The following is a 128,744-nucleotide window of genomic DNA, read 5'->3' on the forward strand; positions in this document are numbered from 1 at the left end:
ATACCCATTTCATAGAGTAAGCCATAGTGTGAATTTCTGTTAAAAATAATTGATGGAAACTGACTTATATGTGAAGAGAGGCATTCCCCCAAAAGCTAGGAGATCCGATCCCCCTCCCAGGGTCTTGAAACTCTTTTTGGAGAGATAAGACTTAAAATAAAATAAAAAATAAAAAATGACGGAGCCACAGAAGGTACAGGAAGCCCCCAAGACAAAGAAGTGACTTGGTTAAGGCAGGCACGGAGGGTGTCTGTGGTTGTTTGTTTGTTCTGACGGGGTTCTGACAAATGTAACAGAGAAGGCCGATGGGACCGTGGAATCCGGGAGGGAGAACGGAAATCCCTTGCTGCAGTTTATGTAGAAAGAGGACCAAGTCCCTGGGACATAAGGGAAAGGACAGGCCACCAGGTCACTAAACCTGTTGTCCTCTCGTGTCCCAGATCCCGGTGAGAAGGTTGACACAGGCCACAAAAAAGAAGACTGGAGGTCAGAGCCGTTTCCAGGGACGCCCTGGGCTTACGTAGCAAAACAAGTCTATGTGGAGAAGCAGGTGACTAGATTCTTTGGATCTTGGGCCCCTGGTGGGGTGACGGCGGTGATGACGTCCTCCAGAGAATTGGGAAACCTGAGGAAGGTTGGCTTGGGTGGAGAGACATCAGGTCTGTTGTGGTCCACAGAGGCTGGTTGGTCCAGATGTAACACTGGCTCGGGTCAGTTGGGGAAGTGATTGTGGGGGGGGGCTGTCTTTAAGATTACCGGTTCAGGTGAGCGCCCCCAGGCATTCCTAGCTGATAGCATCACTCTGGATAGATAAGACCAGGTGGATGTCCCAGACATTCCTAGCCAAAGGTAGCATCACTATCAATAGGACGAGACCAACACCAAACGGCGCGAAATGCTTCTCTTAATGTTAATCCTTACAATGGTCCTGTGAGCTGGATATTATTATATTATCCATCTTCCCATTACACAGAAGAAAACACTGAGGCTAAGGGAAGGGAAGCACCTAGTGTAAACATTACAAAGGTGAGTGAGGGAGCCAGGAACTCAGCAGCAGGTGGTGTGTTCTCCGAAGTCCTTATACTTACGCTCCGGTCCCTGCTAACAGTTGAAGAAGAACAATTTCATCCCTCTCACTGGCTTTGGGTCATTATTCATGTGTGTTCATTTCTACGAGGGTTCTAGAACACCACCCTCAGCTTGCACCCGTCAGCAGTGACCCTACTGAAGAAAGGCACCCGTTTTCATGGCCAAACGCGGGGTTGGAGGGGCGCATGCCAGACCTCAGCCGCTACCTGTTGACGGAACGCATCCCTGGATAGTTTCTGAGGGTCACCGCAGTCTTCACACAATCTCGGAAGCTTGTACGGGAGGCTTATGGGTGAGTCACATGTGGCCAAGCTCCAAGTGACACAGAAAATACGTTTTTTTAAAATTTTTTTATTTACTTTTTTAGATTTATTTACTTTTATTAGAGAGAGAGGGGAGAGAGAGAGAGAGGGAGAGATAGAGAGAGAAAGGGGGAGGAGCAGGAAGCATCAACTCCCATATGTGCCTTGACCAGGCAAGCCCAGGGTTTCGAACCGGCGACCTCAGCATTTCCAGGTCGACGCTTTATCCACTGCGCCACCACAGGTCAGGCTGAAAATACCACTTTGAAGGCTCCTGACGCCCGTCATTGAGACAGATCACTTCCTGAATCGTAGGAGGAATAATTCTCTTCTTTTTTTTTTCTTTTTTCTTTTTAATACTCTTTTAGATTCCTTGTCCCTGGAGGCCATGCCTACCTTCCCTTATTCGAACCTGCGTGAACACCACCCCACAGACAGGCAGGGGAGAAGCCCAGAGTCTGATTCCTGCTCAGAAAAGCAGGGATCAGTGTGGGACCAGGAGCCGTGTGTGGGTGTGGGGGGGTTGGATGGATGGCCATTCCCCCATCCCTATCTCTCCGTCCCCATGGTTACCAGCCCTTGACCACGGTTGGTGAGAGATTCTGCCTCTCTGTCCTGAGGCACTGAAGGCTTCCTTCCTTGGGTGTGTAGTGAGTGTTAGTTAACAACCTACAGAACACGAAGATAATGTTACCCTTCCCCACAAAGGGCTCGTAATTCTCTTAGCTACACCTCCGGGTTTTTATGCCAGGCTGCTGGGAGCACAATGAAGGCTTCCTAAAATAATACAGTGGACGCGATCACTGTTCACGGAGGACCGAGAGGGCATTATCTTCTGTCTCAGAAGAAACGCTTTTTTTTTTTTCCTTCCATGGCGTGGGTGTGGGGGCAGCCTCCTCTGCTAGCAGCCCCCCCCCTCCACGTTCTTATCACAGGTTAGGGACCTCAATCCCCCGAGGGTCCTAGGACCAGCAGTGAAGAATCTGACCTTCAAGGCAGACAGACAGCACTGGGCTGAAACCTGCCTGTCTCCCAGGGTGCCAGGGTGGAGCCAAGGGCCCAGTGGGGATGTCCCCTGAGTGGATGTGCGTGTCATGTCAGCACCAGACTGGTGACTCTCACCACGTGGGGTGGGTGTGGGTGTGGCGAGAGGTCAGGAGCCCCGTGGGAGCGCTCCTCCGTGGGCACAGCTGATGGATTATCTGACCAGAGATAAGAAGTATATTGGCGTGAATACTGTAGGTCCTGTCCCCTCACCCAGCCACGTGTGTCACGAGAGGCTGTGTTCCTTCCCTGTAAAACCCCGTGCGCTTCATCTGCATCCAGAGAAAGGTGACGGAACATTCCGGGTCCACATCCCAATTGGGATGCTGGCAAGGCTAGTGTCTTTGTGAGAATGTTGAGCGATTAATCATAAAAACAGCAAAACAGGGCACTTTTATTTATAGCGAACTGTTGCTAAGCAGATAACAGACCCCTTTCAGGGCTCACGTGTTTTGTGTGGTTTTTTTTTTTCTTTCTTTCATTGAGACTTTCTTGGCTTGTCCAACGGTTTCTCAGGTGAAATAAAAACCCCTGCAGGTGCCTGACAAGCCCCGAGTGTGTGTGCCGTTTTAGGCCAACGTCCTTGGCTGGCATTAGCCAGCCCCTGCAGGGGGGGGGTGCGGAGAGGGGAGCAGCCCTGTGCCGGGTGGCCGGGGAAGGGCTGTGGCAGGCTCACTTTTACAGCTGATGGGGTGGTAAAGAAGTCCCTTCAGCCCTGGCCGGTTGGCTCAGTGGTAGAGCGTCGGCCTGGAGTGCAGGAGTCCCGGGTTCGATTCCCGGCCAGGGCACACAGGAGAAGCGCCCATTTGCTTCTCCACCCCTCCCCCTCACCTTCCTCGCTGTCTCTCTCTTCCCCTCCCGCAGCCAAGGCTCCATTGGAGCAAAGTTGGCCTGGGCGCTGGGGATGGTTCCATGGCCTCTGTCTCAGGCGCTAGAATGGCTCCGGCCGCAATGGAGCAATGCCCCGGATGGGCAGAGCATCGCCCCCTGGTGGGCGTGTTGGGTGGATCCCAGTCGGGCGCATGCGGGAGTCTGACTGCCTCCCCATTTCCAGCTTCAGAAAAATACAAAAAAAAAAAAAAAAAAAAAAAAAGTCCGTCCAGATGGAAAATGAGTGAGCCACCCAGGACAGCCCAGATGGGCTCTTGTGCCTTCCTCTGCAGGCTGCCGATGTCCTAGGTCACCTCCTGCTGTGCTGGGCACCGGGGGTGGGGGCGGGGCAACACAGTGGTCATTAGTCCATCAGACTTCCCTTTTCTGGCTCCTGTAGTCTAGAGGTCGACACTGCCGCCTTGCAGGAAGTGTGTGTGTGTGTGTGTGTGTGTGTGTGTTTGGGAGTTTAGGGGGGGCAGATACCAGTTCCAGAAAGCCCCCCCTTTGTACTACAGACCTAGCAGGATGATTCCCCAAGTTCTTCAAAATCCAAGGGCTGAGTTTTTGCAGTTCCTACACGGAGCAGGTGCTCAAGTCATTGGTCAAGTCCACGAGGGACCCCAAGCATGCCTTTGGCTCTGTACTTTAAGCAAATAGAAGATGTGGCAGGCTGGAAACTCCCCTCCGCCACCTCCTCGGCCACAAAGATACCCCCATTCTTCTGATCCCTGGAACCACTACCTGGTACCTGGTATTTGGAAAAGCGGTCTGAGGAGACATAATGACGTTCAAGATCGGGAGACCCTCTGGGGAGATGATCTGGGATCAGGGGGTGAAGAGATCAATCGACCCAGGAGCTCACCGTGCCCCGTGCCCCACCCCGAGCACCCTCTAGGCAGGCGGGCACAGCTGTCTGCAGCATCCCTCTGTGAGTGGCAGGAAGAACAAGCCAATAAGCTGATGCCCGCGATTAACTTGCCTTTTCTGTCTCGCCTGCCAGGCCCAAGCTGCACTTGTTGGGAGACATAATCAAATCAGAATCAGATGCCTGCAGTAAGTATTTCCGCCCCGCGCCCCCCCCCCCCCAGCGGAGTTCCACAGGACAACAGAGGAAGTGGACCCTGAAGTCTGGCTACTAATTCCCACCCTGGTCCCAGCTTGGGCTGGGCTGCATGGGAAGGCGGGTGGGGTGGTGGCTGGAGTCGGCCAGCCGGGTGAGCTTCTTGTTAAAAAACCAAGGGCTCGCCTGACCAGGTGGTGGCGCAGTGGATAGAGCATCAGACTGGGATGCGGAAGGACCCAGGTTCAAGACCCCAAGGTCGCCAGCTTGAGCGTGGGCTCATCTGGCTTGAGCAAAGAGCTCACCAGCTTGGACCCAAGGTCGCTGGCTCCAGCAGGGGGTTACTCAGTCTGCTGAAGGCCCCCGGTCAAGGCACATATGAGAAAGCAATCAATGAACAACTAAGAAGTCGCAACTCGCAACGAGAAACTGATGATTGATGCTTCTCATTTCTCTCCGTTCCTGTCTGTCTGTCCCTGTCTATCTCTGCCTCTGTAAAAAACAAACAAACAAACAAACAAACAAACAAAAAACCCCCAAGGGCTCCGTGGGACAGGTCAGGCTTCTTGCTTGCTTGCCCCTTTAAGAGTGGACAAAACTTGGTGGCCCTGACTGGTTGGCTCAGTGGTAGAGCATCAGCCCAGAGGTAGGTGTCTGGGGTTCAATTCCAGGTCAGGGCACACAGGAGAAGCGTCCATCTGCTTCTCCTCCCACCCCCGCACTTTTCCTCCTACAATCATGGTTCTATTGGAACGAGTTGGCCCGGGCGCTGAGGATGGCTCCATGGCCTCTGCCTCAGACGCTAAGAGCTTGGTTGCTAAGAAACAGAGCAACGCCCCAGATGGACAGAGCATCACCCCCTAGTGGGCTTGCTGGGTGGATCTTTGTTGGGGGGTATGCAGGAGTCTGTCTCTGCCTCCCCTCCTCTCACTGAATAAAAAAAACTTTTGTTATTTTTGCTTTTCTAAATGATGTTTGATGGTTGAAGCAAGAATTGTAACACTGTCTGACATAGTTCCTAATTATGTCTCTATATGCTAAATGGAGGATGGTATGGGGATGTAAAGGGATAAAAAGTTTCTACCTTGCACATAAACTGGTAAAACATCATCATCAGTGAGGATGACAAGTTGTGTACCTATAGTGCAATGAACATCTAGAGGGACTGTTTAAAGAAATTATACAAAGAGATGCACTCAAAAGACACATTAAACGAAAATGAAATTATAAAATAGGTTCAAATAATTCGCAGAAAGAAAACAAGAGACATTAAAAGTGGACAGAACAGCCTGACCAGGCGGTGGCGCAGTGGATAGAGCATCAGATTGGGATGTGGAGGACCCAGGTTGGAGACCCCGAGGTCGCCAGCTTGAGCACGGGCTCATCTGGTTTGAGCAAGGCTCACCAGCTTGAACCCAAGGTCACTGGCTTGATTGAGCAAGGGGTTACTGGCTCTGCTGTAGCCCCCCCCCTTCCCCGGTCAAGGCACATGTGAGAAAGCAATCAATGAACAACTAAGGAGCCGTAACGAAGAATCGATGTTTCTCATCTCTCTCCTTTCCTGTCTGTCTGTCCCTATCTGTCCCTCTCTCTGTCTCTGCCACACACACAAAAAAGTGGATAGAACAAACAGGGAAAAATTAGATGGCAGATGTAAGCCTGACATAAAAATCATTACATTAAATGTAAGTGGCCTAAGTATCCTAGTTCAAAGGCCAAGATTAAATGTGAGTGGTCTACATCTTCCCAATTAAAAGGCAGAAAGTGGATTGAAAAAAAGAAGTGAGCTAACTCCATAGTGTCTGTAGTAAACACGTTTCAAATACACAATATAAACAAGTTGAAAAGAAAAGGATACAATAAGGTGCATAATGAAAACATTAGTCAAAGAGAAGCCGGAATGGCTACATTAGTATCAAATAAAGCTGAGGTCAGGACAAAGAAAATTATCAAGGACAGAGAAGAATATTTCATAATCCTAAAAGGTTCAATCCATTACAAAGATGTAGCTAGCAGCTATCTCAGCACCAAACAACAGAGATTTAAAAATATGTAAAGGAAAAAAAGTCAAATGAGAAATAGGAAAAAAAGATATCCACACTTTTCTTTAAGGGATTTAACACTTCTTCCTGATATAACAATGACACAGACAACATAAGAGAACTCAGTAAAACTGTCAACAAACAGGAGAGAAGAGAACCCTCCACCTCAAAAGAGCAGAATTTACATTCTTTTCAAGCGACTATGGGAAATACAGAGAGAGAGAGAGAGAGAGAGGATAATGCTGTGAAATAAGATTAAAACCTGAACGCACGGAAAGGAAGTGAAATCGTACAGAGAGCATTTTGCAGCCACAAGGAGTCAAGCTGGAAATACAGTAGGAAAAACAGACCCAGCAGAAAAACCAGAAAAATCTCTCAACAGCATCTTCCGTTGTTTTGTGGGTCAAAAAGGAAGTCTCACATGAAAAAAAAAAAAAAAAATTTTTTTTTAAAGCATTAGATTTAAAAAATCAGCAATAAATGAATCAGTCGTTACAAAACAGTCACAGGGATGTAAAGCACAGCTGAGGGAAGAGGGCTGATCGAGTTGGGAGAGTCGTGCGTGGTTACCAAGCGGGTACTGGAAATATGGGGGGGCACTTTGTGAAGGGTGTATTTTTCTAACCACAACGCTGAACTGAACACAAAATAATGTTGAAAATAAAGAAAAAGGTACCCTCAATAGACACTTGTTGAATGAAAAAAAAAAAGAAAAAGAAAAATATTTTTAAAATGTATTGAAGTAGCCTGACCAGGCAGTGGCGCAGTGGATAGAGCATCGGACTGGGATGTGGAGGACCCAGGTTAGAGACCCCGAGGTCGCCAGCTTGAGCACAGGCTCATCTGGTTTGAGCAAAAGCTCATCACCAGCTTGGACTCAAGGTCGCTGGCTCCAGCAAGGGGTTACTCGGTCTGCTGAAGGCCCGCGGTCAAGGCACATATGAGAAAGCAATCAATGAACAACTAAGAAGTCGCAACGCGCAACGAAAAACTAATGATTGATGCTTCTCATCTCTCTCCGTTCCTGTCTGTCTGTCCCTCTCTATCTCTGCCTCTGTAAAAACACACACACACACACACACACACACACACACACACATATTGAAGTAACTGAAAATAAACAAACAATATAGAGCGCTGGCTGGGTGGCTCAGTTGGTTAGAGTGTTATTGTCCTGATGCACCGAGGTTGTGGGTTTGCTCCCTGGTCAGGGCACCTACAGAAACAGATTGATGTTTCCATCTGCCTGTCGGTCAGTCTCTTTCTCTCTCCTGCCCTCTCTCTCTCTCTCTCAAATCAATAATAATAACAAAAATACAACATATAAGAATCTGTGGGACTAAAACCATAGCAACACTGAGAGGGAAATTGATAGCACTAGGGAGACATTTTAAAGCGAAACGAACACAAAGCAAGTAGAAGAAACATCAAGTAGAGAAGCATCAGGTGAGTGTGTTGAGGGTGTGGGATGGGCTGCATTTTATGAGCAAAAGGAAGGCTAAGGGCGGGGGTGGGGGATGGGGTGGGGTGTCCAGGTTCAGCCAGAGCCCAAGACACTAGCTCATTGGCTTGAGGTTGGAGAGAGAGAGACCCTTGCAGGTGGGTGTTCAGGGTCAGGAGATAAATCTCAGTCTTCCTTCCGTAAAGAAATCGGGCGTGGACAGGAAATCAGCCTCCCCGTGGCTGAGTCCCATTCTTCCGAGGGTGGGTGCCCAACTCTCTTTGGAGAGAAATCCTTTCACCCTGGGAGGGAGGTGTCTCTAGGATCCTGGGCTACAAACCCAGTTTTACCCTATCTCTGTCTTCCACGGCTCTTTACGGCATCAACACCCTTCCAAGGGAGAGATCCCAACAAAGGGAGCCTGTCCCTTCATTGTACATCACGCAGAAACGCCAAGAGAGGGACAGATGTAACAACAAGGATAACATTCACAACGCTGTTTGTGCGTGCGCGTGTCGGTGTGTGTGTGAAGTTGTTTGCTTTCTTTGGGGGAGGGAGAGAGCACAGTCCAGGCTTTGCACTTTTGAAAGGCTTGGCCCCGTTCCTGAAACACAGTGAGTACCGAGTGAAAAAGGAGTTGCCAACTTTTTGGAACATTTCCTCACGACGGCAGCGGCTCCCTGTCAGCGGACACGTCACCTTTCTTCTCCCCACCTGCGCGTCCCATGAAATGTTCACGGCTCTGGCTTCTCACACGCCAACATTTTTTTTTTTTTTTGTAAGTCCTTCTCCTTCCTTTGTGTTCTCGGTCGCCAAGCCGTCAAGAACATCTCGAAAACAGTGAGAAGGGACGTCTGGCAGCTCTGTGCCGGCCACTTCATCTCCCCAGGACGAAGCTGATAAAATAAATGATCTGCTTTGGGCCGAACCGCTTTTTCAGATCGCCAAGGTTGAAATTCCATATGCTTGGGCTAGGGATGGCCTTGCAAACTCTCCGCTCCTGGTTTATTTCTGGTCTCTACCTTGCGTTGAAGTATGAAGCAGCCTGACCTGTGGTGGCGCAGTGGGATAAAGCATCGACCTGGAAATGCTGAGGTCGCCGGTTCGAGGCCCTGCACTTGCCCAGTCAAGGCACATGTGGGAGTTGATGTTTCCTGCTCCTCCCCCCTTCTCTCTCTCTCTTTCTCTCTCTCTCTCTCTCTCTCTCCTCTCTAAAGTGAATAAATAAACAACAACAACAACAAAAAAGAAGTATAAAGTAGTTTTATTTCTTTAGAGAGAGAATGAACAATGAGGTGGGGTCTGCTAAGGAGAATTCAGAGTAGGGGGCTTGGTGGGAAGGGGTTTGGAGCAGAAAGGTAGCTTTAATTCCTTTGCATTTCAGTATTTCATGGTGGCCAGGGGACCATAAGGGCGACACTGGACGATGTTACTGTAACTTGAAATTGTTAAAAAAATTAAAAAAAAAAAAAAGGTTTCTCAGCCCTGGCTGGGCTGCTCAGTGGGTTAGAGCACCGTCCTGATAAACCAAGGTAGCAGGTTTCATCCCTGGTCAGGGGCACAATCAGGAATCAACCAATAAGTGCAGGAAATAAGTAGAACAGCAAATCAATGTTTCTCTTTTTCTCTCAAATCAATTTTTAAAAAAGGTTTCCCTTCTGTCTTCAGTTTTGCACCAGGAGACACTCAGGACACCACACAGCGATGCACCATCTCCGTTCTTAGAAAATTCTAGCAAATGTTTATTTTTTTAAATTTTCTTGCCAAAGCCTGACCTGTGGTGGCGCAGTGGATCAAGCATCGACCTGGAACGCCGGGGTCGCCAGTTCGAAGCCCTGGGCTTGCCTGGTCAAGGCACATACAGGAAGCAACGGCAGTGAGTTGACGCTTCCTGTTCTCCCCCATCTCTCTCTCTCTCTCTCTCTCTCTCTCTCTCCTCTCTCCAAAAATCAATCAATAAACAAATTGAAAAAATAAATAAATAAAAAATAAATTTTCTTGCCAAAGAAACAATCTCAGCTTGTCATTGTGATCCTTCCAACCTAAGGTCCAGGCAGAGGAGAAGAGAAGGGAAAATAACGGAGGCAAAACACTGCAGGGCTGACCTGGTCTCTCATCTGCCCCCCTCCACCCTCCCAGACCGGTCCAGGGCTCCATGCTTCTCTCAACCCCAGAGAAACGCGATGTTCAGCTGGTTGTCATTTTCAGATGGCCTCCTTTCTCAGAGCCTCTGTTTTTTTGTGTGTGTGTTTGTTTGTTTGTATTTTTCCGAAGTGAAAAGCTAGGGGGAGGCAGACAGACAGACTCCCTCATGCATCAGACCAGGATCCACCCGGCATGCCCACCAGGGGGCAATGCTCTGCCCATCTGGGGCGTTGCTCTGTTGCAATCAGAGCCATTTTAGCGCCTGAGGCAGAGGCCACAGGGCCATTCTCAGCGCCCGGGCCAACTTTGCTCCAATGGAGCCTTGGCTGTGGGGGTGGGGTGGGTGGGGTGGGGGGTGGGAGAGACAGAGAGGAAGGAGAGGAGGAAGGGTGGAGAAGCAGATGAGTGCTTCTCCTGTGTGCCCTGGCTGGGAATCGAACCCAGGACTCCTGCACGCCAGACCGACGCTCTACCACTGAGCCAACCGGCCCGGAGAGCCCTTATTTTATGTCCAAACTTGTATGTTGCTCTTGTTTTAGAATTACAGGTGGATGCTTTATCCACGGCACCACCACAGGCCAGGCTAGTGCGTTGCTCTGGACTGTTTCCATGCATGTCTGTGGGCCCTTCAGGGTCTGGTTGGTGACAGGGTTCCCAGTCAGCCTAGACCAGGGGTCTCAAACTCGCAGCCCGCCGAACAATTTTGTGCGGCCCGCAGACTAATCCACGAAGTTCAAAATATTTTGGATAAAATTAAGTAAACCTAGGGGCCTACTTGTATTTTTCATTTCTCTAGCATCCTAGCTAGATATTAGCTTAGTTAACAGCAGTTGTGATGCGAACTACAGTTTCTGGTCGTTTTGTGACACTGAGTAAACTGCATGTACGATTGTGCTTGTTGTACTGATTTTTTTTTGTTTTCAACTGAAATGAGAAAAGTGTTGCGTAACAGTTGCTTTTTGTAGACCTAGTGAGGCCCGCCGAATGGCTGTGATCTTGCTCTGCGGCCCACATGCTGAGTTGAGTTTGAAACCCCTGGCCTAGACGGATGAGATAATCAGGTGGGTGTGACCCGCGCGTGGTGGTACATGGTGTCCGTCTTGCACAAGAAACAAGCCACGTGTGATAGGAATCTACTGTCTCTCTTCTGCTCGTGGGGACACCGGGCGTTTCCTGGGGCATTGGAACCAGCCCCGAGGTTTCGGAAATACATGTCCTTCCTCCCTCCCAGCCAGACGAGAGCAAGAAGTTCACAGGGACCCGTGGAAGAAAATGGATTTTTCTCTGCTCATGTTTTCAGGTGGTTTTTGGGGAATTTAAAGTCGGCCCCCTCCGCCCCCCCCCCAAAAAAAGCACTTGAAGTCTACAACCCAGATAGGGTCCAACCCGCTGCTGTGTCAGGAAGCTATCTGAAGTCTGTTCCAGCGAGGGGCTCCCTCCCTGGGCCCGTTTTCATCCTGTTTTCCTTCCCTCGAAAAGGGGGTCAAAGAGAAGTTAGAAATAGCCCCCCGCTGCCAGACTGGAGTGAGGAGAGGAGAAACCCACAGTCCTTCATTAGGAACAGGCTTGGCTCCTGGGGAGAATCCAGAGTTGGCTTTCAAGGGACAGGCCTGTCCAACTTCTGTGGGTGCTGAGCGGTCAGTCCGAGTTACCAAGGGCCGCACAGCGTTTGGGCTGTTTGTGTCCTACTAGAGGTTCACATCCCACTGGCCCTCCCACGTTGTTCCTGCCACTGACTCCGTCCTCACGGAAACCTGCACCTTTTTCTTTGTCCTTCATAATCCTTAAGTATTTTTCTTGTAGTTCCCTTTTTCTTCCCTCTCTCCTTCCTTCCTTTCCTTCATTTTATTTATTTTAAATTGATCTTTAGAGAAAAGAGGAAAAGACACAGAGAAAGACCAAGAGAGAGAGGAACATTGATACATTGTCTCACTTATTTATTTATTCACTCACTGGTTGATTCTTGTAGGTGCCCGGACCGGGGATCGAACCCGCAACCTTGGCATATCGGCACGATGCTCTCTAACCAACTGAGCTACCCAGCCAGGGCCCTTCCTTTCATTAAATTTTATTTTATTATGGCAAGGACACTGAACATGTGACCTTCCCTGCCAACACATCTTGAACTGCATGGTCCATGTGTTGACTCTTGCTACCATGTTGCACCGTAGGTGCATGTGTTGACTCTTGCTACCATGTTGCACCGTAGGTGCATGTGTTGACTCTTGCTACCATGTTGCACCTTAGGTGCATGTGTTGACTCTTGCTACCATGTTGCACCGTAGGTGCATGTGTTGACTCTTGCTACCATGTTGCACCGTAGGTCCATGTGTTGACTCTTGCTACCATGTTGCACCGTAGGTCCATGTGTTGACTCTTGCTACCATGTTGCACTATAGGTCCCGGGAGTCCGTATTCACCTCCCTGGACTGAAGCTTTATGCCCAGAAAGGAAACATCTCCTTTTTGCCATGCTGTTGGCTGCTGCCCATTCAAGTCACCGCTGTTGCCCCTTAGCCTTTATTTTTTAAGCGGTCCTGGAGATGCCTGAACTTCCCTCCCTCCCCTTTTTGATCCTGTGCTCTTGTGCCCCGCTGTTCAAAAGGAGCCGGCAGTGGGCACTTGGCTGGCACATTGGCCAAGTAGTTCCCTGTCCTGTGTCTGATTTCCCTGATTTCCCTAAGGTCATCACACGTTGGGCCCCAACCCGGCTGATGGAACGGCCTCCACGCCGGTCATTAGATAGAGAGGCTGAGCGGGAAGTGCCTCTCGCAGGGCGGGGCCGTGGAAACCCCTCAGGTCTTCATCTCCCTGCAGAAAACACAGCATCCGCCCGTCAACCTTACCGGGCCCTCCACTGCGGTGGGTCTGCAATACCCTCCTGTCTTGAATAGGCAGAGGGTCTAGGAGGCCACGGTGCTCAGAGGAGATCTGCTAGTGCCATTGCAAGGACCTCCTTCTCTCCCTGTTGGTTTCAGTTGATGCAGGCCCCAATTCTTAGAGCACCAAAAACAGAGAAAGCAGACTGAGCCAAGTCAAGTCAAGCTGCTGCCTGACCGGGAGGTGGCACGGTGGATAGAGCATCATACTGGGACGCAGAGGACCCAGGTTTGAGAGATCCCGAGGTCGCCAGCTTGGGAGCGGGCTCATCTGGTTTGAACAAGGCTCACCAGCCTGAGCCCAAGGTCACTGGCTCGAGCAGGGGGTCACTCGGTCTGCTGTAGACACCCCCCCCCCCCCCGGGTCACGGCACATGTGAGAAAGCAATCAATGAGCAACTAAGGTGCCACAATGAAGAATTGATACTTCTCATCTCTCCTTTCCTGTCCGATCCTATCTGTCCCCTTTTCTCCCTCTCTGTCTCTGCCCTCCCCCCAAAAAAAGACAAGCTGCTATTTAACTGCCTAATCCCAAACAAGGTATTTAAACCCTGGAATTAAAACAGCAAAGGGTGTATGTGATGGCCAGGTTATCTTCTTTGTAAAAGCTGGACAGAGGACCGGGCCCCCTTGTTGTGTGTGATCTATGGACACCCTGGAAACTAGGTTTTTGGTTCTAATTTAAACATCCGAAATGAAATGAGTTTTGTAAACGGGGAGCTGATCGTTGAGGGAATCTTAGGATGAGATCTCTCTGTAAAGCAAGACATCCTTTGTTTATTAAGCTGTAAAAATCAATAGAACAGGATCACGGGAATATCAAAACTCATTAAAAAAAATTAGTTATCTGCAAGCTCCTCATTCCAATGGAGACTCATTTCAATTGACCTTTTTTTTTTTTCTCCTTTTTTCCTAGCTTTGGTGTGTTAGAGATATAGGTTGCTACTTCATCCTAAGATTAAAGTCTTTACAAACTATAAAATTTCTTGACACTGGTCATTAGCACAGCGCTCCACACCCCCCTCCCCTCCACCCCACCACTTTAATCAAGATTCTGGTCCATGAGGAGCTCTGACCCAGTTGACGGCAACTAAAGACTGAATCGTCTCTCCTTCGCAGAGAGCCAGTGGGTCTGCTCCCGTGGGGCTCCCAGCATGCATTGCCCATCCGCGTAGGGAGCGCAAAAATGATTCATCTCGTGGTCCAAGGGGGACAGCGAGCAGCGATCATTGCCTGCTGGGCCTATAAAGTCGAGGTAATAACAGCTCAGAATCCTCTGCGTTTTCTCCATATAGCTGGTGATGGATAGAGGTGGTTTTAAACCACACTTGAGTTTGAGAGGAAGAGAGAGGGAGAGAGGGAGGGAGGGAGGGAAGGTGGGAGGAAGGAAAGGAGGGAGGGGGGGAGGGAGGGAGGGGGGAGGGAGGGAGGGAGGAAGAAAAGCAACAGCAGAGAGAAAAAACAAAACAAACCAAAACATGGCTCAGAATTGAGGACCCTTGACTTCCTTTTCTACTTTGATCACTAACTATACAAACTTGAGGCAGAAGGGTCTATCTATCTCCCCCAATGCCCAAGGGGGAAATAGGAACAGGAGAGCTTCCCTCTGAGTTTATCCTAAGGGGACAGTGCTCTTAAACTACTTGTTTAAAAAAAAATTTTTTTTTCACTTATTGATTTCAGAGAGAGAAAGGGAGAGGGAAGGAGGGAAAGGGGGAGAGGGAGAGGAAGCAAGAGAGGAGAGAGGGAGGGAGAGAGAGAGAGAGAGAGAGAGAGAGAGAGAGAGAGAGAGAGAGAGAGAAAGGAACACTGAGCTGTTCCTGTATGTGCACTGACCGGGGATTAAACTGGCAAGACGAGGCTCTAACCAACTGAGCTATCCAGCAGGGGATCATCCATCCATCCATCTACCTATCGTGTATTTATCTATATAGCTATCATCTGTCTATCTGTCTATCTATCTATCGATCTATCGATCTACAGATCTCCCTCTCTCTCTCCACCCACTGCAGACCCCATGCCTCTGCCTGTGCCTCCTCCCTGGATACACCAGGCCCTCAGACCTGCTCGCCCGCAGGCTGCTCTGCTTTATCAAAGACGGCCTGTTTCCAAGCTCTGGGCTGCGAGCCAGGGTTTGGTCCAATGTAACTCAGGAGGAGAGAGTCTCGTTCCTCCTCTCTGGGTCACTGGGGTCAGTCTGTAAGCGGCATCCGAGGCAAAGAGGACATGTTTATCCACCACCGGGCTCAGCTTTGAAATGGAGCTGACGAGGGACCCAGGTCTGAGCCGGGGCCAACGGGACACCCCGCTCACCGCAGTCACAGGCTGTGGGGACACCCCGCTCACCGCAGTCACACGCTGTGGGGACACCCCGCTCACCGCAGTCACAGGCTGTGGGGACACCCCGCTCACCGCAGTCACAGGCTGTGGGGACACCCCGCTCACCGCAGTCACAGGCTGTGGGGCGCCCCGCTCACCGCAGTCACACGCTGTGGGGACACCCCGCTCACCGCAGTCACAGGCCGTGGGGACACCCCGCTCACCGCAGTCACAGGCCGTGGGGACACCCCGCTCACCGCAGTCACACGCCGTGGGGCGCCCCGCTCACCGCAGTCACAGGCTGTGGGGACACCCCGCTCACCGCAGTCACAGGCTGTGGGGACACCCCGCTCACCGCAGTCACAGGCTGTGGGGACACCCCGCTCACCGCAGTCACAGGCTGTGGGGACACCCCGCTCACCGCAGTCACACGCCGTGGGGCGCGTCCCCAAGCCTCCTCTCTGGTTTCTTCTTTTTTTTTTTTTTTTTATATATAAATAAATTTTTATTTTAATGGGGTGACATCAATAAATCAGGGTACATACATTCAAAGAAAACATTTCCAGGTTATCTTATCATTTAGTTCTGTTGCATACCCATCACCCAACGAGAGATCGTCCTCTGCCACCCTCCATCCAGTTCTCTGTACCCCTCCCCCTCCCCTCCCCCTCTCCCTCCTTCCCTCCCCCCACCCCTCTCTGGTTTCTTACTCCCCCCCCACCCCCCTGTCAGGTCTCATCTTCTCACCTGTCCAGCCAGGGTCCCTCCTATTCCCTCTCTGTGTCCGGGGACAGGGGACTGAAGGCCACGAAGCCCAGACCCGCACCGTGAACACCGCCCCACCCTGGGGAAGATCACGCTACCAAACGCCAGTCGCCAGGGGGGCCACGCGTCTGTCTGTCCGTCCATCCCCTCCCCGAGGGTTGACGGAGTCCCTGCCGCCCCCCAGGCCCCCCCCCCCGCCCTGGTCGGGCACTGGCTACAGATGTGAAGTTGTCCGGGAGACAGAGTTGCCCAATAAGCCCCGTGCTCTTCATGTAAAAGGGGAACAAGACATGTGGATGTCACAGGAACACAGAGAGCCATTCAGTGATGTCCGCCCATGCTCAGGGGGTTTGATCAGCACAAGGGTCAATGAAAACAATGCTCTAAGCCAAAAAGTTTGAGATTAAATGAGGACAGGGAAGACCTGGTTGGTATCCCCAGTTGAATGACATTCTCTTGCATGTGACCTGAGGCCACCCTCAGAAATTTACAGGCCCTGGCCAGGCTGCTCATTGGACTAGAGAGTTGTCCCGATAGGCCGAGGTTGTGGGTTCAATCCGCGGTCAAGGCACAAATAGGAATCAACCAGGGAGTGCATGAATAGGTAGAACAAATCCTTGTTTTCCTCTCTCAAATCAATTATAAAACCTTTACATAAATTCTTTTTATTTATTCATTTTTTGAGGAGAGAGAGAGAGAGAGAGAGAGAGAGAGAGAGAAGTGGGGGAGGAGCAGGAAGCATCAACTCCCATATGTGCCTTGACAGGGCAAGCCCAGGGTTTTGAACCGGTGACCTCAGCATTCCAGGTCGATGCTTTATCCACTGCACCACCACAGGTCAGGCTACATAAATTCTTTAAATGACTTTTTATAATGAGAGAAGGCTTCCCATAAGTCATTAAAACAGATGCTATCACCTTTATCCAACTTTTTTTTTTTTTTTTGTATTTTTCCAAAGTGATAAGTAGGGAGGCAGAGAGACAGACTGCTACATGAGCCCGACTGGGATCCACCCGGCACGCCCACCAGGGGACGATGCTCTGCCCATCTGCGGTGTTGCTCCGTTGCAACTGGAGCCATTCTAGCGCCTGGGGCAGAGGCCAAGGAGCCATCCCCAGCGCCCGGGCCAACTTTGCTCCAATGGAGCCTTGGCTGCAGGAGGGGAAGAGAGAGACAGAGAGGAAGGAGAGGAGGAGGGGAGGAGAAACAGATGGGTGCTTCTCCTGTGTGCCCTGGCTGGGAATCGAACCCAGGACCTCCACATGCAGGGCCAAGACTCCAGGGCATATCCATCTTTTGAAATAAATTTTAGGAGAAGGTCTGAAGCAAGCCTGAAATGAGATGGTCCTGCTGTCCTCCCAGAGATGGTAACTTTTAAATCATTTAATGTGCTTGTTAAACCATTTGCATGATAAATACCACTAACCTTGCCAGGAACCTCCTGCCTTGACTGCAGAAGGCGTGATGTAGCACGCTGTCAAATGGATGGCATTTCCTGGCAAAATCGGTACAGTGGCCTGACCTGTGGTGGCGCAGTGGATAAAGCGTCGACCTGGAAATGCTGAGGTCGCTGGTTCGAAACCCTGGGCTTGCCTGGTCAAGGCACATATGGGAGTTGATGCTTCCTGCTCCTCCCCCCTTCTCTCTCTCTCCCTCTCTCTCTCTCTCTCTCTCTCTCTCTCCCTCTCCTCTCTAAAAAAAAAAAAAAAAGAATAAATAAATAAAAATAAAATCGGTACAGTGGTTCTACTTGGTGGCAGGTTTGGGTTGGGAAGCCACAGAAGGGCTAAGTTTGCTGGGAAACAGTATCACGATCCATCCCCTTCGACCGTCACCTCAGATTTCTGAGGGCGCAGAGAAGGACTCACACTATTGTTGAACCAGTGCCTTGACAACAGGGCCACGCGAAGCTTCTGGAGGTGTTTATTATACCATCTCCTTCCACGCAGAGCTGGTCTCCGTGCCTGCCTCAATCCGAGCAGGTCACTCATGCTCATGGACGGCTGACTCTACCTGAGACATCGATTCCATCGTCAGACGGAACCACTGCCCGACAGGGTTGCTTAGACTCCTGCCCGTGTGCGCGTCGCACACTTTATTTTGTTTTGTTTTTCCCACATACGTCCCAGTATTTTTTGCTCCGGGGACCCACGCTGATACTTCTTAACTGAGATGTTTCTCAAAGCAGGAGGTCTAACCTACCTAAGCTTCGTTCTCTGTGTTAGAGATCCACATAGAATGACTCAGCAGGCTCCCCCCCCACACACACACACAGAGTTCACTGCCTGGTCCTGTTCTGCAGGCTGGTCCTGCACGAGTGGGTGAGGTTGGGGAGGCCCCTGGGGACTGTCACACACCAGCGGGGACTGTCACGGGGGTGCAGGCACTCTGGGAAGCGGTCCATCACCCTTTATTTATTTTTAGAGAGAGCAGAGAGTGAGAAAGAGAGAGAGGGAGAGAGAAAGGGGGGAGGGGAACAGCGGGAAGCGTCATTTCATGTGTGAAGCCAGTAGCCAGGGCCACCATCATGGCCATTCACATGCAGGTTCGCATTGGATTCGGACAGTCGGAGCCACGAACTGGTGGGCCATCGCCTTTAATTCTAGCTTGCACCGGGTGGGCAAGTACAACACACACTGGGATCCAAAACCCACTCATTCAGTGCTCACAAAGCTACTGACTTTATCCGAGTTTCCTAGAATCAAAGGTGTAAGGTATTTTTCCCCCACCAAGAAGGCAGGAAGAGGCCGGAGCCACAAAGTGTGGAATAGTAATAGGCTTTACTGAGTACAGACTGAGTACAGAGCGTGCATCCCGCCCGGCGAGGTTCCCTGGCCCCGAGGAAAGATGGGGGCCAGGGAAGTCGCTAGGGGTGACCCGTGTGAAGGATACTTAAAGGGTCCCCAGGGTGGTGGAGCTAATATGACGTGGTGAAATCTCACTGGCTGGCAGACTGTCACTGTTTTCCAAAGGGCTCCTGGGAAGTTTCTTTTGGTGCACTTGGTTGTGGGCGGTCCTAGCCAAAGTTCCCGGGCCTGAGCTTTCCCCATTATCCTCTGACCTTACAAAAGGTTTCTAGCTCACCAGACTTATTCACCTCTGTTCCCCATCTCCTTCCTTCTCCCTGTACAAACTCTGCACAAACTGGCTTTTCCTTCAGCACTCTGCCATCTTGGCTGCTTCTCCTGGCCTCCTCCACGTGTCCTCTTTCTGCTCTCCTCTCTGCTCTCTGCTTTCTAATGCTAATTTCAGGAACCGAGAGAGCAAGCTCCTGTTCTGCCCCCATTTTATAGTGTAGATTCAAAACCTTTAATCCAATATACAAAATAGGGAAGTCTCTGATACAAAGTCACTTATCTGAGGCATGATGGGATTCCTCATGAGAGTGCACCACCCCACATCAAAAAGGGTGGGAAAGGCTTAGTCCTAAAACCAAGCCCCAGGCTACAAGGATCCTGCCTGCCCACAGCCCGCCCCCAACACACATTAATATCACCTGGGCGACAGGTTTCCATGTGGGCAGCACCATCTTTAACAAAGTGAGCATAATATATATAAGTGGACTCACATGCCAATCTTTAAAAAATTTTTTTTTAATAAATTTTTATTTATTTTTTGTTTGTTCACTTTAGAGAGGAGAGGGAGAGACAGAGAGAAAGAGAGAGGAGAGACAGAGAGAGAGAAGGGGGAGGAGCTGGAAGCATCAACTCCCATATGTGCCTTGACCAGGCAAGCCCAGGGTTTCTAACCAGCGACCTCAGGATTTCCAGGTCGACGCTTTATCCACTGCGCCACCACAGGTCAGGCACATAATATATTTTATCTGCCCAACATCATGGTACAGGGGGTCCTCGGGTGACGACACCACAGTTCCGTTCCTATGCCAGTGACATGACCGGAATTTTGCTGTTAAGTCAAAACACACCCTTGCCTAAGTCACTTGCCCATCCTAACATCATCATCTAGAACATAAAAACACAACTAAGCCACAGAAAAAGGAAAAGGACGTAAATATACCACACTATACCCTATAGCAGGGGTCCCCAAACATTTTACACAGGGGGCCAGTTCACTGTCCCTCAGACCTTTGGAGGGCCGGACTATAAAAAAAACTATGAACAAATCCCTATGCACACTGCACATATCTTATTTTAAAGTAAAAAAACAAAACGGGAACAAATACAATATTTAAAATAAAGAACAAGTAAATTTAAATCAACAAACTGACCAGTATTTCAATGGGAACTACAGGCCTGCTTTTGGCTAATGAGATGGTCAATGTCCGGTTCCATATTTGTCACTGCTAGCCGTAACAAGTGATATGACGCGCTTCCGGAGCCGTGACGCGTGCGTCCTGCGTCACCGGAAGTAGTACTGTACGTGAGAGCGACGCAGCCAATGACCACCAATGAAAGAGGTGCCCCTTCGGAAGTGCGGCGGCGGGGGGGGGGCGGATAAATGGCCTCAGGGGGCCGCATGTGGCCCGCGGGCCGTAGTTTGGGGACCCCTGCCCTATACTGTATTAACAGAAAAAATGAGTGTAAAAAACACTCCTTACCTTCATTCCTGAGGTTGGCTGGCACCCCGGAAGGGGCATTTAAGGCGGGAGAGAGGGACCCATGGGCAGGAGGAAGCTGGAGAGGCAGGAGAACCTGCAGCAGGTGCTGGAGACACGGGGTCAGGTGGCTCAGGATTGCCTGAGGACCAGTCAGGAGAGCTGGAGAGGATTCTACCTGTACGGCAGGTGTTTCCTCTCGAGAAGCAGCTGATGTGGAGGGGACGGGATCTGCTGCAGGCCTCCCTACCTGCTTACAGAGTTGTTCCGGGCTGGTCTGGAAGGCTGACGATATCTTCTCTTCCGGAATCTGCCTACAGTCTTGCCAGGCAACCGCAGTGTGAGCCAAAACACTTAGCTAAGGCCAGTGGCCGCCGCTGGGCGGTTCCCACTGGGTTCGGGCAGGACGGTAAAAGAACCGTGGAACCAGAAAATGGTGGGCCATTCCGTTCATTCAAGTCTTTTAACGGCGGAGGAGCGAACAGGCGGGGAAGACCCCCTTCCCTTTCTCTTTCAGGACTCACCTGGACTCAGGGGGCCCCCCACCATCAAAACTGATAGATACGTGAATTCCAAACTGCCCTCTTGATGTTCCGCTTATCTGTCAGACCTCACCCTTACTGGACTATCGCCCCTGAGACGGAGGAATTCCAAGAAGCTGGCAAGCCCCCCAAGGAGGAGCATTCCGGACATACCAGAACTTTTGCCTCAGTATTCCCTCAGGCTCTCCCAAACACTATATAACTCGCCCCTAGTCTGTAACCGGTGCTCTTCTCCCCCAGGAGAAGTGCCTGGCAGGGTTCCTTTCTTCCTTTCAATAAAGCCTGTGACTCTGGTCTTTGGGACTCCCATGGATTCCTACAAAAACAGGGCTCCTGCCTGACCAGGCGGTGGCGCAGTGGCTAGAGCGTCAGACTGGGATGCAGAGGACCCAGGTTCGAGACCCCGAGGTTGCCAGCTTGAGCGTGGGCTCATCTGGTTTGAGCAAAGCTCACCATCTTGGACCCAAGGTTGCTGGCTCGAGCAAGGGGTCACTCGCTCTGCTGTAGCCCCACGGTCAAGGCACATATGAGAAAGCAATCAATGAACAACTGAGGTGTTGCAACAAAGAATTGATGTTTCTCATCTCTCTCCTTTCCTGTCTGTCCCTATCTGTCCCTCTTTCTGACTCTGTCTCTGCCAAAAAAAACCCCAAGAAACAAAAACAAAAAAAACCAAACAGGGCTCCCAAGACCCTCAGCGCCGGCGCTCTCTCTTTCTCTCCAGCAAAACTGGGTGGGTGAAAAATGGCCCCTCCCAAGCAGGAAGGCAACTGCAATTTGCAACCTGCTGCCCTGAGGACAAGCACCTGCAGCCTCCCAGGGACTACACACCCCTGGTGCCTCCCAGATACAGGGGAGCAATCCTATAAAACACTTGTTTACCCCATGTTGGGCAGATAGAATATATTATAACTCACTTTGTTAAAGATGGCTGCCCACGTGGAAGCTGTCGCCCAGGTGATATTAATGTGTGTTGGGGGTGGGCTGTGGGCAGATAGGATCCTTGTAGCCTGGGGCTTGTTTTTTTTTTTTCTTCTTTTTTTTTTTTTTACAGAGACAGAGAGTCAGAGAGAGGGATAGACAGGGACAGACAGACAGGGACAGAGAGAGATGAGAAGCATCAATCATTAGTTTTTCATTGCGCGTTGCAACACCTTAGTTGTTCATTGATTGCTTTCTCATATGTGCCTTGACCGCGGGCCTTCAGCAGACCGAGTAACCCCTTACTGGAGCCAGCGACCTTGGGTCCAAGCTGGTGAGCTTTTCCTCAAACCAGATGAGCCCACGCTCAAGCAGGCGACCTCGGGGTCTCGAACCTGGGTCCTCTGCATCCCAGTCTGACGCTCTAGCCACTGCGCCACCGCCTGGTCAGGCTGGGGCTTGGTTTTAGGACTAAGCCTTTCCCATTTTTTTAGATGTGGGGTGGTGCAATCCCATCATGCCTCAGACAAGTGACTTTGTATTAGAAATATCCTATTTTGTATATTGAATTAAAGGTTTTGATTTCTACACTATAAAATGGGGCAGAACGGGAGCTTGCTCTCTCAGTTTGAGATTAGCATGAGAGAGCAGAGAGCAGAGAAAGGCCACGTGGAGGAGAGGAGAAGCAGCCAAGATGGTGGAGTGCTGAGTGAGAAGCCAGTTGGTGCAGAGTTTGTGCAGGGAGAAGGAAGGAGATGGGGAACAGAGGTGAATAAGTCTGGTGAGCTAGAAACCTTTGATTCTAGGAAACTCGGATAAGTCAGTAGCTTTGTGAGCACTGAATGAGTGGGTTTTGGAGCCCAGTGTGTGTTTTTACTTGCCCGCCGGGTGCAAGCTAGGATTAAAGATGATGGCCCACCAGTTTTTGGCTCCGTTGTTTCTTTACCGACTGTCTGAATCCAATGTGAACCTGCACGGGCCAGGCGGCTGTGATGATTGCCGTGGCAACTGGCCATACACCCCGCAACTCACATCTCAGCTTTTTTTAGGTTTTAATGGGAGTGAGCATCATCAGCTCTGAAACGCCCTTACGTCGACACTGTCGTAACCCGAGGACACCCCCCCCCCTTCTTTGCTTCTCGTATGTGTCTTGACTGGGCAAGCCCTGGGTTTTGAACCGGGGACCTCGGTATTCCAGGTCAAAGCTTTATCCACTGCGCCCCCACAGGTCAGGCTTCCAGCAGCCTTTGTTTTTAAAGAGTTGCATGCAACCCTAGGATAGGATCCAGCGATTCTGCTAGTGAGGTATTTACCCAGGAGAGAAGGAAACCTATGTCCCTGCAAAGACTAACACCCAGTGTTCACTGTAGCCCCCGGGTAAGAGCTGAAAACTGCGAACCTCCCCACCGTCTATCAGGGTGTGTGTGTGTGGGGGGGGGTTGAGTAAACACTCTTCTCTCCACACAGTAGGGTACTTCTCAGCATCGAACAGAAATGCACTTCTTTTTTTGGGGGGGGGTTTCCTTTGTATTTTTCTGAAGCTGGAAACGGGGAGAGACAGCCAGACAGACTCCCACATGCGCCTGACCGGGATCCACCTGGCACGCCCACCAGGGGGCGATGCTCTGCCCCTCCGGGGCGTTGCTCTGTTGCGACCAGAGCCACTCTAGCGCCTGGGGCAGAGGCCAAGGAGCCATCCCCAGCGCCCGGGCCATCTTTGCTCCAATGGAGCCTTGGCTGCGAGAGACAGAGAGGAAGGAGAGGGGGAGGGGTGTAGAAGCAGATGGGCGCTTCTCCTATGTGCCCTGGCCGGGAATCGAACCTGGGACTTCTGCACGCCAGGCCGACGCTCTACCACTGAGCCAACCGGCCAGGGCAGGAATGAACTTCTTTATAATTCATGCAACCCCACGGTAAGGCAACCTCAAAATAACGATAGGCTGAGAGAAAACAAGCCAGGGGACCATGGGCAGTGGGGTTTTATTTGTAGAAAAACACATAGAAAGGACAGGCCCACCTACAGTGACAGAAAGCAGACCACCCCTTCCTAGGGGGATGGAGGAGGAGGGAAGGAGGGAGGATGAGAGGAGTTGTAAAATGTGGGAGTCACCGTCTAGTGAAGTGACTTCAGGGGTCCTCCAGGCGGGCCCTGGGTTCCTTCCACCTCCTCCCAGGTGGCTGACTTCAAAGCTCAGAGATCTGACAAACTCACGGCGATGCGGCTTCTCTCTTAACATCTAAGAACCAGAGTGCTTTGCAGACAGAAGTCATTCAGTGTGTGTGTGTGTGTGTGTATGTGTGTGTTAGGGTCGGGGACAGTTAGAAAGACTTCCCAGGGGGTTCCCTACGGGCACCTTCTTTCTGGGACCCACCCCACCCCATCACTTCCCAGCCATACGCGTCTTAGCAGCCTCCCTCCTGGGCTAAGTTTTATAAGAACGTTAAGGGCATGCTTTTATAAAAGGTGATTCCCAGAGGTGTAGCATCCTATCGGCCTCTCGTTGGGAAAATAAGGGATTCTTCTCTTCAAGGCTGCATCCTGATTCATTTCAAGGGACCTCTCCGTAGCCCTGGGCTGGGGCGGGTGTGTGTGTGGCTCCGTGTTTGATTCTGACACCGGCCCGGTTCGGGACTCCCTGGCAGTGCGCAGGGAGAGGGGGCGGCGCCTCGGCCGCTTTCTGCAGACTCACCCGCGGGAAGCCGCAGGCAGCTGCAGACCGCAGCCAAAAATAACCCAGAGCCGCGCGCACTCCCGGGGCGGGCGGTGGAGGGGAGAGGGCGCAGGTGTGGGGCTGGGGGGAGCCCTTTTTCATCCAGGCTTCCGGGTGGCCCCAGGCGGGCTCTCTGCACCGCACAGATGATGAGCACCAGAGGCTTGGCTTTGTTCTACCCCGGACCCTGGAAAAGACCGAACGATTTCTGATGCAATCCGCAGTTTGCCCAAGGGTGGGGTGGGGTGGGGGGCGCCAGGCTGAACACAGAACCCACCCCCCTCCCAGCCTAGGAAGGGGGCGAGGCTCGGGGTAACACAGGTGCCTCCCTCTAGCAGGAGGGTCGTCTGTTTTAGAACGTGTCACGTGGGCTCCACGGAAGGGGTCAACAATGTAGCCGCATGTTGGGGTGTAGCCAAGAATATCATTCCTTCCCCCCCCTACACAGTGGAACGGAATATCACACTTCCTTTTTGAAAATAAATAAATAAAATAAAAGGATATTATCTTCAGCAGAACTGCCTGGCAGGCTCCCTGGGCATGATTTAATTAGAAAAGACCAAAAATAGGAAAGTTTTTTGGTAATCTCTAAATAATATTTGAGGTTTCAAGGGATACCCCGTATGGAGCTCCTTTTATGGTAAGCTGTTGATAAATTATGTGTTTCCAAGAGCCCATGTTTTTTTCCACAGCAGGGAGCTGGTGGAATTGGTTTTTATTTCTTGAAATGTCCATGGGCTTCCCAGTATGGCCTGGGGCCAAAGGTCCCAACGATGTTTCTTCATTCTAAAAATTGTCTTGGTCCCAGGGAGCTTCAAAGTTGCCTGTCAGGGTACGTACAGGAACAGATCAAGGTTCCCCTCTCTCTCTCTCTCTTTCTCTCTCTAAAAATCAATCAAAAGATTTTAAAATCGTCCTCAATTAACTATAACAAATACTGTCTCATCGATCAAATAATTCCTCCCTCTGTCTGTATGTCTGTCTCCCTCTATGGGATTATTGGGATGGAAACATAATTAAAAGCAAGTGAAAAGCGGACAAGAAAATGTCCTGGTCCTGGTCCTGGCCAGGTAGCTCAGTCAGAGTGTTTTCTCCATATACCAAGGTTGCAGGTTCAATCCCTGGTCAGGGCACATACAAGAATCAACCAGTAAATGTATAAATAAATGGAAACACAAATCGATGTTTCTGTGTCTCATCAATAAATAAAAATAAAACAATTCTGATATAAAAGAAGTCTAACTTTAAAAGACAAATTGAAAGTAAATTAAAAATATAAAAAGTATTTGATTCATACATCTTCGTCTGTGAGGAAGCACTATATATATATATATATATCACACACTTTGGAAATTTTTTTTGTATTTTTTTTTTTGTATTTTTCTGAAGCTGGAAACGGGGAGAGACAGTCAGACAGACTCCTGCATGCGCCCAACCGGGATCCACCCGGCACGCCCACCAGGGGCGACGCTCTGCCCACCAGGGGGAATTGCGCTGCCCCTCCGGGGCGTTGCTCTGCCGCGACCAGAGCCACTCCAGCGCCTGGGGCAGAGGCCAAGGAGCCATCCCCAGCGCCCGGGCCATCTTTGCTCCAATGGAGCCTTGGCTGCGGGAGGGGAAGAGAGAGACTGAGAGGAAGGAGGGGGGGGCCGGGGTGGAGAAGCAAATGGGTGCCTCTCCTGTGTGCCCTGGCCGGGAATCAAACCCGGGTCCCCCGCACGCCAGGCCGACGCTCTACCGCTGAGCCAACCGGCCAGGGCCGGAAATTTTTTTTTTAAAGATTTTATTTATTCATTATAGAGAGGGGAGAGAGAGAGAGAAAGGGGGAGGAGCTGGAGGCATTAACTCCTATATGTGCCTTGACCAGGCAAGCCCAGGGTTTTGAACCGGCAACCTCAGCATTTTGGAAATTTTTTAAAATCATTTTTTCCCGTCATTTTCTCTGTTTAGAGGGATGGGAATAATGACTCATCAAGACAAAAATGCCTAAAAATACCCATGTCAAAAGCCTAGCGTGTGGGCAGGGTGGGTAGGGGTGGGGTTGCTGGTAGCCTGGTGCAGGGCTCCGGGGTGTCAGTCACTGTCAGGATGTCCCAACGGGTGGCCCGTGTGTCACACCTGCTTTCTGCCTGGTGCCTACAAAGGACCCTCCGTGGAGGAAGTACCCTGCCGTCCTGGGGACATGCTCTCTGGGGTCACTTACTCATCACACAACAGCGGCCTCTTACAGACGGGACTTGCTCAGCGCCTGCGTCCAATCCAGCACAGCGATGACCTCCACACAGGTGTCTTCCTTGAAATCTCAGGTTTCCCCTTTTCCTGGATGAAGTGGGAGTCCCACCCTCCCTTCCCAAGTCGTGGGGATCGGGGACAGACTGTGGGGGACCTGCCACCAGGTTCCTGGGCTGTGCTGACCCCCCCATCACCTCCCTACACTGCTGTCCACCCCCCCACCCCGGACCCCTGCACACACGTACGTTCACACGTTGGGAGGGGGAGGCTACACTCAACACATGTCAAACAAAACCAATCACACGGCCTTTTTTTACAAAACCAGATGGAAAAGGAAAAAAAAAAAACCACTCCACCAACCCAGATGTACTTTTCCGAGGGTCACGCATCTCGAACTGTTTTTTTAATATATATATATATATATGTTAAAGTTCTGGCTTTTCTTTTAACATATACTCTAATTTAGAACTTCTAAAAAATAAACATTCGTTTCTGGGGGGTGGGGGGAAGGGGGGACCTTGCACTTCTGGGCGAGCCTGGGAAAGGTATAAAACCCATCTCTCGCTAGAACTCTCCTGTGCAAATAAGAAACATAAATAATCTGTGTTCTATATATATAAAAAAAAGAAACATAGTAACAATCAAGGCCTCGCCAAGGCCTCCTGCCCTGGAAGAGTCCCCTAGAGAAGGTGTGTCCGTGTGTCTGGCCGGCCTAAGCCACCAGGTCCTGGTCCGGCTGTGGGCGGGCTGGGCAGAAACTCGGCCTCCTGCTTGTCCATCTGTAAACCACTCCGGGAAAAGTGCAGGACACTGCCCAGCCCGCTGACCAGCGACAGCGGGGACAGCCAGCGGAGCGAGCGGAGGTTGGGGAGACTGAAGATGGACAGGGGGGTGGCCCTGCCGCTGTGCGACAGTTTCCTCTTGGAGTCCTCCGGACACCTTTCCAGGGCAGCCTGTCTGGGCACGCAGGTCCCCGGGGGGTGGCCGCTCAGCCCCTCCCTCAAAGGCACGCTGATGTTCACTGCGCCGGGCTCCTCGCTGGTGACCTCCGGGGAGCTGGGTGGCCGCAGCGAGAACCAGGAGCCCCGGGAGGCGCAGTCCTGGGGGCCGGAGCCCGCGGTGCTGAGGCAGCTCCGTTCGGATGATGGGTCGGGTTCGGGTTCAGGTCTGGGGAAGCCTTGCCGAGGCCCCCCAGGAGCGCTGAGTTTCTTGGGGGACCGCTGGGCCAGCTGACGGGCCAGCTGCAGCTGCGTGGGGAACAGGCTGCCCTGCAGAGCTCTGACAAACAGCCTGGAGAGGGCAGAGAGGGCAGGTCAGCGGTCAGCGGGGTCCGCACAGGGCGGGTCAGCGGTCAGCGGGGTCCGCACAGGGCGGGTCAGCGGTCAGCGGGGTCCGCACAGGGCGGGTCAGCGGTCAGTGGGGTCCGCACAGGGCGCAGACTGGGTGGTGGAGAGGCTGTCAGGGCTCCCCGAGGACCCTGGGGAGGGGGGGCCCGTCCCCGACACCCACCTAGGCAGCAGCGCGGTGACGGGCGTGATGAGACAGATCAAGTAGAAGATGGGGTCGCCCACGAGGGTCTGCATGGTCCAGTAGGGGTTGGACGGGGGGTAGCACGTGGCACAGGAGGCGTTGTAGACGAAAGCCACCGTGAAAAATAAAAGGGCACTGAAGCCACATGTGGTCCAGTTGAGCCAGGTCTGGGGTGATGGGGGTGGGGCAGAGAGAGAGAGAGAGAGAGAGGGAGGGAGAGAAGGGGCTGTTATTCCCATAAACAGGCACTGATCAGCGTGAGTGGCGGGGATGTTCTAAGGCAGGGGTCGGGAACCTTTTTGGCTGAGAGAGCCATGAATGCCACATATTTTAAAATGTAATTCCGTGAGAGCCATACAACAACCCGTGTACGTTACACATTATCCAATAAAAATTTGGTGTAGTCCCAGAGGACAGCTGAGATTGACTCCAGCCACCCCAACCATGAACATGAGCAGTAGGAAATGAATGGATTGTAAATACAGGAGAATGTTTTATATTTTTAACATTACTATTTTTTATTAAAGATTGGTCTGCGAGCCAGATGCAGCCATCAAAAGACCCACATCTGGCTGGCGAGCCACAGGTTCCCGACCCCTGTTCTAAGGGACTCATGAGAACGGGGCTGTTTGGCATGGCTGGAGGGCGGGGCCTGGGGACTGGTGGACCAGCCTGGACACAGTGGGGATGTGTCAGGGGTGGCAGGGGAGGGGTGGAAGGGACTGGTGCTGCCCAGGAGCGGGGGGCGCAAACTGAGCAGGATCTCCAGAGCAGTGGTCCCCAACCTTTTTTGGGCCACAGACAGGCTTAATGTCAGAGAATGTTTTCACGGACTGGCCTTTAGGGTGGGACGGATAAATGTATCACGTGACCGAGACAGGCGTCAAGAGTGAGTCTTAGATGGATGTCACAGAGGGAATCTGGTCATTTTTAAAAAGTAAAACATCGTTCAGACTTAAATATAAATAAAACGGAAATAATGTAAGTTATTTATTCTTCCTCTGCCAACCAGTACCAAAATGGCCCACGGACCGCTACTGGTCCGTGGCCCGGGGGTTGGGGACCACTGCTCTAGAGCACACGGCGGGCTGGAGGATCAGGCTGGCTTTACAGTACCTTCCCCCTTGTTTGCTCAGAACCTTCTGGATCTCCTGGACCGGCGTGGACGTGGTTTATAGCACCCCCCCCCCCGTTTGCTCAGAACCTTCTGGGTCTCCCGACAGGCGTGGCCCCACGGCCCTCACCCAGGGGGGTCCTGCCCACGCCCACGGCCCTCACCCAGGGGGACCCCGCGCCCGGCCCTCACCCAGGTCTTGGTCTCGATGCCCAGGTGCAGCAGGAAGGTGAGCAGGGCGATGGTGGTGACGGGGGTCCCCCAGGTGAACACGTCCGCATCCGTGTCGTAGTAGGCCTGGGAGACAGACAGCGGGGTCCCAGGTCTGTGGGTGGCCGGGTGACCCTGTGGGGTGGGGACGGGGGGAGAGGCCACGCCAGGCGATGGCTCACCAGGTACGGGAGGAGAAAGCAGACCAGGCTCTGGAAGGCCGCGTCCGCCATGTTGATCCAGAAGGTGCGGGGCCGGTATTCCTGGGACAGAGACACGAGCGCGGTGATGACCGGGACGCGCCCGTCTCTCCATGTCATCCCGGACATCACAGGGCCACGGACGGTCAGGTCCAGCACCCTGGGGACGCTCGCTCCTTCTGGACGTTTGGAGAGAGAGGTCCCAGAGCACCTGGTGAGAAAACACCAGACACCTGCAGAGCCCTCTGTGCCAATAAGAGCAGCTACACGAGGTTCAGCGTCAACCTAAGACGCATCCCTATGGAGCAGAGGGTGCCGGGAATCCCGGGCCCCCTCCCCTGGTGGGAGAGAGGGGGACGAGAGAGAGAGAGAGAGAGAGAGAGAGAGAGAGAGAGAGAGAAGCACTCACTTGTTGTTCCACTTGGTTGCGTGTTGTGTGTTCATCAGTTGCTTCCCGCATGTCCCCTGACCGGAGATTGAACCCACAACCTTGCTGTTTAGGGATGATGCTCTAACCAACTGAGCTACCCAGCTAGGGCTCCCGAGTTTCTTTTTCCTTTTTCTTTTTTTTTTGTGTGTGTGACAGAGACAGAGAGTCAGAGAGAGGGGCAGACAGACAGACAGGAAGAGAGAGAGATGAGAAGCATCAACTCTTTGTTGCGGCTCCTTAGTTGTTCATTGATTGCTTTCTCATATGTGCCTTGACCAGGGGGCTACAGCAGAGCCGCCAGTGACCCCTTGCTCGAGCCAGCAACCTTGGCCTCAAACTGGTGACCTCAGGGTTTCCAACCTGGGTCCTCCACATCCCAGTCCGACGCTCTATCCATTGTGCTACCACTTGGTCAGGCTCCCCTGTGTGTCTTAAAAGTGATCATTTAGAATTCAATTATGGATGTTTCCGAATGTCAAAATCAAAAAGCTGTTGGCCCAGCTGGGCGGCTCCGTTGGTGAGAGCGTCATCCTGATACACCCAGGTTGAGGGTTTGATCCCTGGTCAGGGCACACACACAAGGATCAAACCAAAGAATGCACGAATAAGGGGAACAACAGGTCAATATTTTCTTTTTTCTTTCTCGAAAATCAATCAATAAACATTAAAAAAAACCAAAACAAAACAGAAAAGCTGTATACCAAAGGCAAAATTAACCTTGAAGCAGACCCACCAAGTCTTCATGGCCTGGGTGGCCCCGTGCACCTAACCGTGTTTGTGCGTACCACGTGCAAAGCGGCCAGGAGCGGCGTGCGCTGGGCACTGGGAAAGGTGCCCTGAGCCCTTCCCGTCGGCCACCTGACCCCACAGGGCTGACGCCCCAGGCCTCGGCCCCACCGTGGAGGATGAGGGACTAACTTAGTGGGCAGAACGAAAAGTCCCCAAGGTGACAGGTACGAGCAGGGCTCCTCCACATCAGCCTTTCAGACGCCCCGGGGCCCCTGGCACCCCAGGCTGCCTGCGTCTCTGCTTCCTGGGGGGCCCCAGGTCAACAGAGGTGACCAGGGGATGTCAAGGGGTCAGCAGACAAGCTCTGATTAGAGACCTCAGGTGGTGATACGAGCAGAGGGGCGTCACCCGGTCCCCTAGCACAAGGAGAAGTCCATAACAGGCTCACTGTCACCAGCTGGCCAGGAGTAGCTGGTCATGAGCATGTCAATCCTGGTGGTGTGTTTACATGTATTTATATCAGTTTATCTTCCCGTTAATTCCCATGCTAAAAAGTCCCTTTTTGGAGGGTGGTTGTTTTAGAATAAACACACAACAAAAATCCTGCTCAGACTGCAGCTATGACTGTCTCCATGACTTAGATTGCAAGGGGGCTTTCCTCAGGCTTCCAGACTCCAGTGCAGGGAGAGATTTCACCCCAATATATTTATACACCCAACATATATATATATATACACACCATATATATATATATATATATATATATTAGTTCTCCCTTTCTAAAGGCTGTGTTGAAGTCAAATGATCTATGAACTCTGCACACACTTAACGAATCCCCCCCCCTTTTTTCTTTTGACAGAGACAGAGAGGGACAGATAGGGACAGACAGACAGGAAGGGAGAGAGATGAGAAGCATCACTTATTCGTTGTGGCTCCTTAGTTGTTCACTGATTGCTTTCTCATATGTGCCTTGATTGGGGGGGCAGGGGGGGCTACAGCAGACCTAGTGACCCCTTGCTCAAACCAGATGATCCCGCGCTGAAGCCGGGACCCACCTGGGGGGGTCTCGAACCTGGGTCCTTCCGCATCCCAGTCCGACGCTCTATCCACTGCGCCACTGCCTGGTCAGGCTAACGCATCCGTCTTGATGGGTCTGGATACATGCACGACCCCGACACCGTCACCACGCCCACCACCTCACACTACTCAGCACAAGCGCACAGTCGTGGAGACAGAATTCTTTTCCCCTCTAACTGGTCAGATTCTAGAATGTTCAGATTCGGTCCTAGGAGCCCTGGCCGGACAGCCCCATTGGTTAGAGCAGGGGTCCCCAGACTTTTTACACAGGGGGCCAGTTCACCGTCCCTCAGACCGTTGGAGGGCCGGACTATAAAAAAAACTATGAACAAATCCCTATGCACACTGCACATATCTTATTTTAAAGTAAAAAAAACCAAAAACAAAATGGGAACAAATACAATATTTAAAATAAATAACAAGTAAATTTAAATCAACAAACTGACCAGTATTTCAATGGGAAATATGGGCCTGCTTTTGGCTAATGAGATGGTCAATGTGCTCCTCTCACTGACCACCAATGAAAGAGGTGCCCCTTCTGGAAGTGCGGCGGGGGCCGGATAAATGGCCTCAGGGGGCCGCATGTGGCCCGCGGGCCGTAGTTTGGGGACCCCTGGGTTAGAGCACTGTCCTGATACACCAAAGTTGCGGTTCGATTCCCCGGTCAGGGCACAGACAAGAATCCACCAATGAATGTATGAACCAGCGGCCCAACCAATTGATCTCTCTCTCCCCTTTCCTCTTGAAAATCAATCGATAAAAATAAACAAATGAACAAGAGTTTGTCGTCCCAGGCAAGGCCAGGGGCCGGCACTCCGCAGAGGGTGCACGGACCGGGCAGGAGAGAGCCCGGGGCCTCACCTCCATGCTCTGGCCGCTCCTGTAGAGCTGCGGCTGGGTCAGCAGCACGTGGTCCGGCACATCCCTGTCCAGCACCCCCGTCACCAGCTGGGGGAGCGACGAGAAGAGCAGGTTGAAGAAGATCAGGTACCACTGGTCGATCATGGCGGACGCCGAGAAGCCACAGTGGAACTGGAACCAGAATAGGAGGCCCACGAACATCTGGAAGGTGGAGGAGGCGGGGCGTGGGCACGGGGCAGCTCCCGGGCGCCTGGCAGAGCAGAGCTCCGAGGGACTTGCAGGGTCTTGCCGAGTGTGACTGCAGTCGGGTGGCCCGGTTTGGACGGCGGTGGGCTTTCCTCCTCCTCCCCCACGGGGGGATGTCCTCGTCCCCACGAGAACAGAGGACGGGTGATGAGAGCCAGGAATCCCCAGGAACGGCTCTTGAAGGACGTTTTGGGACAGGAGACCCACAGAACATTCACGGGAAACAGAACCAAGCTCTGGCCACGGCTGGACTTGCTCGTATTTCTAGAGGACCAGGGGACTCGCCCACCTTGTACCCCTCCCTCTGTGGCTCTGAACCCCAACCTACCTGTGCTATACCCCAGATCCTTTCCCCACCGCGCCCCTTTTTAGTTCTATCCCCTTTTGATGAGGAAGAGCGGGAGATTATGGAGCCCCCCGGGTAGCAGGACAAGCACAAGCACGGTGGCTAAGTCAGTGAGGACGCCAATGTCGCCATGCTTGGCAGAGAGCGTCCATGGGGCAGGCGGCTGGCGGGCGAGCTGTAGGCATCGTCTGGTCCTTACAGCTACCCCTGCATTGCCAACAGGAAAGTGAGGTTTAAGAAAGGTTCAACAGCCTCCTCAAACCCATGCTCCGTAGAGGACAAGCTGGGTTCATCTCTTCGCACTCTTAATTTATTTATTTTTTACAGAGACAGAGAGTGAGTCAGAGAGAGGGATAGACAGGGACAGCCAGACAGGAATGGAGAGAGATGAGAAGCATCAATCATTAGTTTTTCATTGCGCGTTGCAACACTTTAGTGTTCATTGATTGCTTTCTCATATGTGCCTTGACCGCGGGCCTTCAGCACACCGAGTAACCCCTTGCTGGAGCCAGTGACCTTGGGTTCAAGCTGGTGGGCTTTTTGCTCAAACCAGATGATCCCGCACTCAAGCTGGCGACCTCAGGGTCTCGAACTTGGGTCCTCTGCATCCCAGTCCAACGCTCTATCCACTGCGCCACCGCTTGGTCAGGCTCTCTTGGCGCTCTTGTTTGACCACTGAACACCAGTTGAGTGGCCGTGTGCTTTTATGGGGGGGGGGGAGGCCATGACATTCTTAGTTATTAACCATGCAGCTTGGCAAAGCTCACTTCACCCGTTTCAACATCCTTATCCACGAATGGGCCGTAGCAACAAGGGTTCTGGGCTGTGTTGTGATAAGGATTAATGAGCTGACACATCTGAAGAACTCCCTAGAGCTCTCTGCCTACCATTGAAACTCACCCTGCCCCCCACCCGTCTTTTGTTGTCCCCGTTCACAGGACAGAGACTCGGGCAGGGGCTAGTGTGACTGCCGCATTCACAGAGAAGGAAACCGAGGTCCAAGGACCTTCAGTGACTACGGTCACGGTGTGAGTCATCAGCCCCGTCTGTCCCACCGCTCGTCTGGGGGTCTCTCAGCCTGGGGGGCGTGGGCAGTCCCCAGAGGCGAAGGGATATTCTTTGCTGGGCACCACAGATAAGGGCTTGGAGCTGTCACTGTCTACCGTTCTGACCTTGACGCAGCCATTGACCCCCCACCCCTCCGAGCTTCAGTTTCCTGAGTAGACAGAACCAGCACCCTGGTTCTGAAGACCAGGTAACAAGGAGAGACTGTTGGACAGAACCTGTCGCAACAAACATCCTCCCAGCCCCACCCCAACCTACGACGGGGGTGTGACGTTCCCCTTCAACACTGAAACCCGCACAGACCTGGCTTTTTCCTGGACTTTCTCCCTGGTTTCTAACCCCCCACCCAGCTCAGTCTCCTGAGTCACCCGTGCTCTGCGTGTCGGGAGAAAGAGGAGAGAAAGTACGAAGACAACCGAGGTTTCTTTCTGTTCTTTTTACCCCCCCCCTTCTCCCCATGGTACCAAAAACCACGGTTGCTATGGAAACTTCTCTTCGTCAGAACGGGAGGCTGACATATTCCTCAAAACGAGTGAACTCCTCTCACTTTGGGAGGCAGAGCGAGCACCCTGAACGGTCTCGAGTGGACTGACACGCTGGTGGACAGGGGGGCCCTCCGTCTTGAGATGGAGTAAAAGAAGGAACCCCCCCCCCCATTTTCTCCTTCCTGTCCCCGTGCCCTCGACGAGGACAGGTGCCTGGTGCCAGGCGGGAGCATGCGCCCACTCCAGGGGGCCAGCTCTGTCCCTCCTCTGCCAAGGAAGGTCAGCGCCTTCCTCTCCATCTGGGAAATGTTCACAAGGTGCTACAGAGTAGAGCTCAACTCCCACATTTTGATTTGTAGGTTAAACACAAAACCAAACCAAACCTGTAGAAAGCGGGACCACACAATGGTCCAGACTGCACGATGAATAAACGGCAGCCACAGGGCCAGGGTTCCCCCTGTTCCCCCCACCCCACCCCCTGGCCCACCTCCCTTCCCTCACGGCCCCCATCCATCCCTCCGGGAGTCGAGGACGCAAGAACCTCAGGGCTGGGGCCGCAAGGGGTCAGAGGAGGGCTGTGGCCGAGCAAGGACGCAGGAGTCCCGGGCAAAACGGAATCTGAGTTCACTTCCCCGCCTAGCCCATCAGACACGCCCTGGTCAGGCCTGCACATCTGGGCTCATCTACTAGAAGACGTTCCTATAAACGGGGAGAGAACCGGAGGACAGGCACGGGCGGGAAAGGGAAGGCTGGGCTTGACCTCCAGAACAAGCGATGGACGGAACGGACAGGAGCCCTGGCTGGTGAGTTCCGCTGCTTAGAGTGTCGTCCCCGTGCGCTGTGGTTATGGGTTCGATCCCCAACAGAGCACATACGAGAATCAACCAGTGAATGCAGAGATTAGTGGAACAACAGGTCAACGTTTCTCTCTCTCTGTCCCCCTTCCTCTTTCTCTAAAACCAATAGAAGTATAATTTACTTATTTATCTTTTAGCAAGAGAGACAGAGAGAGAAAGACAGAGAGAGGGACAGACAGGAAGGGAGAGAGATGAGAAGCATCAGTTCTTCATTGTGGCTCCTTAGTTGTTCATTGATTGCTTTCTCATATGAGCCTTGACCTGGGAGCTACAGCAAAGCCAGTGACCCCTTGTTCAAGCCAGCGACCTTGGGGTCATATCTACGATCCTGCGCTCAAGCCAGCAACCTCAGGGTTTTGAACCTGGGTTCTCTGTGTTCCTGGCCAACACTTTACCCACTGCGCTACCGCCTGGGCAGGTAAAAAAGTTAAAAACAAACAAACAAACCAAAAAAACGCCACCAAAAACATAAAGAAGAGGTGCACCGATGGTTAGCATGGAGATTTTAAAATGGAATTAGAGAAATAAAATAAATACACCTTTTCAGGGATTGTACTTCATTCTTTCTCAGATGACAGGGCAGTCTTGCCTGTGGAGCTGTGGCCTCCCGTCGGCAGAGGCAGGTCAAGGGGGCCGCCCTGGACGACTACCTAACCCGAGTTTGTATATTGTCTCCTTGTTTGTACCTTGGACCCCAGACCTCAGAGGCTGGGTGGCAAGGGGAAGCCCAGAATCTCCCCTACAGATGTCTCTCTGTCCCTCACGTACAAGCGGAGCAGGGTCCTGGAATGGCCTCGGTCCCTCCTGGAAGGCCACGGAGAATGGTACCTGTCTGCCCGGGTCTTAGCACTGAGGAAACTAAGAGTTCCGTGTTGGAATCCACATGAAATGGACCAGGACCCTGGCTCAGAGCCCCCGGAGAGACAGAACTGTCCTCAGCCCACCAGGCTGGGCAAGACCTCACCGAAGGGTCCCCTTCAGACTGAGCTGACCGCACGGGGGGGGGGGGGGGAGTGTGTCTACCCCACCCAGTATGAGAGACAGTGTGACAAGACCCTGCTGGTGGTCTCCTTCCAACCAGGTGCAAGCCTGCGCTCTGACCAGAGACACAGATTCCCGGTCCACTGCGGGTGTGCCGTTCAATGTCACAGAAGCCAAGTCCCCTTGTTTGGACTCCAGGACCACCCATCACACCCCTGTGTGTCCTGGGACCCCCCTGCTCACTGACTGGAGGACTCCGGTCAGCAGTCATGATGGCGGTCACCTCCCCAGACACATACATGGACAGGCCTGCTAAGAGCTGAGGGGCCGGCGTCCTGTGGACCGGGGTTGAACACGGCCTTGACTCCTCCTTGCCAGCCTGACCAGGGGACTCCGTGCACACCACTGGGACCTCCCGGTCACTCCACATCTCACGATGAAACCGTAAATGGGACAATCTTGTTGGATCTGCCCGTTTCCACCCCCTTCTCTCTCTCCCGGGGGTGTGGCCAACCTCCTGCACCCGTGACGCAGACTTCCGAGGCTACAGGGTGCAAGGCCAGGCTGGACAGAACCGCGCCGGCCGCATCCGGGGTACGGTCCTCACGCCTCTCCGGCCGTCTCATTCCAACCCTCCGGGACCCGCGGCGCCCGGCGCCTACCGTGTTTTTGTAGAAGAAGTAGAGCACCATGTTGGCGAGGCGGGAGTAACACCAGTGCCCGTGGACCATCAGCAGCCTCTCGAGGTGGCGGAAACGGGGCACCGCGAAGTCGCTGGCCATCACCGCCTGGCGAGGGGGAGAGGAGGACCCCCGTGACCAGTGGCACCGCACGCGGCGCGCAGTGTGTCTGCCGGGCATCACCGCCTGGCGAGGGGGAGAGGAGGACCCCCGTGACCAGTGGCACCGCACGCAGCGCGCAGTGTGTCTGCCGGCCATCACCGCCTGGCGAGGGGGAGGGAGGACCCCCATGACCAGCGGCACCGCACGCGGCGCGCAGTGTGTCTGCCGGGCATCACCAACTGGCGGGGGGGAGGGGAGGACCCCCGTGACCAGTGGCACCGCACGCAGCGCGCAGTGTGTCTGCCGGCCATCACCGCCTGGCGAGGGGGAGTGAGGACCCCCATGACCAGCGGCACCGCACGCGGCGCGCAGTGTGTCTGCCGGCCATCACCGCCTGGCGAGGGGGAGTGAGGACCCCCATGACCAGCGGCACCGCACGCGGCGCGCAGTGTGTCTGCCGGCCATCACCGCCTGGCGGGGGGGAGGGAGGACCCCCGTGACCAGCAGCACCGCACGCGGCGCGCAGTGTCTCACCCCCCCCCCCTACAACGCAAGGCAGAACACGGACGGAGAAACCCAGCTCCAGACGCGGCTCGTGTGTGTGTGTGACTGGCCAAGGCATGAATGACCACCAGCTCTCGTTATCTCCTTTGAGGCAAGAAAACCTCTATCTCGACAGGGACTTTGGGTGTCATCTTAGAGGACACACTTAAGATGTCGTGTCGACCTGAGCGGTGGGTTCGCGGGAAGTATGTGCTTTCTCCTTCCCAGTCTTTCTTTAACACGCCAACGTCTATCTATTTTGGGGGGTGCAGGGGGTCACCCTAACTCTTCTCTGCCCCTTAACCCTTTATTCATCAACACCGCATCGGGGTCCTGACCCAACCGTGGACCACAGCCCCCCCCCCTATGAAGGAGGCAGACGGTCGGCCGTCCTTCCTAGGAGGTGCATTTTGGGTCCTTTTTCTTGAAGCCAACGGTGAACAGTAAGGCTGGGCCCAGGGCTGTGCTGGCATCCATGTGACCCCATCGCAGGGTGGTCACCACGGGACACCGGACATCACCGGGGGTGAGTGGGGACAACAGGTTGCCTCCACGGACAGAAAAGGTGACAGGGTCAGGGGTGTGGGACAGAAGCGTCCCTTCATTTCACTGAGGGTCATTCTGTACCCAGCTAACTGGGCCAGACGGGGGCCACGGCACAGGCCACCCTCTGTGTGCCCAGAATGACCTGGAACCCAGCATGTCAGGAAAGATGCTACTTGGAAAAGAAAAAACAAACAAACAGACAAACAAAAATCAAAGACAACGTCACGAAAAGAGAGATATTGCCATATCTTCAGGGGGTCATTCCACACGCTGAGGCAGGGATGACCCGTGGTGAGTCAAGATGGCCACAGTCCATGTTTCTAGTGGTCCCAGCTTCCAACGACAACAGAATCGATTTTCCAAAGGGTGTCACGTGTGTTCGGGGACCGTTAAAAATAAAAAAGGAAAAAAAAAACCCCCGCCATTGGAAGAGGAGGCAGGAATGGCCACTGAGGAGGTGAGGACTCACCTTCCCTCTCTGTTCTACTTCACTTTGCAAAAATACACTTGTGGACACGGGCGGACCTGTCCCCTGCACACGGCATCCTCAACACGGAGTCACCTTTGCCTGCCCTTTGCTGTTGGCTCAGCAGCAGGCGACCTTCCGTTGTGCGGAAGGCCAAGCACCCTTCAGCCATGACGGACAGAGCCCCCGGGGAAGAAAGAAGGGCGTGGCGGCTGGCTGCGTGGTCACCCGGCCACCCCCCCCCCCCCGCAGGGTCTTTACCTGCATCCCCTCCTGGCCCGAGATCCCCACGCCCACATCGGCCACCTGGATCATGCTGACGTCATTGGCTCCGTCCCCTGCAAGCGGCACAGGCAGGCAGAGCCGTGAGCACAGGGGCGTGGAATCAGATCGGCCGGACAGCTCTTCCGTGAGGTCCCCACTGGACCGAGTCCCCCGGGTGGGAAAGGGTCTTGGGAAGAGCAGGGTTTTGTGGGGACACAGCCCCGGAACCAGCCCCCAGGAGTGACCTGACCCCTCTCACAGGTCAAGTCACTGCAGGCACCCCAGGGAAGGGCTATCTTCCGTCTGCCTGGACCGGGGCCATGCTCACTGCTCAGCCTGGCGATTACCAAAGCCCTCAGGGGGTGCTGGGTGGGTGGTCTCCACGGCCACCACGCTCAGCATACTCCACTTCAGACCTAGGCCCCACCCTGGCCTCCACTCTGTCCAGGTGACCAGCCCCGTGCCTGCATCAATGAGCACGGGGCTCTCAGGGACCTTCTGCGGGAAACAGTGTCATCACTACTAGTCGGCGAGGATGCTCTATTTGAGACTCAACTTTCATGCAGGTGTGAGTTCTCAGCGCATGAAAACGACATCTGGGGTCATCTGATCATCTGGGGTCACGGGCATCATCACCCTTTTCTCGTAGTGACCTGTGGGTTTTCCCGGCCCTAGCCAGCAGGTGGAGCTGCTGAGTCCCTGAACCCCCGCGGGAGGCCAGACCCAGAACTGACCCTGAACCAGACATGGACGGGGGAAGATGCCCGGGCAGGGGGCAGGGGGTGGGTGACCACCAGGTACCACAGAAGAGGGATCTGGAAGGCTCTCCAGGCCGACAAGCTGCCAGGAAAAACCACTCACAGAGGCACAACCCTTTCCTTCAAGACTGTAAAAGGTTCCAGCTATTCAAATCTGGGGATGAAGTTATTTAATTCCAGCCTGTCTGGGAACCATCACAAGGAGGCGATGGGGAGGCTGATGGCCCATGTCGCTGGGTCCTCCCGGCACCAGGAAGCCTGGGACCCCAGGCACCTCCGTGACCGGAAGCCCCTGTCAAAGCCCCTTGGTTCTGAGTTGGCCCAGGGTTGATGATGATGACCAGGCGGGGCCCTCCGCCCATGATGACTGCCACCTCATCTCCCTGGAAACCGGTAGAACACGTCCCCGTTTTCTCGGACCACAATGGCTGTACTGACGACCTCCTACGGGGGGGGGGGGGGGGGGGGGGGGCGGCTATCACTGTGACCCCCGCCTTGGTGGCTTTCTATCTGGGACAGGCTGCCAGTGTATTACATTGGGTGTGATTTTATATGTAGGCCAAAAAGAGAGAGCGACAGAGAGAGAGATAGAAAGAGAGAGAGAGAGCACGAGGGAGCATTTTGTGTTGCAGCAGGTGCACGAATGGGGCGGGCCGGCCCGACCACGTACCGATGGCCAAGGTCATGGCCTTGAGCTTGGTCCTGACCAGCTTCACCACCATGCTCTTCTGCAGGGGGGTCGAGCGGCAGCACAGGACCGACCGGCACCGCTTGGCGAGGAATAGAAACTTGTCTTCCAGGCTCTTCTCCAGGGCGTAGGCCAAGCTCCTCCCATCGATCACGAGGCTTGGACCAGGACCCGGACCGGAGGTGGCAGTCTCAGAGGGCGTGAACAGAGGGGAGAACCCCACGCTCACGTTGGGGCCGCTGCGGCCGGGGGCCTTCTCCAGGGAGCCGTGGGGGCCCCCGGCCTGGACGTAGCACAGACATTGGTCCAGCAGGGCCGCGCACGCCTCCTGGGAATGGACACAAGGGGGCGCTGCGGCTGACTCGGCCACAGCACACACAGGGCCGCCCCTCCTGGGAATGGACACGAGGGGGCGCTGCGGCTGACTCGGCCACAGCACACACAGGGCCGCCCCTCCTGGGAATGGACACGAGGGGGCGCTGCAGCTGACTCGGCCACAGCACACACCAGGCCGCCCCTCCTGGGAATGGACACGAGGGGGCGCTGCGGCTGACTCGGCCACAGCACGCAGCAGGCCGCCCCTCCTGGGAATGGACACGAGGGGGCGCTGCGGCTGACTCGGCCACAGCACGCAGCAGGCCGCCCCTCCTGGGAATGGACACGAGGGGGCGCTGCGGCTGACTCGGCCACAGCACGCAGCAGGCCGCCCCTCCTGGGAATGGACACGAGGGGGCGCTGCGGCTGACGCGGCCACAGCACGCGGCAGGCCGCCCCTCCTGGGAATGGACACGAGGGGGCGCTGCGGCTGACGCGGCCACAGCACACACCGGGCCGCCCCTCCTGGGAATGGACACGAGGGGGCGCTGCGGCTGACTCGGCCACAGCACGCAGCAGGCCGCCCCTCCTGGGAATGGACACGAGGGGGCGCTGCGGCTGACTCGGCCACAGCACACGGCAGGCCGCCCCTCCTGGGAGTGGACACGAGGGGGCACTGCGGCTGACTCGGCCACAGCACACACCGGGCCGCCCCTCCTGGGAATGGACACGAGGGGGCGCTGCAGCTGACTCGGCCACAGCACACACCGGGCCGCCCCTCCTGGGAATGGACACGAGGGGGCGCTGCGGCTGACTCGGCCACAGCACACACCGGGCCGCCCCTCCTGGGAATGGACACGAGGGGGCGCTGCGGCTGACGCGGCCACAGCACACAGCAGGCCGCCCCTCCAACCCCACCCCAAACACATCTGGGTCTCCTGCCGCGAGAGCCAGGCTGCAGGCGCTGCCCAGGGTCCCTCCTCAGACTGGGCTGGTTAAAGAGGATAGCTTCCGGTACAGGAGACGGGAGCCCGAGGAGGGCTCCTATCAATTTCCACGTCGTGGCGAAGGCGCTGGAAGGGGACACCGCTCCAGGAGGCCTGAGCACACGGCGGCTCCCGTTCTGGCCGGTGAGACAGGAGAAGCGGGCGTGCACTCTCCTCCGAGGGCTCCCTGAGGCTCTTACTCAGCCCCTCCCAGCCCCTATGCAGAGACCGACCACAGGGCACAAAGCCCCTTTCCAAACCCTTGTCAGGACGGACCCCTGAAAATGGGAAGTCTCCATGTTCCTTCCATGCTCCCCAGTTGACCAGGAAAATAGTTAAAAAAAAAAAAAAAAAAAAAAGCATCCTGGCCGGTTGGCTCAGTGGTAGAGCGTCGGCCTGGAGTGCAGGAGTCTTGGGTTCGATTCCCGGCCAGGGCACACAGGAGAGGCACCCATCTGCTTCTCCACCCCTCCCCCTCTCCTTCCTCTCTGTCTCTCTCTTCCCCTCCCGCAGCCAAGGCTCCATTGGAGCAAAGTTGGCCCGGGTGCTGAGGATGGCTCTGTGGCCTCTGCCTCAGGCGCTAGAATGGCTCTGGTTGCAACAGAGCAATGCCCTAGATGGGCAGAGCATCACCCCTGGTGGGCATGTCGGGTGGATCCCAGTTGGGTGCATGCAGGAGTCTGTCTGCCTCCATGTTTCCAACTTCAGGGGAAAAAAAAAAAAAAAAAAAAAGGGCATAATCCCTAATCCTCCTCATTGGCCATGTTCTTCCCAAACAGACTCTAGATTCTAGGAAGAGAGCGGGAAGACCAGCTGGGGGTGGGGGGCCCTGCAGGGTCGGGGGACAGAGGCTGCAGGAAGGACAACTGTGTCCAGGAACAGACACGTTTTTTCCAGGGAGGTCCAGTGCCTCCTGGTCCTCGGCGGACGGCGAGGCGGCCTTGTGACCGAGTTCATGCAATGCACCACAGAAATCTGGCCTGTGTGTCCAGCACGCTTTTTTTTTTGGGGGTGGGTGGGGGGTGGGTGGGGACCTTTTATATTTAGCAAAGAAAGCCAAACTAGAGGAGAAAAAGATGGAGAGGACAGAGCCATCGGCCTCGAGCGACAAGGCGGGTGGGTGGGGGTGGGGGGTGGACGGGGACACACAGAAACTCGTGACCACAGCCAGTCACAGACCACTGCTCAGGGGCATGCTCACTGCTCAGCCTGGCGATTACCAAAGCCCTCAGGGGGTGCTGGGTGGGTGGTCTCCACGGCCACCACGCTCAGCATACTCCACTTCAGACCTAGGCCCCACCCTGGCCTCCACTCTGTCCAGGTGACCAGCCCCGTGCCTGCATCAATGAGCACGGGGCTCTCAGGGACCTTCTGCGGGAAACAGTGTCATCACTACTAGTTGGCGAGGATGCTCTATTTGAGACTCAACTTTCATGCAGGTGTGAGTTGTGCAAACGTGTTCCTGGACAGAGGGCCTGCTCCTGACATCCTCGGGGATTTATATACATAAATGTGAGCAGATACATCCCCTCTGTGCCCATTGGCGCACCCCTGGGAACAGCCCGTGCTGACGTGGACAGTTTTGACAGGAAAAAGCAGTTTGAGCTCATCACGAAACAAAGCGTAGACGCGTGTGTTCCTTTGAAACTAAGACGCCCCGGTAAATTCCCCATGTTACCGGGCGATGGTGACCAGGCGCTAACCGCTAGACAGGGAACACAGGTGCAGAGAGAGGCGGGGGGACCACGGCTGGAAGGCCCCTGGTGGCGTCCAGTACTGAGCTCATTGGCCTGGGGGCCCCAGGTACGAGGCTGCCCCAGGCAGAGCAGGGGCGTCCCCGAAAGGCACGGACGCACCTGGGACTCAGCGTTCAGAGTGATGACCTCCTCCCCGTGGTCCAGCAGCTTGCAGGCGTAGGCAATATTCATGGCGGTCTCTTGTTTGTCACCGGTCAGGACCCAGATCTGCAGGCCTGCCTGGCGCAGCTTAGCAATGGTTTCGGGGACCCCGTCCTGCAGGCGGTCTTCGATCCCCGTGGCCCCTGGTCGGAGGCAGAGCATGGGTGGGGGAGCGGTGAGGGAGGGGAGAGGGCCCTTGCAGGCACCAGTTGTTGAGAAGCCTGGCTTTCTTTGCCAGTGGGAAGAACTGGGTTTAAAGGGAGGCACGTGGGCTGTCCTGCTGGTGTGGCTGGAGGGGGGACACGAGAAGCCCCATGAGTCGAGGATGGTTCACCTCAGATGCCACCAGCTAGAGCCATGCCACCTCCCCCTCCGGGATCACCTCTGCAAACTGCATGCACACCGGTCCACGGTCCACGCACCACGCACGCAGGCACGCGGAGAGCCATTTACCCAAAAGGTGCAAGTTGGTCTCCAGGCGGATGGCCGACTGGAAGAGGAGCTCCTCGCGGTTGTCCACAGATGACTCCGCCTCCAAGTGACCCTGCAACCAGCGAGCGTACTCCTCCTGACTCAGCACCTGCGCAACGGAGAGCGCGCAACTGAGCGCTGAGCTCCGGGGGCGGCCCCGAGCTGCGCCGAGCGCCCCCGGGATGCGTGCGCATGCGCCCGGGCAGGGCCCCCCCACTCACCCGCTTGGCGATGCACAAGGTCCGCAGGCCCTCCACCGCGTACACGTTGAGGTAATGCTGCGTTTGGCTACGGATTTTTTTTTGGTGCCTGCCTCTGGCGTCATCTGGGTGTCGGCGGGGAGAATCAGAAAGGCGGGTCAGCAGAAACCAGAGCCCGGAGGGATGCCAAGGCGCAGGTCCGGGGACCTCGGGGACCTCTTTTCTTTTCCTTTTTTTATTTTTTTAAGGGTTTTATTTATTCATTTTAGAGAGGAGAGGGAGAGAGAGAGAGAGAGAGAGAGAGAGAAGAGAGAGACAGGGGGGAGGAGCAGGAAGCATCAACTCCCATATGTGTCTTGACCAGGCAAGCCCAGGGTTTCGAACTGGTGACCTCAGCGTTCCAGGTCAACGCTTTATCCCAGGGGTCCCCAAACTTTTTACACAGGGGCCAGCTCACTGTCCCTCAGACCGTTGGAGGGCTGAACTATAAAAAAACTATGAACAAATCTCTATGCACACTGCACATAGCTTAAAGTAAAAATACAAAACGGGAACAAATACAATGTTTAAAATAAAGAACAAGTACATTTAAATCAACAAACTGACCAGTATTTCAAGGGTAACTATGCTCCTCTCACTGACCACCAATGAAAGAGGTGCCCCTTCCGGAAGTGCGGTGGGGGCCGGATAAATGGCCTCAGGGGGCCATGCGGCCCGTGGGCCGTAGTTTGGGAACCCCTGCTTTATCCACTGCGCCACCACGGGTCAGGATTTTATTTTTATTTTTTTAATTTAATTTTTTTTAAAGATATTTATTTATTTATTTACAGAGACAGAGAGAGTCAGAGAGAGGGATAGATAGGGACAGACAGGAACGGAGAGAGATGAGAAGCATCAATCATCAGTTTTTCGTGGCGACACCTTATTCATTGATTGCTTTCTCATATGTGCCCTGACCGTGGGCCTTCAGCAGATCAAGCAACCCCTTGCTTGAGCCAGCGACCTTGGGTCCAAGCTGGTAGGCTTTTGTTCAAACCAGATGAACCGGTGCTCAAGCTGGCGACCTTGGGCTTTTGAACCTGGGTCCTCCGCTCTATCCACTGCACCACCGCCTGGTCAGGCTACTTTTATTTTTAAAACATTTTTATTTCTTGCCTGACCAGGCAGTGGCGCAGTGGATGGAGCGTCAAACTGGGATGCAGAGGACATAGGTTCGAAACCTCGAGGTTGCCAGCTTGAGCACGGGTTCATCTGGTTTGAGCAAGGCTCACCAGCTTGAGCCCAAGGTTGCTGGTTTGATCAAGGGGTCACTCGGTCTGCTGTAAATCCCCCCGCCCCCGTCAAGGCACATACGAGAAAGCAATCAATGAACTAAGGAGCTGCAACAAGGAACTGAGGCTTCTCATCTCTCTCCCTTCCTGTCTGTCTGTCCCTCTCTGTCCCTCTCTGTCTCTGTCTCTGTCACCAAAAAAAAAATAAATAAAATTTTTTTATTTCTCAATTACAGTTGACATTCAGTCTTCCTTTTGTATTAGTTTCCGGTGGACAGCATCCACCGTGGTTAGACAATCACATCCTTCACAAAGCGCGTCCCACCCCAGGCACTGGACGTAGTAGCTATTACAACTTTACAGACTACATTTCCTAGGCTGGACTTGACATCCTCATGACTGTTTTTCTCTGTCCGGCTCATTTCCCTGAGCCTGTATCCTTCCTCGAGGTCACAGATGGCACGGCTGTGTTCTATTCTATTGTATCAGCACCCCCTCTTCTCGATCTGTTTGTCTATCAGCTGGCCCTGGGGCCGCGTCCACGTCTTGGCTAAAGGTAAAGAATGCTGCACCGAACACCAGGGTGCCTACCTTCATCTGCATCTGTGTTTCAGGTTGCTCTGGATAAACCCCCCGGAAGTGGAACCACTGGGTCATAAGGCGGAAGAACCCCAAGGTGTTCTTTTTTATTTATTTATTTATTTGTTTATTTATTTACAGAGACAGAGAGAGAGAGAGTCAGAGAGAGGGATAGACAGGGACAGAGAGAGATGAGAAGCATCAATCATTAGGTTTTTTTGGTTGCACATTGTGACACCTTAGTTCATTGATTGCTTTCTCATATATGCCTTGACCGCGGGTCTTCAGCAGACCGAGTAACCCCCTTGCTCAAGCCAGCGACCTTGGTGAGCTTTTGCTCAAACCAGATGAACCCGCACTCAAGCTGGCGACCTTGGGGTCTCAAACCTGGGTCCTTGGGATCCCAGTCCGACACTCCATCCACTGCGCCACCGCCTGATCAGGCCACAGTGTTCTTTTTAGATGTGATTGCTGATTGCCCACCAACCAAGAGCCCAGCATGTCCCGGAGGTCCTAACTGGAAAGCCCTTCCGAACACCCAGCGTCTGGGCGAGCTTCCCGTGTGTGTGTGACATGAGTGTGTGACATGCTGCCAAGGGGTTCAGACCCAGAGAGGCAGAGCGTAGGATGGTCGTGGCCAGGGGCTGGGGGGAGGGGCGGGGGAGAGAGCCGTTCAATGGGGACAAGATCTCCGTGTTTACTGAGAAAGGTCTGGAGACCTGTCACGTGGCAATGTGAATACACTGAACACTCCTGTCCACTGAGAAACGATTAAGGTGGTACTTTTATGTCATGGATTTCAAAAATTAATTTACTGATGTTTAGAGAGAGAAGAGGGGGGAAAGAGAGAGAAAAAAAGAGAGGGAGACAGTGATTTGTTGTTGTCCCACTTAGTTACACATTCATGGGTTGATTCCTGTGTGTTCCCTGACCAGGGATTGAACTCGCAACCTTGGTGTATTGGGACGACGATCTAACCAACAGAGCTACTCGGCTGGGGCTATGTTGTGTTTTTAACCACAATTAAAAAAAAAAAAAACAACAACTAAGAAATTAGCCGTGGTTAGTAAAGAGTTCTCCCAACATCCACCCTTTTCTGTTTTTCTGTGGACAAAGAGCAGGAGTTTATTACAGAACTTGGCAAGCACTGACCATCAGCCTCCCCCAGGTGAGGAGGCCACAGCCAGGGGACACCCCTCAACTCCTCCTGGGTCGACCACGCCGAGGGGAAGGCAGAGGGCGCTTCTGTTTGTGCGCAATGAGAGCACGTGACAAGTGAGTGTGTCTGGGGACCACAGAGTGGTACTTGGCCCTCGCCTCGCTCCACTTGGAATTTTGTCACCTTTCAGTACACAGGAGTGTCATGTGAGTGTCCTCGCCCTGGGCTGCGTTTCGGCCAGTGGGGAACCTGTACCCACTGTTAGCAACCGCTAGCTTCGTTCACCTGTCTGTCCCACCCCGTGTCAACGGTCCCTGCTTCCCATATAAAATCCACTTTAAAAGCTGTTTCTTTAAAAAACAAAAAACCCACCAAAATATGTATTTTGGGCCGTTTTTAATATCCCTGCTCCAAACGAGAAGCTCATCTAGACAAAAGCCCCCGTTCAGAGTGACCTGGCATCATCCACCCGTTCACTGAATGGGGAGGTACAGACACCCTTCTTGTTTATGAAAGATCGTCCCTTAATAGACAGGGAGGGTTCTACCCCCGGAATATCCCTCACATCTGTTGGCCTCTCCAGACAGAAATAAGATGCCCGGATATTGCCTAAGACCTTCTTTTATTTTTTTTTACTAAAAATATTAGTTGGTTTTTAAAAAAAATTTATATTTAGCTAAATATAAATATATATACTCTAAATATATTGGATATATACACAGCTAAATCTGGCAACCTTACTAAGTAAGCAGTCATGAGAACACTGGTCTGGGGAAGGCTGTCTAACCAGGGTTAGGGACACTTGTTGCCTCCCAGACCCTATTTATGGAGAAAACATGGGAAAACCCTCAAGGGGCCCTTGCCACAAAGGTGGGTCCTTCAAGGCCAAGAAAGAAAAGTTTGTTTTAGATCCACAGCATAGATACACCCACAGTACACAAATGGATACAGAGTATCTGGGGCATGACAAGGTCACACACAATCAGAAACAAAATGTCTGAGGATCCTCCTTAAGGAATCAATAGTGAAGGAAAGAAAGGGTGGGTGGGTGGGTGGGGCAGACATGGCCCTAGGGCAGGGGTCGGGAACCTTTTTGCTGAGAGAGCCATGAACGCCACATATTTTAAAATGGAATTTCGTGCCCTGGCCGGTTGGCTCAGCGGTAGAGCGTCGGCCTGGCGTGTGAGGGACCCGGGTTCGATTCCCGGCCAGGGCACATAGGAGAAGCACCCATTTGCTTCTCCACCCCCCCTCCTTCCTCTCTGTCTCTCTCTTCCCCTCCCGCAGCCAAGGCTCTATTGGAGCAAAGATGGCCCGGGCGCTGGGGATGGCTCCTTGGCCTCTGCCCCAGGCGCTAGAGTGGCTCTGGTCGCGGCAGAGCGACGCTCCGGAGGGGCAGAGCATCGCCCCCTGGTGGGCAGAGCGTCGCCCCTGGTGGGCGTGCTGGGTGGATCCCGGTCGGGGCGCATGCGGGAGTCTGTCTGACTGTCTCTCCCCGTTTCCAGCTTCAGAAAAATACACACACACACACACAAAAAAAAATAAAAATAAAAAAAATAAAATGTAATTCCATGAGAGCCGTACAACGACCCGTGTACCTTACGTATTATCCAATAAAAATTTGGTGTTGTCCCGGAGGACAGCTGTGATTGGCTCCAGCCACCCGCAACCATGAACATGAGCGGCAGGAAATGAATGGATTGTAATACATGAGAATGTTTTATATTTTTAACATTATTTTTTATTAAAGATTGGTCTGCGAGCCAGATGCAGCTATCAAAAGAGCCACCTCTGGCTCACGAGCCATAGGTTCCTGACCCCCTGCCCTTAGGGGATTCTGCTTTAGGAATTTAAAATTTCCTGAAAAGATCACAAAGCCAGCCCTCTTGATCTTGAAGACCATTTCCTCCTGGGATTGGGACATTTTTCTTGGCAAGTGAGGACACTCTTAGAACATATGCTGAATGTCCTTTGAGTAAACGGTATGACAGTCTCTGAGGGACTTGGAAATGACAATAATACTGAAGTGTGGCCTGACCGGGCAGTGGCGCAGTGGATAGAGCGTCCGACTGGGATGCAGAGGACCCAGGTTCGAGACCCCGAGGTCGCCAGCTTGAGCGCGGGCTCATCTGGTTTGAGCAAAAAGCTCACTAGCTTGGACCCAAGGTCGCTGGCTCCAGCAAGGGGTTACTCGGTCTGCTGAAGGCCCGCGGTCAAGGCACATATGAGAAAGCAATCAATGAACTAAGGTGTCGCACGAAAAACTGATGATTGATGCTTCTCGTCTCTCTCCATGTCTGTCTGTCCCTGTCTATCCCTCTCTCTGACTCTTTCTCTGTCTCTGTAAAAACAAACAAAAAACAACCAAAAAAACCCCAAAACTAAAGTGTGTCTGTGGTCCAGACGAGGTGGGGGGGAGGGGATGGTGGCCACAGGCTGGGCCACTCTAGACCCCAGGGGGCCCCGAACGAGGGCGTGGTCCTGCAGGCAGCCATGGAAGAAGGGGATTTGGTGTGGGAGCCATCACCCTCCGGGGCGGAGGGGGACAGAGAGCACCCAGCCATGCGGTGACAGAGGCAGGGACCCCGCCCAGTCCCCCTCCTCCAGGCTCTGGTGAGACCTGGCTCCTCCTCCTTGGCGCCTTCTCCCCTTTCCGAACCCCCTGCCCCAAGGGCTGTGCGTCACGGGGAGAACCCAGTGTGGGACTTCACACCCTAAACTCACTGTCAAGGTCGGGATGCGGCCTTATTCTGATGGGGGGGGCATATTCTGATGGGGGGGGCAGGAAGGTGGGAAGAACTCAGGTTCATCGAGCACACGGCCAAGGAGCTGGGTGGGCAGGGCAGATGGACCGACGGACACCACCGTGGAGCCCAGGACCCTGCTGGGGAGGCCCTCAGGGGAAGATGCCCCCTGCCACTAATTTAAGGAGTGCTTTTAAAAGGGGCAAAACGACACTTCCAGTTTTGTTATACCTCAGACAAGGTTCTGTCTCCGCCCGTGTGTGTCGCCTTGGTCAGACAGGCCCCTAAGGAGGCGAGGTCTGTCCTAGGCTCGTCCACGCTTCTGCGCACTCGCCGGACAGCGCACGGCGAAGTGGGAGGCCCGCTGAGGGGGCGCCCACCTCTTTCTCGTGCCGGGAGGTCGGTGCAGACCTCAGAGGCCACCGGTCTGAACCTCAGGCCGGTCAATGTCAAGGGGTCAGGACCAGAGAGAGGGAAGAGGGACACAGCTTACGCTTCATGCCTATAAGATGCCAGGCCCTGTGCCATGAGAGTGGGCAGGGGCTTCCCAAGATGGGGAACCGAGGCACAGACTGAGGGACCCGCCCAGGGGCACCCCAGCTCTGTGAGTAGCCTCTGCTGTCCACCCGAGGCCACACAAGGTCTGGTGACAGAGACAGATTCTCACACGGTCAAGCCCACCAGCTCAGTGCCTTCCTGCCCTCCCCCCTTTTTTTTTTGGTAAGAGTGTTGTGAGCGCTTGTTAGAAAATGCCGGATCCCGTCCAGAGGGCGACACCTGTACACACTCCTCCCTTTACACCTGCACACGGGGGGGGGGGGGGGGGGGGGGGGGGCAATTGGCCATCGCCCTCGGCTTCCCGAGCACAGGTCGCCTCTTCTCTTCTCCACCCGTCCCCCCCCCCCCCCCCCCGCCAAAGTAAAAGCGGAATGATTGTAAATGATGCCAGGTAGAGCTGGTGCCCAACTCAAGGGACCCTTCTCTTGGGAAAACCAGGGGGATCCCTGAACATCCCGAATTGTAAACTGCCCAGTGTCTGTCCGTATGTTCTCCCTGACCCAGCCCCTCAGAACCACACGCAGCACAGGCTCCCGGCACCCCTGATGGATCTCAGGGACGGAGTTCCATCTGTCCTTTGTCTAGAAATCTGAGACCTTTTCACTCGGTGACAAAGTGCGTCCCCAGCAGCCATAGCTGCCTTCTCAGATACCCCCTCCACCCCCCAAGTGCATTCCAGTCTCTCAACCTCTCCAAGGAACGTCTGGGGTGGGGGGCAGGAGGCAGGTCTGAGGGGCGCTGCTTTAAAGAAGATGTAATGAGGCCCTGGCCGGTTGGCTCAGTGGCAGAGTGTCGGCCTGGCATGCGGGAGTCCTGGGTTCGATTCCCGGCCAGGGCACACAGGAGAAACGCCCATCTGCTTCTCCACCCCTCCTTCCTTTCTGTCTCTCTCTTCCCCTCCCGCAACCAAGGCTCCATTGGAGCAAAGTTGGCCCGGGCGCTGGGGATGGCTCTGGTCACAACAGAGCGACGCCCGGGAGGGGCGGAGCATCGCCCCCTGGTGGGCGTGCCGGGTGGATCCCGGTCGGGCGCATGCGGGAGTCTGTCTGACTGCCTCCCCCATTTCCAACTTCAGAAAAATACAAAAAAAAAAAAAAGAAGACGTAATGAAAACGGCTTTACCCCTGGGAGGGGAAACGGGGGGAGGGCTGGTTTCTGGGAGAGCGCCACCTGGAGCCAGGGACGCGTGCCTCTCCCGGCGGGAGGGACACTTACCCGAGGAACAGGTGGTCAGCAGGTCCATGATGGCCGAGTCGGCGCCCTTGGTGTAGACGTGGATCTCGTCGGTGAGCGGGTGCCGGATCACCACCGACATCCTCTTGCGGACGGAGTCGAAGCCCAGGGTGTGCAGGATGTCGAAGGTGAGCCTCCCCAGGTGGGGCAGCTCCACAGCCACCTGGTCGTGCAGCCGGTGCACCAGGGTGCAGCTGTAGGCGCGGGCGGCGTACACCAGCGCGGCCTCATCGGGGCTCTCGGCCTCGTAGCGCAGTTCCGGCCTCGGCTGCGGCTCCGCCTCTGGCTCCCGGGCGCGCTCGGGGGCCCAGCCGTCTTCCTCGCCGCGGCTGCAGCAGCCCCCGGTGGCAGTGGCGATGGCGGGGGCCGGCCTCTCCTGCAGCCCGAGCAGCGCGCTGTCGGAGGACAGGGCCGACAGGAGGCCGGAGCCCAGCTGGTGGGTGGACCTGCCCGCGGTCAGGCTGCCCACGCTGCTGCAGCTCGAGGTCAGGCGGCTGGGCGAGAACCTGCGCAGGAAGTCCTCCAGGGTCTTCACCGGGGACTTCAGCTCCAACCTCACCCTCACCTGCAAGAGACGCGGCCAGGCCAGGGGACAGGTGAGGGGGGTCCCCTCCGGAGGCCCTGCCCAGGCTGCCACGGGGCACGCGTGCCTGGACTCCCAGGCCCTACGTTTCAGGGCATGCAATGAATATTGTAACCAGAGCCTGGCCAGGCAGTGGTGCAGCGGATAGAGCATAGACCTGGGGGAGTGAAGGACCCAGTTTCGAAACCCCCAGGTCACCGGCTTGTGTGTGGGGTCGTTGCCTTGAGCGTGGGATCGTAGATGCGACCCCATGGTCGCTGGCTTGAGCAAGGGGTCCTTCACTCTGCTGTAGCCCACCCCCCGTCAAAGCACATATGAGAAAGCAATCAATAAACAACTAAGGTGCTGCAACGAAGAACTGATGCTCCTCATCTTTCTCCCTTCCTGTCTGTCCCTGTCACTAAATAAATAAAGAAAAAGGAAATTGCAGTCAGACCCCACATCATTTTCTGGACACCATCCTTTGGCCTCTCCACTTAAAGGTTAGGCCAGGGGTCCCCAAACTTTTTACACAGGGGGCCAGTTCACTGTCCCTCAGACCACTGGAGGGCCGGACTATAAAAAAAACTATGAACAAATCCCTATGCACACTGCATATCTTATTTTAAAGTAAAAAAACAAAATGGGAACAAATACAATATTTAAAATAAAGAACAAGTAAATTTAAATCAACAACCTGACCAGTATTTCAATGGGAACTATGCTCCTCTCACTGACCACCAATGAAAGAGGTGCCCCTTCCGGAAGTGCGGCGGGGGCCGGATAAATGGCCTCAGGGGGCCACATGCAGCCTGCGGGCCGTAGTTTGGGGACCCCTGGGTTAGGCCATGTGCATTTACAACTTAAAATAATTTTTCCAGCCTGACCTGTAGTGGCGCAGTGGATAAAGCTTCGACCTGGAAATGCTGAGGTCGCCAGTTCGAAACCCTGGGCTTGCCTGGTCAAGGCACATATGGGAGTTGATGCTTCCTGCTCCTCCCCCCTTCTCTCTCTCTGTCTCTCCTCTCTCTCCCTCTCTGTCTCTCTCTCCTCTCTAAAAATAAATAAAATAAAAAAAAATAATAATAATAAATTAAAAAAATAATAATTTTTCCATTGATTTTGGTGAGAGAGGCAGGAAGGGAGAGAGAGAGCGCGCGACAGGAACATTGCTGCGTTCCTGTATGTGCTCTGCCCGGGGCCTGAACCAGCCACCTCTGTGCTTTGGGGTGCTGCTCTCACAGTCAGGGTGTCGTGTCCACTCTCTCAGGATGCGATCACCAGGGTCACCACAACCGCGCCCGATGACTCAGTGGCCAGTGTGGCTGGGGGTGTCTGCAGGCTCGCAGACGGCTCCCTCACGGCACCGTCTCACCGCTTTGCAGATCAGGGTCAGAGGAGCGGGCCTGACGTGGCCTGACTCAAAATCCAGCGTCCCCCTCCATCCCCCATGATAAAGCCACCCAACCAAATACCAGTTTATACCATTTCTCTGAATGAGGTCCACAAACCATGTAAATATACAAAGAACCTTCCCAAACCCCAGAGGATCTTTCTAATAAACCAGGGGTCATCAACCTTTTTATACCTACCGCCCACTTCTGTATCTCTGTCAGTAGTAAAACTTTCTAACCGCCCACTGGTTCCACAGTCATGGTGATATATAAAGTAAGGAATTAACTTTATAAAATTTATAAAGCAGAGTGACAGCAAGTTAAAGCATGTAATAATAATTACTTACCAAGTACTTAAGTTTGGCAGAATAAATCTTTATAAAACAACTTACTATAGGTAATTTTTTTTTTTTTAATTTTCTTTTTTTTATTTTATAAGGACAGAGAGAGAGAGTCAGATAGAGGGATAGACAGGAACAGACAGACAGGAATGGAGAGAGATGAGAAGCATCAATCATCAGTTTTTCGTTGCAACACCATAGTTGTTCATTGATTGCTTTCTCATATGTGCCTTGACCGCGGGCCTTCAGCAGACCAAGTAACCCCCCTGCTAGAGCCAGTGACCTTGGGTCCAAGCTGGTGAGCTTTTTGCTCAAATCAGATGAGCCCACGCTCAAGCTGGCAACCTTGGGGTCTCGAACCTGGGTCCTTTCGCATCCCAGTCTGACGCTCTATCCACTGCACCACTGCCTGGTCAGGCGGTAATCTATCTTTTTATTTATACTTTGGTTGCTCCGCTACCGCCCACCATGAAAGCTGGAACGTCCACTAGTGGGCGGTAGGGACCAGGTTGACCACCACTAGGGGGCGGTAGGGACCAGGCTGACCACCACTAGGAGGCGGTAGGGACCAGGCTGACCACCACTAGGGGGCGGTAGGGACCAGGCTGGCCACCACTAGGGGGCGGTAGGGACCAGGCTGACCACCACTAGGGGGCGGTAGGGACCAGGCTGGCCACCACTAGGGGGTGGTAGGGACCAGGCTGGCCACCACTAGGGGGCGGTAGGGACCAGGTTGACCACCACTGTAATAAACAAATGATGAGCTGCTCACTTAGCGGGACAGCAAAGAAGTCAGGAGTCAAGTTCAGAGGGGCTTGTCCCAGAGTCTGGGTCCCCAGCCTGTCCTGTCCTCTCACCAATCTCTCCCCTGTGTGAAGCGGGGACCCTGAGACTCTGGGGAGGTTGAGGAGGGGGGCCCCCTTTCTGCCCCTGCCCTTCCTGTCCCCGGCTCAGAGGGGAGTCTGTCTCCTCTCCTACCGCAGGGCCCCCTGCTGGCCTGCCCGCTGGCAGGGAGAAGCAGGACGAATGACACCCCGCCCCAGGGCGAGGGCGTCACAGGCTCCAGAGGGAACTTGCCTTCTGTCGCGGTTGATCCGGGCACGTGACCACGACGGTGTTGCAGACGGTCAGCGCGATGAAGAAGTCAAACACGTCCGCCAGCTCGGGGGAGAGGGGGACCAGCGGGTGCCCCTGGTGCTTGGCGACGGCCAGGGACCTGTTGCACTCCCTCACCTTGGCGAACAGCTTGGGGTCGGGCGTGATGTCTTTCTCCTGGGGGACAGAGGCTGAGTCAGGTGCGGGTCGACCCAGGGACCTCCCGCGTGTCTTGGTGGCGGACGGTAGATCGAAAGGCACCTTGATCTTCTGGTGAACTGCCAACACGCCTTCCTCACATGTGCACTCCCATGTGCCATTCTATAATGGTAACAGTGTCTAATGTTCACTGCCTAAGAATACGTAACTCACAGACGAAACCAAACGCCTTTATTCTTACACTAGGTCCACATTCTTACTGTAAGAAGAATACGTCTGAGTATGTGCTGGTATAAAAATGTCTTAGAAAGATTCGGAAAAAAAAAGCGAAAGAAAAAGAGATTTCTTCTCACAACACCTCATGGCAGGACCGAGGTTGGCAAAGTGGGTTTACAGTGGTGAGTCTGCAAAACAGAGTTCATTCTTGCTTCTTCACTTATTAACTATTGTATTATTTTCCATGCGGAAAACTGTCAATCTGCTTTTGCCCGCCCTGTGTGTACTTTTTTCCAAACAAAAAACACTTCATGTTTTTCTTTTTTCCTATACATTTACATTGTACACACACACACACACACACAGAAAAAAAAATCAAAGTATTTTAATATATTTCCTTTGGAAATATAGGCAGAACTAACATTTCAGGACCTTAGGATAGTTCTATTTTTTTTTTTTTTTTTGTATTTTTCTGAAGTTGCAAACGAGGAGGCATCAGACTCCCACATGTGCCCGACCGGGATCCACCCAGCACGCCCACCAGGGGGTGATGCTCTGCCCATCTGGGGCGTTGCTCTGTTGCAACCAGAGCCATTCTAGCGCCTGAGGCAGATGCCACAGAGCCATCCTCAGCGCCTGGGCCAACTTTGCTCCAATGGAGCCTTGGCTGTGGGAGGGAAAGAGAGAGACAGAGAGGAAGGAGAGGGGGAGGGGTGGAGAAGCAGATGGGCGCTTCTCCTGTGTGCCCTGGCCAGGAATCGAACCCGGGACTCCTGCATGCCAGGCCGATACTCTACCACTGAGCCAACTGGCCAGGGCCTATCTTCTTACTGGTTCCAAAGTGGCCGAACCCATTTATAACCCACCCACAGTGCCCCCCAGGGTCTCAATTTCTCCCCTAACACCTGTGATGTGATCTGCTGTCTTTTTTTGATGACGGCCGTTCTGACAGGTGGGCGGTGACCTCGCTGTGGTCTGACCTGCATGTCCAGTGACGTCCACTCCGACGCCGTCCTATGTCCGTTAGATCTCAATACAAATTTGTACGTAAACTGGCAGTTTCCATTTCCCCTCCCCTTAACAGGTTCTTGTCTGAATTCTTCCAGGAAAACTTTAAGAACTACAGTTGGCCCTTCTCGCCATCCATGGCCGATACGTGCCCAAATCCACCGCCCTGCCCCCAGTGGACGCCTGAAATCACAGAGAGTCCTGAACCCTATAGAGACTGTATTTTTTTCTTCTGTAAACACACCTATTCACCAAAAGAAAGCATTTTATGGCTTCTGGTTGGCATACCCAAATGGCCAGCATTGGTACTCTGGAGCTTTGTGCCATTGTTACGTAACATAAGAGTCACTTAAACACAAGCCCTGGGGTACCAGAACAGAACCGATGACCCAGATGGCTACTAAGGGACCCACAGGTCAGGAACATCCACAAGCGTGAAGATGATGGACAGAGGAAGGGATGGCGGGAGATTCCCCACACAACTCAGAATGGCTCGCAATGTAAACACCGTGGATTGTGTATTTCTGGAATTTTTCACTGAATATTTTTGGACTGCAGTTGGCCAAAAGTGGAAACCACAGGTAAGCGGGGGGGGGGGGGGTACTATTGTATTCGAAAACACAGCTTTGAACAAGTGCAAAATAGACGTACCATGATTTATTTCATCACACCTTTATCACCAGATACAGTTTTTAAAAGTTTTGCTGACATAGGTCATGCACTCAGAAACTTCTGTGCATATAAATCTTTAAAAAAAAAATCCCCCCCCCCCCCCCGGCTGGTTGCTTCTTGAATGTGCCCTGACTGGGGCTTGAACCTGTGGCCTCGGTGCACCAGGATGACACTCGATCTACTGAGCCAACTGGCCAGCGTCACATCAGCCGCAGCGAGAAGGGGCTGGCCAGAGAAGCTGGTGCTCAGTACGCAGAGCCATCCCCTCCAGCAACTGCTGTGTGTATTACTTATTTATTTTAAAAATATTAAAAAAGAATTTTTAATTGATTTTAGAGAGATAGAGAGCCTGACTAGGTGGTGGCGCAGTGGACAGAGTGTCGGACTGGGACACAGAGGACCCAGGTCGAGACCCTGAGGTCGCTGGCTTGAAGCCCAAGGTCACTGGCTTGAGCAAGGGGTCACTCACTCTGCTGTAACCCCCAGTCAAGGCACCTATGAGAAAACAATCACTGAACAACTAAGGAGCCGTAAAGAAGACTTGATGTTGCCTGACCAGGCGGTGGACAGTGGATAGGAGCGTCGCACTGGGATGCAGAGGACTCAGGTTCGAGACCTCGAGGTCGCCAGCTTGAGTGTGGGCTCATCTGGTTTGAGCAAAAGCTCACCAGCTTGAACCCAAGGTCACTGGCTTGAGCAAGGGGTTACTCAGTCTGCTGAAGGCACACGGTCAAGGCACATATGAGAAAGCAGTCAATGAACAACTAAGGTGTCGCAACAAAAAACTGATGATTGATGCTTCTAATCTCTCTCCGTTCCTGTCACTGGGCTACCCGGCCAGGGCCCAAGGCCACTGTGTGTCCACAGGCTTCTCTGATGGACGCGTGGAAAGGACAGACAGAGGAAAGGTGGCATGGGGCAGTGCCGTCCTCGGGGAAGGACTCACCATGGGACTGCTGAAGGCGGTGTGCTTGGACAGCACGCTGGCCCTCTTGGCCTCGGCCCGGCTGCCCGAGCGCCGATGCGATTTGGTGCCGTGCGTCCCGGGCGCCAGGCGGGCACTCTGCTGGCTCCCGATGCTGCCGCGCTGGGGCAGGGAGCTCCCCCTGGGGGCCGCCTCCTCCGAGTCCGAGTCGGCCTCCTGGTAGGTGGCCAGCCGCTGCGCTGTGGGGCGGGGGACACGGGTGAGGCCTCGTGGGGAGGCGGGGCCGAGGGAAGCGAGTTTCTGGAGCCCCCCGCCCCCCACTCTCTGGTGGCCTGGCCCCCGGTGACGAGGGTTTCGATGGGGGGACGGAGCATGCTCTAAATTATCTGCCTTCCCACTCAACCCAAAGGGGGCTGTGAACTTCTGCGCCCACTTCACAGATGAGAACCCTGACTCTCAAAGGGCTTCTAGAGTGTGCTCAGGGCACAGGACGCAGGGGGGTGGGGCTGGGGGCAGCACCCGGGCCCCTGGGAAGCCGGAGCTCACGTCCCGTCCTTGGAAGGCGCACCCACAGGCTGGGGGTGGGCAGAGACGGGTCCACACACAGCCCCCTCTGTTCAGGGAAAGGACGGTTCACACACAGCCCCCTCTGTTCAAGGGAAGCCTGGATGTGAATGGGGTCCGGGGTGGGGGGGGCGGCCCAGTCTGCGGACCCGGAGAGGCCAGGTCATAGGTGGAAGATGCTCGTGGCTTTGAGGGCACGTCCACAACAGAACAGAGAACTGTGTTGGAACACACAGCGAGATGCCCGGCTGTCGAGTGGAAAATACGTGTGGACGCCGATGCCGTCCACATGGAGATGCTGTGGGGGACAGGACCGTGCCCAGGACACCCAAGTCCCCTCTCCATAGACGGGCTCAGCGGCTCCCTCAATCCCCCCCCCCCCCAGCAATCCCTGAATGAGCGAGCTTCGAGTCGAGCCCCCGCCGGGAGCGCCCCCTGCGCCCCGCCCTCAGACCCACCGTTGGCATCGTGCGCGTACTCGAGGCCCCCGCCGGGAGCGCCCCCTGCGCCCCGCCCTCAGACCCACCGTTGGCGTCGTGCGCGTACTCGAGGCCCCCGCCGGGAGCGCCCCCTGCGCCCCGCCCTCAGACCCACCGTTGGCGTCGTGCGCGTACTCGAGGCCCCCGCCGGGAGCGCCCCCTGCGCCCCGCCCTCAGACCCACCGTTGGCGTCGTGCGCGTACTCGACGCCGGACACCGTGCACCGGCGGAAGAGCATCTTGTTCTCCGTCAGCGTGCCGGTCTTGTCGGAGAAGATGTACTGGACCTGGCCCAGGTCCTCGGTGATGTTCAGCGCGCGGCACTGCAGCGGCGTGTCCGTCTCCTCGTCGTACAGCTCCACGTCCTGGTGAATGAGGTGCACCTGGCACACCTTGACGATCTCGATGGAGACGTACAGCGAGATGGGGATCAGCACCTGCGGGACAGGGCGAGGCACGGCCCGCTGTGAGGACCCCCCCCCAGGGGAGGGGGCGCGGCGGCAGCAGCCTTGGGCTACTCGGTGGCGCTGACGACGCGACCGCGAGGCAGGAGCAGCCCTGCCGTACCTGGAGGGGCTTACGGGGGCTGGCTCAGAGTCCCACTACCAGAACAGGCCAGGCTACTGGCAGAGGGTCTACACTAGGGCGGCCCACAGCGGCGGCGCGGCAGAGCGGGGAGTCCACGGCGGTGTCTGCAGGCAGGGTGGCCGTGGCTCGGAGAGAGGCAAGCGATTTCAGAAAGGCTAGAAGAGGAAAGAAAAAGAGAGAGAGGGAGAGGGAGAGAGGGGGAGAGGGACAGAGACAAAACACGTGTCACAGTCAGAGTCCCCGTCAGCAAAGTCACCTCGTACCACAGCAGCCCTCGCCCCTGGGCTTGTCCCCGGACCCCCGGCTGCCCAACGCCTTGGACGCAACCCTGCCATCTCTCTGCTGGGGTTGTGTCCAAGGAGGGTTTCCGTAACATTCGATACGGAGCCAAGGAAAGCAGGTTCCGAGAAAAACAGTCAGTGATGCTTGGACAATTTTAGAACAACCTTGATGAAATAAACGTTTAATTTTTTATTTTTTTTATTTTTTGTGGATGCACAGTCTTGAACCGATGGTGTGTATGGGCTCAGGTCCTTATTCAAATTTTTTAACCGGTCCTCCTGGGAACCTCACTCAGTATGTCAACGCAGCGCCCACGGGAAGGACTAACCCAGGGCCTCAAATGAAATTTGTCATGACATAAAGAAGTAAGTGAAACAAGCCAGACAGAGAAAGAAAAACGGTGTTCCCTGCAGAACTAGGATTCTAAATTCTCTGTAAAATCTAAGCAAAAGCCAAGGCAGAGGAACAGAGAACAGACTGGTGGTCCCCAGGGGTTGGGTGTGTCCGAGGAGGGGCGGGGCTGAGCCGGGCACAGGGGGTCAAAGGTACAAACTCCCAGTCCTAAGATGTCACATCCCGCACGCTGCCTCGGGTTCGCGATACTGTATCGTCTGTCTGGAAGCTGCTGAGAGAGGTGAGACCTTGGAAGCTCTCAACCCAAAACACAAAGGGTAAGGACGGGAGGTGTCGAGTGTTCACGACATGGATTGTTGGCGATCAGCTCGTCACAGGCACACAGCGCCGAGTCACCCTGCCGGGAACCTGCGACACCTACAACCGAAAACTGAAGGGAGGGAGGGTCGCCCGGGCCTCAGGACTGTCACCTGCAGCACGATGATCATCGTCAGAAAGGCGTACACGGCCGCGGTGACCGGGGACAAACTGGAGCCATTGCCCTCGGGGACGTCAAACAGGGCTTTCTTCCCTTGATACCGCTGTACCCACAAGCCGTGTCCTGCGGTGAGATGTTCAAAGAGAAACATGGTTCGTCCAACGGGAAAAAAATCAGAACACTGCTCAGTGCCAACGAGAGCCAAACCCGGAGACTGTGGCTCAACACAGGCACCCTGGGCCAAAGGAGGTGACTTCTCGTCACCTTAAGAAAGCAAAGCAGGGCCCTGGCCGGTTGGCTCAGCGGTAGAGCGTCAGCCCGGCGTGCAGGGGACCCGGGTTCGATTCCCGGCCAGGGCACATAGGAGAAGCGCCCATTTGCTTCTCCACCCCCCCCTCCTTCCTCTCTGTCTCTCTCTTCCCCTCCCGCAGCCAAGGCTCCATTGGAGCAAAGATGGCCCGGGCGCTGGGGATGGCTCCTTGGCCTCTGCCCCAGGCACTAGAGTGGCTCTGGTTGCAACAGAGCAATGCCCTAGATGGGCAGAGCATCGCCCCCTGGTGGGCAGAGCGTCGGCCCTGGTGGGTGTGCCGGGTGGATCCCGGTAGGGCGCATGCAGGAGTCTGTCTGACTGTCTCTCCCCGTTTCCAGCTTCAGAAAAATACAAAAAGAAAAAAAAAAAGAAAAGAAAGCAAAGCAGGCCCTGGCCAGTTGGCTCAGTGGTACAGCGTCGGTCCAGTGTGTGTAAGTCCCGGGTTCGATTCCCGGCCAGGTCACACAGGAGAGGCGCCCATCTGCTTCTCCACTCCTCCCCCTCTCCTTCCTCTCTGTCTCTCTCTTCCCCTCCTGCAGCTGAGGCTCCATTGGAGCAAAGATGGCCCGGGCGCTGGGGATGGCTCCTCGGCCTCTGCCCCAGGCGCTAGAATGGCTCTGGTTGCAACAGAGCAACGCCCCAGATGGGCAGAGCATTGCCCCCTGGTGGGCATGCCGGGTGGATCCCGGTCAAGCGCATGCGGGAGTCTGTCTGACTGCCTCCCCACTTCTCACTTCGGAAAAATACATAAAAAAGAAAGCAAGGCATGTGGTATCGCTGCTGCACCCACGACCAGACCGCCTGGAGGCTCGGGTATGGGGACGCCGCCTCACACTCGGCGTTTCCCACTGTTGGTGCCGGAGGGCACCACCGGTCACGAGGTGGGAAGCGGACTGGTATTGGTGGCTGCCCATACAGACCCACCAGGGAGGACTGTCCTGGCACGTGCCCCACACAACCCCAGTTTGGGCGGCAGGCTCTGGACACTGCCCCTTATCGGCCCTTCTTGTAGAATCAAAACCCACATGTCCTAGACTCCCAAGAAGGCAACCACCACGCACGGAGTTTCATCAACTGGTCCCCAAGCTATGGGATCACAGATGCCCTTGACACGCTTGTGTCTGTGACCACGGAGCTCTGAGACCATGTTAAACCCAGCCGCCTAGACATGGTGAAGGTCATCCACCCAGAGGTTGAACACTCCTCCCCTTGTGAGACGTTGGCCAGATCTGGAGGCCATCGGAGGGCTGCAGCGCCCCACAGCCTGCATGCAAACTAACAGCCAGCTCCTCCTCGGGAGCCAAGTCCTGTTTCTCCTCTTTGTATGGAATTCCCACTTAGCTGTGTCTATGCTTCTCCTACTTCCCATGACTCCCCAGTCATCACCAGGTTCTAGAATTATGTCTCCTGCCGTGGCCACACCAATGTTCCACCCATTTCCCAATGGGACAAAGAGCACCCAGGGGCCAAGTCCACATGTCCGGGTGTCTCAACGGGGCCCCCAGCTGATGCGAACATCCCGTGGGTTCCAGCCTGTGACAGATGTGCCACTTAGTGTCGGGCCATACGGAGGAGTGGTGGCCAGCCTGCCAGGCTTGCCCAGGGTCGGTCCCCTTGTGGAGACTCACCGACTGCCGAAAACAGAGACATACAGACGAGGAGGAGGACACACCACAGCACGTCACAGTTCATCTGCCGCTCCAGCTTGCTGCGCTTGTAGCGAGGTCCGCTGTTGTTCAGCAGGGCTTTGGTTTCATGTCCTGGGGGGGGGAGAGGGGGGGGGAGAGGAAAGAGGGGGGGGAGAGGGGGGAGGAGAGGGGAAAGGGACAGAAGGGAGTCAGTGCCCGGCGGTGAGGACGTGTGGCACTGACTCCATCGAAGGCCGATGTGACCATCTGACGACACTTCTGGGACAGGTTTGGTCAAAAGAGCAAGGTAAGCCCTGGCCGGTTGGCTCAGCAGTAGAGCGTCGGCCTAGCGTGCGGAGGACCCAGGTTCGATTCCCAGCCAGGGCACACAGGAGAAGCGCCCATTTGCTTCTCCACCCCTCCGCTGCGCTTTCCTCTCTGTCTCTCTCTTCCCCTCCCGCAGCCAAGGCTCCACTGGAGCAAAGATGGCCCGGGCGCTGGGGATGGCTCTGTGGCCTCTGCCTCAGGCACTAGAGTGGCTCTGGTCGCAACATGGCGACGCCCAGGATGGGCAGAGCGTCGCCCCATGGTGGGCGTGCCGGGTGGATCCCGGTCGGGCGCATGCGGGAGTCTGTCTGACTGTCTCTCCCTGTTTCCAGCTTCAGAAAAATGAAAAAAAAAAAAAAAAGAGCAGGGTATAAAAATAATCAGAAATAGGTGCCAACCATGGAGACACATGGAATGAATCCGTTTAACACGTTAAGAGGGAACATTTTTTGTCAAGAAATGATTAGGCCCTGGCCGGTTGGCTCAGCCATAGAGCGTCGGCCTGGCGTGTGGAAGTCCCGGGTTCGATTCCCGGCCAGGGCACACAAAAATGCCCATCTGCTTCTCCACCCCTCCCCCTCTCCTTCCTCTCTCTCTCTCTTCCCCTCCCGCAGCCAAGGCTCCATTGGAGCAAAGTTGGCCCGGGTGCTGAGGATGGCTCCATGGCCTCTACCTCAGGCACTAGAATGGCTCCAGCAGCAATGGAGCAACACCCCAGACGGGCAGAGCATTGCCCCCTGATGGGCATGTCAGATGGATCCGGTTGGGTGCATGCAGGTGTCTGTCTCTCTGCCTTCCTGCTTCTTACTTCAGAAAAATATAAAAAAGAAAAGAAAAAGAAATGATTAGATCTTGTTATTCTTTTTGTTTTCTTTTCTTTCCGAATTTTCTAGCATGGGTCTATGCTATTCTCGTGATCAGAAATAAAAAACAAAGAAACAAACAAGGAGCAATGTTTGAGGATATTTAAGACAATGTGGCGAGGGAGGCAGGGCCATCCCAGGCCACGCGTGACACGTGCCCCTACCTGCGTAGATGACGATGCCCACGACGGCCTCCGTGTTCCTGATGGTGCATCCTCGGAGCAGGAGGTTCTCCTTGTGTAGCCCGGCCTTCTTCCCGTTGCTGTGCATGCTGTCGAGGAATGTTCGTCACGCATCACTCGGATGCCTGCCTGCATCTTACATTCTGACGAACGCTGCCTCGGGGGAGGGGAAGCCCCGATGCTGGGCTGGGAGGGGGGAACAGGGACCCTAGAAAGGGCGGCTTGCCTCAGTGGGCTGAGAGAGAGCCTGTGCTCACTAGTCACCCTAGTAGACCGCAAGTGGCAAAAAGTCTTTGTAGATTGGAGGCTTAGCAAAAGGCTAAGTTCTCCCCCTCCACCTCCACATTGGCTGTGATGCTGAGTATTTGCACCCACTTCCTTTGCTTCCTTAAGTTGCTGAAAGCAATTTACATGCCTTTCTTCTCACTCTTTGTTTGTTCAGATATTGGTTGATTTCACTTATGTGGTGGGGAGGATTCATGTTTATGCCTCAGATGTGTAACTTTGTATCAAGGACTTCCTTGTTTGCATATGGCTATATAATGAAGCAAACTGGGGCTATGGGGCACTCGGATATTGCCATCAGCATTGAAGAGGCCTCCCGATCCCATCCTTTTTTCTCAATGAATCTGTTTTCTTAATTCCGCACCGTTCTCACTCAAGACCCAGAATTACGAGACGCGCTGGTCCGCGGCAAGTCACTGGGCTTCTAGAAGCATCTCCAGAGCCTGATAGTTTTTGGGTTTTTAAAAAAATTTTTCTGAAGTGAGAAGCAGGAAAGCAGACAGACTCCTGCATGCGCTCAACCGGGATTCACCCGGCATGCCCACCAGGGGGCGATGCTTTGCCCATCTGGGGCGTCGCTCTGTTGTAACCAGAGCCATTCTAGTGCCTGAGGTGGAGACCATGGAGCCATCCTCAGTGCCCGGGCCAACTTGGCTCCAATGGAGCTTTGGCTGTGGGAGGGGAAGAGAGAGACAGAGAAAGGAAGGAGAGGGGGAGGGGTGGAGAAGCAGATGGGCGCTTCTCCTGTGTGCCCTGGCCGGGAATCGAACCCAGGACTTCCACATGCCAGGCCAACGTTCTAGTGCTGAGCCATCCAGCCCAGGCCCAGAGGCTGATGTCTTCCTGCCTGTGTGGGCTCTGGAAAATATTAAGAAGTATGTGCATTGGTCTCTGCTCCGGGTTCCTGATGCAGGGCTCCCAAAACACTCCTCGAGTTCGGCCCTTGTTTCCATTTGTGAGGCCACATGCAGTCGGCTGAGGCGTCCCTGACTCCGTCCCCCTTCCCAGGGCTCCCTGTAGGCACTCTGGGTAAGTTTCTACTGTTGAAAAAATATGATGAGCTAGTCTCATATGCAACCAAGAGGATCAGGTGTCAGCAACATCCCTAAAGGCCTACAGAATGGGGCGAAAAGTATTAAATGCTTATTGTAGTGGTGTGTGTGTGTGTGTGTGTGTGTGCGCATGTGCAGAGGTGACCCTTGAATAACATGGGTTGAAAAGGTGTGGGTCCACTTATGTGCGGATGTGTTTTTCTTTTCTTCAATAAATACAGTGTGTCCATAAAGTCATGGTGCACTTTTGACCGGTCACAGGAAAGCAACAAAAGACGATAGAAATGTGAAATCTGCACCAAATAAAAGGAAAAGTCTCCCAGTTTCATACCTATTCAGTGCAGTTCGATGTGGGCTCACACACAGATTTTTGAGGGCTCCTTAGGTAGCTATCCCGTATAGCCTCTACAGACTCGTCACTGACTGATGGCCTACCAGAACGGGGTTTCTCCACCAAACTGCCGGTTTCCTTCAACTGCTTATCCCACCGAGTAATGTTATTCCTATGTGGTGGCGCTTTGTTATAAACGCACCGATATTCACGTTGCACTTTGGTCACGGATTTGAGTTTAGTGAGCCACAGAAAACACTGAACATTCCTCTGTACCATCCAAATCTCGACTGGCATGGCCGTGGGCTGCTCTGATGTATACACAGTGTTATGTCATCTGCGCATGCACACATACTGCCACATCATCCTACAGAAAGTGGGAGGGTTTTCCTTTTATTTGGTGCAGATTTCACGTTTCTATCATCTTTTGATGCTTTCCTGTGACCGGTCAAAAGTGCACCATGAATTTACGGACACACTGTACTGTATGTTTGTTTTCTTGTCTTTGTAATTTTCTTAATAACATTTCTTTCCTCTGGTTTACCTCCTTGTAACAATGCAGTATGTAATACCTGTACCATACAAAACATGCATCAATTGGTTGTTTATGTCATCTGTAAGGCTTCTGGTTGACAGTTAAGTTTTGGGGGTGTTGAAAGTTATACAAGGATTTTCGATTGCACGGCGGTCAGTGAGTGCCCTGAACCCCTGTGCTGCTCATGGGTCAACCGCTCACGTAGAAAGAGTTTGTCAGTCACAAGGACAAGCTCGGGCCAGACGGACGATAGATACTCACATGCAACCTCGAAACCTGCTCAGGTCATTGTTTGGCTTCTCACACTCGATCACGCTGGTGAACGCCAAGGGGTTGAACTCCGAGACCTACAACGACAGCACGGACAGGTGAGCAACATCCAGACTCCGCTGCTCTGTCCTCAAGGCCCCTGGCCTCTGCGGCTTGTGCCCACAGGAGGCGAATTCCATGTCAAGAGGTGCTGCCTGGGAACCTCTGCAGAATGCCAGCACCTGGGGCCTATCACATGCCTTCATTAAAAAATATATATTGAGGCCCTGGCCGGTTGGCTCAGTGGTAGAGCGTCGGCCTGGCGTGCAGAAGTCCCGGGTTCGATTCCCGGCCAGGGCACACAGGAGAAGTGCCCATCTGCTTCTCCACCCCTCCCCCCTCTCCTTCCTCTCTGTCTCTTCCCCTCCCACAGTGAGGCTCCATTGGAGCAAGGATGGCCCCAGGCGCTAGAGTGGCTCTGGTTGGGACAGCGACGCCCCGGAGGGGCAGAGCATCACCCCCTGGTGGGCAGAGCATCGCCCCTGGTGGGCAGAGCATCGCCCCTGGTGGGCGTGCCGGGTGGATCCCGGTCGGGCGTATGTGGGAGTCTGTCTGACTGTCTCTCCCCGTTTCCAGCTTCAGAAAAATACAAAAAAAAAAAAATATATATATATATATATATAGAATTTATTAGGGAGGACACTGGTTAATAAAATCACAGGTGTCAGATGCACAACTCCACATGAGGTCATCGGTATATTGCATGGTGTGTTCACCTCCCCAAGTCACATCTCCCTCCAGCACCATCCCTCCCCCCTCCTCCCTCCACCTTCCTCACCTCCTTTCCCTTCCTGCCATCCCACTCTGCTGTCTGTGTCTGTGAGTGTTTTCTTTGCTTACTCCCTTCACCCTTTTCCACCCAGCCCCTCCCCCAAGCTCCCTCCCCTCTGACAGCCGTCTGTCTGTCTGTTCTCTGCACCGAGAAGTCTGTTTCTATCTTGTTTATCTGGGTCCTGAGATTCCACATCTCAGTGAAAGGATGGGGTGAGAACTGATCGCTGTCAGGCAGCCCCAGTGAGCGAGCCAGCCAGCCAGCTTGGAGCTCAAACACAAGGTCAGAGACCCCGACGATGACAGCAAAGGAAGCCACCGGGGAAGGAAAGGCGTGACTGCATGATTGATTGATTGATTTTGCCTGGGGGTAAATACATTGATATTTTCTTTTTTTTATTTTATTTATTTATTTATTTATTTATTTTTTACAGAGACAGAGAGTGAGTCAGAGAGAGGGATAGACAGGGACAGACAGACAGGAATGGAGAGAGATGAGAAGCATCAATCATTAGTTTTTCGTGGCAACACCTTAGTTCATTGATTGCTCTCTCATATGTGCCTTGACCGTGGGCCTTCAGCAGACTGAGTGACCCCTTGCTCGAGCCAGCGACCTTGGGTCCAAGCTGGTGAGCTTTGCTCAAACCAGATGGGCCCACACTCAAGCTGGCGACCTCGGGGTCTCGAACCTAGATCCTTCTGCATCCCAGTCCGACGCTCTATCCACTGCACCACCTCCTGGTCAGACAATATTTTCTTTTTTTACAGAAGCAAATTCCACCTGGCCAATACAAACTGATCCTCTTTTCTTCAGTGTGCGCCAAAAAGTCTTCACCGATCTAAATAACCAGCGCAGAAGCCCACAACGTCTGTATTATTCTGCTCAACGGAAAATAAAAATAACAGCTCGCCCCAAAACAAGTCTTGCATTTGGAAATCTGCCCTTGATTGGTATGGTAAAAAAAAAAACAAAAAAAAAACGGAACCGCCTGACCTGTGGTGGCGCAGTGGATAAAGCGTCAACCTGGAAATGCTGAGGTCGCCGGTTCGAAACCCTGGGCTTGCCTGGTCAAGGCACATATGGGAGTTGATGCTTCCAGCTCCTCCCCCCTTCTCTCTCTCTGTCTCTCTCTCCTCTGCCCCTCTCTCTCTCCTTCTCTCTCTCCTCTCTAAAAATGAATAAATAAAAAGAAATTTAAAAAAACATACAAAAAAAAAAAAAAAAAAAGGAACCGTGTTTGCTCACACGTGCACACGCTGCAAGTGATTAAAAGATCACAGGCGTGAATGACACCAGGTTGACACCACCCCAGGTCAGGACTCTGCCACCACCACCACCACAGGCACACTCCCTGGCACAGGTTGACAGCCATAAAGGGAATTAATCACTCAAGGGTCAGTTCTGACTGGGCTCCAGGGGAAACCGCATACTCAGCAAAGGGGAAGGTGCTGTCCAGAGCCCGGTTCCCTCGCTGGAATTCCAACGCCACGTTCCAAGGCTCCTCCCGGATTTTAATAAAGCCACCAGCTCTTTCCTGCTTGGACCGCAATGGCCTCTCTCCGGCTCTCTCCACAGGGACACTCTGCTCCGAGCTGCCCCATGTCTGTTTAAAGTCATGGGGGTGAACCGGAAGCCCGTTTGGTAGCTTCTTGGGCAAACAGACATCTATCTGCAGCAAGAGCCGCTAGGTAGGACGGCCAGGGAGGGGGTGAGTCCCAGAGCACGCAAGAATGGTTCTTGGCAGACGAGGAAGGCAGCTAGCAAGCATTCCGTCTTTGTTTATTATTCTTTCTCAAGGAAAATGCCACATATACGGCTCGGACGCGGCGGGACATTCTGTCTCTGGGACTTAAGGACCATGTGGATAATGTTCTCCCCGTCATCCTGTGCCTTGGGGGTACGTGTGTGCGTCTAGCACGCCCAGCTTCCCCTGCTCGCTCAGAAACCTGGGAAGACCTCAACGGATTTTTAAGATCTGGGGAGCATCTTTCGAGACTGTTAGGGGTTGACCTGTGTTCCTCCACCTGACCCCCTCAGAGTTCATATGTCGAGACTCTAACCCCTCTAACCTTCTGTACCTCGACTGTGACCGTTATCTGGACCTAGAGTCCTTTTTTAAAAAACTGATTTTAAAGAGAGGCAGGGAGAGAGCAAGTTCCTGTGTGCTCTGACCGGGGATCGAACCAGTAACCTCCGGGGATCGAACCAGTAACCTCCGTGCTTTGGAAGGCAGCTATGCTCACCACTATACCACCAACGCTTCAACCTCTGTGCTTTGGGCTGGTGCTAGAACCAACCGAGCTATCCGGCCAGGGCTGGACCTGGAGTCTTGAAAGAGATAAGTTAAACTGAGGTCCTTAGGGTCAGACCTAATACAATCGGACTGGTGTCCTTGGAAGAAAACATGGACACAGGCGCTCTGAGACAGAGGCCCAGGAGAAGGAAAAGGAGGAGGTGGCCGTCTGCACGCCAGGCAGGGGGTGTCCCGAGAAAGGAGCCCTGCAGACTCTTAGTCTTGGACTTCCAGCCGCCGCCACTGTGTGTGGGAGAAGAAATCTGTTGAACAAGCCGCGCAGTCTGTGGTCTTCTGTCCCGACCGCCTGAGCAAACCAACAGAGCTTACTTTTGAGGGTTTTAAAAAAATTTTTTAAATTTGAATAGGGGCCCTGGCCGGTTGGCTCAGCGGTAGAGCGTCAGCCTAGCGTGCGGAGGACCTGGGTTCGATTCCCGGCCAGGGCACACAGGAGAAGCGCCCATTTGCTTCTCCACCCCTCCGCCGCGCTTTCCTCTCTGTCTCTCTCTTCCCCTCCCGCAGCCAAGGCTCCATTGGAGCAAAGATGGCCCGGGCGCTGGGGATGGCTCTGTGGCCTTTGCCTCAGGCGCTAGAGTGGCTCTGGTCGCAACATGGCGACGCCCAGGATGGGCAGAGCATCGCCCCCTGGTGGGCAGAGCATCGCCCCTGGTGGGCGTGCCGGGTGGATCCCGGTCGGGCACATGCGGGAGTCTGTCTGACTGTCTCTCCCTATTTCCAGCTTCAGAAAAATGAGAAGAAAAAAAAAAATTGAATAGGGTTCAAAACTAGACCACACCTTTTTGACCGAGAAGAGTCTACTTCTCATGGGTTACTTCTAACTTACTTGGCAATATAGTAACACCCCCATGGATGAAACGTATTTATTCAGCCTGTCCATTTCATTCCAAACTGGCCTCAGGGTCATGCCCTGGTCACCCAACAGCCAGACTTCTGTTAACCCTGTCCCCTACCCCCAGAGGCTGGGTGGGGTTAGAGGGTCCCCAAGCACCCTTCTTCATTCTTTTTTTTTTTTTTTTTTTACAGAGACAGAGAGAGAATCAGAGAGAGGGATAGACAGGGACAGACAGACAGACAGGAATGGAGAGAGATGAGAAGCATTAATCATCAGCTTTTTGTTGCAACACTTTAGTTGTTCATTGATTGCTTTCTCATATGTGCCTTGACCGGGGGCCTTCAGCAGACTGAGTAACCCCTTGCTCGAGCCAGCGACTTTGGGTCCAAGCTGGTGAGCTTTGCTCAAATCAGATGAGCCCACACTCAAGTTGGCGACCTCGGGGTCTCGAACCTGGGTCTTCTACATCCCAGTCCGACGCTCTATCCACTGCACCAGGGGCCTTCCTGTCAGAGCGTGCGAACTTTTTATTTAAAAAAATTCTTTAAAAAAAAAATTTATTAATTTTAGCCAGAAAGGAAGGGAAAGAGAGAGAGAGAAAGACAGGAACATAGATCTGTTTCTGTATCTATTCCAACCGGGAACCGAACCGGCAACTTCCACGCTTTGGGGCAATGCTCCAACCCACAGAGCCGTCCCGGCCAGCGAGAACTGCTTTGATTTTAAAGCAGACACACACTTGAGGATGACAAAGTTCTGAAGATGATGAGGGTGACGGTTGTGTCACAGTAAGAAGACCGCCACAGGACGCGGCTCAAGCAGGGTTAAAACGCTATGCGCCCTTTGCCATGACAATAAAATTTTTTTTTAAAGCAGATAGAAACAAACACTGAGAACCGGCCATGAGGAGGACACTAATTAATCACCGCCCAGAATTCCAGGGCCTCCCAGGACAAACACACAGCCTCCTGTGTAAGGAATTCCTCCCCCGCCCTTCTTATTACCCCGAGTGACATAATTATAAAAGTACAACTATGTCTCTGTACGAGGGACTCATTGTAAAAACAAATGAGAATTTATTTAACCAGTCATCTCCTGACACACACACACACACACACACACACACACACACACACACACACACACACCTGAGAGAGAAGATGTATGTTTTCTTTGGGCTTCTGCGCAACCATGTAGCAATTCTCTAGGCATTTCTAGATTTTTTTTTTCCTTGTTCAATGCTGACCTAGGTGCCGCCAGCTGCTTGTGTTTCCAACGTTTCGTGTGATAGGACGCGAGAAGCTGTACCAGGGATTGTGTTTTCAACATCCTGACTCCAATAAGTGAGCCGTGATCTCCAGTTATCTCTAGGTGAGCCGATGCCTGGGTACCACCGTTACCTAGGCGACGAGGGTGTTGTTTCTATGAGAAATAGAAGGTTGCGCAGTGGGGGGGGGGTAGATGGTGATGGAGGGAGACTTGAGGCGGGGTGGTGAGCACACCATGTGATGCACAGATGATGGATCAGAGAACTGTGCACCTGACTTCTGTATCATTTGAGTAAACCAATGTCCCGCCAATACATTTAAAAACAAACAAAAGCGCTTTTCAGCTCCCTCCCTTCACTCCCTGGGACCTCCTCTCGCACCAGCAGGAAACGATAACCCTGTGTGCAGTAAGCCAGAAAGTAGGTCATCGATTCTACGGAAATTTCTAGAGAAACTTCAAGTTTCCATGTTTCCAAACACAAGTCCGTGGCCCCCGGCCGGGTCGCCGATACCCGTTTCCCGCCTGTGGTGACGCCTGCAGATGTGAAGTGAGCACGATTCACCGTGCGTGCCACACGAAGTGAAAACCAGGAACACCCCCCCCCCCGGGAGCCAGCACTCACTCCTCTCATCAATGTGTGACTTCGGCAAGCGAAGAGGGGGCGCTGGAATGCGGAATCCCCCGGGTCTGTGGACCTCACGACTCCGCAGCACCCCAGGCAGCAGCGGCTCACCCCTGGGCTGCCTTCCGACCACAGGTGCCCAGCCTCGGAGACGAGGACGCAGCACGGAGCGTCCGAGGGCGCGAGGGCAGGCCCCCCCCACCGCGTGCAGGCAGGACGGTTCTCCTGCACACACGGCCCCGGCTGGAGCCCACTCCACAGGTCTTCTCTGGCCCTCAGCCTCCTGGACACGAGGAGCTCTGCTCCCGAGACCAGCACGGAGCCTGGTGCACAGACAGCGCAGGGGTGACGGACGCTCGTTTCCCAAGGACCTCGTGCATCACAGGTGATCGTCCCAGTGCTCCTGCCGGGCTGCCCCTGCCCTCTGGCCCGCCCTCTCGCCCACCAGGCGCCGGGGCATTCGGGGCTGCTGGGCGCCCAGGAGGGCTTCGCTCCTGTTCCCGAGGGCTCGGTCCCTCTCTCAGGGGTGCTCACATTCTCCCCCGCGGCAAAATGAAGCGACGTCCCCCTGCCGAAGTACAGACACAGGGCGAGCCATTCCCCAATTCTCTGAGGTGATCGGAGTACAGACACAGGGCGAGCCATTCCCCAATTCTCTGAGGTGATCGGAGTACAGACACAGGGCGAGCCCAGAGGAAGTGGGACAATGGCCCCCAGGTCTCGTGCTGCGCGCCCCACCCCCCCCTGCATCCCCAGGCTGACAGTGGGTGACAGTGCCAGCAGCAGCCGGTGGCATTGGTACTGGGTGCACGAACAAACACACAGTGGCGGGGGGGGGGGGGGCAGGATTCCCTTCACGATCGCAAAGGTTGTGTTGCCAGATCAATTATTTCGAAGAGTTAACCCAAAATGGGACAGAAACGGGTCTTGTCCACCATAGTGTCCCCCATACCCCCCCCCCCCAGCCCGGCTCCCAGTCCTTATTAGATAAATAAAAACCTGCATGAAACCGGAGGTAATTTTGCGACAGGTGGCAGGAGGTGTCACACCTGCCGGAGCCTTAAACCAAGGTCTCTTTCCTCCGATTTTACAGTCAGTGTTGCCCTGGGGAGTTCACGCCCCCATCCAGATAGAAACAGAATGTTTTACAGTCAGTGTTGCCCTGGGGAGTTCACGCCCCCATCCAGATAGAAACAGAATGTTTTACAGTCAGTGTTGCCCTGGGGAGTTCACGCCCCCATCCAGATAGAAACAGAATAGAAACGGTCACAAAAACACTTTTAAGTAACTCTTGTCATCTACAGTTGCTATTATTTAGTGTCCTAAACAGGGAGGTAGGTACCTGCAGCAGGTGAGGTCAACACCTGGGACATGGGACACAGCACCAGACGGTTCCTGGGAGGGAGGGGACAGCCACCCCCCACCCGATGTTGTTCCCGTCTCCAGGGAGACAGAGCTGACTGACGGAGACCCCGGGACCGGTGCTGGGCCTCAGCGAACCCGGCAGGAGGCATGGGGCGGCCTCGTGCCTCCGACAGTTGGGGGGGGGGGGGACTGATCAAGGTGTGCCCGCCTCCTTTCCTAACCACAGACATTCCAGTCATAGAAGAATAAGCATCAGGGATCAAGTGGACGTCTCGTGGTTCGGAAGCAGAAAGCCAGTCTTTGCCTCGTTAAATGTGACCCGAAAATCAAAAGAGCCAGCCCTCCCCTGCCCCTTCCCCTTCCCCTCCCTGCCTGCCCTCGCCTCCTTGCTGTGTCAGCTCTCCACAAAAAAAGCCCCGAAGCCTCAGTTTAGACGGCCGCAAGATTCAAAGGCTCAGAGTGGGCCCTGGCCGGTTGGCTCAGCGGTAGAGCGTTGGCCTGGCGTGCAGGAGTCCTGGGTTCGATTCCCGGCCAGGGCACACAGGAGAAGCGCCCATCTGCTTCTCCATCCCTCTCCCTCTCCTTCCTCTCTCTCTCTTTCTTCCCCTCCCGCAGCCAAGGCTCCATTGGAGCAAAGATGGCCCGGGCGTTGGGGATGGCTCCTTGGCCTCTGCCTCAGGCACTAGAGTGGCTCTGGATGCAACAGAGCGACGCCCCAGATGGGCAGTGTGTTGCCCCCTGGTGGGCTTGCAGGGTGGATCCCGGTGGGGTGCATGCGGGAGTCTGTCTGACTGCCTCCCCGTTTCCAGCTTCGAAAAATGAAAAAAACAAAAAAGGCTCAGAGTGCGGCGTGCGAGCCTGAATTCTCAGAATCAAAAGCCTTCCTGCCCCCCCCCCCCCGCAGGGCGACCAACGCTGCTTCGTGCGTTTCCTCCGTGGGTGGTGAGGCGGCTGCCCTGCAGAGACGCGCCTTCTCTTTCATCAGATGTTTCAGGGAATCTGAGGACTGGCCACGCAGCGGACACCGAGCAGAGGAACTTGGAAACCTCCTAATGTGGGAGCCTTTCTTCCCATGAGCCGCTCTGTACTTCAGAAGACACGGCGTCACTGATGAAACACGCCGTCCACAGCGCCGCCGCCAAGCTCATCTGCACCAGCCTGTTCGGTGCCCAGGCGCCGGCCACCTTGTCCCATCTCCACGAGGCCGGCGGGCTTGAGTGGCTGGGCAAAGGCCCAGGGCTCACAGAGACCCCTGAGGGAAAAGGCGCCCTCTCTCCCCGGCGCATGGGAGGGGACGTGAGCCTTGGCACGTTTATAATGAAGTGGCCCCCTGAGGACAGGTCCCTGGGGTTCACGCACAGGACTGAGAAGAAAATCTAGGTCAGTGGTGGTCAACCTGGTCCCTACCGCCCCCTAGTGGGCATTCCAGCTTTCATGGTGGGCGGTAGCGGAGCAACCAAAGTATCAATAAAAAGATAGATTTAACTATAGTAAGTTGTTTGATAAAGATTGATTCTGCCAAACTGAGCGAAAATCCGACATAAAGTACTTGGTAAGTAATTATTATTAGATGCTTTAACTTGCTGTCACTCTGCTTTATAAATTTTATAAAGTGAAGTTACTTCCCTACTTTATAAATCACCATGACTGTGGAACCAGTGGGTGGTTAGAAAATTTTACTACTGCCAGAGATACGGAAGTGGGCGGCAGGTATGAAAAGGTTGACGACCCCTGGTCTAGGTAGAAGACACGCAGAGACACAGAGAAGCAGCCAGACACGCTGCTCTCTGAGGACTGTCTCTGAGGTGACAATGGCAGCAGGCACTGGGAAATTCTCACGCACAACCAGATCTGTTCGGTCACAATTCAGGAGAAAAATCCACCTGGGCGATGCGGACCCAGCGCCCACCGGAGGGCGAGGAGAAACCAGGGACGAGAGAGGATACAGACGCCGGCCCAAAGCGATCAGGGAGGCTTGACAAGAAGGTCAAGAGTGACCAGACCAAGTTCGAGAAAGGACGGGAAGGGACCCAGACCAAAGATGGGGAGGCGCGTCGCTGCTTGGCGCGATCCGAGTTAACACAGGGCAGAAGAACAGATCATCCTCTCCCCCGATTCCCAGCGGTCCCCCCTCCCCACCCACAGGGGGCACGTGACCTCTTGCAAACTCACAATGAGGCTCTTCTGGACCAGAAGTCATCAGGAACGCAAGAACTGTGCGGCCGCTCTGGAAAGAGGTCGGCAGTTTCTTGGAAAGTTAAACATGTATGATCCACCCACTCTATGCCTGCGTGTTTTCTGTTGTTCTTGTTTCTCCAAGAGAAATGAACGCATATTCCCATATAAAGACCTACACATGAATTTCCATCGCTACCTGTATTTGCAACAGCCCCCCCCCAAACCCTTCAAACGAGCCAGGTGCCTCCCAGCTGAGGAGTGTGTCACGAGGCACACGGCTGAGACATTCTGGGTAACAGAATCAATTAGACTAGCAAGGAAAAGGAACAAATTATTGACACATTTTTCTCTTGAGAGAGAGAGAGAGAGAGAAATCGATGTGTTGTTCTACTTATCTATGCATCCATGGCTTGATTCTTCTATGTGCCCTAACCCGGGGATCAAACCCAAAACTTGGGCGTAGGGGGACGATACTCTGATCGACTGAGCTACCCAGCCAGGGGCTCAAGATATTTTGTACTGAAAGAAAGAAGCCAGACCAAAAAATTTAAATAAATTCATCTTAACTGTAGGGTTCCATTTCTAGAAATTTCTAGCAAACCCCAAATCATCTGTAGTGACTGATTAATCGTTCTCTGGGGGGGGGGGGTTCAAAGATGGTGGGGGAGACAGGACTTATGAACTTAGGGATGAAGGGTCTGTTTACCACCCTGACCAGGCTGTTGACATCCCTGCTGTGTCTCTATTTCGAAACTCAGCGAACGGCCCACTTCACATATAAGCACAGCTGATGGGAGGTCCGCTCTGCCCCAATGACGGAGCAGTTTACAAAGTAAAAGGCAGGTCAGACGGCTGCGGATACTGAACTCACAAACTCAATCCCTCCCCAGGGTCGCCTGGAGTTTCTCCCAACTCTTTATGTTGCAGACGACGGTGGCAGAGCGGCTAACAACTACAACCACCGAATGAACTGCCTGCCCTCTCGGCAGCGCACGGCCCCCTGACTTCTCCGAGGCTCTCTGCACAGTAAGGAAAAGAGGTCCTTATTTCTGCAGGAGAAACGATCACTCCTCTTCCCGAGCGGCGTCCATTCCCCGGGCGAAAGGACTCCGCCCAGTGCGAGGGATTTTCCTCCTAATTGCCTGAAGGTGTCAGCACAGAGAATTCCTGAAATCAGGGACTTGATTCACAGGGACTCGGTGTCCTCCGAATTCGAGATCATTCGTGTCCCCGTGGTGTGTCCATCTCTCGAATGTCGGTGACGGGTGAGCCTGGCTCCAGTCAGAGGACAGCTCCTGACAGATGGCCAGGCTCCTGCTCGGGGCTCAGGACCCACGTCCTCCCGGAGGGCTGGCTCTCCGGCATCGCTGCAAGCTCTGTGTTCTCTGCACCACCATCACCAGATGTGTTCCCGCTGGCCCTTACATCTGGATCTTCCCATCACCTGAGGCCTGGCTGGGCTCCCACTCATGACACTTCTGACCCTGTTCCCTGCGAACACCCTGTCCCCTGCACACCCTGTCCCCTGTGAACACCCTGTCCCCTGCGAACACCCTGTTCCCTGCGAACACCCTGTCCCCTGTGAACAACCTGTCCCCTGCGAATACCCTGTCCCCTGCGAACACCCTGTCCCCTGCACACCCTGTCCCCTGTGAACACCCTGTCCCCTGTGAACACCCTGTCCCCTGCACACCCTGTCCCCTGCACACCCGGTCCCAGGCAGACACACTGAGCCACTAACGACGACACACCCGAGGTGCACAGCGGGCGGGAACACTCGCCAGGCACGGTGGCGGCTCCTCTTCTTGTTGACGCCCAAGTCCCCACTGAGCTTCCGGTCTTGATGGCTGAGACAGACAGTCCAATCTCAGCTACAAACACAACCCTGCCCCCTCCCCGTCCCCGTCCCGGCCGCTGTCAGTCTTGAAACGCCAACAAGTCAGGACACTGAAAAAGGTTCCCATGGGCAATGCTGGCTGGTCTCGCTGGACCAAGGTGGAGACGTCCACCTCACAAGGTCTGTGTCCTCATGAACTTCCTGTCCTGGTGGTGGTCAAGGCTCCAAGGAGCTTGATAAAGCCCGGATGAGCTAGCCAACTATTTGAAGTTTCATCCAAAACAAACCCGAATCCACAGCCTTCTGAGGTTGGCCGCCTTCGTCACCCAGATGAAAGGGCTCGCGTCTCAGCCCACGGCAGGTGCCACTGTTGAAATGTCAGTCGTCACAAGTGAATGAGGGCTACTTTTATTCTGTTTTTATCTCAAAGAGACAAGAGTCACGCACAGACATTTTTGTTTGGGGAGGTCAGGTGTGTGTGCACGTGATTAGGAATGATTTAAAGCTTTGGCCCCATTTTAACTTATTGAACCCCATCCAGATGTACCTAAGCATCTGCTTTCTGGAACCCCAGGGAAGGCTCGTCCTCACAGGCAATGCACCCCCCTTTAAATAGTGGGAGTGAGAGGGCAAGCATTCTGACTGATAGACTAATGAAAATGACCACTGAAAACCAACAAGCTAAAGAAGTTTGCTAGGTCCTAGCTGGCTGTAGCTGAATAGAGTGTCATCCTAAAACACCAATGTTGTGGGTTCGATCCCTAGTCAGGGCACATACAAGAATCAATTAATGAATGCACAAATAAGTGGAACAACAAATGAATGCCTTTCTCTCTCTCTCATCAATTAAAACGCAAAAAAGAAAGAAACACCCTTGAGGAGCCACGTGCTGGGAACAGGTCTTTATGAAAGCCACAGGTAGTAAGTCAGCAGTCAGCTGGTCATAAGTGCTCTTTGTAGTATTAAACGGCCTCCCAATACTGGTCAGCTGCAGACTGGGCACTGGCTGGGGCATGTCAGGGATCCACTCAGACCCTCAGTCCCACCTCCATCCACTAGGAAAGGCAGCTTGGCTTGATGGGGGGCGGGGAAGGGGAAGGCAGGTGCTCTGACGCCCCGAGGGCCAGTCTGCGGGTGCCGGGAAGCCCGGGTCACTCACCAGCTCCGAGAAGCCGCGGACCACCCGCCTCCGCTTCAGGTTGGTCTCGCCGTCCAGGTTGGCGGTCTCGATGTGGCAGAGCCCGTCGGGGTCGCTGGAGGAGAGCAGCAGCACGTCGGCGGGGATGATCTCGTTGCAGCGCAGGCGCACGAAGTCGCCCACGCGGATCTCTTTCCAGAACCGGTTCACAAAGCGCTTTTCCTCCCTGGGAGAGACAGACGGGCAGCCATTAGCGAGCAAGGCTGGGGGTGGGGGTGGGGGTGGGGGTGGGGGTGGGGGTGGGGGTGGGGGGGGGCGGTCCCTCCCGCATGGAGACGCCTGCGCGGTCCGCCCGCTCCTAACTGAGCCGCAAGGTTCCGTGAGAGAAAGTGTTTTATTTTATTTTACTTAAAAATGCTTTAAGTTGATTTGTTTTAGAGAGAGACAGAAAGAGAAACACTGATTTGTTGTTCCACTTATTCATGTATTTATTATGGGTTGATTCCTGGCTGAGCCTTCACCAGGGATGGAACCCAAACCTTGGCGTACTGGGACAGATGTTCTAATCTAGTGGTTCTCAACCTTTCTAATACCGTGACCCCGCAATACAGTTCCTCATGTTGCGGTGACCCCAAACCAAAAAATAAATTTTGGTGGCTACTTCATAACTGTAATTTTGCTACAGTTATGATTCGGAATGTAAATACCTGATAGGCATTATGTATTCTCATTGCCTCTCCGCCTCCTAGGCTTCTGTCCTTCGGTGCTCGCTGCACCCGCCCACTGATGACGTCAGCAAGCGCCGGACACACGTAATGCGCTGCTATGGACTGTGGAGCGCACCCCCCCTTCCCCCGCCCCTTAGGCCCCAGAGGGATGATGCAATCACGTCTGCGCGTGACCGCAGGCATTCCGTTTGGAACGCATGTCCATAACAGCCTGCGGTAGCGCGGCTTCTCAGCGGCTAAAGCCATCGGAAATACGTATTTTCCGATGGCTTTAGGCGACCCTTGTGTTTTGGTTGTTCGACGGACCCCGCCGGGGTCGCGACCCACAGGTTGAGAACCGCTGTTCTCATCTAACCAGCTGACCTACCCAGCCAGGAAGGGCTCTCCTTCCATTTTCAGCTTTTCTTTTCTTATATTCCACTGACTCAAGATCCATCAGTCACAGGCAAAGCACGTTTTGGTTGCTAGGGCCAGTGACGGTAGATGTATTAGACCTAATGATTGATCTGTCCTCGAAGATCAATCCAAGGTAAGACCAAACCACCTGGGCGCACCCCTGGGGGGGGGAGTAGGGCTGGAGAAACAGGCGCCCAGGGTGAGCCCGGAGATTTTTCTTTCTGGGTCCACCTGGCATGACCCCCCCAGGGACAGGCATCCCTTGAGGGGGTTCCTCCTGTCGTGACAATGTCCTGAGGTCAGCCGGCCCCGAGGTGAGGCGCAGTCCCACCTCCTGGCCGGGGGGGACAGGGAGCCCTGGTGTCCGATCCACTGCCCACTTCCTTCTCTAGAGGTCAGACTGCGGTGTTGTCACATGGCACGCCGTGGGCTCCTCCGTCCTCACCGTGACCCTCTGCAGGGCTCCCACAGAAAAGGGTCAAGAGGAAGTGGAAAGAGCCCGGCTTCCTGCAGAGGGAAGCGTCCAGAAGCTAAGTCACGGGTCCGTCTCAGAGGAGAGCAGCACACAAGCTGAGCGTGAGATGGATGGGCTTTGGTGTGGCCGAGGGAGTTGCCAAGGAACCAGTGGCCCTGGACGGGTGCGGGGAGAGCCCGAGGGAGGTGATGACAGAGAAAGAGGAGGCACGGCCGCTGCCTGTGTCTGGTTTATCTTAACCACATTTCACGGACGGAACTCATCAGAAGCAGGGTTGCTTTCTCCTGCACTGGGATGTTCAACCGTGAGCTCACCTGCCCACCCCTGTCTTGGCTCCCGCTGTTAAAACTCACTGTGGTGGAGGCGTTTGAGCCCCGAATGGGGTGCCACCCCGCCCTCGGATGTGCCTGGGGACAGCACCCAGCGATGAGGAAACCTCTGGTGACTGTCTGGCTGGGGACTCACTGGGGCCATGAGAAGCAGGGAGGACTGGAAGCTCCCTTGCCAGCTCTGAGTGGGCACTGGGTTCTGTGAAGAGGCCCTCAGCGCCCAGGGAGTCCTGCAGAGGCAGTACCCCAGGGACCCAGACATAGGGCTCACCTGGGAAAGGACAGCCAGACGGGACCCCTTCAGGACCTGAAGAGACCACAGATTCCTCACGCCCCCCCCACAGTCCAGAGCACCCCGCACCGCGTCTGAACCCTACACCCACCCTGGCCACGCCCCTGCTTGCCTTTCTTTGACTTGTTTATGTTATATTAGATAATTGTTCATTATATGACATATATAACATATACTTTATATATTGCATTATAGACACTATATTATACTGCTCACAAAAATTAGGGGGTATTTCCTAATGAATATGAAGCAATTTAAAAAAAAAGAAGCATTTGATTTTCTTTTATTGAATAAGAACATCAGAAAAGCAAACGACAAGTCAAAGAAAGTTGTTCGATTATGCAAATGAGATGCAAACCCAACTTTTATTTCATTGGTGAAAATGCTCCAGACAAAAGGCTGAAAGTCCTGGAGTGTCTGCACATTTCCTGATCCCCTAATTTTTGTGAGCAGTTGTATATACTCTATTACACGTGTACATATATAATACAGGTTACATATACTATGATTATATATAATAAATTTTAAGTAACTGTATATTGCAATAGTTTAATAACAATCTATTTGGTTATGTTACATGAGATAATTATACCAACATAGTAATTATGTATACTAGTGTGTTATATATATTACATATAGCACATTATATATAGGTAGGTTTCCTTTTCATGGGGAGGGTATTCTATTTATTTTTTCCTCCCAACAAGGGCATTTGGATGTTGAGTCTTTAATTTTATTTATTTATTTATTTTAGAGAGGAGAGAGAGTGAGTGAGAGAGAGAGAGAGAGAGAGAGAAAGGGGGAGGAGCAGGAAGCATCAACTCCCATATGTGCCTTGACCAGACAAGTGCAGGGTTTTGAACCGGCGACCTCAGCGTTCCAGGTCGACACTTTATCCACTACGCCACCACAGGTCAGGCTAGGATGTTGAGTCTTTAAAGAATTAAGTGAAGCCTGACCAGGCAGTGGCACAGGGTATAGAATGTTGGACTGGGATGCAGAGGACAGAGGTTCGAAACTCCCCCCCCCCCCACCCAGGTCTCCGACATGAGCACGAGCCCGCCTTGTTTGAGCAAGGCTCACCAGCTTGAGCCCAAGGTCGCTGGCTTGAGCAAGGGGTCACTCAGTCTGCTGTAGCCCCCTGGTCAAGACACATATGAGAAAGCAATCAACGAACAACTAAGGAGCTGCAACGAAGAATTGATGTTTCTCATTTCTCTCCCTTCCTGTCTGTCTGTCTCTACCTGTCCTTCTCTCTGTCTCTGTCACTAAAAAAAAATAATAATAATAATTAAGTGGAAATGAGGCCTTAGGGTGGGTCCCTTGTCCAATGTGACTGGTGGTGTTTGAAGAAGAGGAAAGATCCCAAGGTGGCAGCCGGCGGGGGGGGGAGAGGCCGTGTAAAGTCAAAGCAAGAAGATGGGAGGGCCGTCCGGGGGCACCTGCCCTGGAGCACTCAGTGGTGAGTGGACTTCACTTCCCAAGACTGCAGCAGGACGGAGCGGCTCCCAGAGAGACCAGGGTGGGCACAGAGGCAGCGACTGGCAGAGGGCCATCGCACCAGCCACGGGTCCCCCCTACCCCCACCATCCACACACAGAAGACAGGACGGAGTCCCTGCCTACACCACAGGCCCACGGCCCCCTCCTCACATCCCTCCTCTTCGGATTTTTTTATACCCAGCAAGTTAAGTGATGTGAACGCCTTCCACTTCCTGGGGTCCCTGTGGAGACAGTTTGGGGTGGCCAGCACGGGTGACCCCTCCTTCTCCATGGAGAAGTCTCCGGGGCGCAGCAAACTCCGAGTTGTAACCCCCCCTGCCCCCCCCCTGCAGGCAGGTGCCTGACTCCTCCAGGAACCACACAGGCTTCCCCGGAGACGCTGAGGCCGTGCTGCTCAGAGTGTCAAGGTTTCCCAGAGTCCGGGTCCCCTCAACACTATGGGTCTGTTCATAGACACTTCAGGAAGGACTTGGAGTTAAGGACACAGCTGTGTTCGCCCACGTGATATTCCTTCCAAGGGCGGGTGCCCACCCCGAAGTGGTAGCTGGATTCTGCGATGGTCTGAGACCTCCCCCTCCCACTGCCTGTCCCAGCCTGGCGTTCGTGCCCCTGCCCGCCCTGAGGGACGTGGTGGGGCCGTGCACGGTGAGGGTCACTCCTGGCGTGGTGACGATGGTGACGAATCAGTGGGCAGGGAGCCACACGGCAGGTCCACACTCCTGGACCCGACGGAGAGGACAGCCCACGGAAGGGACCGTGCACGGTGAGGGTCACTCCTGGCGGGGTGACGATGGTGACGAATCAGTGGGCAGGGAGCCACACGGCAGGTCCACACTCCTGGACCAGACGGAGGGGACAGCCCACGTGCACAACGCCTTTCTGAGCAAACAGAACTGACCAGGCAGCCAGGACGGAGGGAAGGAGGCCAGCCAACCCCGAGAGGGCGGCTCACAGCCTGGGGAGCCAAGAATCTCATGGAACTGTCGTCCCAGCCTGGGCCTGCTGCCTTCGGGGTGAGAAAACCCCGCACGGAATGTATTTTTCAGACTGTGGATAAAGAGAGGAGGGGGTGGGAGGGGGGCAGAGAGGGAGAGAGAGAGACAGAGAGACAGGGCACATTTCCACGGCAGACAGAAAAGCCCCACTGCCTCTCTTAACTCACACGGCCCCGTGTTTCAGACACACTCGTCACACCACAGGCCCCGTGTTTCAGACACACTCGTCACACCACAGGCCCCGTGTTTCAGACACACTCGTCACACCACAGGCCCCCGTGTTTCAGACACACTCGTCACACCACAGGCCCCCGTGTTTCAGACACACTCGTCACACCACAGGCAGACTCAACAGCTACAATGTGGGATTTCTCCAGCTCAGCCTGACTGAGGTCTGGGACTGGGTCATTCTTTCTGGTGGGGGGGCTGTCCTTACTCTGGGACATTCCTTTCTACAGTGTCCCTGGCCCCACACAGGAGACTCGTCGGCCTGTCCCCCCCCCGCACCCCCCCACAAGCTGTAACAGCCAAACACGGCTCCAGATGTTGTCAAATGCTCCCGGCGCGGGATGGGGGCATGTCATCCCAGGTGGGGGGGCTGTTGTTGCTTTAAAGCCACCAAGGGAACAAACGCTCTGGAAAGGGATTTTTAAAAAGGACACATTGACCGGGACGGGGGGGGGGGGGGGGGGGCGACCTCTTGTTTTAAAAAAGCACAGAGGTGAGAATTCAGCCTGACTCAGAAAAGGCAAACAGTAAATAAAAGTCTGCAGCACAAACTTGACCCACAGAGGCTGCGGAAACGCCCACCGCGTGTCTTCTCCCCGTAGCTAAACCGAAACACCCGTCTCTGCTGACACATTCGGATGCCAATGTGGTGAGTCAGGCGCAGTGACAGGGAGGAGGGGGCGTCAGGGTGGGTGGGGGAGCGTCCTGCAGCGAAACCACCTACCACCCGGCAGCTCATTTAAACCACAGGCATCCAACCAGCCCGTGTTCTAAGACGCCATCTCTTCTAGGCGCATCCTAAAAGCTGCCTGTAACCCTCAGAACCGGGGCCCCCGGTGCGTGTGCAGGAAGCACGCATGTGCGTGCAGGAGACCCCTCAGGGGGGCCAGGAGGAGGGACAAGACAGACCCACCCGAGGGGGGAGTCGCAGAGGGCCGAACACTGACTGGGGGGCCGGAACCCTCCCCAGGCTACAAGGAAGGGCCTCTGGCTTCTTCAGAACTCTGGTTCCGGCTTCCCAGCCCACGTGGCCCTAGGCTAGGACCCTGGGGTTTCTCAGCACAGCAGGCACCAGCAGTCAGGGGGCGTGTTTCCCCAGAACCGACCCTGACAATCCCGAGAGCAGAGTAACAGGAGACCTCTCTTCCTGACTTGTCACATTGATTTTTTGGGGGGGGGTTATGCATCATCTATTGCTCCGAAATCTTTCCTGAGTCTAACGGGACACTCTGAACACATCTCGGGGGGGGACCTCAAGGTGAGGGGGTCGGCGGCAGCGTGTCCGTGACAATACGGCCCACGTGTGGGGGGCACTTTCAGATTTGTCCAGGTCGGTTCTTCTACGCACGATATGACATTCTCACCAAGTGGGCAGAACGTAGTGTGATGGACCTACTTACATACAGGTGGTGTCCTAACGTCAGGGAGGTCCTGTGTTGTTTTTTCTTTTACTATTTTATTTATTGACATGAGAGAGAGAGAGCCATTGTTCCACTTCTTGGTGCAATCACCGGTTGATTCTTGTATGTGCCCTGACTGGGGATCGAACCTGCAACGTTGGCGTATCGGGACAACACGCAAACCAGCTGAGCTACCCAGCCGGGGCAAAGAGGGCCTACACTCTCTTTTTTTTTTTTGTATTTTTCTGAAGCTGGAAACGGGGAGAGACAGTCAGACAGACTCCCGCATGCGCCCGACCGGGATCCACCCGGCACGCCCACCAGGGGCGACCAACGCTCTGCCACAATCAGAGCCACTCTAGCGCCTGGGGCAGAGGCTAAGGAGCCATCCCCAGCGCCTGGGCCATCTTTGCTCCAATGGAGCCTCAGCTGCAGGAGGGGGAGAGAGAGACAGAGAGGAAGGAGAGGGGGAGGGGTGGAGAAGCAGATGGGCGCTTCTCCTGTGTGCCCTGGCCGGGAATCGAACCCGGGACCCCTGCACGCCAGGCCGACGCTCTACCACTGAGCCAACTGGCCAGGGCCTTACGCTCTTAATAATCTTTCCTGAGAAGCTCTAACGTCTCCATGGTATCTAAGAACACACACCCTTTGTTTCTGCAGATGGGTCGCTGCTTCTTTCTTTTAAAAACCTCCCTGCCCATCTGGGAAGGCAGGAGGACTACCTCACGACACTCCACCTGCCCTCTGCACCTGCCAGATTCCTGGGCCATTGGACGCGCTCTGGAAATGAATCATGTCTTCGGTTCCCTGCCTTCTTGACAACCTAATCCATGAGAGCTTTGCTATGAAAAATATCAACCCCTTTCTACCTCCTAGGCAGACCTGCCCCCTGCACGCGGGCACTCCTTGGGGAGTTACTCATCCCCATCCCCGGGCACACGCTGATGTCCTTCAAAAGGACACGACCCTTTTCCTTCCTTCCTTCCTTCCTTCCTCCTTCCTTCCTTCCTCCCTCCCTCCCTCCCTCCCTCTTTCCCTTTCCCTTTTCTTTCTCTCTCTCTTTCTTCTTTCCTTCTTCCTTCCTTCCTCCCCTCCCTCCCTTTTAAAATTAAATTTATAGAAGTGACATTGGTTAGTAAGATTATACAGATTCACGTGCGCACGTCTGTGTGACGTGGTCTGCGTGTTGCATCGTGTGCCCACCACCTAAAGTCAATTCATCTTCTGTCACCACACGTGGGACCCCTCCCCCCCTGGTCACCGCCACACTGGCGTCTGCATCTACTTATTACACTGGGGAACAAGTTTGTTTTTTATTTCATTTTCTGTTGCATGAGGTTTTAGAACTGTTTCTATATATTTCTGCATCGCTGATTCCAAATCTGAAATCCGTTTTTTGGTGCATGCTCTAGTGTTTATGCGATTTTAATTTCTTTTTGTTACAGTTAATGGCATGCATTGGTTTTTAAATCGGAGTTAAAGGGCAACGACTCTTGGATTGAACATAACCACAAGGCAATTAATGTTTTACAAACATCACTTTTACATAATTGTAGTTGTTTTTTTTTTTTTTTTATTTTTTTATTTTTTTCATTTTTCTGAAGCTGGAAACAGGGAGAGACAGTCAGACAGACTCCCGCATGCGCCCGACCGGGATCCACCCGGCACGCCCACCAGGGGCGACGCTCTGCCCACCAGGGGGCGATGCTCTGTCCATCCTGGGCGTCGCCATGTTGCGACCAGAGCCACTCTAGCGCCTGAGGCAGAGGCCACAGAGCCATCCCCAGCGCCCGGGCCATCTTTGCTCCAATGGAGCCTCGGCTGCGGGAGGGGAGGAGAGAGACAGAGAGGAAAGCGCGGCGGAGGGGTGGAGAAGCAAATGGGCGCTTCTCCTGTGTGCCCTGGCCGGAATCGAACCCGGGTCCTCCGCACGCTAGGCCGACGCTCTACCACTGAGCCAACCGGCCAGGGCCTAATTGTAGTTGTTTTTAAATGTAAAAAATTATTATCTGATAAAAACATCCTCTTATTTTGTTTTAAGATTGAATCATGGCTTCTTGAGTAGGCGTCAATGTAAGAATAGTCCTGACAACTGTTATATATGTGGCTGTTACACACTTCAACGTCAAAGGCGCAATATTTCACCATTTGTGTCATGTGTATATATTGCCTACTTTCAGCGGTTCCAATTGGTTATTCAACTCATCTACAAGAAGATTAAAATGGTAAATTTCCTGCTAGGACAACAGAGAGGTTTCACAAAGTATCCTTGTTTTCTGTGTTTGTGGGACAGCCGAACTTGGGAGAAACTCTGGACACAGAAGGAGTGGCCAAAACTTGAAGCTCTGGAAGTAGGGATGCAAAATATTGTGAATGAACCTGTAGTTAATCGAGATAGGATCATTTTCCCCTACTTCACATCAAACTTGGCTTAATGAAGCAGTTTGTTTAGGCTTTGAATAGAGAAAGTGAATGCTTTCAACATATTATTTCTGCTTTTCCTGCCTTGTCTTTCGAGAAGATAAAAGCAGGTGTATTTGTGGACCTCAAATTTGAACCCTCATACATGATGAAGAACTTTCCAGGAAGATGAATAAGGAGGAGAAAGCAGCACGGCAGTCTTTTGTGGCAGTTACAAAGAACTTCCTTGGCAACAAAAAGGCAGAAAACTATGAACTTCTGGTTCAAAGGATGCTGTTGGCTTTCTGTGACATTGGATGTAACATGAGCGTTAAGATTCACTTCCTGAACAGTCACCCTGATAAGTTTCCCGAAGATCTTGGAGCTGTTAGTGATGAGCAGACTACTGCTGGAGCATCAAACGAGATTGTCCTCAACAAGTACACAAACGCAAGAGCTACAAACGCAAATTTTTGCCTGAATAGAATTTAAATAAGTTTTGCGCAAATTTTATGATTAAAATAAGTGTTTTAATATATTCTATTTCGAAATTGTACACAAATTCTGATGCAATCATATCTTTTAGTGTATTTACTACATTCTATAAATTATTATATTTTCACAAAGATGATGCCCAAGAAGACATTCTACTTCATTATGTTAAACTAAATGTTGAAAATTTTACCATAAGATGAAAACCTAAAGTCTTGAATTGCAAAAAAAAAATCTGTCGCCTACAGAGAAATACTAATGTCACATTTGAGAGCGGCACACTCGAATTAAGTGAGAACAAGTGTTTCTGTGGATGCAACAACAGTTTTGTTGCCCGGTGTTACGAGTTTTTGCGTCTGTTGCTTTCTGTTCTACACTCCACCTATGAGGGACACCGTTGGGTGCTTGTCCTTTGGTGTCTGACTTACTCTGCTCAGCACAATCTTCTCAGGGTCCCTCCCTGTTGTCACCAAGGGCAAGAATTTCCTCCTTTCTTATGGCCAAGCAGCACCCTATTGTGTATAGGGACCACGTCCTCCTTATCTGTCATCTTGTGAGGGACACTTGGGCTGTTTCCACGTCTTGGCCCCCGTGAATTATCCTGCGACAAACGTGCGTACGTGCGTGCGTATGTGTGTGTGTGTGTCTTTGGGAGTAAATGTTTTCAAAACTTGGGGGGCAGATACCCAAAGAGCTGAGCCATGAGGCAGCCCTCTCCATGATTGTTGAGGGCTCCCCCCCCCATTGCTTCCCAGCGCAGCCACGCCCACTCGCGTCCCCACGGCGCAGGCGCCTTGTTCACAAAGGTTCTGGCCCCTCCTCTTCTCCGCAGGTTCCTGGGCGGAGTCCAGCTTTCGTTCCGTTTTCTCAGCGCACAGTCTCCGCACTTCCGACCCCAGGGGTGGCCGCTCCGCCAATGGCCACGCGCCCTTCTCTTCTCCTCCGTGCGGTCGGAAGCCTTCCTCCCCTTCCTCCGTGGCCCCGTGTCTCCAGGTCGGAGTTCCCTTTGCTCAAACCCCCTCCCTCTCCCCCGGAGGCCCGATCCTCAGGAGGGCATGGTCGCCCTTGTTCTTGGTTTTACACGTTGAGCGCACTGCTCTACTTTCTCAAGAGAAGGCGGGAACCCCCCCCCCAGGTGAGCGGGGAGCGCCAAGCTTCCCCCCAGCCCCTCCCTGGCGGCGTCTCCCAGCACGAAGGGTAAAGCAAAATTCACCCTGGGGACCGGAGTGTCTGGTCACCTGTGCACGATCCGCTGGCCACCTTCCCCACTGGGGGCCCAGGGACCTCTGCGCTGTGGGTCCCTCACCCCTTGCCTCCAACCCCACCATGGCTCTCTGATGCAGCCCTCCAAATGCCTGTGGCCCCTGGGGGTGGGGGGTGGGGTCAGCACCAAGCTCTCTAGGGACCCCGATGAAACCCCAGGCTTTCCTCCCGAGGTCCAGAGGCCCCAGGGTCAGCCACTGTGAGGTCCGAGGGGGGGGGTTGTGCATCCGGGCCACCATTTCCCCAGAAGCCCCACCCCCACCCCCGCGTCCTCCTCTGGATCTGGACTGCATTCTGCCATGTGTCCCTCTCCCTCATTTTGCATTCTGAGCAGACCAGTGTTCCCGCTCCCCTGGGGGAGGCAGGCCGGGGACACCCTCACCCGCGCGGCTGGGACGCCCGCCCGGGGTGACACCTCGGGGACTCACAGCGTGGGAGCCAAGCCCCCTTTTTATTCTGGGAGAGCAGTGACGGCCACGAGAACCTCAGGGGAACCGATTCCACCCAGTAGTTTCCTGAGAACGACCCTAGGAGGCTGGGACTCGAAACCAACAAGTGACCCTTGGCTTTCTTGGGTCAAAGTACAGGGAGACCCGCCACCCTGTCTGCCACATCCTCCTGTGTGCCGCGTGAGCCCAGTCCCACAGTGGCCACTGCGGTCACTGTTTTATTTTTTAAAAACTTTTCCATCGAGTTCAGAGAGAGAGAAGCATCAGTTCATTTCACTGAGTTGTTCCAGCTACTTGTGTGCTCACAGGCTGCTCCTCACACTGTGCCCCGACCAGAAGTCGAACCCCACAATCTCTGGTCTCACCGGGTCCACACTCTGTCCACTGACCCACCCCGGCAGGGCCCGCGATGCTGTTAAGGAAGAAGATACTGAAGGTCAGAGTGGTGTCCACCGCCAGACACTGAACGAAGGCTGCACATGACGGTGTGGCTCAGGCTTCCCGGTGTGATGTCACTCAGGAAAAGGCCGACGGGTGGTACGGATCGCTGCATCGCTGGCGTTCTTGCCTTTGTTGAGGGAAAGAGCCGTTTTCTTCCTTCTCTGGGACACCAAGCAGGTTGCGTCTCTGTCCCCGCACGGACAGAGGTAGAAAACGAAGCCCCTCGGGGAAGTGAATCAGCCACGGGGTCCAGCAGAGCCCCCCACCCGGATGCCCCTCCCCTCCCCCACCCAGCGAGGTTTGGATGCCACATGTGGCTGTCACACAGGGCCCCACTGTGGGAAGGCCTGCACGGACCTGTCACCTCTGGTCCCATTTCCAACATGGCACAATGACAACTTCGGGCTCTGGCTGCGGTCCACTGTGACGCACGAGCGACAGACACCGCCCCCAGCCCCTCCCACGCCCAGGTCATTCGGGATTCAAAGGGTTTGTGACTAGGAATAAAAAAAATGCTTTAATGTCTTGGGGTTTCCGTTTTTTTTTTTTGTTTCTAACAATCGAAATGCCACGGACTCCTAGAATTCTGATTCCAGTGTGAACACAGGGCCACTCTCCTTGTCCCGACTCGACTCGTAGAAGCAGGGTTTATTTTTTCCCAAAGTGGGCCGGGTAGGTTCCGGCTAGTAAACCGACTGCGTGAAGGTATTTCTTTATTTTATTTATTCATTTTTAGAGAGGAGAGAGACAGAGGGAGGAGCTGGAAGCATCAACTCCCATATGTGCCTTGACCAGGCAAGCCCAGGGTTTCGAACCGGCGACCTCAGCATTTCCAGGTCAGCGCTTTATCCACTGCGCCACCACAGGTCAGACGTGAAGGTATTTCTTGGGACGTTATTCCCTGACTCTGGAGCGGTGTGTCGGTGAATCTGCAGGGAGCCATCCGACCCTGGCCAAGAGTTGGTTTCTGAGCTAATAACTATGACTGCCATGGATGTATCACGACCCCGCGGACACACACACACACACACACACACACACACAGGAGGCCATCAGGGAGTTGAAAAGATGTCTCTGTCCACGCACATGCTCAACGCTGACCGTCATCACGGAGTGGCGACCTGTCTTTATCTGGTGGCGTCCTCACGCCAGGGCGGGTGGGTAGGCAGGAGGCAAACCCCACAGTAACAGACCCACCCTCCGAGGCAGGCAGGCATCCTGGGTGTGCCCAGAGCCCCGTGTGGCCTGGGCAAGTAGGTGTTCTCTGCCTGGAACCTGCCCGGTGTCCCCTGGGACGGACCAACGGGGAGCCAGGACGCGGTGTTCCCGGACAGAAGGGCGGCAGCCGCTGTCATTTGAACTCTCACCTGGGACAGGCCCTGGATGCCTCTGGCGGCTGCGGAAACTTGAGGAGGTAGGAAATGTGCCTTTTTTCAGAACAGAATGCCGTGACCGTGTCTCAGGTGTGATTTGCGGGGGAAGGTGCCGCTCGGGCCAGGGCGGGGCTCACTCCTGTGCCCGTCCGTGCAGCCAACGCCTGTCACAGCCAACGCCTGTCACGTCCTTAGCTGTCCCCTCTCCCACCTCAATGCGCTCATTTGGGTCAGATTTTTCCCTCTGGCCCAGGACGGCTGGCTTTCTGCAAAACACACATTCTGGCTCCGAGAAACATCCCGATTCTGACCCTGCCGCACCTGAGGCCCACCTGGCCCGTGGTCTTTCCCCATCACCAGGCCAGTCGGCACCCAAAGTCCCCCACACCCCCAAGTTAACCTCTGCACCCTACTGTGCCTGACTGAACGCAACCGTGCGGTGGGAGTCAACCTTTCCTATTCCTACGGCCCTCCGATGACAAAAGGATCCGGGCAGGTGAGCGGCTGGGGGCCATGAACCCCGGGCCCGGGAGCTCCAAAGAGCAGGGGCCCCCCCCCCCGCACCCGCACAGGGAGCACGCGCTGCCCACGACGGGGACATGTGGTCTCCTTACGGCCAGCGCTGCGCACAGAGCTGGCTCTATTCCCCGGAGAGACCCGCTCAATGACGTCCCTGTTTGAAGTGAGTCAAATGTTGCTTTTGGAGCGAGACTTCGGTCGGAAACTCTGCATCTGGGGGCTTCCTCCTCCTCAGAGGAGAACAGAGACGAGCCCAGGGGGCGCGGTGGAAACACGGGGCGTGCGCCTGTCCCCGCAGCACAGAGCCCGTGGCCTGAACCGTGTGCGGGCACAGGGCGGGGCCTTCCTCTCCGAAAGTCACGACGGCCACGGCCACGCCCACAAGGGCCCCGGAGTCTCTGTGTCCAAACACAGGAATCTTGAACCATTTTCCTACCGAGAAGCAGCAAATCAGAACTGTCCCTGCCCGATACAATATACGCTGGTTAGAAACCCTGGGCTTGCCTGGCCAAGGCACATATGGGAGTTGATGCTTCCTGTTCCTCCCCCCTTCTCTCTTTCTGTCTCTTTCTCTCTTTTCAAAATGAATAAATAAAAAAAAATCTAAAAAAAAAAAAGTGGAGCAACAAATCTCTTTCTCCTTTCCTCTCTAAAATAAATAAAAGTCTACAATCAAATATAGAAATATTAGAAGTTTTAAGCCTTGGCTGTTTAGACTTGCTTCAATCACAATAAATCCCAGGCGGGCAGATGTTCCTGGGTTAGAAACTAGAAGTCAGGCATGGGGGGGGGGGGGGGGAGGGAAAAACTCCCTGTTAAGGCCTGACCTGTGGTGGTGCAGTGGATAAAGCATCGACCTGAACACTGAGGTCACCGGTTCGAAACCCTGGGCTTGCCTGGCCAAGGCACATATGGGAGTTGATGCTTCCTGTTCCTCCCCCCCCCCTTTCTCTCTCTCTTTTCTTTAAAATGAATAAATAAAACCTTAAGAAAAAGCCAAACTCCCTGTGAGTTATCAGGATGTCGCCTCATCACAGGGACCCCCGTAAGGACACTGCCAAACGATCCCTGCAGGGAGCATGGTGGGCTGAGGGCGACCCCTGGGAACGACCTAGAAGGAACCAGTCTACACGTCCACACAGGACCTGTGCAGCTGATGGACACCCGGTGACATTCCTGCACTTGACGGCTGACCCGCTGTGCAGGTGGGCGTGGTCACCCAGCCACCTCACTGGCCTTGGAGCCCGCACCTCACCAGGGGCCGAAATGACCCACCCTCTGCACAAGTTCTGCGTTGTTCTGGGAGCCCAAAGGTTGGATCCAGGAGGAGACACTGCTTTTGTTAAAAAAAAAAAAGACACAACAGGCCCTGCCTGGTTGGGCTCAGTGGTAGAGCGTCGGCCTGGCGTGCAGGAGTCCCGGGTTCGATTCCCGGCCAGGGCACACAGGAGAAGCGCCCATCTGCTTCTCCACCCCTCCCCCTTTCCTTCCTCTCTCTCTCTTTTCCCCTCCCGCAGCCAAGGCTCCATTGGAGCAAAGTTGGCCTGGGCGCTGGGGATGGCTCTGGATGCAACAGAGCGACGCTCCAGAGGGCAAAGCATCTGCCGGGTGGATCCTGGTTGGGCGCATGCGGGAGTCTGTCTGCCTCCCCGTTTCCAACTTCAGAAAAATACAAAAAAAAAAAAAAAAAAAGATACAACATCCTTTCTCATAATCAACACAACAGTAGCATATAGAAAATAATAATAATAGTAATGTACCCATCATCTGCACCATTTTTGTGTTCTAAGGAATGAATGGGCTATTTACAGATTGTGTCGAGGAAGAGGATGCATTTTCATATGGGTCCGCCTCCAATGAAAAAACCCAGCCAAGGCTGGGGGCGGGGGCACCTTCTCGGGCCACACCTCTCTCCCAAAAGCAGATTAAAAAAAAATAAAGAAAGTACAGGTTCCTTCCTTCCCCAAGTTCACCTCCCTCTGCCAAACATGTCACAACCTGCTTCAAGGAAACAAGCATGTACCTTGACCCAAAACAAAAGGGGGAATCCCCCCCCCCAAAGCCGGTCATTCCCACACAGAGAAATATGGAGAAAAGCTGTTCCAGAATGAAAGATGGGAGGCGCACACACTAATATTAATTAGCTCTCCTTATCTCAAGAGGACCTTCATACTCAAGAGAAGAAAAACTGTGAACCACTAACCGGGAGGACCCTCCAATTCAGGAGAGTAGATGTCCTCTGGTCTGTCCATCAGACTGGGGACTTCACATCCACCCCCCGCGACAGTCGCCGTAAGACTTTGTTTTCTCGTCCCCAGCAACCACTCGTGTCCCTGGGTGTTAACCGTCATTCACTCTCTCCCCCCCGAAACAGCTGAAGGGCGGGCACCCCTTACTCTCCGCGGGGCGCCTCTAACGCGCACAGTTCCGGTCATGGTCCTCACCTCAACACCCCTACCTCTGTCAGACAAGGAGCTTCCCCCAGGGCAACTGGAGAGCAAAGGGAGGGAGACCCCGGCCGGCCGGCTCAGCAGACAAAGCGCCCACCCGTTTTGCACCCGAGGTCGTGGGTTCAACCCCCCGTCCCGGGTCAGGACACATATGAGAGGCAATCAGTGAGCGCACAACTAAATGGAGCAACTAAGTGGAACAACCAGTTGATGTTTCTTTCTCTCTCTCTCTCTCTCTCTCTCAAATCAATGAAAAAGTTAAAAAATAAAATAGCAAAGGAGGAGAGAGAACAGTCAAGTGTCCCTAACTTTCCAACCCCTGGTCACCACCTGCACAGCAGCAACAAAACCCGCGTGGATGCCCAGAGGCTCAGGTGAGTGAGTTGTCGGGCTGACCATCAGGGTCTGCGTGGACATGTGGCTCAGCATCCACGCCCCCTCAGGTAGTCCTGGAGGGGGGGACAGTTCAAGTGCTGCGGACCCCGCTCCCTAGCCTGCTGCTTGTCTTATGGTCCCTTTAAATCAGAGCCCGTCCAGACCTGGATGGCTTTCATTGTTTGCTTTCAGAAGCCTAGCATTGCCAAAAGGGCTCCGGGCACACAGGCTGTTTTTGCGAAAGTTAAAAATACCCGGTGGTGGACTACGGCCAAGGATAACAGAAGCCAAGCTAAACTCGGATGACATGTCCAACAGGGCTTCACCGCCTTACCTGCCCACGCCAGGCACACGCGCGCGCACACACACACACACACACACACACACTCCACAAGGCACGGTGGTACCACTGGCTGGAAACTGAACAGACCATTCCCGGGCAGGACTCGCGAGGCAAAGGCGTCTGGGGTCTGATGGGACCACCACCCCCCAACAGAAAGCGGCCAGACCTGGGGTTTCATGGACGACTCTGGGTGGTTTAGCTATGCGCTGTCAAAGCCAGGAAGGCCCTGGCCAGTTGGCTCAGCGGTAGAGCATCGGCCTAGCGTGCGGAGGACCCGGGTTTGATTCCCGGCCAGGGCACACAGGAGAAGCGCCCATTTGCTTCTCCACCCCTCCGCCGCGCTTTCCTCTCTATCTCTCTCTTCCCCTCCCGCAGCCGAGGCTCCATTGGAGCAAAGATGGCCCGGGCGCTGGGGATGGCTCTGTGGCCTCTGCCTCAGGTGCTAGAGTGGCTCTGGTCGCAACATGGCGACGCCCAGGATGAGCAGAGCATCGCCCCCTGGTGGGCAGAGCGTCGCCCAGGGGCGTGCGGGGGGAACCCGGTCGGGCGTATGCGGGAGTCTGTCTGACTGTCTCTCCCTGTTTCCAGCTTCAGAAAAAATGAAAAAAAAAAAAAAGCCAGGAAGGTGGGGGGACTGCAGGGACCCCAGCCTCAAAAATCAGGTCTGACAGTGAAGGAGGGGGCTTCCCTTGGACCCACAGCCTCACAAACACAGAGGAAAAGGAACAACACCCGCACTGGAGGTCTCGTAGGGACTACACGACCACGTTTGTGTTTCAACAACATCCAGCAATTGTTCTGCCCGGCAGGGGGTAGGGGGGCCGCCAACGGCACCGGGGTGGGCACTCCTTACTTGGCTGGGTTGGTTCCAAACAACGGACATCCTTGAGCCACTGAAACACGGGGTCTGGGGAACGCAGGTCCTAGATGTGTCAGGGTGGGCGGGCCACCATCGGCGTCAGGGACACACACACGGGCCCAGCAGGTCGCTGTGGGGATGTTTCAGGCGGACGGAGTCAGCATCCCCCCCACCCCCACCCCAGCTCACAGGGTCTCAGACACGCCCGAGTTGGGTGATTTAAGAGGAAGAAAAGATGGATGTGTAAACTTTGCCGATGGCTGACTGGTGGGACACCAAGAAGGAGGGCCTACGCCGGAGCTGGGGGAAGAACGGAGAGAAAGAAAGCGAGGAACAGGAGACGGTGACCGAGAGGGAATCGGTGGGGCGCACTAAACCCTCCACTAGTGTCCCACGCGATGGCTGCTCCCCTGAGGATCTATCTGCTCAGACTTTTTCTGTTTTCTTTGAGAGAAGCAGGGAGAGAGAGGGGTGGAGAGGGAGAGAGAGAGAGAGAGAGAGAGAGAGAGAGGAACATGGAGCTGCTCCTGTGTGTGCCCTGACTGGGAACTGGACGGGTAACCTCCACACTCTGGGCTGACGCCCTAACCGAGCTCTCCGGCCAGGCCTTCACTTTTACTGATTTTTTTTTTTAGAGAGACAGAGAAGGAAAGGGAGAAAGAGGAGAAGGGAGAAAGAGGAGAGGGGGAAGGAAGCATCTGTTGCTCCACTCAGTCACACATTTTTCTGGTTGCTTCCCATGGGTGTGCCCCGACCGGAGATCGAACTCGCAACCTTGCCGTTTTGGGGACGATGCTCTTAACTGACTGAGCTCACCGGCCAGGGTTTCCGCTCTGTTTTCCAACAGACCGGTCACCGACACTGCAAGGAGGAGGTCCTAACTAGAGAGACACTGTGGCAAGACGGATCAGATGTAAGAATGTGACCTGAGCCCCGACAAGCAGGAAAGCGAAAGACCCTTGTGACATCGAGCGAGGGGACAGCCTGCATGGGCTTTCAGACCCTCGGGGACCCTGCAGTCCCAGGCCACCGCTCAAGGGCGGAGGGTCCCCACCAACCTCTGTGTATCTGTACAAGCTTGGCTTTCCCGCCATAAGACCCGCCCTGGAGGCCAGGGGAAACTGAGGCACGTGTCTGGCAGCCACTGGCCGCAGAGTATCACGACCCGTGGGCATCACACAGGCTCAGCGCAGGGCCTGGGAGCGTGTGCTCTCCGCCTCTGCCCAGGTGGCTCCCAGGGATGACCCACCCCTGTGTCCCTTACTTGGCACTTGTAACAAACTAACTAAAGTCCAGGAGTTGAAACCAAGATGACTGTGACTCAGCTTTTTTCTTCTTCTTTTTCTTTTTCTTTATGGTAACAGTTTCCCTTTGTGTCTGACAGTGTAACCATTCTCCTGCAAGGAGCGAGGAGCAAATGTGGTATCAACCACACCCGAAAAAAAATAAAATAAAAAATAAGAAGAGCAAGTCAGGAAACAGGAACCTCAGCCCGACTCTCACCGGGCTGCAGGACACTTTCGGGGTGGGGATCCCAGGCCCCCTCCAAAGCTCCGTTTTCTCTCTGCCTTGTAAAGCGGGGAATTCTGCCCCTCAGAGGCCACCACCCCATTGCTTTGAAGAAACCTTACTACACAAATAAATACTTTTTTTTTTTTTTTTTTTTTTTGGTCATTCAAAGGCAGGGAACAGAACAAGGCGCCCCGAGCACGCCCACAGGCCTTTTCCAAGAACAGGACGGGACGTTAGACTATGGGTATCAAAGCCCTTTGATTTATCTGTGATCAGCCCGGCTCGGACACCGGGAGGAAAAAATACTCATTCTGTTCCCACTCTGAACTCAAACAAGCCATGTTTGGGTTCCCAGGCTGTCTTTATTTGTCTTTGACCCCAGGGGGGAATACAGTCTCCTGAAACATTTCAGCCACCGTGTGTGTGTGCACAGAATCCTGGGGTTGGATTTATTTCAGAAACCCCGAGATAGACTTCCCTTTTTTCAGAAAGGAGGGCAGAGGTTCGCTTCTGAACCAAGAGAAGAAACAGAATAAAATACATTTAAAATAATAATAATAATAATAGTTTTCAGACACTGGGCCGGGCAGAAGAAGTCAAGAACAAGAAAGGGGACCCTTATCCTTGTCTGGAAGGATGTCACCGGGCTGCAGACAGGGTGGGGGAGCCGAGCAGAGTCCCCAGGTCTCCTCAGGGGAGCTGACCGAGCTCCAGGGAGACGAGGCGGCCACAGCAGACAGAGTCCCAGAAAGAGGAATGGTACTCAGAACGAAACTCAGGCATGTTTAATGGGAACGCAGAAAACGGTCCGACACCCTCCATGGTAGCAGAAGAGCAGGCATGCGAAGAGGCAGGGAAAAAACACACAGACACCCACAATAAAGAGGAAAAACCAGCCACTCCACTCCGAGCCCCAAACGACCCAGACAGAAGGGGCAGCAGGCCGTGAAAACCACCACCACCATGGTAATGAGGAGTCCCTGGGTGTTCAGGAAAGATGAACCTTTCAGGGACCTGGGGATGGATTTAAAAAAAAAAAGAAAAGAAAAGAAAATCAAGTCCCAAAGCAAACTGGGACAGCTGAAAATGCCCCAAGTCCAAAACGTCAAACTCAGTAGATGGCATGAATGGTCAATCAGATGTTGCAAAAAAAAAAAAAAAAAAAAGTGTGAACTCAGAGAGACACACCAGCAATAGAAACCACACACCAGGAAACATACATTTTAACAGGCGGGGAGGAGGTGAGAAGAGGGTCCTGTCCCTGGTGGGTCCTGTCCCACAGCTTCTAGGAAACCTAGTATCTCTGTGGCCTCGGGGCCTGGGAGGGGGTGGGGAGTGTGGGGAGGAGAAACACGGCCAGGGGAGATCACAGCCCAGAGTTTCCCCGAGCCCGGCGAAGACCACCCAGCCGCAGGTTCCAAACACTCAGCAAAACCCAAGTGAAAAGGACAAGAGGAAAAGCAACACCCAGGCTCATTCTCTTCAACCCGCTTCAAATTTAAATCAACAATAGAGAGAGTTGTAAAAACGGGTGTGGGGGGGGAGTATATTACTGCCTATCCTGAGAAGCAAAGATCAGGAAAGAGGACAGAGGACAAGCCCCTAAGAGCAAAGAAAATGTCTACCTAGCCCTGGGCGGACAGCTCGCGGTCGGTTGGTTAAGAGCGTCGTCCCAAATGAAGCGCAGAGGTTGGGGGTTCGATCCCCGGTCAGGGCACATACAGGAGCAGATGGATGTTCCTGCTTCTCTCTCTCTCTCTCTCACACACACACACACTAAACTCAATAAAAAAAATCAATAAAGAAAATGTCCACCTATAATTCTGCCCCTAGTGAAAATGACTATTTTGACCACAAAGCTCGTTCAGGCTTAGAAAAATGGGGAGAAGCCATTCCGGGGTGGCCAGCAGTCCGGGAACACCAAAAAGAAGTCTTTAGAAGGAAGATGGTGTCAGAGGGGAAGGAGGACGAGCGGTGATGAGAGAGAGGTCCCAGGAACGGCCTTGTGTCCACTGCCCGCAGGCCCGGATGACGCCCAACACCTTCGGGTCGGGGGCACCATCCTCAGGGGTCCACCTCCTCGGGGCAGCCTTGGGCCCAACTAACAGGGGCCTTGTTTTCCTGTGTTTCTTTAAAGTTGTTCTGGAAAACACCTATTTCCTTGTCAACCTGGGGAGGTTTCCACAGGCTTAACGCCGGGCGGCTGGGAGTCAGTTACCTCTAAAGATAAGTGAATAAGCCTTCTGCGTCCTGGACGGGCGGGTGGCTCAGTGGATAAAGAGTCAACCGGGCGCACGCCATAGGTCACGGGTTTGACCCCCATCACGGCTCGTAGGAGACGCAACCAGTGAGCGCACAGCTAGATGGAACAGCTCCGTGGATCGAGTGATGCTTCTCTCTCTCTCTCTCTCAAATGGAAAAAAAATTTAAAAAAACAAGACTTCTTCCATTTAAATCAGGTTACTTTGGATTCTCTTGGAACACTTCCTGGTTTGGGAGCTCACCTGACCCTACACGAAGAAGAAAAGCTCTGATTTCCACACCTGAGGACAGAGAGAGTACCCAGCCGGGGCCAGCCCTACCTACATCCCGGGCTGGGAGGTGTGTCAGAGCCTGGGACCCATGTTTAAAAGCAAATGGAGCCCCGACCAGACAGGTAAGCTCAGTGGGTTAGACTAGCAGGGGTCCCCAAACTTTTTACACAGGGGTCCAATTCGCTGTCCCTCAGACTGTTGGAGGGCTGCCACATACAGTGCTCCTCTCACTGACCACCCATGAAAGAGGTGCTCCTTCCGGAAGTGCTGCAGGGGGCTGGATAAATGGCCTCAGGCGGCTACATGTGGGCCCTAGTTTGGGGATGCCTGGACTAGAGCATCGTCCCAAAGCACCGAGGGCCTCAGTTCAATCCCCAGGCGGGGCACCTACGGGAACAGATGTTCTTGCCTCTCCCTTCTCTCTCTAAAATCAATAAAAGAAACATTAAAAAATATAATGGGACACGCACAAATAGAGGGGTACGGCCACAGCAGCTACAGTTGGGTGCAGGTTTAACACAGTGTTTGTTCTGGTGTTGTTATTTATTACCTATCACTTCACACACACACACACACACACACACACACACACACACACACACACCACCGTTATCTGCGATCTCAGCTTACGGCAGTGCAGACCTTCTAAACACACAATATCCAACTGGCACGGGAAGAATGTGTGTGTGCAGGAAGGTTCTCTCCAGACGGCCTGAATGTCCTTATTTTAAGTGAAAAGATGTTGCGATTAAATTTCCTGTTGGTTAACCCCCCCCCAAAATCGAATTTCTTTAAAACTGAACTGCTTCCACTCCTTGCCCCCCCCCCTCTCTGCCAAGCTGCAGGTGACTGCCCCAGGGTTACCCCAAAGTCAAATCCCACAACACCCATCCGGCTGGGCTCCTTCAAACCCAAACCAGAGATCAAACACTCCAATGCGGTGAGGTTATCGAGCTCACAGCGACGAACAGAACCTTCCGTTCCAAATCAGGAGGGCTGCTAGGGAGAAGACCTGGGGTGGGACCGCCATCGTGTAACCCAGGCCTGCCTTCCAAACGCCTCCCGGTTCTATTCCGGGTGTTTCTGAAATAGCATCATCCCCTGAGTGGACGGAGGGTCTGTTCTGTGTGGGCGCCGAGGCCCTAAACCTCTGTCCTCACTCGGCGTGTGAGAAGAGCGAACTATAAAAAGATCTCTCTAAAAATCTCCAGGCCGAGCCTGTGAAATCCAGCCAGCACGGCTTCTCTCCGAGGTCCCTGCTCAGGGTCCAGCCGGCATCTGTCGGCACAGAGAACTAGCCGTCTGTCCATCACGAAGTGCCAGGGTGCCCCCACCATCTGGCCAGCGCGGACACACCCTCCTCCTGGCCTCTGGGTCCCTGGATTCTCCCTGATTCCCGGGGCCGGGAGGCCAGGCGGTGAGAAGACGGAAATAACTTGAAAGGCGTCATCTGGGCCTTTAGGACTTGATGTTCTTCACGCTGCAGAACCTTCCAGCCCAAGAACCTCCAAGCTCACCTCTTCCAACTCTGGACCGCCACTAGGGTGACCCTTTCTGGGTATTCCAGGGACCACGGGGTAACATCTGATTCAGCAATGAACCAGACGAGCAAATATCCCGTGACGCTTAAGGCGATGACTGGATTTGCTTTTACGTGTGAAAAAATGGCTTTTCCCAAGAAAACAAGACTGGGCTGGAAAAGCTGGAACAGAAGATGGCCCTGTATCTATGAGCCATTTAAAAGGAAATGGTCCCTTCCCTCCACCATCCACTCGCTTCCTCTGCTCAAGATGACGTATTTCTCTGCCTCAAGTACAATAATACCTCTGTGCTTTTTTAAATGGACGTTTTTAGTTCCAACTCTTGTAAAATATAAGGAAATGTTACCTTTCCAATTCTGGGCTGATAATCTGTGAGTTCATCTGACAACTGTGGCTCATTAATAAAAAAAAAAAGAAAAGAAAGAAAAAGGAGAAAAAGACTTTGATCTTTTTTAACCGTAAGTTTCCATGGCAGGAGATCTGAAATGCCCATCACGAATGATCTTACAGGGAAACTAAAACTCTTTCTACGAGGACATATCCCCGTTTCTTTCCTGTTGACATTATTTAAGTTTTAGAATTGTAAAACGTTTGAAGTTAGTGAACAGAAGAACGTGGAGAAGAATGAAACAGATGATAAATAAGGCCCTGGCCGGCTGGCTCAGCGGTAGAGCGTCGGCCTGGCGTGCAGGAGTCCCGGGTTCGATTCCCGGCCAGGGCACACAGGAGAGGCACCCATCTGCTTCTCCACCCCTCCCCCTCTCCTTCCTCTCTGTCTCTCTCTTCCCCTCCCGCAGCCAAGGCTCCATTGGAGCAAAGTTGGCCTGGGCGCTGAGGATGGCTCTGTGGCCTCTGCCTCAGGCGCTAGAATGGCTCTGGATGTAACAGAGCGACACCCCGGATGGACAGAGCGTCGCCCCTGGTGGACGTGCCGGGTGGATCCCGATTGGGCGCATGCGGGAGTCTGATTGTCTTTCCCCGTTTCCAGCTTCAGAAAAAAAATAATAAATAAAATAAATAAATAAAATAAAATGGCAAGTCTTATGTCGTGTTTCTGGCTTGGCTTTTAAAATGAAAGTGAAAAAATAGGGGGGAAAAAACCCCAAATAAACTTAAAAGTTTTTCCTTTCTGTTCCCCAAAGACTGATTTTTATTTTATTTATGATTTTAACCCTTTTGAGTAGTGAGTTTTTTTCATGCTCGCTGACCCCTGAAGTGAGTTTTTGTTTCAAAAAAAGGAAATTAGTTCTGGTTCCAGTTTTATTAACTGAAAATCATGTTTGTTTGATAACCAATTTATGGAAACAAGAAGAATGCACATTTGCCCTTCCTTTTAACGTTGCCTTGCATATTTTTTTTTTTTTCTTTATTCATTTTTAAAGAGGAGAGGGGGGGAGAGAGAGAGAGAGACAGAGAGAGAGAAGGGGGGAGGAGCTGGAAGCATCAACTCCCATATGTGCCTTGACCAGGCAAGCCCAGGGTTTTGAACCGGCAACCTCAGCATTTCCAGGTCAATGCATTATCCACTGCACCATCACAGGTCAGGCGCCTTGCATATTTTTTAAAATAAAAATTTTTGTACGATCGTACTCTGGATGGACAGGAGGCACAAGGACGTACTACTCAAAGGGTTAAATATTTTTTTTAAATTACTGATTTTAGAGAAAGAGAGGAAGGAGGGAGAAAGAGAAACATGGATTTGTTGTTCCACTCATTTATGCATTTCTCGGTGGATTCTTGTACATGCCCCAACTGGGGATCAAACCCCCAACCTTGGTTGTACTGGGATGACACTTCGACCAACAGATCTACCCGGCCAGGACCAAAAGGGGCTTTGCCTTCAAGACATAGGTCCCCTAGGAATGTATCCAGAGGAAATAACCAGAACAGACCACAGGCACCCTGCTAGGATGTGTGACCAGTTCAAAAATGAACACGCAATGGAATGCAGGGGGCAAGCCTCAGAGCAGACACTTTGGGCTCCCTTAAAAATCATACTTCTGCAGGATATTTTATAACAAAGGAAACATACTAACAAACTGACACACAGGGACTGGGGAAATTATAGAAACCACACTGGCAACAGTATCTCTGAGCAGCAGAAACATTGTTAGCCCCTCTCTGTCTGCTGTCTGGGCGCCTTGAGTCCAAAACTCAGGATTAGCACTCATCCTCCCACACCTGAGCTGCCCCACAAGGGCATCACACTTGAAGATTGTCTCTCTTCACTTTTAACAGTTAGGCCCTTTAAAAAAAATAGCGTTAGGGACCTGGCTGGGTAGCTCAGTTCATGTTAGAGCGTCACCCCAATACATCAAAGTTGTGGGTTCCATCCCAGGTCAGGGCACCTACAAGAACCAAGAATGCATAGGTGAGTGGAACAGCAAGTCGATGTTTCTCTCTCTGTTACTCCTCTCTCACTCTAAAATCAATAATAAAAATTAAAAAAAAAAGGCTTTAGGAAACGTGTCACCTTCAATCTCTAACAACTAAGGCAATTGGTATTTCAAATCTGAGGAATCCGCTTATAAGACACCCAAACTGATGAGCTGAGCTAACAGTGGCCTCGTGGGGACACAGCAACGCTTCTCTGGTTTCACGGCCAGGGGCTGTGGCTAGACTTCTATTCATCTGACTGCCTGACCCTTCCTTATTACTCAGAGCCAAGATTATATTTGGGGCACATGACGCATGTGCCACGGCATGCAAGCAGGGCTCCCAGCCGCCCACCCAGCTCCCCACCACACACGCCCGCCCTCTCCTCCTCCGTCTGTCTGTCCGCCTGTCTGGAAATCTTCGCTGTCTCTGCACCACACCCTCTCCCTCCCTCCTAAGGAGCTCAGTCATCTCAAAGGCTTGTGTGTGGTGGCCAGGGCCTCCGTGGTCGACTCCTCCCCAATGTCCTCGACACACGTTGTGGGGTGATCACTGCCGTGCCTTCTGCTTCCAAGAAATGCCGGATTCATTCACGGACATAGTTCACCCAGGGAGCGTCTGCCATGGAACGCAGCGGGCGGGTGACCCCTAGGAGGGGCTACACTCACATCTGGGAATTCTCTAAAAGCACATGTTCAGCATGCAGAGATGGGTAAGCCAACATTTCACGGAGTTCAAGGGATCAATGTTGCTCTTACAATAGCCTCAAAATACTTACAGTTCGTGAGTGTCTTCTAGAATTCTCACCCCTCTGCCCCCCAAATACCATACAGATTAATGTACAGTACCATGTTTTCTGTTTTTCTCTTTATGCAGAAACTCTAACTGAATTTATTTATTTTAGCAAGAGAGACAGAGAGACAGACAGACAGGGACAGAGAGACAGGAAGGAAGAGAGATGAGAAGCACTGATTCTTTGTTGCAACACCTTACTTGTTCATTGATTGCTTTTCTCATATGTGCCCTGACTGGGGGCTACAGCAGAGTAAATGACTCGAGCATGCTTGAGCACGCCTTGCTCAAGCCAGCGACCATGAGGTCATGTCTATGATCCCACGCTCAAGCCAACCACCCCGTCTCAAGCCGGCAACCTCAGGGATTTGAACCTGGGTCCTCAAGCATCCCAGGCTGACGCTCTATCCATTACTCCACAGCCTGGTCAGGCTCTAACTGTAACTCTTACGCCGTGCCAGGCATGGTGACGGGAACGAGGTGTTGTCACCAGAGAACAGAACGCTGTCCCTGAACTGAGAGAGGATCTCACGGGCACCACCCTCACTGCCCAATCTGGGCGGAAACATCTAGAAAACACGCATTGCCACGGATTTCTGAAGAGCCACACTAACTTCTGCTGTTCGGAAGTCATTCTTCAGCACCAAATGGAATTGTTTAAGAAGGAAAGGAGGGAGGGAGGGAGGGAGGGAGGGAGGGAGGGAGGGAGGGAGGGAGGGAGGGAGGGAAATCCCCCAACACAGATTTGCAGGTGTCAGTAGGTAACTATGGCAATTATCGTGTGTTGAGCCTTGTCCTGCAAAACCTCATGTCTACCGGGAGCCTCGGCACATGACCTTATTTGGAAATGGGTCTTTGCAGATATAAGTAGTCAGGTTAAGACGAGGCCACCGTGAATTCACTGAGGGGACGAAAGGCCAGAGGGCCGAGGCGTTTCCCTCTGGTCAGTAGCTGTAAAGGAAGTGTGAAGACCCACTCTGCTCCGCCTCGGGGTCCCCGCCCTTTCCAGGTGTGCACCCCACCGGGACACACCTTTCCTGAGGCTCAGCAGGTGCGTGTCTGCCCTGCCTCGGCCACCCCACAAACGGCAATACTTTGATTTTTCAGTATGAAACCAACACCTGCAAGAGTTCTCATTATCAGCCGTTAGGAGCTCGGAGGCCTGGAACTTTGGCAGGTGCCTGTCCTACCATCTCAGGTCACCTGCTGTGCGTCAGACACAGGCAGGGGACACCCTCCTCTTCCTCCGGGAGCCACAGCGGGGACCGTCGGTTGCAAAGGAGCCGGTGAACAAACACGCCGGACATCCCAGCAAGGGCAGGGGTGACGATTCACGCCCCGAGCAAAGCCACTCTCCGGCTCACACCTTCCCAGCCAAGCCTGTCAGTGTGCACGCCTGAGGGGGCCCAACTGGGACCATTCTGCACGGCATCCCAGGTACAGCCTTGGGCATGGCCCCTGACTCCCCCCTTTTAGCATAGACCGCATTTCACTCACCCAGGAACCGGGTGTCAGAACCCAGATGCAGACCAACGTTTAATTTTCTGCATCTTTAGACATGCTCTGCATTGCTGTCCTTCGATGTTTTTTAAAAAAAAAAAGTTGGGCCCTGGCCCGAAGGTTCGGTTGGTTAAGAGCATCGTCCCAAGTGCAGAGGTTGCCGGTTCGGTCTCCGGTCAGGGCACCTACAGATGTTCCTGTCTCTCTCCTGTTCTATCCCTTTCTCTAAAATCAATAAAATAGGCCCTGGCCGGTTGGCTCAGTGGTAGAGCGTCGGCCTGGCGTGTGGGAGTCCCAGGTTTGATTCCCGGCCAGGGCACACAGGAGAAGCGCCCATCTGCTTCTCCACCCCTCCCCCTCTCCTTCCTCTCTCTCTCTCTCTTCCCCTCCCGCAGCCAAGGCTCCACTGGAGCAAAGTTGGCCCGGGTGCTGAGGATGGCTCCGTGGCCTCTGCCTCAGGCGCTAGAGTGGCTCTGGTCACAACAGAGCGACGCCCCAGGTGGGCAGAGCATCGCCCCCTGGTGGGCGTGCCGGGTGGATCCCGGTCAGGCGCATGCAGGAGTCTGTCTGATTGCCTCCCTGTTTCCAACTTCGGAAAAATACAAAAATAAATAAAATAAATAAATAAATAATAAAATCAATAAAATAAACAAAAAAGACCCCAGCTGGCATACTGTATTAGTTTCAGGTGCACAGTCAAGTGATTTGGAGCAGAAGGAGATATTCCTGTCTGTGCTGAGACCTATCCTCGGCACCCTGCATCACAGCAAACGCCGGTACACACACACACACACACACACACACACACACACACGCACACACACGCACACACACACACCAGCCCCTTTAGAAATCTCTGAATGAAGTGCTTCTCTCAACATCCCTCCCCAAGCCTCCCAGACCCCATTTCTCCAGACTTCATCAGGAACGCTGAACTTGGCGGAAGTATATTCAAAGGGAACTCACTCCCAACACGAGGACACACACACGCACGGCCACCAACCAGCATGCGACCCCGGCATCTGAAGCTCTGGGGGGGTCCCACCGTGGCCTGCTGCTCTCACCACGAACCCTGCTGACCCTGGATGCCGTTTCTCGAAGCTCTTTCTGGCTGGGACAGGACAACCAAATTCAAGAACGCTCAGCAAGCCCTCGTCGGAAAGGGCTGGAGTCCCCTTGTCCCCGGTGAACCCTCCCTCAGGTCCCAGGGGGTCTTCTGCAGTCTCCCTCTACCCTGACAACATCATCACCCTCTGCAAACCGCCCCAGGTGGAGGTGACACCTTCCCTCTACAATGCCAACAACAGGGAAGGAGCCACAAGGTCAAGAATACATACATGACCCAAAGCCACCACGCCCTGAGGTAGTCCTCCCCTGTCATCCAGACTTTGGTAACACTGATGACTCCCAGGGGGTGGTATGTCCTTTTCCTGGCGATCTGCACGTTTTTTCAAAGAGAGGGGAGAGAGTTTGCCTTGAGGGAGACATGACCTTGAGTTAAGAAGCCTCCGGTTTCTCTCCACCTCAGTCCCTGTCCGAGCCAGCTGGGCCTTCTACAAAGGACAGGATTCATAAACACTGCCCTCAAGTTCAGTCCCGACACAGATAAAAGGGATTTTCATGGTCCTGCCTAACTAACCAAGGTTCCGGTCCAGGATCACGAAGTTTTTAAGAGAGATTTTGTGTGTGTGTGTTGTTTCTGCCTATCAACAGGTTCATGTTCAGAATGTCCTATTTTTAGAGAAACTTATTAAGTTCTCGAGTAATCGGTGGGCGTGAAATAACAGTGTCTGTGCCCCTGAAAGTTTTTCAAATCTGAGAGAAGTGGAAACCAGCCTCTTTCAAAGGGACCTACAGAATCCCACGGTGACAGAGACAGATCAAGTCCCACCCTGGCTGTGCTCCAACCCGTGCACCGTGGGTGGCAGAAGGGAGATCCGGCCCGTCCAGGTGTTGGCTGGCTGTCCCACAGGGGGCTGTGGGTGTTCGAGGGGATGGGCAGGTGTGGCTCTTGTCCCAGCAGCCAGCACTGTGGCCCCAAGGACTCTCACCCTCTGGGGACACACGCTCAGCCTCATCTGTTGAATGAGACATAGAATAGGGCTGGGGCTATGTCCCTGTTCCTCTGATTACCTGTTACTGTGTCGATGACCTGTCAAAGGGTTGAGCAGACCCAGGAGTAATCCCCAAGTGCAGGGGAAAAGTGGCACCTTCAGGTGAAGCCAAGCATGTCCTCGGTCCCACCCCGTCGGCGGGCACTCTCAGGAGGAGCTCAGAGATAGACCAGTGGGCGGTTTCCGTAAAGGACGCAGACTAAGAATCCGTGAAAAAAAAAAACAAACGGTGAAAAACTTGACAGACGGCAACGAAGGCCAAGTCACGGCTTCAACGTCACGAAGCCAGCCTGGCCCCTCTCCCGTGGGGGTGACGGTGACAAGCCCCACCTCCCCCCTCCACACGCGCGCGCCCCTCGGGTGGGCCCACAGCAGCCCCCACAGGCCAGCAGGCAGGTTGCCTCAGGACCCCACAGCAATCTCACAAGTCCCTGATAAAGGCTTGGGTTGTATCTAGGCAACAAGAACTCAAAGGAGCACTTGACCCGGTCTCAGCTGACCGCAACTCCTTCAGCTCCTGCCTGCCGTGGGTCAACGCCTGGCCAGGGTCCGCAGAAACCTGTCCCTGGGCAGTGCCACCTTGTGCGGAAGACCCGCCACGCCCCTTCCTGAGGAGAAGTTCACCAGAGCAGCATAGAAGCGAACGGTGGCAGAGACACCCCAGTTCGTGCTGCTGTGGTCACCACCCCTGACTGTGACATCAGCATGTGACCCTGGCAAAGGCATTCAAGTTAAATCCATGCACCGGGTCCCCTCCAAATCAAATCACGGGCTACTCAAGCAGAGATCGGCATGCCCGGGGCAGGACCCACGGGGGACGGGGGGACACGGCTGGTCCCACAGTGGCCCAGAGGCCAGGACAGAGCGGTCCGTCCATCGTGGACACGGCTGGGTCAGGGGAAGGACACTAAGACCTGGGGTGCAGAGGAGACCCTCCTGCCTGGGAGGGAGGGGAGGGAGGGCTCCAGGGGTGTGCAGAGCACTCCAGAGCTCACACAAGGTGGGGGCGGGGGGCACAGGGTCCCTGTGCAGGGAGTGCGCCCCGTGAGGAGGAAACCCTCTCTCAGTTCACTGGAAGGTACCAAGATTCAAAGGAAAATACGGCATATTTATCAACTGAAAAAATAAAAAAATTAAAATCCCAGAGAGCTCCGGTGGCCATGAGGAGGCGGGGGATGCTGACACAGTCAGTGGGGGGAGTGAGCAGGAAGTCCCGGGTTCGATTCCTGGCCAGGGCACAGAGGAGAAGCGCCCATCTGCTTCTCCACTCCTCCCCCTCTCCTTCCTCTCTGTCTCTCTCTTCCCCTCCCGCAGCCAAGGCTCCATTGGAGCAAAGATGGCCCGGGTGCTGAGGATGGCTCTGTGGCTTCTGCCTCAGGCGCTAGAGTGGCTCTGGTTGCAACAGAGCGACGCCCCAGATGGGCAGAGCATCACCCCCTGGTGGGCATGCCGGGTGGATTCCGGCTGGGCGCATGCGGGAGTCTGTCTGCCTCCCCACTTCTTAGTTCAGAAAAATACAAAAAAAAAAGGGGGGGGGAGTTTGAAAGTCTTAGAAAAGCCAGTCAGTTTCCTTCGGAAGAAGCCAGTGCCGCAAGTTGAGCACTGACCCCCTCCCCCCGCCCTCCCTGAGTGGCAGCCCTGGGGACCCCAGGTTGAACAGAAGGGAAGTTGTCTTTTCATAAAAGTCGCCCCAATACATGAACAAAAGTGCTGGGGCGCCCTGACTTTGCGACCTGTGATGAACGCACAGAAGGAAGCGATGGCCATCAGTGGCCGCTCCCATCCCGAGAGCGAGGCGAGGAGACAATGATGCTCCTTCTCTGGATAGCGGTGCACCACCACAGAGAGGTGTGACAAGGACCAGAAGGAAAAGAAAGCATCAGACCTGAACCCGAGGAAGGTCTCAAGGCACCTGGACCACCTCCCAGGGTCCAAGGAAAGACCGTCGGAAGGAACGACGTGTCACGTGATACAGGAAAGTGACCGGCAACATTCAGGCCGGGGGAACAGACACCTGAGTGACCTGAGTGACCTTCAACGCCCTGCTGGGTGCACAGGGGGCTGGGGGTGGGAATCAGCTCAGGCGCCCCCTTTCTTTCCACCTGTGGACCCGGAGAGAGTGGCACCTCCCACCAGCCTTTGCAGGCACCGAGGGGAACTCTGGGACCCAGAAGAGCTTCCTTCCCCAGCCTGCTCTCCTCACTAGACCACACAGCCGAGGGATGGGTACTCAGGGTGATCCTCCCACCGGGTGGGGGACACAGGCAGGACCCGACTCGTCCACTCCCACCCCCTGCTTCCAGGATCACCCAGGATGCTCAAGAGGCCTCTCCCAAACACAGGGTGTGCAAACAGCGAGTTCTCCTCAAACCCCTGTGTGCAAACGGAGCTGTGATGGAGACAGCAGCGCCCACCTCCAGAATGTTCCGCAGGCGCAGTGGGAGGGGTGCCGGGGAGGCTGCGTCTCTAACTAGCCCGGATCGGGGATTCCCACGGGGAGGGGCCCGAGGCCCACGCCACTCGGAAACAGAACGTCAACAAGGGCACACACGGCGATGGCCCAGAGAAGACACTGCAGAGACGGCGCCTGCGGGCCAGGTCCCCCCACCCCACTAACGGGCGCGCTGTCTGTATTCCCACGGTGTTGGTGTGCGGCCCTCTGTGGGTCCACCGGAGCAGACGACGCCCAGACTCCCCGCGGTCTCTGCAGAAGAGGCACCGAGCCAACTCGGGTCTGACGCCCAAGAGGTCAGCGCCCGATGCCAGCTGCCCCACACCCTGGGCTGCGGGCGTCCACCTCGCCCCCTCACAGGTTCTGTGACCTGGTGGTGTTCTCAGGGTGCCTGAAGCTGTCACCTGCCCCGCCCTGAGGTCCCTCTCCTGCAGCATCTGCCCTTCTAGCCACGTCCTCCCTGGTCCTCAGACTCATGCCAGCTTCTAAGTAGCCTCTCCAGGCCCTGCACCCTGCATCCCCAGGTAGAGACCCCCCACCCAGGACCCTGCACCCTGCATCCCCGGGTAGAGACCCCCCCACCCAGGACCCTGCACCCTGCATCCCCGGGTAGAGACCCCCCCCACCCAGGACCCTGCATCCTGCATCCCCAGGTAGAGACCCCCCCCACCCAGGACCCTGCATCCTGCATCCCCAGGTAGAGACCCCCCCCACCCAGGACCCTGCATCCTGCATCCCCAGGTAGAGACCCCCCACCCAGGACCCTGCATCCTACATCCCCAGGTAGAGACCCCCCCCACCCAGGACCCTGCATCCTGCATCCCCAGGTAGAGACCCCCCACCCAGGACCCTGCACGGGCCCTGCATCCTACATCCCCAGGTAGAGACCCCCACCCACCCAGGACCCTGCACCCTGCATCCCCAGGTAGAGACCCCCCACCCAGGACCCTGCATCCTGCATCCCCAGATAGAGACCCCCCCCACCCAGGACCCTGCATCCTGCATCCCCAGGTAGAGACCCCCCACCCAGGACCCTGCATCCTGCATCCCCAGGTAGAGACCCCCCACCCAGGACCCTGCATCCTGCATCCCCAGGTAGAGACCCCCCCCCACCCAGGACCCTGCACCCTGCATCCCCAGGTAGAGACCCCCCACCCAGGACCCTGCATCCTGCATCCCCAGGTAGAGACCCCCCCCACCCAGGACCCTGCATCCTGCATCCCCAGGTAGAGACCCCCCACCCAGGACCCTGCATCCTGCATCCCCAGGTAGAGACCCCCCCCCACCCAGGACCCTGCACCCTGCATCCCCGGGTAGAGACCCCCCCACCCAGGACCCTGCACCCTGCATCCCCGGGTAGAGACCCCCCCACACCCAGGACCCTGCATCCTGCATCCCCAGGTAGAGACCCCCCCACCCAGGACCCTGCACCCTGCATCCCCAGGTAGAGACCCCCCCCACCCAGGACCCTGCACCCTGCATCCCCGGGTAGAGACCCCCCCCACCCAGGACCCTGCATCCTGCATCCCCAGGTAGAGACCCCCCCCACCCAGGACCCTGCATCCTGCATCCCCAGGTAGAGACCCCCCCCACCCAGGACCCTGCATCCTGCATCCCCAGGTAGAGACCCCCCCCACCCAGGACCCTGCATCCTGCATCCCCAGGTAGAGACCCCCCACCCAGGACCCTGCATCCTACATCCCCAGGTAGAGACCCCCCCCACCCAGGACCCTGCATCCTGCATCCCCAGGTAGAGACCCCCCACCCAGGACCCTGCACGGGCCCTGCATCCTACATCCCCAGGTAGAGACCCCCACCCACCCAGGACCCTGCACCCTGCATCCCCAGGTAGAGACCCCCCACCCAGGACCCTGCATCCTGCATCCCCAGATAGAGACCCCCCCCACCCAGGACCCTGCATCCTGCATCCCCAGGTAGAGACCCCCCACCCAGGACCCTGCACGGGCCCTGCATCCCATCCTGCATCCCCAGGTAGAGACCCCCCCCCCGGACCCTGCACCCTGCATCCCCAGGTAGAGACCCCCCACCCAGGACCCTGCATTCTGCATCCCCAGGTAGAGACCCCCCACCCAGGACCCTGCATCCTGCATCCCCAGGTAGAGACCCCCCACCCAGGGCCCTGCATCCTGCATCCCCAGGTAGAGACCCCCCACCCAGGGCCCTGCATCCTGCATCCCCAGGTAGAGACCCCCCCCACCCAGGACCCTGCATCCTGCATCCCCAGGTAGAGACCCCCCACCCAGGGCCCTGCATCCTGCATCCCCAGGTAGAGACCCCACCCACCCACCCAGGACCCTGCACGGAACCGTGTCAGCGTGCAGTCGGTCCCCAGAGTACTGCCTCCTCATCTGCACCTCCAGAGCCTGGCGGGGGGGCCTGGCTCAGTGAGGACCAGCTCAGGACACCAGTGGGAGCCAACAGGCAGGCCGTGGGAGGCAGACACAGGTGCAGCCTGAAATGCAACAGGCACACAAGTCCCCCAGCATCTCTGGAGGCTCAGACACCCTCACTCCTTGCACCCAGTCCTGAAAACACTAAGCCAGAGTCTGGCCGGGGAGGAGGCTCAGCTGGCCTCTGGGAGGGGTGGTAGTCACCTGACAGGCCCCCCTCTCACACCCGGGCAGACTACCCGGGGACCCACCCCAGCCAGAGGCCATTCTCTCCCCAGGAAGGTATTCAAGGAATCTGACCTGGGAGCTGGGAGGTTTCTGGTAACTCCTGAAGACACCCTCATCCCACAGGGCGTTCCAACCCTCAGATAACTCGGCTCAGGGCAGAGCTGGGGGCCAAGGGCGGGAGTGATGTGACAGGAAGGCGAAGGTTTCCAAGCCTCATGAAGTCACCCAAGGCCACGGAATCCAGACAGCTGCTCTGGGTCCCCTCCCCACCTCGGGTTTCTCATCCGAGAGATGGGGGTGGAGGTGCCCACATCCCGGGTGGGAAGCACTTTGTCAACTGAGAGGCAGTAAGTTCTTGAGGCCCAAGTATTTTTCACAAGGAGTTCACAGGAGGGACAGAGCTGCCCGACAACAGGCAGTGTGCGTGTGCAGCACAGACGGCAGACCCAGGCCGCGCGGAGCCCTGGCACTGGGGACACTGCTGAGGGGGGGGGGGGCAGCCCCGCCCGCTCTGGCTTCAGGCTTCCAGGGAACAGGAGCCAGGAAACCCCACGGCCGTTTCCAGCAATGTCAGGTTTGCCGACTGGCCGGCTGCTGGGTGGGCTGTCCCCGAGAGCAAGCAGGACAGTGGGAGCCACCGGACAAGGGCCACCTGTGTGCGCACCAAACACGCAGATTCCTGGGGCCTGATCGCAGGCGAGTTTGGTCAGAAACGTGGGGGAATGGAGTCTGACAGCTCTTAGGTTCATCAATAAACTCCTCGAGTGATTTCTGTTCGTGTTGTAAGGCAGTGGTCCCCAACCCCAGGGCTCTGGACCGGTACCGGTCCGCAGAGAAAGAATAAATAACTTACGTTATTTCCGTTTTATTTATATTTAAGTCTGAACGATGTTTTATTTTTAAAAAATGACCAGATTCCCTCTTTATATCCGTCTAAGACTCACTCTTGACGCTTGTCTCGGTCACGTGATACATTTATCCGTCCCACCTGTAAAGCCAGTAGCCAAGGCCACCATCACAGCAGCCAGTCCCATGCAGGTTCGCATTGGATTCGGACAGACTAGGTAAAGAAACAACGGAGCCAAAAGCTGATGTGCCATTAGCTTTAATCCTAGCTTGCACCCGGCGGGCAAGTAAAAACACACACTGGGCTCCAAAACCCACTCATTCAGTGCTCACAAAGCTACTGACTTCTCCGAGTTTCCTAGAATCAAAGGTTTCTAGCTCACCAGCCTTATTCACCTCTGTTCCCCATCTCCTTCCTTCTCCCTGCACAAACTCTGCACAAACTGGCCTCTCACTCAGCACTCCACCATCTTGGCTGCTTCTCCTGGCCTCCTCCACGTGGCCTCTCCTCTCCTCTCCTCTCCTCTCCTCTCCTCTCGGCTCTCTCCTCTAATCTCAGGAACCAAGAGAGCAAGCTCCCGTTCTGCCCCCATTTTATAGTGTAGAAATCCAGACCTTTAATACAATATACAAAATAGGGAGGTCTCTAATACAAAGTCACTTATCTGAGGCATGATTGGATTGTACCACCCCACATCAAAAAGGGTGGGAAAGGCTTAGTCCTAAAACCAAGCCCCAGGTTACAAGGATCCTGCCTGCCCACAGCCCGCCCCCAACACACATTAATATCACCTGGGTGACGGGTGACGTGCCTCCATGTGGGCAGTGCCATCTTTAATGAAGTGAGCATAATATATTTTATCTGCCCAACATCACCCTAAAGGCCGGTCCATGAAAATATTTTCTGACATTAAACCGGTCCATGGCCCAATAAAGGTTGGGAATCACTGTTGTAAGGTACCAAAAAGCTGCCAACTAATATTGATATTCTAGGAGGAAAAGGTCAGGCTTTCCTGTCCTGTCCTTGGAAAGTGGAGGAAAAGGAATGTCGAAGTCTCCTGACTTACAAGGACGACTAGGGTCATTTGGTTTTAAGTTCTCTGAAAGGATCATTAAGGTTAACTGAGAAACTTCTTCCCTTTCAATAGGAGGCAGAATTTACATACCACCTGGCATTGATTGTACTTCCTCCCTTTCCTGGAATCTTGTGAGTAAAATACCTCAAGGCTAGTGAGGGAAGAGGAACCCTGAAAGATTTGTAAACGTCTTTGATTGTGTTACCTTGAAAGTCTTAATGTTTCTGTGTATCCCCTAAACCAGAGGTCCCCAAACTTTTTACACAGGGGGCCAGTTCACTGTCCCTCAGACCGTTGGAGGGCTGCTACATACAGTGCTCCTCTCACTGGCCACCAATGAAAGAGGTGCCCCTTCTGGAAGTATGGCGGGGGGGGGGGGGGCAGGATAAACGGCCTCGGGGGGCCTCATGCCCTAAACAAATGCTGTCAGCTCGTGCCATCATTGTCACACTCTCCCCTGCCCGTGTGTGATCAAGGGTGTATAAGCAGCCACTGAACTATTTTTGGGGACTGCACAATTTGGGCCTGCAGATGCCCTGTGACAGCCATATGCGGCCGGCATATTTAATAAATCTCCTCCTCTAATAAAACTCTTCACCTGGCCGGGTTGGCTCAGCGGTAGAGCGTCGGCCTAGCGTGCGGAGGACCCGGGTTCGATTCCCGGCCAGGGCACACAGGAGAAGCGCCCATTTGCTTCTCCACCCCTCCGCCGCGCTTTCCTCTCTGTCTCTCTCTTCCCCTCCCGCAGCCAAGGCTCCATTGGAGCAAAGATGGCCCGGGCGCTGGGGATGGCTCTGTGGCCTCTGCCCCAGGCGCTAGAGTGGCTCTGGTCGCAACATGGCGACACCCAGGATGGGCAGAGCATCGCCCCCTGGTGGGCAGAGCGTCGCCCCTGGTGGGCGTGCCGGGTGGATCCCGGTCGGGCGCATGCGGGAGTCTGTCTGACTGTCTCTCCCTGTTTCCAGCTTCAGAAAAATGAAAAAAGAAAAAAAAAAAAAAAAAAAAAAAAAAAACTCTTCAAAATTCATCTGGACTGGGTGAAGTCTCTATGTGGACTCGATGAAGTGAGGTACAGTGCCTTTCAGAATCTGGGGTGCAGTACTTTATAACATTAGAACCCAAGGCCCTGGCTGGGTATCTCGGTTGGTTAGAATGCTGTCCTGAGACATTGAGGTTGTGGGTCCCATCCCCGGTCAAGGCACATACAAGAATCAACCAATGATGGCATGAATGAGCGGAACAACAAATCGATGTCTCTTTCTCTTCCTCTCTCTTTAAGAATCAATCAACAAAAAAAATTTTTTTTTAATTGAGAAGCACCAGCACAGGAATATTGGTAAAGCTGTGGAGTTTGAAAGACCTGGGTCAAATCCCAGGACCACTACCTAGCAGCTGTGTGGCCTTGGGCAGGTTACTTAATCTCTCTGAACCTCTGGATGCATTTGGAAAATAAGTACGGAGCATTGACCTGCGTAGGTAAGAGGGTCAGAGATACTCAAAGGCAAGAACAGGTCCGTAGTCATGGTCTTCATCGAAGCTCTCCTAAGAGGCATGAAGAATTCTGACCCCCATCTTTTTTTTTGGGGGGGGAGCAGGACAATCTGACACCGAGAACTCAGGGGACTTCACATGTGAGGGAGGCTGGACAAAGCTCGTGTCCTTGAACTTGGGAGGCCCCGTATTAATTAGCCCCTGCGCCAAGACCCACACAGAGTGAACAGGGAGGAGGAAGACGAGGTTGAGCTTCCAATGGAAGCCAACACCTGAGATCTACGACCTGCAGGTGGGCTCGGCTGCGTATAAACAGCTTAAGGGGTCTTCAAACTTTTTATAAAAACCGCCCACTTTTGCAGTGCTGGTCAACCTGGTCCCTACCGCGCAACCAAACAGCCCTGCGATTGGCCCACCATGAAAGCTGGACCGCCCACTAGTGGACGGTAGGGACCAGGTTGACCAGCACTGCAAAAGTGGGCGGTTTTTATAAAAAGTTTGACGACCCCTGCAGGGGGTGGAGGATAAAGGAAGAAGGGACAGCAGACATCCTGGATAGGCCCAGCCTGAGAACCCCCAACTCACGGGAGGTGCCCAGTGGAATGTGCAGGTTCAGAGCGAGGGGACAGGAGGTGCCCAGTGGAATGTGCAGGTTCAGAGCGAGGGGACAGGAGGTGCCCAGTGGAATGTGCAGGTTCAGAGCGAGGGGACAGGAGGTGCCCAGTGGAATGTGCAGGTTCAGAGCGAGGGGACAGGAGGTGCCCAGTGGAATGTGCAGGTTCAGAGCGAGGGGACAGGAGGTGCCCAGTGGAATGTGCAGGTTCAGAGCGAGGGGACAGGAGGTGCCCAGTGGAATGTGCAGGTTCAGAGCGAGGGGACAGGAGGTGCCCAGTGGAATGATGCTCCCTGGTCCTGGGCCCAGGCAGGACTCACAAACCCCTCAGGGACTCAGTCTTCCCCTCCGTTCACAATAGTGTTATCATTATTAATAACATGCTATTGATTCATTTTAGAGAAAGATTCCGCTTAGTGGCACATTCACCGGCCACTTCCTTCTGTGTGTGCTCGGACAGGGGAATCGAACCCGCAACCTTGATGTTTCTGGAAGACGCTCTAACTCAGGGGTAGTCAACCTTTTCATACCTGCCGCCCACTTCTGTATCTCTGTCAGTAGTAAAACTTTCTTTTTTTTTTTTTTGCATTTTTCTGAAGCTGGAAACAGGGAGAGACAGTCAGACAGACTCCCGCATGCGCCCGACCGGGATCCACCCGGCACGCCCACCATGGGGCGACGCTCTGCCCACCAGGGGGCGATGCTCTGCCCATCCTGGGCGTCGCCATGTTGCGACCAGAGCCACTCTAGCGCCTGAGGCAGAGGCCACAGAGCCATCCCCAGCGCCTGGGCCAACTTTGCTCCAATGGAGCCTTGGCTGCAGGAGGGGAAGAGAGAAACAGAGAGGAAAGCGAGGCGGAGGGGTGGAGAAGCAAATGGGCGCTTCTCCTGTGTGCCCTGGCCGGGAATCGAACCCGGGTCCTCCGCACGCTAGGCCAACGCTCTACCACTGAGCCAACCGAGAAGTAAAACTTTCTAACCGTCCACCGGTTCCACAGTCATGGTGATTTATAAAGTAGGGAAGTAACTTTATAAAATTTATAAAGCAGAGTGACAGCAAGTTAAAGCATCTAATAATAATTACTTACCAAGTACTCTATGTCGGATTTTCGCTGTTCGGCAGAATAAATCTTTATCAAACAACTTACTATAGTTAAATCTATCTTTTTGGTTGCTCTGCGACAGCCCACCATGAAAGCTAGAAAGCCCACTAGTGGGCGGTTGGGACCAGGTTGACCACCACTGCTGAGTCTAACTGAAGGCGCTAACCAGCCAGGGCCTCAGCCTTTCCAGCTGGAAACTGGGGTTTAACTTTAAGAAAATGAAACTGCACTGTGGGATGGTGCCTCGCGGGGTGGTCTGCTCACAGCTCACACAAGAGCCGGGCCCTGCTGGGCCCCCCCGCTGTCCTTTACCTGGTGCGCGGGGCATCGGAACCTGGAGCTACTTTTTTCACTCTGCCGTCCTAAGACTGAGATGTACTTATGACTTCGTTGGTTGGTTGCTCAAGCTATTAAAAACACCCCGGCCCGCGAAGTCTAGTAGCCGAAGCCAGAGGCAGAAACTTTCAGGCCAGGGCGCCCGGGGCAGAGATTTCCCTCCTTTTACCTTACAAGGCAGGAGTGGTTGAGGACGACAACAGCCCAGCAGCCGCTAGGTTCCAGCCCTGGGATCGTTCTATGTCGTTCAGAGGCCGAGTCTGAGTGGCCATCGGGGACCAGGGTACCCACCCTGCGCCCCTGCGCCTAAAGTTTCCCGCGCCTCTGTGTCCCTGGGCGCAGAAGGGCGCAACGTTCTCCTCCGTCCTACAGCCGTCCCGGCGCCAGTCACAGCGCGCCCGTCCCCAAGTTCCGGGGGCCCGCGCCCCTCTCCCGCCCGACTCACCTGCTGAAGACCAGGCAGCCCAGGTGGTTGATCTCGTGGTCCGAGCGGTGGCGGCTGTAGTCCTCCCACAGGTCCTTGAAGGCCGTGACCGCCAGGATGAAGAGCACGGGAGCCAGCGCCAGGCCCGGCTGGAAGGCGTTCACCGCGGGCACGAAGTTGAGCAGCGCGATGAAGACGAAGTAGACGTTGGCCAGGCGGTGGAACTGCTCGAACAGGTTCTTGGGCAGGAAGGACAGCAGCGTGTACTTGGTGGTCTTGAGCCGGTTGTCGGCCAGAGGCTGGGCGGCCCCGCAGAGGCGCGCGTCCTTGGGGTCCTGGGCGCCCGGGGGCGGCAGCAGGTTGGAGCGCACCGTGCGCGTCCTGCCTTCCCGGCGCCTCCTTCGCCGCCGCCGCCTCCGTCTTCGCCGCCCGCCCGGGTGCGCGCGCCCCTCGGCCGCCGCCGGCTCCCGCTCCATGGCCGCGTGTCGCCGCGCCCCGCTCCAGCCTCCTAGGTAATCATCGCCGGCGGCGCGGGCGCGGCGCGGCGCAGGCTCCCCGCCTGCGGGACGCACGAGGACAGCAGTCAGCGCGCCGCCCGGGCCGTTTCCGCCGCGGGCCGCCCCGCCCCAGCCCCAGTCCCAGCCCCGGCCCGGCCCGGCCTGGCCCGCGGATAGCGGGAAGCACAAACACGCGCGCTGCCAACTGGGGAGCCGCTCCGCTTTCCGTTCCCAGAAGCGCCCGTTGGCGCCAACGTGGAGAGACGCGCGCGGGCCCCGGGGCCGAAGGGGGCGGTGCGAAGGGTCGGAGGCCAGGCTCCTCCTTCCCGGGCCCCTCCTGGAGCCACTTCCCCCTCCCGAATGAAAATCCAAACGAAACCCGCGGACCTGGGCTCAGATTCCTCCATCTTCCGTGCCCAGGACATCTGCCCTGGACACACCCCGTTCCTCCTCCCCCAAAAAGGCGCGATGCCCCTGGCCTCTGACCCCCTTTCCCTGCCCCTGCCTCTGCCCAGCCTCCATCTACTTTAAGAGTCAGGACTTGGGTGGAAGAGGCTTTTTTTTTTTTCTTTTCTTTTCTTTCCCAGGACCACCCTGCTTTTCTGACTTTCTCTAAATAGGATGTTATAAAAAAAAAAAAAAATTCTTAATCGAAGGGAGGGCTGTGTCTCTGTTGACAAAAAAAGGCAGGCTCTGTTTTACAGGTATTTCTGTCTCTTTTCCTACCTGCTTGCCGCGGAGGGACAAAATGCGCCTTGTGGACTGTGGTTCTGAGGGGGACCCTGTGATCCAGGCAGGGAACTGAGGATGGATGTTAGGAAGGAGACGAAATGGGAGGGGGGGCAGGAGGGTGTCTCTCAAGGGCCAGAACTGGTGGTTGGGGTGAAGGGCTCCCCTCAGCATTCACGGGGAGAGTGGAGAATATTCCCGCATGGCAGAAGGGAGGGGGGCGTCCCCTTTCCACAGTAACCCTCCCCCCCCCACACACACACACAGTGCCACAGCGCTGAGGTTTGACCTCCCTCTTCGGAAGTACAGACACGGCAAGCAGGGATGTCTTGCCTCAGAGACCACAGCTGGGGATTTGGGGGGGAAAGTCTAATTTGGGGTACCACCTGTCTGGGTTTGGGAAGCTGCTGGCCTCCTCCTGCCGCAGGCCAGCCCCTCATTTCTCCCACCGCCCTGGGGAGCCTCTGTCATCTCTGCATCTCAACAGCCTCTGCCGGCCAGGAGGCCTCCCCAGGGCACCTGCTGATATCAATAAATCACTCGTCTAAAGTGGCTCAGACCACCTGGCTCCTCGCCCTGACCCTTTCTCAGGAGGGTCCTCAGCGCCCACACCCTGGCTTACACCCCACCCAGCCATGTCATGGTCTCCCCTGGCTCCAGGGAACCTCGCCGCAGACCACGGGTGCTTCCCAGAATCCAGCGTAAGGAGGGTGGTAGGGTGACAGGCAACAAGAAAATGTCCCTGGCCACGGACCAAGCTGCCCCCCCCGACCCGTGCCACCCCTAAAAGGCAGGACAGCATGGACGTATGGAGGCCCCAGATCAGAGGAAGGTTTGGCCCAAGTTCCTGCCTGTCCGGAGACAGGAATCCAGCCTCACAGCACGGACCCCTGGCACCCCAAATGTTACTAGCAGCTCGTGAAGGACCACAGCTTCCCTGGTTTCCATGACAAAGAAGTTTCCCTCCACCCAACCCAGCAAGGCCCGGGGCGCCTCCATTTCCACAGCCGCCTGTGCCCTTGCGGGTGTCCCCAGGGTGCCTGGGGGCCGGTGGATCTTCCTCCCTCCCTCCCAGTCTCCTCGCTCCAGCCAGCCTGTCTGCCCGGGGTTGCCAACGCGGTCACCCCACCTCCTCATTGTCTTACCCTGGAGCAAGCAGCACACAGGTGACCCCTGCTGCTTACAAAGTCAAATGCTGACTCTTCAGCACCCACTGAAGGGCCTGCCGTTTCCGCTCCGGCCCACCCCACACCCCTGGCCTAGCCGCAGGGCGAGGAGGGGGTCTCCTTACCCTGTTCTGAGCAGGCCTCCCTGGGGCCCGGCCACATTCCGCGCTCAGGTTCTGAGGTTCCAAGAGTCACACTGCTCCCGCCGGCTGGAACCCTCCCCGCCTGCTCTCCACCAATCCCTGTTTTCTGCCCCAGTTCGGCTCCTGCTGGCCTTCCGGAGACGGTTTCCACACCGGACAGTCCCCTGAACCTGGTGGAACTACTTCTGTCCTGACCAGTGTGCCGGGGTATGTCACCCCCCTCAGACTGCTCCACACGGGGTTGAGCTTGGATGCTTTCTGACCCCTGAATTCTGACACTCTTGACTTCCCGGGTTGGGTCGGGTGGGTGGGGGGCGGGGGGGGGGCAGGCTTGGATGGGCCCTGAGCTCGCCATCTGGACCCCTGAGCTCTGACGAGGCCCAGGGCTGGTTGCTTGCCTTGTTCTCCTTCTGCAAATACTGATTCACCACTTAACTGCCCATTCAGCGCACTCGGGGCCCTGGGGACATGCAGGGGGACGGCCTAGGACAGCAGTCCTTCTCCTGGACCTAACCGGTAGGAAGAGGCTCTGGGACATCGGGACTCACAATGAGAAACACACATCTGACCCCGAGTTTGTTTTTGGCTCAGAGCTCCCTGAAACCCCCTTGTCACTTCCTCAGTGACAGGACAAGATGGTTTAGGAGGCTACTTTGGGAAGCTCTTAAGGGTAGGGGGCCGGTTGCCAGGGGAACTGACCTGGTTGATGAGAGGGTTAGAAATTTCAGACCCGATCTGGGACCTCTGAGGGAGGAGGCGTGGCATGGTTGAATTAGGGGGGTGGGGGTGGGTGGGGGGTGATCAGTCATGCCTACATACTGAAGCCCCCCTAAAGCCCAGAAGGATGGGGGTGGGAAGAGCTTTCAGGCGGACAGTGCCCAGAGAGTTGTGGGCACAGAGCGGGCATGGGGTGCTGCTTGCCCCTTCTCCTCCTACCTGGCCTTTCCCCCCATCTCTTCCATCAGGCCATTCCCGAGTCAGACAGAGCCTTCCGTAACACTAAGGTGACCCATCGTCCTCCTTTAGGGAGGACAGGCCTTCTTGTGTAAGTTCCGTCCTCCCTCCAAGTGTCCTCCTACCTGTCCTCCTTTTCACTGTCGGAAGACTCATCTGTCAAGGTCCGTATTCGATCGATACGGAGTCGATCCATGGCGTGTGACGTGACGTATTTGTGTCTAAATGAGTACTTTCTCCTTACAATGATGATTAGAAATTAATAGACAATTATAATATAAAATATTACAAATGTTTTTATTATGCATTGATCGTATTATAGTGTAATATTGTTGCAATGAATAAAATGTTTCTTTTATTGATGATACTGTTTTCTTCGATTTATTTTTGTCCTTTTCACTGTAAAAAAGTTGGTCACCTTGCCCTGGCCGGTTGGCTCAGTGGTAGAGCATTGGCCTGGCGTGCAGAAGTCCTGGGTTCGATTCCCAGCCAGGGCACACAGGAGAAGCGCCCATCTGCTTCTCCACCCCTCCCCCTCTCCTTCCTCTCTGTCTCTCTCTTCCCCTCCTGCAGTCGAGGCTCCATTGGAGCAAACATGGCCTGGGCGCTGGGGATGGCTCCTCGGCCTCTGCCCCAGGCGCTAGAGTGGCTCTGGTCGTGGCAGAGCGACACCCCGGAGGGGCAGAGCATCGCCCCCTGGTGGGCAGAGCGTTGCCCCCTGGTGCCCCCTGGTGGGCGTGCCGGGTAGATCCCGGTCGGGTACATGTGGGAGTCTGTCTCTCCCTGTTTCCGGCTTCAGAAAAATACAGAAAAAAAAAAAAAAGTTGGTCACCTTAATAATACACGGATGCCCTCGTAGGTGAGCTGTTCCTTTTGAGCCTTGTGAGTCACTCTAGCCAGGAACTTAAACCTGAGGAGTGGGGGGGGGGGGGCACAGGATCCTCCAATTATAGCCCCTGAGCGGGGGACACTGGCAGCAGGGACCCCTTCCTTTCTCCCACCCTGTGCTTGTAAATACAATGTGTGTGGCCCTCCACTGAGGACTCGGACCTGATGGGCCAGCACTGGGTGAGGCCCCGAGCTCACCCCATTTAGAATAAACCTCCCAGCCTCTTTGGGGGGGGCTTGACTCTACGGAGGTGGCTGGTTCAATTCCCCGGTCAGGGTACCTACAGGAGCAGCTCGACGTTCCTGTCTGTCTCTCTCTCACCCTGCCTTTGTCTTTTTTTTTTTTTTAATCATTTTAGAGAGGAGGGGGGAGAGAGAGAGAGAGAGAGAGAGAAAGAGAGAGAGAAGGGGGAGGAGCAGGAAGCATCAACTCCCATATGTGCCTTGACCAGGCAAGCCCAGGGTTTTGAACCAGCAACCTCAGTGTTTCCAGGTTAACGCTTTATCCACTGCGCCACCACAGGTCAGACCACCCTGCCTTTGTCAAAAAGAGAAAAGAAGAAAGAAAGAAAAATTAAAAAACCCTGGCCGTGAATCTGCCGTCACGACAGGAGCTCCTGCTCACTGCCCTGCCCACAGTCACGATCTTGCATCTGACCAAATGCCAGCAGCCCAGGGACAGATCAAAATTCAAAATCGGAACCAAAGCCTCTTTTTGCCCTCCTGCCTCTTGTGGCCGCACCGTTGCGGACGGGATTGAGGTATTGTAACCCGGACCTTCCTAAGTCGAGTGTAAGTGACTGCCACTTTCCTATCACCCTGCGTTGATCGCCCGATGATATGTAAACTACAATGTGTTTATAACACACGAACTGCACCTCGTTACATGACACCCGTTCCCCTAACGCGCTCTCGTGCCACCCACACCCACGCCACCTGGGCGCTCACCTGCCGTGGGAAGGCACCGCTTTAAAGCAGTGAGGACGCCAGTGGCGAAGGCGCCTTGGAGCCCCCGACGGCGTCCCGAAATCTGGAAACACGCGCAAGAGATATCATCAAAGGAGAGAGAAAGGGGTGACGCCCTGGGATGGGCTGGGAGCCGGCACTGTGGAAGCATCCCAGGGGACTTGGAGCAGAATGACGTCACGGGAAGTCCCTCAGCGGTCAGCAAGCTGTGGCCTGTGCCCTGTGGCAGTCCACTGTGGCAGAGGGGGAGGGGAAGAGGACACTGACCTTTCCCCAGGGCCCTTCGGAACCACGTGGATGTGTTCCGGACGCTGGCACTGCTCCATAAAAATGATGGATTAAACTCTCCCGCCCTCCTGCTGGCCTCCCGGGGAGGCTCTGAGCGAACGGGAATGTTCCCCGGACGGTCCCCTCTGTCCGCGGGACCTGCGTTTCCGTGCCTGTGCCAGGCGTGAGCTCCCCGGTGACACTCGGGTCTCAGAAGGGCTGGCTGTCCCCTGGCATGGTGGGTGGGTGGCTCCAGAGGAGGTTGGAACCGGTCCAGTCTTCCATGCTGAGGTGGAGGGGGATGCATGTGACACGCCTGGTGTGACAAGGTATTGAGCAAATGTCAGCTCTCACGGACAAGCTGAGTAAGGCTCTGAATGGGGCAGGGGCAGGGGCAGGCGGCGGCCAGCACGGCCACCACTGGCTTCCTCGGTGCAACGGGGGGTGGACGGGACAGGGCGGTGTCCATCTTCCTGACCTCTGGGGTCCTGAGTGCAGTAGTGTCGCCCTTTGACCTGCAGGCCGGCTCCTCCCTCTGTCACCAGAGGGTACCCAAGGGCCGCACATCCACCGAGCTCCTGCGCAGACCTGCACACCTGTCCGGTTATCGTTGTGTCCGGCTGAGGGTGAATCCACTGCTCTCCAAGGTCTGAGAAGGAAGTGTGTGTGGGGGGGTAGTTCCAGAGCCAGCAGCCTCCCCGGCTAGGGGCTGTGGCAGAATCCCCTCCTGTGTGTGTGGTGGGCAGAGTTCTCCACGGCTCCTGGACCCCTGTCCCTGGTGCACAAGCTGTGTATGACCCCCCCCCCCCGTGCCTTGATGGGCCGGGCACCTGGGCATGTCACGGGCTTCACCACCTGTGATCAGGCTCCTAAATTTTACGCTATTCCCTAAAACTGAATGATAACTATAACACACCAGGCGCTCCAGGACTCTGCTGGCTCTCACATCAGGTAAGGACGTTCTCTTTTTTTGGGATGGCGCACGTCCTGTCTGGGCATTCTCCTACAACACAGGGTCTGTCGAGTGTCCTCACGATCTCCGACGCTGTCGTCCACATGCCTGACTTTCACGGGTAACGGCCAAAGGGGACACCGAGCTCGCCGTCCTGGCCGAGGAGAAAGGGACAGTCGCCTAGTGGCGTCAGTGTCGTGGACGAGGCTGCGGGGACTGTGTCGTGAGAGTGCGCCGTGCAGACTGCCACCGGCTGAGGGGCATGCCCAGGCACTGACGTGGCCCGGTCGGTCACCTACAGGCAGGCAGACAGACAGACAGACACCTCCGTGGGTCCTTCTGCCTTTATGCTTTCCCTTTCTTAGGATTCCACAGTGGCTACCAGGAATCTCTTCAAAACTGCTTTTTTTTTTTTTGCATTTTTCTGAAGCTGGAAACAGGGAGAGACAGTCAGACAGACTCCCGCATGCGCCCGACCGGGATCCACCCGGCACGCCCACCAGGGGCGATGCTCTGCCCACCAGGGGGCGATGCTCTGCCCATCCTGGGCGTCGCCATGCTGCGACCAGAGCCACTCTAGCGCCTGAGGCAGAGGCCACAGAGCCATCCCCAGCGCCCGGGCCATCTTTGCTCCAGTGGAGCCTTGGCTGCGGGAGGGGAAGAGAGAGACAGAGAGGAAAGCACGGCAGAGGGGTGGAGAAGCAAATGGGCGCTTCTCCTGTGTGCCCTGGCCGGGAATCGAACCCGGGTCCTCCACACGCTAGGCCGACACTCTACCGCTGAGCCAACCGGCCAGGGCCCAAAACTGCTTTTTAGAAAAATGTTTATTTTATTGATATTTCGAGAGAGAGCGAGAGGGAGTGAGGGAGAGAGAGAGAAAGACAGGAACATCCATTTGTTCCTGTCTGTGCCCCGACCAGGAATCGAACTGGCAACCTCTGGGCTTCTGGACGATGCTCTGACCAAGAAGCTACCTGGCCAGGGCTCACCCTTCAATACAGTTTTCCTCTCTGCTCCCCTGGGGGGGGGGTGTCTTCCAGCCTCCACTGTGGGGCCCAAGGGCCCCGAGGACACTCTCCCCAGCCCCTGGCTCAGCTCCAGCCTCCCCTTCCTGACGACTGGCTCTCCTCCTCCCTGCAGTCAGGGGGCAGCGGTTTGACCCCCAAACGACCTGTGCTGACTCGTGGAGGTAGTTTCCGTTTTCAGATTTGGGAGGGGACCCGGTCCGTAGGGCTAGGGGCTGCGGCGAAGTGTCCTACCACCCCCCCCCACGGTCCCTGTCCCTCACAGCAGAGGGCCCAGCCCCAGAGCCCCAACCCTGGAGGGTGGAGGAGTAAAGACTTAATCATTGTGAGGCGCTCAGGGAGTAACGGCGAACCTGCCGCAGAGGCTGGGCTACTCAGTCTCAGCGAGGGGGGCCCCGTTCAGATGGGGGTCCCACGGTTGTACCAATCCGTTCGTGGTCGCTCAGTGTCGCATCTAACGAAGACGGCTAAGAGGCGCGCAACCCTCCTCCCTGCCAGGACCAGCGCCAACACCAGCCCTGGGGCACAGCGAGAACCCCCACAGGACCCCGGGGTGACCGCTGGGTGGGGGGGGCACGCACTCCCAGTTCCTGAAGTGGCAGACGGAGTGGGAAGGAAGGAGGTTTGCTGGGGCGCGTTTACGATGAACCTCACACGGAACAAGTCCCACAGGGAGTGAATCTGAATGCGGCAGCTTCTCCTTTGTGTTTCCACGCCCCCCGC

The 128,744-nt window shown here is 54.6% G+C and overlaps 1 protein-coding gene, 1 long non-coding RNA gene and 1 other non-coding gene across 3 annotated transcripts; 2 read left to right on the plus strand and 1 right to left on the minus strand.

Annotated features, from left to right (window-relative positions):
* The first annotated feature begins 3,147 nt into the window (after positions 1-3,147).
* Positions 3,148-3,223, plus strand: TRNAS-GGA (transfer RNA serine (anticodon GGA)). Its single transcript has one exon. It is a non-coding gene; the product is annotated as a tRNA-Ser (tRNA).
* Positions 3,224-27,305: 24,082 nt separating this feature from the next.
* ATP10A (ATPase phospholipid transporting 10A (putative)) lies at positions 27,306-121,038 on the minus strand. The gene is given in 22 exon segments (XM_066239457.1): positions 27,306-27,661; positions 27,663-28,209; positions 28,429-28,616; positions 29,756-29,860; positions 29,956-30,036; positions 33,071-33,271; positions 37,713-37,838; positions 39,649-39,725; positions 41,080-41,425; positions 44,255-44,439; positions 44,750-44,876; positions 44,989-45,092; positions 52,494-53,076; positions 55,886-56,080; positions 58,905-59,122; positions 60,110-60,362; positions 61,620-61,750; positions 63,566-63,697; positions 64,920-65,026; positions 67,402-67,487; positions 79,798-80,002; positions 120,456-121,038. Coding segments are annotated over 22 exon segments (4,482 nt in total). The 5' UTR covers positions 120,911-121,038; the 3' UTR covers positions 27,306-27,631.
* Positions 84,414-87,040, plus strand: LOC136310630 (uncharacterized). The gene is made up of 3 exons (XR_010726594.1): positions 84,414-84,511; positions 85,285-85,370; positions 86,782-87,040. It is a non-coding gene; the product is annotated as an uncharacterized lncRNA (long non-coding RNA).
* Positions 121,039-128,744: the final 7,706 nt, after the last annotated feature.

Source organism: Saccopteryx bilineata, chromosome 7 (assembly GCF_036850765.1).
Source record: "Saccopteryx bilineata isolate mSacBil1 chromosome 7, mSacBil1_pri_phased_curated, whole genome shotgun sequence".
In the NCBI taxonomy this organism is placed as follows: domain Eukaryota; kingdom Metazoa; phylum Chordata; class Mammalia; order Chiroptera; family Emballonuridae; genus Saccopteryx; species Saccopteryx bilineata.